This window comes from Aythya marila (genome assembly GCF_965140915.1).
Source record: "Aythya marila genome assembly, chromosome: 4".
In the NCBI taxonomy this organism is placed as follows: Eukaryota; Metazoa; Chordata; class Aves; order Anseriformes; family Anatidae; genus Aythya; species Aythya marila.
In genome coordinates, this window is record NC_139045.1 from 23,469,835 (window position 1) to 23,614,013 (window position 144,179).

Genomic DNA, 144,179 nt, shown 5'->3' on the forward strand with positions numbered 1-144,179 from the left:
TCTGAGATGGATATGGCACGCCTGTGTTTACTGATTGTCAGCCGTGACAATTAAAGTTAAGCTTTGACAATGTTTTATCTCTCCTATACATGGCTCATAGCTCTTCATAGATTAGGTCCAACTATTAATTTCTCTTGAAGGGATGGGCACTTGCAGGTCAGAGTGCTCACTTTTAAAATACTGTTTAGTTTTACAGAAAGTTGAGTAGCCTATTGATCATGTGGGCTGCTTCTCACTTTGGAAGATACCAATAATTGTAATGCTATTTGTCATTTCATGAGTTGGAATATGATTCAAGTTCCTAGGCCCACATACCAACACTCATACCTCTTGGGAGTAGTTCTACTAGCCTACTGCTAACTTTGGCTCATTATACCAAGATCATTGAATGTTTAGTCCTTTTGATGTACTATACATGTGATATATGAGAATGAGTAAGTGGGTGTTGCTTGGAAATTTCCTCTGTTCATCTGTAATATAAACAGGCCATACTTACTAGTCCCTAGGTAACTAGTTTCTGGCTCAATGTTTAATCTGTGGTCTTCTGGAAAGATTGTATTTGGGACCTGATTCTGTTTGTATTAGAAAATTATCTAGAGTTTGTAGAAATTATGATTTACTATACAGGATTATACAATAATATTTACATGTGTATATATAACCTAAATTGAATGCCCTAATAATTCCTTTATGCTATGTATCATAGACACTTCAGCAATAAATCGTTCTAATCTTTGGGTTAGGCAGTATACCTCAGACCCCTACAAAATCTTTTCTTTGTATTTTAGAGGCTATATCCAGTAAACTCAAGTTCTTTAACTCATGAGCTAACTGTGCTGTACTTCATTGCTTTTTCCTAACTGCTTGCTCCATAATGCCGTCACAGTTATGTGCTTGTATATATATAAATATGTAATAAAATTTATTAACTGTTTTTATACAGTAAATCACCTTATGATAGTAATTTAAAAACATTCATTCTTGCTTTCAATTCTGCTATTCCAGACTCTTAGAATTAGAAAACTGGAAGGTGGCAGGGAGGAGTTTTTATTCCGTCAATTGTGTTTTTTCTCATGACGCTCGTAGTGTGTACTTGTATTGCATTTACCACCTCTTGTACTGATAGCATGACTTTGTACTACCTGTTCTACCTTGTCTGCAAATGATAAATGATCTCTCTTCTCAATATGGTGAAAAATCACACTTAACACTTTCTTTTCCAACTAAAGTTTGGAAAATATGGTCAGATGCCCAGTTAGGAGAAACAGATTCCTATTCTTCTGCATTTGCAGAAGATTTTCCAGGTGGGTTTTTGGGTCTTCCATCTTAGGAATGCTTTAAGATCTCTGCAGTGTCTTCATCTGTGAAGTCCTGCTAAATGGTGCATGGTTAATGTTCCAGCATGTGCTGCTGTATGCAGATGACTTCAGAGAGTTACTCGCTCTTGTTCTCTCTTCTATTTTGTTCTGTTTGGACTCTATGCTATCCATCTATTATGATGGTTATTAAACAAATAAAAACTTTTTTCTACTATAGTGTGAAACATCTGTATAATGCTAGATGCTTTGCTCTTTGGGATTGCTAAAAAGTCTTTCTGGTTGCTTCATCTGACAATGTTTCCTTACAGCAGGAATGAATGCCTCCTCCTTTCTCCATATTCCCTCCCTTCTTGAGCACAAACTACCAGTCTGCACCCCTTAGTCTCTGTGTACTGTTTTTCCTATTGTTTTCAGACATGGGAAAGAAAAATAATTGGCACCCAGATTTGTTTCTCCTATGCTGTAATGCTTACAAACTATAATTCTTTTATATACACTAGCTTGCACTTCATGCATGGGGAAGAAGTCCTTTTATTCAAAAGCAGGGAAATCATTATGCATCTGGAGTAGCTAAAAACACTTTCTCCCTTGTCTTCTCCACACCTGTCACCTAGTGTAAAGAGAGAGTTTACTGCAAGCAATCACTCTTCCATTCTAGCATCTCTTCAAATAGTCATCAATTTGTCCTCTCCAGCAAATAATACATAAGATTTTGCTGCTTAGCAGCTTGACACAGCAGTCAATCCTTCGGTCCTCAGAGGACCAAATTTAAGGAAAGAAAAAAAAGCCTCCCTTGACAGTTTGTTTCATAAAAAAAGCACAAAGGCAAAACACAACAACCTAGATGTTACTCCCTGTGACCCAGTATTTTAGAGTAAATACTACTTTAAAAACAGGCAAGAACTCTTCCCCCGCCCCCCCCCCCCCCCCCAAAAAAAAAAAAAAAAAATGCACCCAGCCTTCTAGCAATACCTATTTAATTACCAAAGGTTTATCAATAGCTATGTCTTTCTGACACCTGCATTCCTCTGTAACAGCACAGCTTTAAAAGTGTGGGTGCAATGCAATACACAGTAATCTCAGCCAAGGGAACTGGTTGTGAAATGAATTTTTGGAAAACCACATTACTCGAGCATTTTGTCTGAAAAATGTGGCAACTGTTAATTATTGTTATATTACAGGGTATATTACAATGAATGGGAAAGAATTTCTTGAGTTTCAGCAAAGACTACAGATACTATTGCCATCAGAGAAAAAAAAAATTACACACTGGTCGAGCTGTAGCTTAAAAAATTCTGGACTTTTGCCAGAGCTGTTACTTCTGTTACTTGGAGTTGTTAACACTCACAGCACTTTTCTTTCCTTCCCTTTTTAACTGCTGGGGAGGAGTTAGCTCTTAGGCTCTCCTTCCAGTCTAACTCTTGATGAATTCACACATTATGCAATGTGCCATGTATCTTTTTTAAGATAACCCTCCTATACTGATTTTGTGTACATAGAAGGGAGGACAAGGAAAGTCTTATTGCCGAAGAGGATAGTTTGTCTTATTCTTAAGTGGCAATAGTAAGTTGCTTGCAAGTCCAACTACAAAGGTATAAATGAAAGCAATCATAAAATCCTCTTGTTTAAACTGAAGACTTCTGGTTAAAAATAAATCACTTCAGGTGAAGTAATTCATACTGAAATACAAGAAAACTACATTTCTGTGTTTCAGTTAGAGAAAGCATAACCTGCTAGTCTTTCAAAACTATATATATATATATATATCTATGCTTTTGATCTTCCAAATAATCAAAAAGGAAATTCGAAGGAAACCTTTCATAATTTATAACTCGACATGTTTAAACATATTACTATTTTATATTGTGTGATTCCATAAAGGTAATAGAAACTTTTGATGGTTCTCTTTAATTATATTCTACTTCTATGAAGTTCTGTTTAGGTATTAACTTTAAAAGTCTTCTTGTTAGGTAGGGTTTCAGAGGTGCTGCAAATATGAATCAAGAAGTAAAGCATGTCAGAGATGGAGCTTATTACCCACTTGTTGTTTACTACTCACTTGAGCAAATTAACTTGCTAGTTCAACCCTTAGCACATACACATCAATTTTCATAGAATCAGTGGCTTGGGTTGGAAGGGACCTTAAAGATCACCTAGTTCCCACCTCTATGGGCAGGGATGCCACTCGCTAGATCAGGTTGTCCAGGGCATGTCCAATGTGGTCTTGAGCACCTCCAGGGTTGGAGCATCCACAGCTTCTGTGGGCAATCTGTGCCAGTGCCTCACCACCCTTGGAGTGAAGAATTTTCCCCTAACCTCTAATCTAAATCTTAGTCTCTTTTAGTTTAAAAGCATTTTAAAAGCATTCCCCCCTGTCCTGTTGATATCTGACTAAGCAAAATGTTGCTCTGCATCTTTTTTTATAAGCCCCCTTTAAGTATTGGAAAGCTTAAATGAGGTCACACCGGAGCCTTCTCTTATTCAGGCTGAACAGCCCCAGATCTCTCAGCCTTTCTTCATAGGAGAGGTGCTCCAGTTCCTTGATCATCTTTGTGGCCCTCCTCTGTGGACCTGCTCTAACAACTCCAAATCTTTCTTGTACTGGGGGCCCCAGACCTGGATGCAGCACTCCAGGGCCTCAGAAGGGCAGAGCAGAGGAGGGCAATCACCTCCCTCACCCTGTTGATGCAGCCCAGTCTGTACAAGTCTGGGATTGCCCCAACCCAGGTGCAGCACTTTGCACTAAGACTTGTTGAACCTTGTTAGGTTCACATGGGCCCACTCCTCAAGCTTACCAAGGTCTGTTGGAATGGCATTCCTTCCTTCTGCTGTACCAACTGCACCACACAGCTTGGTGTCATCTGCAAGCTTGCTGAGGGTGCACTCAATCCCTATGTCATTGATAGATATTAAATAGTACTTATTTCTGTCACTTACTCTGTGTTTGCTTAAGTTTTCCATGATGGGCAGATGAAAAGGAGAAACAGAAAAGTAGTGAGAACAGGAAACTACAACTGGCAGCTTGGCAATTAATGTAGCTGGAACTTTTATCTGAAGATTGCACAGTTTGCAAGGTGACAATTGAAGCCATATTGAAATTTCTAAATCCATATTACAAGTGTGAGTGAATGTGGGCTTAAACAGTAATGAATGTCTTCTGTTTTATCGCCTTTTTTGCTGAAAATATTGGTGCCAAAATACTATTTACATACAGTATGTTCACATGTATGGATTCTGAAAGAAAGATAATGTTCTTTTCAGGCTGTTACCATGCACTTTGTATTTTCTCAGCAACAAGAGCAAGGCCATCTTTCTGGGAAGCTTTCCCTGGGGGGTGGGTGAAATGAATTCTATGCTCCCAGATTTGAGTCTGATCAGACAAACATAACACAGCATATAAGAAGTTGTTACCTTGTCTTGTACCCTAGAGTATGTATTCAAATGTGCCCACATCTGACTGGGAGATCTGTAGTGGTAGTGTGTTTCAGTGAGCATCTCACCAATTACAAACAGATGATTTATTTTCATTAGTACTTGCTTTGGTTTTCAGGGTGTTGTTGGAGTTATATTTCTGCTAGATTAAATTCTAATTTCTTAACATCCATTGTTTGGAGAATTTATCTTGCTTGTTTTGAGCTTTTCAAAGCGAAATGCCCAAAATAAAGGCAACAGTAGGTTTGCAGCAAGCCTGAAGATGTATCCTACATTGTACTTGATCAGTTAGGTTTTTCTGCTCTTTGACAAACCCTAAAAGCCAAAACAAGTGCTTAAAATTATCTTTTATGGTAATAGACAACTCAAACTGAATATTATAAATCTTTTGAGAGCTGGCAGCCACAAACGACCTCTTACCATGAACCTAACTGAACACTTTATCTTACAATTACACGTTTTTGCTTATGAATGTAATTTTCCAGAAATAACCGTCAGTTGAATGACTTTGACAGATGTCACTGTCAGTTGCCTCCTCTGATAATGCTGATCAGTACATCACCTTCAGCCTTTACATTTGCAGAGGCACATTCACCTTCTGTATGTATTCACTTAGATCTTACAGGTGTTTACTGTAAGTTACTCTCCATTACATAGCAAAAGGCTTCTAGTGCAGTGAGGTAACCTGGGGAAAGAAGAGATGGGAATGGTAGCAACTATTCTGATTCTACTAGCAAGAGTATTGATAGCTCCCTTTGCGTGTTATAATGCAATTTTGAGTCTTATCAGTAGAGTAGAAGCCTAAATTATTAAAATGAACATGAGCTTCTTAAGAAATAAAGATATAAGACATTTCTGGATGGCCTGTATGAATAAGATAAGATTTCGGGGGGGGGGGGGGGGGGGGGGGGGAAGACGTTGCACCATGACAATGCAATACTGAAAATGCTAAAATCTAGGAAGAGCAGGTTTTGCAATATAGCAAATAATGTTTGGAGGGTCTTTTGGTTATTTTTTTTCCCATCAGACGCTTCGTAAAAGACCATCTAAAATCTTTGTTTAAATGCTTAAAAAAAAAAAAAAAATAGTCAAGTGTTATGTCTCCAAAAGGTTACAGACTCTATGGCTTAATACAGAAAGCAGATATAGTATGATATGTAATTAGCAATATAACTTATGGTAGTACAGAAGAAATAAGGCCAATTTTCTTCCTTTGTATTCTTGAGAGAATATACATACTTGCATTTGAAATTCACAAAATAAATATCACTTATTCTTAGAAAACAAAGCAGATATTTTTTTTCACAATTTGCAGGATAAGTTGCATGTTGTAGCCTGTCATGACCAAGTAACCTTAGCCTGATTCTGTTGATTCTGTTTCACCAGTTCCTGTTGCAGGTCTTTAAAAATGCACAAGAAGTAGAAACAATCCAACTCTTTGGTATTAACTAAATAAACAGTTCTTGCAGTATATTCACAGTAAATTAATTCTTGCCTGCTGTAATGAACAGAAGCGTTTTATCACCTTTTTCAGTAAAATATTTAAACAAGGATCACTGTTTAAAAATCTATTAATGTCAACATATGAAAATGTACCTTTCTGTAAAAAGATTGCATCTTAAAAGAAAGAGGACAGTAAAAGATCTCATGTATGTTAAATCAATTAATTCAGTATATGTTGCTCTTCCTTGAACCCTAGATGGTATCAGCATGTATAATTTTAAAATCTTCTTAACTTTCTCTTATTTGTACAACAGAAATAGATAATGATTTTTAAACGTATTAATTTTCTTTTTAACATAAATTCTGCAGAGTCATGGTCATATGCTTCACCTGAAGACCTGTAATTTTTCATCTTTATTCAGCTTTCAGATGTCTTAGCTGTTTTTTCTTTTCTTTTCTTTCTATCTTTTCTCAAATGTCTGTACACAATTGAATTTTGAATCCATATCTAAGTAAAATTCTTTTGTCCAACAGTATGTGATTGGTTGCATGTGATCTTGAGTTCTGGAAAGGTTCTGGTTGCTATGTGTGAATTTACACTGGGAATGACAGAGATCAGAAGAATTACTAAATAATTACCACATTCAGTCAGTACTCTCATGTAAAATTAGTTTCTGCTTTGTGCCATTAGTAGTTGGATATAATGCCTTTCATAGTCATGGACTAACTCTCCACCACTGATCCCTGAAATGGAGACATTGTTTAGCATCACTAAGGAGAGACTTTTATGTGGGAACTGACACCTAAAAAGTACCATTTCCTCCAAAAATTGCAGCAGTGAGAGCAATTGCAGAGATGGTGCTCAGTCTTCTTTTGTATTACATTAAATATTCTGAATGTGTTGCCCAAATCTTATATGGGACATATAAGAGGTACAGCACATAAAATACACATGGAAACATCTGTGATTTCAAGTCAAACTACCATCAACTTCAAGGTTGCTTAATTTGAAGTTTGCTTAATTTTCTCAGATACATGTTAATGGGAATATTCTAGGCACTAATAAATATCAATACCGCTTTGAGACAGAAGTTCTTCTAAGGCTATCTTGAGATAGCCTTAATGTTAATTTGATGCTTCTTGTTTTACTATTTTTGGTTGAGTGCATGCGTATGTACAATGATGGGTACCTTTCAGTACATGTGATGTTAACTGACTTGTCTCTAAATAAATCCTGGATCTCCACAAAGTTTCCTGGTTGGAGGAGTCTCAGCACAGTTTCATTGTCATGGTGCAACGTCTTTTTTTTTTTTTTTTTTTTTTTTTTTTTTTTTTTTTCCTGAAATCTTATCTTATACAGGCGATCCAGAAATGTCTTGCATCTTTATTTCTTAAGAAGCTCATGTTCATATTAATAATTTATTATATAATATTTATAATATAAATATTAGTTATTAAATTAAATTTGCTCTTTTTAATGTGCTCAAATTCTCTCAGACCTTTATTGGTTTATTTGTGAACATTTCATATACTTTTCAAAGTTGAGCAATGTATTTTATATTCACTGAAAAAAAGTTCTATTAGTGTCCGTTACATATGAGCAAAGTAACTCATCTGTTACATGCTGCCTGAAATGCTACTATAGTTGTCATGTCCTCTCTTTAACAGAAGTTAAAATACTGTGGCCATAAGGGAGATGGAATAGATGCTTTATTTCCTTTTTTAAAATCTTTCAATCTGTTATATTTTTTTTCTTTTAATTATTTTTGTCTGAACTGAGATTACTTTATTAACCATTTTTCTTACTAGTTTAATAATTCTCTTATTTTCTTCTGCCCCAATTCTTTTTTTCCTTTTATTTCCCCTACTTTTCAAAGCGAGAAAATTTCTGTACAGAATCCCAATTCATTTAAGAGAATTTCTTTTAAGAATCCACACAAAACATTTTCCAGTTGTAGGATTAAATTTTGACAGCACTGAACTATGCACTTCACATTTTTCTTCTTTCTAATCATATTAATTTCATTAGAGTTGCTTAATGTACAATGTTACAACTATATGCACTGTATTAAAAACTCCTGGAGCTTAAGCTTGTGGACAGTCCATTACCTGTGAAAATAAGATTTCTCTTTTTAATTCATGCTTTGTCATGTAACAGTACTTACTATTTCAATACCTTATTTCTATTGATAGAAATAAGAGGCAATTTTGTGTGACCTTAGAAAATAGGACCAGATTATTTATGAGCTGAAGTTTCAAATAAAAATTATGTTTTACGTGATACCAAGTAAAAGAAACTTGGTAATATGTGGTTTTGATTTCAGGTTTCTGTTCTGTAGTGGTTTGTTGCTGGTTTCTGGTAGTCATTCGTAACTGTATTGCTCGAGAAATACATGGTTACACTGCGTCTGATGAAGTTTTATGGCTTTGGAAGCACTACTATATTACCCTTGCTTAACATTTTAACAAGTGCATAATAAGTTAAAAGAAATTTATTAATTCATCTTTGAAATTTAAAAAAAAAAAAAAAAAAAAAAAAAGTAGTATAGGAAGTGTTGGGTATCTGGAGAGAAAACTTGTGGTTTTGGAGACACTTTCCTTTATTATAAACTGTTTGCTTATTACAGTTCTTCTTCTTCAATGTTGCAAGATAAAGTACCACGCTACTTTTTGGAGCTGGGGGTTGGAGGAAGAATTTTGTTCCTTTGATTTTCTTTTTATCAGTCACCAAGTATAAGTATTTCCAGAAGCATAGAGTTGTGCATCACATTGTTTCCTTTCTCCGTCAGCCATTGTGTTGGAGTGGGGGAAAGTCCTGCTTTAACAGAGGGAAATGAACCATTTTAGCCTTGTCCTTGCTTCCTGAATGCATGCACCTGTAAATTACCATAGTTTAAGATGAATATTTCTGTGAGAGTTGTTTGTTAGAATGGCACTACGTGCCTAGAGTCTTTTTCTTTCTTTCTTCTAATCTAAATAAATAGTATTTTTAAATAGGAAAGAAAACACTTTTGTCATGATAGAATCAGCTTACTGTAAGCCTCATCTTGTCCTTAAATTACATTTTCATTCCTATAGAATGAAGAAATAGAAAGCTATGTTGCTGAGTATGCCAAGTTGAAAGAGGAACACTTCCCTTGCTTTCAATACAGGACTGAACTTGATGGAGAATCAGAGATTGACAGCATTTTGTGTTGCAAAAACAATTTTGTCTTGCCAAGGCATTTGGAATCTATAGATTTCTTTATATAGTGTTCTGCCTAAAAAGCAAAACACTGGGAATTAAATTTCTCAGTGAGGATAGTAGAAAACTGTTAATATTGTTAGGTAAACTGGCTTTTACTAGCAATAGTATTGGGAACGCCCCCCCCCCCCCCCCCCGCTTTTTTTTTTTTTTTTCTTCCTAAGCCATAACGAAAACAGGATTCTAAACCATAACGCTGATCTGAATCAAATTTACAGATAAAACTTGATAAGTGCTTTTACTACTTAAGTATAAAATTGATTCATATTTCATCCTAACACTTTGGTCTTTGAACACAAATCAAAGCCTCTCTGAATGGAAATCATGGCATGGAGGGAACTGGGGAAGTGGAGAAAGCAAATTTTAAACCAGAACAAAACAGTGCTTTCCTAGGTAAATATCAGGTGTCAAAGGAAAAACAGATATTTGTTTAAATCCCTTAACCTTAAATTGGATTTAAATTTATATATTATAAATAGCATGCAGGGTGATGTGTTTTTTTTCCCTCCCCACCCCTGTGGATTAAGCAACATTTTAGTAACTGCCACTTACCAAATCACATGGCTACATGTTTCATTAATTCGATATTATGTATTCTGGTAGCATGTGTATGACTGAGCAGCAGGATGTCTTTCATGTACAAAACACTAGCCAAATATTAATAAAATTGTACTCCTGTCAATCTTGAACATAAGCCAAAAAACTTTTAGGCCCTAGAAGACCTAATAAAGGTTTGTTGCTTTCTTCTTCTGCTGGATGATTAGAAGTCTGTGAGAGTAGCAAGTTGAAAATTTCTGACGTGAGTGTAAACAAATAATTTCATGAAGTATAAATGTACTGTACATGTATTAGTGACATGCTTTCTATTTCCTGTAGATGCATTATGACATTCTGTCTGATCTTTGGAAACTGTAACTGTGACACCGATGTATTCAGTGCTATTGTCCCTGTTGTATTAAAGAGAGGGGAGGAAAAAAATAAACAAACAAACAAAAAAAAAAAAAAAAACAGAACTTGGAATAAGATATTCTGTTTAAGACACTTTTTGGACAAGCCAGGGGGTAAATCTGCCTGGGAAAATGGGATTTAAGTGTCTAGAAAACAAGATTAGCCTTTTCTATTTGATCTTTGGTGAAATCATGTTGAACTGAGATGTTTCATTGCTGACAGCTCCTAGTGAATTCTCTTTTTTTTTCATTTTACTGAATTGGAGAGCAGAGGCCACAGGCCCTGCTGCCCTTTCATTGTCTCCTAACTCTGTTGAGTCAATTCTCATGCAAGAACGTCTGCTGCATGTGTTGAGTAGCTAAGGCTTCACTAATAGTATCTGACATTATAATAGCTTTCCACCCAAAATTCTCGAGAAAGATTAGATGGACTCAAATCTCTGTGATTAATAGGATATGTTACTTCATGCAACTTTTTGCTTCTTTGAAGTAAGAATACATAAGGAATGCCATAATGTAATTACAGTCTGTGACCTTCTAGAATTACTACCTCATATAGGTGGCAAAAATCATAAAAATAATAAGGTAAATAACTTCTTCCTTGTTCTAAAAAAAAAATAAAAAAATGAGTATAAGCCTCTGTAGTGGATGTAAAAAGCAAGTTATGTGCTTCTCATTACTTAATTGTGTAATGATTAAGGCCATATACATAGTATAATTTAAAAGGGAATGAAAAAGAAATATTAGCACAGCTGTGGAATTTATTTTTGTCAGACCAACTAAATTCAGGAGAACAGAATGTCTTCAGTAGAATTATTGTCTGTTCATAATTTTGTAACAGAAATTCAGCATCCTAAATGGAAATTAAAAGTACAGTGCCTTGGAGGAACAAATCTCTCACACGGAAGTTATATCTCAGTTGGCTCTCTCTTTCTTCTCTGCTATTAATTCAGTTGAGCAGTTTGCATTTATTGCACAAGAAACTTAGCATGGATAATTGTAGAATTTCTTCATCCACAGGTAGGCATGTTCTGTTTGCAATAAGAACTTCTCTTCAGACATGTCCAAAAATTATGAGATCTGTCATACCAAAAAGAATGAACAAGAAATAACTCTAAAATGAAGGCTTAAAGTCAGTCAGTTGAGAAACATTCCTATTTGATCAAATATGCTATTATTACCATTGCTCCATTTTGATAGTCAAATTATCAACATAGAGACTAATTCCGTAGATTTAATTATGTGTCTCAATCATATTCCTGCCCACTTTCCTCTGTATACTTCTTTGACTTCTCATTATAATGTGGGGGCTTCCCAAGGACAGGATGCAGATACTCCACGTGAGACTTCTATAACTTTAGGTATCTCAAAGTTGGGTATATAGTCTAAGTTATGCCACCCTCACCCTCTTGCTACTAACAGAGAACAAATAAATTTTAGTACATGTCCTAAAATAAATGCCAAAGAGAGGGAAAATGAGTTCCCCTTTGGAAAGGGCCTATTGCTCTTCATTGACCAGACATTTGGCTTTAGGCTAGAACCTTAACTCTGACAGCAGGGAGGTAGGATCCTCTTCCCCATGTTTTATTTTTCCCGGGTGTGGTTAGTTTTGTTGAAAATGTGCCCACATATGACTACTGTTAAGAACCATTGTAATTCTCCTTTTGGATTTCGCATTCTTTGGCCCTGTGTGAGTTAGTGAATGCTGGCATGATTTAAGAGGAATGTGGAATAAGGCAACGGTGCCCTGGAGGCATCCTGGCATTTGCATGAATTTGGGGACTTCTGTGTATTGTACAGTTCAACTGATGAACTGAAGAAAAGCTCAAGCAAACAAGAACTTTTTAAAATATATGCAGAAATGTTAGAAAGTATCTTTTTTTTTCCTAATCTATAGTGAAAGAAAACAGTTAAATGTGCATCAAAATGTCAATTTGACATTTGTTTTGTTAAAATCAAATGGTTTAGCTTTGCATCATGGGGTTGGGGGGAGGGGGGAAAAGGAGTTTGCTTATAAGGTCAAGTGTTCAAGCCAACCTGAAAGAATGAGTAGTGTTATAATTACTCCCACTGCTGTGCAAACATGAAGCTGACTGAAATTAGCCTTCTTAATTATCAGCTTTGATATTGTATATTTAGGGTAACCTTTTGAAAACTCACTGAGTTTTGTCCTAGCTCTTTTCCAACTTGACTGCAAATAGATTGAATTTGAGAAGTTGTTTTATTCCTGCTGGCACTCAGAATTATTACTTAATGAGGCATCTGCTACTGTTAAACTAAACATGTCACACAATAAATATGCAAAAAAAAAAAAAAACTCAACTGCTGTACTATGATGTCTACTTCTGATTTGGGGGAGGGGAAGAGAATATACTTTTCCTCTTTATTTTTAAAACTTGAATTTTCAAGATCTCCTATGTACATGAACAGACTTACTGTTTATATCACTATTTGAATACATCTCTTTCCCAACTGAGTGAGAAAGAATCTTATCCTTTTCAGATAGTCAACGTACTTGGATAAAGAAAATCACTTTTAAAAATTAGATGTGATTTGAAAGGAGCCTATTGCAATTCATAAGGATCTAATTGCAATTAAGAGCTGCTCCTAATCCCCACTGGCTGCTTTTGAACATTTTGGTGCAAAGACTCTAGACTATAGATGTTAGGCTATCAGGTGAAAAATACTCATCTCAGAATTGTGTGGAAATAAATGTGCTTTTGGACTACTCTAATTTCTATATAGCTTTGCCAACTAGAATATTAAGAATCCAGAATATTAAGATCCACCAGAAAACATCTACTTTATTTATAAAAGCTGAGTGATTTACTAGGAGTAACCTGAGAGTAAAAAGTATGTGGTATGGCCCTCTGTACTCCCTCATTAGCCTATAAAGATTTTTAAAACTATGGTGTAGCTCATATAATCTCTTGAGTAGCTGCTTTTGTAGCTGGCAGCAGCAGCATGTAGTTAGGGACCAGGCTCTCTGACTGTCTGACCTTCTCCATAATCCTGCAACTGAGGCAACTCAGAAGCCATGACCACATTCCCTGACCACATAGTGCTTCAGTGGTGAAGAAAAATGAGATGGATGTATGAGCAGGGCTTTTCTGTATCCTGTGTAGGTGAGGTAGCTATGAGTGGCCCTATAAGTTATACAAATGGACAGGAACAGAATTATGACTAACCTTCTGGCATTATTAAGGAGGAAAAACAAAATCTGGCTCTAAAACTAGTGATGACTAAGCAGGCTCTTTTGATTGCTCAGAGTGTTTTGTTTTATTTTTTTAAAGTGAATTCTGTGCATCTCTGAAAATTATTTTAATATTATATTTTGGAACCTGTCCTCTTATATAGAATATCTGCACTTTTTTTTTTTTTTTTTTTTTTTTTTTTAAATGCATCTACCTACCTATCCATTCTTTTAACCTCCTCCTCCTCCTCCTTCCATATCGCCTGGTTGCCCTGGGAAGATGCCATCGCTGCAGGGAGTCTTACTAAGAGGCTGGAGTTGTTCTGAGTTTTGAATACACTCAGGCTTATATTCGTTATCAATAGAGAAGATTAGGTTGAGTTCCACAGCTGGAACTTGCTACTGAAAATGGTCTGTTGCTCTACCCTTTGCACTCAAGAGTTTTATGCTGGGACAGATTAGTTGAAGTGTCCCTGTGGAGTATAGCTGTAGGTTTGTGATGGGATAGGAATTTTTAAAATAGATTAGGCCCAGCATGCTATCCGCTTTTTAGATCAGTAGTAGCTGCTTCAATTCAGGTTACAAAGAGATAAGCAAGCAGAAGGATGATGGATGTGCTGTACTGAGGGCTGCTTTGCTCAGTGGTGAGCTGGTTCCATGTTATATGCATCAGTTGCTTCGTCTAGCCTGAAGTATTAAAAGTCAACAAGAGGCTAAAGGAATCAAAGAATCATTATGGTTGGAAAAGACCAGAAAGATATTAACAGGTTGTGCAGAAACAGTTCGGAACTGGTCTAACAATGTCTCTCATTAAATAATTAATGATGAGGGGGGAAATTAGCACAGCTTTTGCCATATTGCAGGGAATTATGATCTGTATCACTCAGTGTTAATGTCATGTGATTAGGAAAATGAAATTTCCTGGCTAGATGGTGAAGGAGGGAATTATTTGTGGCCTCTGATGCAATCTGCATATCAATGCACCTTTGTTCTTTAATTCTTTGTCATCACGTTTGTTTTATTTTATTTTTAGTAGATCTTGGAAAATTAAAAGGTTGGGGATTTAATTTTGAGTTCTCACACATGGTAGATCCTCATCCTCTGGTCTTGAGCCCAGAATATATCCTTAGGTCTGATAGCAACAATAACACTCTTGATTCAGTACAAAACACAGCTTTTTGAAAGAAACATGTTATGGTTTTTATTAAGCAATTGTTTAGCAGAGACAAACCTTCATAGTGACCGAGTTAAGCATGGTGCCAATTCAAACTGTTAGTAATGGTAACTTCCTCATCAAAAATGATGTGTTTGTGTGTGTATATATATATATTTCTTTTTAAGATGGAATGATAAAATCTATTTTCCATTGTGATGGCAATAGCACTTGTTATTAATTTCATTTTGGATTATAAAGAATATTTTACAGATTGGATTTCCTGTGTACTTGCTTCCAACCCTATCTGTTGGACTGACTTCTGCTGCGATACTGATGTGTAAAAATTTTTTTTTTTGTTATGACTAAGCGTACGTGGTCTGGACATGAGACTGAAAGACAAGAACAAATTTACTTTGTGGTTTGGACCTGAATCAATGAGGAATTGATTCAGTTTGCCTCAAAATATAAGAAATGCCCTATTGGCTCAGACAAACTGTCTGTCTAGACTGTCTATCTAGTTTTCTGTCTCCAACAGTTGCAATTGGAAATGTTATTTAGGGAGAGCACACAAGACTGTCTGCTTTCTGCAGTCCACTTCACTCATGTTCTTCCAGCACCTGTATCCACTGAATTAGGGATGCATGGTGGTAGTCTTCCACTCCTACATCATTTATTTATTTATTCACTTATTCTTAGTACCCATTTATTGTCCTGATTTCCATTATTTTTCTGATCTTTTTAAACTTTGTGGTTATGTGTGCCTACACAGCTTCTCACAGTATCAAATTTCAGAAGTTAGCTACCTGGTGTTTCAAACAAAAAACACATATCTTCCCCACCCCTGCCCCTGAGAGGAAAAAAAAACAAACAAACAAACAAACAAACAAACAAAAAAAAAAAAAAAAAAAAACACAAAAAAAAAACAAACAAAACAAAACAAAAAAAAAAACAGAACCCCCAAAAACCTCCCTTTCATCATTTTTAAACTAATCTCTAACTACTTTCAACTAGTTTCCTCGTGAAAAATGAAGATGAACCTAAGCAAGAATCTTGGATCTGCATGTCTCCTGATTTGTGTTTCACACTTCTGAATCAGTAACATGGGCTGAAGTGAAATCCAAAGTCTGAACCAGCACCTGAATTTTTAGAAATTCAGCCAAATCTTGCAGTGTATCACTAACAATGCTATTGTTGACCCTAACGAATGAAGGGTGATGTAGGTGGAATATACTATTAGTTTGTTATATTTACAGAAAAGATCTAGCTAGCAGGGACAGCACAGACATGTAGACTTCAAATTGGAAATAACTTTCATAAAGTCAAGAAATGACAGGAAGAAATGGGAGATAATGGACACCGTTCTGTTCGGAAATGTGAATGCTCTACTTGCTTTAGAAGAGTCAGATCTATAATTGGAGGAAAGGGAACATCTAGCTGGGTAGAAATTCCTCAAATAAAATAAAATAAAATAAATTAGAAGTTTAATCTGACCACAACCTGAATATGAATCTGCCAAATATGCAAGTGCCATATAGGAACATACAGGCAGAAGGATGTTTTATTACTGTACTATTATCAGCACTTTGTTTTGCTCAGTACAGGTCAGTTTTGAAGTACTCTTTTCCAGTGTTGGACATCATCTTTCAAATGATGTCTGGATCAATTAAAGAATATTCCAAGGACAATTATAAGGATGAGTAGAACTTAAAAAAAAAATGAATATCTGTGCAGAAATTTTGGAAAAGCTTATTATTTTGCCTAAAACAAGATGGCTAAGTAGGGAGGGAGTAAGTGTTCAAATACATAAAAGGCTTTTATAAAAAGGGTAAGAGAAGAATTAACTTTGGTAAGGAACCTATTAAATAATAAGGAAAAAATGTAGATCATAACAAGTAACAACACATTGCACTGTTCTGGGCTTGGAAATGAATTCATCTTGATACTGCTTGATAAGTCTTCCACCAAAAGTTAATACTTCTTCAATTTTTAGTTGAAGGGTTCAGCATATTCTAAACTCTCAGAAGTGCCACAATATTGAACAGAAGACGAGGCGCTGAATAAAAAAGTGGAGAATGCACCTGAAGATACACTAGTGGAGAAAGAGGTATGCAGGAACACAGTTAATGGAAACTGCATCTCTTTACAGAAATTATTAGTTGGGCCATTGTTTTAGCAACTATAGGAAAAGGGGAGAATTCTGAATACATTCTTTGTCTTATTAGGCTGTCAGTTGGAAGGCTACTGCTGGAATGTTTGTAACAGTGCAAGAGTTTGTGTGTGTAGTGGTCATATGGTGTTGAGTCCTACTATGTTTTGTTGAATCTAATTTTATTTATATAGTGACGTGGCTTCAGTTATACACAATTTAGTTTACACACAGCTTTCAGCTAAGAGGTAACATAAGCTTACAATCTGTCATTTTATTGTTTCTAGTCAGAGGTTATAACTACGAACAACATCACTACATAGAGAGGTTAATTTACAGGAAGTTAATGTTCTCTGCGTGCCTGCTCATGTGTGAGACCGTAAACACAAGACGAAAGAGGCACTATGATAAAGAGAGAGATTCTAATGTAAGATGGCTGAATAAAATGCATGAGAGCAACTTCCAAGATATTTAACTTGGCTCAGGGAATTCAAACACTTTCCTTTCCTTGAGATGCTGCCTTGCGCTGCACCTTTTTACATCATAACATCTCCTTAATATGGCAAGGTTTGATAGTGTTTTATGCTATTGCAGATGGCCAGTCAATAGCATAAAGAAGTTCTAATGTTAAATGCCAATAGCCTTGATTTTAAGAGTTTAGAAAGAGGATCCCTGAGAACAAAGAAATTCTAATAATCCTGTAATCCTTGAATATCAATGAGTGTCAAAGGGCTGAAGACAAAAGGTTTCTGTCTTGTCAGTTAATTTTTAAGACGGATGAATGCCTATACCAAAAGAAAGAGACATTTCCAGATGATGATTTTAAAAAATAAAAAATACTGGAAATAATAAAAATCCAGAAAATGAAAAGCACTAGGCCAAGCAAAGCATCATAGAAAATGACTTTGCAGATATGCCACCTCTCATTAAATTAAAGCTATTCATCCTGTCAATATTTCTGATTAAAGTTACATTTCAGAGTCCCTAGTTGGGGGTTTTGTGTAGAACAGTACCCCATGGGTGAAGTTGTACAGTAAGGAATCCTGATCAAAGTCAAGGAAAGATTTCAGTTACTTATGGTGATCTTTAAGCCCCCGCTCTTTAAATCCTTTTCTAGGATAGTATAAGGAAATACTAATTGAGGACCTGTACAAATTATGCCTTTAAATCCGCTTGTGAGGAATGCGGAAGGCCATTATGCACACAAACAATGAAATTTCAGTACTCCAAAATGTTTCCAGTAAATCATATATGTTTTATGTAAACAAGAGGATTTGTGGCAGAGAAGTGGACTACAGCCTCAAATCCACTGCATCGTCTTTTTCAGTAGCTAATTGTTCCCTTGCATAGAACTAGTTACACATGGTAGATAAGTAGTAGGATAAGAAATGTGTAATAGGAGTTGGAACTGAAAGATTCAATTGTCAGAACAGCTGATCAGTAGTGAATTTTCTGATAGTTTGACACTGAACCCTAAATGCCTTCTCCCCTCATACATTAGGCTTATTTACAGTATTTTACAGAGGACTTTGCTAGTTAAGATACTAATTAACATCCTTTTTTTTTTTTTTTCTTCCATACTTTTAAGCACTGGAGGAACAATGGGAGAGTCATATCTGTAGGAGAATTAAGGACTAAGTTTAAAATAGCACCTTCATTCTTTTGAGTTACTCCATAATAGCACTTCAAGTTGCTGAGCTTGGGGAAAATTGTCTCTATCTTTGAGATTTACATTAAATACAGATACCACCAAAACTCACCAGTAAATGTGTTTGTGGAAACAGAAGCAAACTTGCCGTTTTGACTCCTGGATATGTTTCTATCTAAGAGCAGAGCACAAGAGAGATTGATTCAAACCAAATGCAGGGCTTTAAGAATAAGGAGAATGGAAATGACATTGTGTGAAAGGAAAACATTCAACAGCTTGTTTTTCAGTTCTGAAAGATCTAAAATAAGCAAACTCTATAGTAAGCAAACAGACCAAATTACAACAGCATGCTACTGACTTTTGTTTCTGCTATTGACACTTTTCTGTTCCCCATTCTTGGCTCATGTTTCCTACGGTGGTTCATCTCTGACTTTTTTATCTCCATTCATTAGCAGTATGAAAGCAAGTAGTGAAATATATCTGCCAAATATATTGGAGAGGACTGTTAACAGATACATCTAGATGCTGTAGAAGAATGTGTTTCATAGATGTATGTTACACCAACTTCACCATCAGAATGAGGCCTGGATATATTTTAAAGCAATTTTAAAACAAGACCAAGAGAATTCATTTGAAGGAATTTTATACTTGACATGAAAAACTTCCTTTCTTTGCCAATAGTAGCTATTACCACTGTTAAAGCATAACATGCCAAGAGCTAAAACTATATTTCTACACTACTGGAGATATCTCTTTAGTCATTTGTGTTTATAAGGTCAGTTCACTGCCAAGACTATTAAGAGCTGCTTAAAATTAATTAAATTTTCCTGTAGGCCTTGTATGGATATTTTCATATAATTGAAAATTATCAAATAATCTCTGTATTGTAATTTGAAAATAAGAGGAAGGATATCTATTGCTAGCTGATTGGAGAAAGGAGAAAAGATTTTAAATCAGCAAAACTTTAAATTATCCCATCTTTTAGGGGACTGAAAGAAATACAGCCTGAATTGACAGAAGTCTGTAAAATGACTCCAAGCCAATGTAGTATTCATTTACTTGTAAACTTGAAATCTATGATACTTTTATTTTAGAACCTTTAAGTTTAGACTATGACTTGAGGTGTTATGAAACTGTGATTATGAGCTTTCCATCATGATGGTTTAAACTCACTACACAGAGCAGTTGGTGGAAATGCTCTCTCGTGTAAAAGTATTTCATGCCATGAAGGATGTTCTGTGAATCAAGCAAAAAGAGTGCTGCTGAAGTGGGAAAAGAGATGAGGAAGCCAGCTGATGTAGTGATAGCATAGCATGAGCATCATGTTCCATTTTTTGTGATTTAGCAATGAAGAGATGCTCTTTGCGTGACACTCCATTGAAATATCTGTGCATGATTTTGTCACTTTCTGCAGCAACATGATGTTTCTGAGAGATTTTTGAGTGTTTAAAACTCAATCAAATAATGCTGTGTTTGTTTAGATGGATTTTGCATCCTGGAGTATGCTTGCTGGCTTTAATCCTGTGCTTTGATCTGTAGCACTGTAAGGGTCTGTTGAAGAACAACAGGCTTTGTAAATTATACTATTTGGTGTCTTCTTAGGGTTTTACTCAACTTCTACCACTGTCATCTATTCATTGCTTCACTGTGTCCCACAGATATTAAATTGTTAGTGCTTCAATAACTTTGTAGTAACTATGAAAACTGTTTATAAACATCTCTCTATCCAAACTTGAGATTTCATTCTGACTGCAAGTGAAGTGATTGCTTCCTAGCATCAAAATAATTCCTTTGTGCAGCAGCAAGCTGTGAAATGCCATTTTGAGAAGGGTAAGGAATGACACAGAAAGAACAGAAGGTGCCTACAGGCCTGCTAGAGCCCCCTGTGCGTAAACTCTAGGTTGGCACTCCCTGAAGAGTCACATACTGGGGCTCCCAAGGAGAGGAGCAGTGAAACATGAGCAGGGTGCCAGCAGCCAGCTAAGGCAGTCCGGGATCTGCCCACACGGTATGTTCCCATATAGTCTTGATATAGTCTTGTATCCAGAAGATGTTTATGAGGGATGCGGAACAGTTTGAAAAGCAATTTTAAACATATACGTGTTTCAAAAACGCTCTAACATCAAGCAGTGGTGGAACAGGGAATATAACTTCTTCTGTTTGCATAGCAGAGGTTTGGGCAGGCTGTTCTCTATTATTTCATTAGCACTGTGCAATTTGCTTTGGTTTAACGTTTGACTTTTTATTTTGTTGTAAGCTTTGATCAGTGTTACCCCGTAGCACAGCGTCTGTGTTGTTTTACTTCAGACTCTGAACAGGGTGGCACTTCTGTTCCGAGGTGGCTCCAAGCTGTCATTGATAGGGAGGCTGCAAATAAGTAAGAGATACCCTGTGGGGTATTCGGTTTTTCACTTGACAAATGTTTTCTCTCCAGCCAAAAAAGCTGCATGCCTGCTACGCTCTCTCAAAGAGAGCTGCCAATGCTGCTCAACAAGTAGCTGGTTAGGATTAAAGGCAAATCTTGCAAAACTTCACACGGGCTCAGAGTGCATTGTAACCAACTTGATCCAGCGGTTTCGGACCTGAATGCAGCCAGCGGGGAACTTTGATTCCCCCTCGGGGCTGGGACCTAGAGCGAGCTTTTTTTTTTTTTTTTTTTTTTTTCTTGGCAGAGGCGCAAAGCTTGGGGCTAGACAAGCCGGGCTCGGCCACCCGCATCTCCTGGGGCTCCCCCTCCGCTCCCTGGCGGAGCGGGGCGGCCTCTCCCTCTCCCTGCCCGCGGTGCGGGGCGCTGCGCTCCGCTCCGCTCCGGGGCCGCCGGCGGCAGGCGGCGCACCAGCAGCAGCAGCAGCAAGAGGAGGAGGAGGAGGAGGAAGGCCGGCCCCCTCTCTCCGCCCGGAGGCGCAGGCAGAGGGCGCTTTCGCCATGCGCGGCCCCAGGCGCCGTGCACCCCCCGGCCGCGCCGCCGCTGACAGGCGTCGGGCGAGCGCTGTGCGGAGCCCTGCGGGCCGGGCCGGGCCCCGCGGGAGGGCGCGCAGGGGCCGCGCCGCCAAGGGGGAGCTGCGGGTGGCTGCGCCGTGCCGCTCTCCTTCCCTCTCTCTCTCTTTCCTTCCCTCCTCCTCCTCCTCCTCCTCCTCCTCCTCCTCTCTGCGCTTTCCACCTCCCCTGCTCCTGAGTGAGCGCGGCCTCGGATGTCCGGTTTCCTGGTGGGTTTTTTACCTGGCAAACTCCGGATAACTTCGGTGAGAATCCGCAAAGCGGCCGGGAAAGTTGGGAACTCCCCTGCAGGCGTCTAGGAGCTGCTGCTGCTGCTGCTACCGCATCTTCTCCATCCCGCGGATTTTACTGCCTTGGATATTGCGAGGGGAGGGAGGGGGGGACAGGACAGCGAAAGCCGGGGTGGGGAGAGAGAGGACGAGAAGGAGCCCCGCAGCTCTGCCCGCATTCCTCCGCCCGCCCCGCGGCCCCCCGCCCTGCCATCTTAGCACAATGCACTTGCTGGAGGTGCTCTCCCTCGGCTGCTGCCTCGCTGCCGGCGCCCTGCTCCTGGGACCCCGGCAGCCGGCCGCCGCCGCCGCCTACGAGTCCGGCCAGGGCTACTACGAGGAGGAGCCCGACGCCGGGGAGCCGAAGGTAAGGCCGTGCCCCGCGGAGGATGCCAAGCTTGCCCCACGGGGCACCGGGCTCCGAGCCCCCTTGGGTGCGCCGCTCATAAGTCGTACCGGCGAGGAAAAGAGATTGGGGAGAAGGGGAGGAGGGGAAGAGGTGTTCTAGGAGGGAGGGAAAAGAAAAAAAGAAGGCTGCACAGGGAATAGCCGCATTCCCAAAGAAACGCGAAGCATCTGATGGGCAGCCCAGAGGCTGCGCGTCCCGGGGATGGGGATGGGGATGGGGCTGTGCCCGGCAGCAGAAGCTTTCCCGAGCCGGCAAAGCTCAGGGCTTCTCCGGCATGAGAGAAGCTGGGGTGTCCCGGCAGCGCCGGCGGCTCCCTTCAGCGGGCTGAGGTGCAAGGAGCCCGGTGCTGCTGGAGGAAGGGCTGCGAGAAGCAGCTGGGCACAGGGATGGAGCAGTGAGGAAAACGTGGGGGACGGTGACAGCAGAAATGGAGACTTTCCACTTGTTGAAAAGTCTCTCTTGGAGCTATTGACACTTCGGATGACTTAGTGCTGCGTGACAGCGCGTACAGAAGGTGTGATGTGACACACCAATCTGAACCTTGCCCAGGCATGTGGATCGGGTCCTGATTAAATCCTCCAGTTCTAATCACAGATACTTGCAGGGCCGCCTTAACTTCTATTTGCATAGGAAATTTTGTAACTTAGTGTTTGAGTACATCTCAGCAGTAATTGTGGTTTTGCAGTTCTTGGTATGCTGATGCGTAAAAATGATGCATAGAATGTGATTGTATATGAATGTGACATTATTAGATAGACCTCTGAAGTCTGAGCTTTGTAACAGCTCTTCCCCTCATCTCATTGTTTTGAAGACTTGTGTCATGCTTTTGGAAAGCAATCAGGATCGAGTTTATTCGTTATTCATTTGGCGGGGGGAGTGTGTGGATTACAAGCTGAGCTGGTATTCTGACTTCTTTTTTCTAGGTTTGCAGTGATAGTTTTGATTTGGTTGGAGAAATAAACGTAATGTAACAGTGCTGTTTGGTTTACTGAACAGGAGTTTTGGGAGTTTTTACAGTAGCTACATGGGAAGTCAAGTGTTGACGGTGTACACATTAGCTGTACATGTAGTTTGGATATCCAGACTGTTGCAGACCATATGTTGTTCACAGGCTTCATGCATTTCAAGTAATATTCTGTATGGAGAAGGTTGCTGAGTATGTTGTAGTCTCCCTCCAAATATTTTAATTACCAATGAATGTTGTCAATTGTAATGTTCTAAATGCTAGTATGCTGTCAGCTTTCCTATTGCTTAAATGTTTACTAGGTACTCCTCAAATCTAAGTATTAAAAGTTAGGAACACAAAATAAACCTGGTCACTCTTATCACTTAGGCTATTAAAAAAAAAAAAAAAATTACAAAAGGGTAAAAATACCTGGACTCTCTCCAGCATGTGACTGACTACAAGCCAGTGAACTGAGTGAAACTGATGCTAGAGGTGTGTGCCCTCAGACTATCTTGCGCTGAAAAGGTAGGGAAAAAAAAAAACACAACAAAACAAAACTGGAACATGGTGCATCCTTTGCACACTGAAGTGGCTGAGATCGAACAGCTGATTGTGAAGAAATGCCAGAGTGATGCCGTGCATTCCCATGCACGTGTTGTAGGCAGTCACTGTGTTTCTTAAAGAAACTTCAAAGTCTTTCAGAGCTGCCGCTGTAGAGCACCGTACAGAAGTGCAAGCACTCCCTGGAAAGAAGGGAACTGTGAACAAACCAAAGGAAGAAAGGTCAAGAGACAGGGAAGTGAGTGGGATAGTGTGTGTTAAGCTATAACATTAACAGAAAAGTGTTTTTGTGCCTGGCTACTGGTGAGTAGCAGAGAGTGAGAGAGAGTGTGCATCCCAGCAGGCTTAGTCACGTTGGGAGACTTTAGCTGGGAGTTTGTTGCTTCTGGTGGAACTGTTGGAATGAGTGAGTATTGTGCACAGTTGTTGCTGTGATGAGAGAATGTGGGATGACTTTCTCAAGTAATTAGAAAGGATTAAATAAGTAAACTGTAAGTAATTGTTTCAAGGAAAATATGATTATATTGTCAGTAAAAAGATATTTGCTTGAACTTTCTGAACTTGAATGAAAAATGCATGATCACTTCTGTTTGTAGATACTACGCTTCCTCTGTTTTAACTTTCTACCCCATACTGCTGCATTTTATTCTGATGCCTAAGTGCAAGTTATATAGCCTTTTGGGTTGACATTTTTACAACTTTTATTCCTCTTTGCTTCCTATTTTAAGAAGGTCAGCTTTAGAAATGTTTCTCTAGAGTATGGGTGAAGTTGAGGGTCCTCCAACACAGGAGGCAGAAAATAGTGTTGTGTTTTTATGCAGGTGAGTGTTATGTATTAGTTTTGTCCTGGAGATATGCAGCAACTTGGAAGCATTACAGATAAAAATAGTAGTGCGTCTTCATACATAGCTCTTGCAAAGGCATGCTCTGCTGCAGCTGGCCACCGATAAGCTTGTGCAACACTGCCTCCTCTCCCTTTTTTTTTTTTTTCTTCTGCCAAAGGATAGTGTTCATTATTTGACAAGATTACAGGGCCCAGATTAAGATTTCTCAGATGAACTGTCTGATCAGTGGATGGGGAGCGACCCTTGCCCGTAAATCATCTCCTTCAGATTTCCTGCACCACCAGGGAGTTCCCCCAGCACACAGAACCTCACTCAGCTGGCTCCGCTGCCTCGTCCCCTGGCACCCAGCCATGCCCCTAGTGCTTCATGCCTGTGGCACGTCTTTAAATCGACAACATGCAGCGAATATGTGCTGCCTACCCAGGAGGTCAAAGTGTACTTAGTAATAATAATAATACCTTATTGTTTGGCAAAAGCTTAAAAACGAGCTAGAGGGGCTATGTGGGCATTTTGGGTATGAACTAAAATTCTGAAGTTACTGAAATGAAGGCGTGACAGTGGCATGTACTTAGACTGAATTAATGGGAATGTGGTAACAATAGCAGGAATAGGTTATTATGGTAACAATAGTGGTAACAGTAGCACAGTAACAATAGTGAGGAAGAAGCTAGTGACACAGCTGGGAAGTCTTGCTGAAGTCCCACCTTCGTCTTGCTATGTAGTCAAACGTTTAGGATTATGTGGCAATGCAAAAGCAGTGTTGATCAATTGTTCCACATCAGTTCAGGCAGTTTGAAACTATAAATACACAAGAATTCTTAGTTTTGCATTAAAATTTGAATAACAACTGAAAATTTGATTTTATTTCACTGTTTTAGGTGTGTCCCTGAAAGTAGCAATGGGGCCCCTCTGTGCACACAGCCATACAGAACAGTCTTTGTGCTTTGATTTTGTGGATTTTTTTTCTTTTCCTACCCTCATGAAAATAGGTGCCCTTACATGAGCTCCCATTATCTTGGATGCTATCTCTGCTGAGACATGCCTTTATCATCTTAATTTTATTTTAAATCTGACCTAATCATAAAGTGCTACCAGTTGATGGCTAATGATGTTTAAATACCATTCATGTGGGAGTGGGAGGAAAGCAGTCTGTCAGAGTCTGAGACTTCTTCCTTTTCCTACATCCTGATGGTATCTCAAATCTACCATGCCATGGCCAGCTCTAAGTTTATGAAGTGTGCCTTACTCTGTGCCTCAATGCTTGCTACGCACGCTAGTAAGAAATGAGGCTGGGTTTTCCGGTCTGCTAGAGCACTGCTATTTTTCATAAACCTCATGCCCAGTAATCAAGCAGTGCTAAAATGAATAGGCAGGGAGAAGGTTATTTTTCTTCTGCTGTTACTATTTTGTCTCCTGCAACTTTTTATAAACGTGGCCACTCTTTTTTCAGATGAACATGCAAAGATGCTATCTTTTTGGGAGGCATGACTTGTATCAAATGCAACTAGATGAATCTGAGTAATGTAATAGGACCTACTGTGAAGACTAAGTAGAGCTTCTGCAAGTGAAATTGTTAAACCTTTGCCTAGTTTTCTGTGTGAGGAGAGTACAATACTAAGCTCCAAGAGCTCATGGCACTTCCTAGTTCTTGGTGTATGTACGTGCATTCCTGGGTATCTTGTGTAAGCACACTTATGTGTCTGTGAGGGATTTCACAGGATTGCTGCTGACAAATAACCGCGTTTCTGAAGGCTCTAAAAAAACCCTTTGAGGATTATTTTAACTAACTGCAGTGCTTGAAGGCTTACAGAAACATCCCTTCAAAAATATTATTTTTAAGCTCATTTAGGTTTAACGTCTTTTAAGCTTCTGCATGTTCTTCAAGGGTGTGTGTTCAGTTATTTTGGAAAAAATAAACCAAGACTTGCTGTTTTTGCTGTTGTAGCTAGAGTGGTGGTTATAATCATCTCCCGTTGATACCCTGCATCCAGAATAGGCAGTCTGGCTAGAACCTCATGTTCAGCTGCTGCCTTTTTGAATGTGGTCAGTGATTCATTAAAACAAAATGCTTGGAACAAAGGAAATCCATATGAAGTCAGACTGGTCTCCTATCAAGTTTAATATCTTTGTTTAATGTAAAAAATGTGCTACAGCTGTGTGTAGAATGAATTATAAGAAATTCCAAGTAAGGTTGTTGTTTGAAAGATGTAAGCTCCTTCAGAGTTGCAGAAGAGTTATGTCTTATAAAGTCTTGAATTTTGTTTAGTAACTGGGATAAGTATAGTTTCATTAACTATTATACATATTCAACAGCTGTACTTTGGGAGGAAGGGATTTCCATCCTGAGTGATGTTTAAGTACCATGCACATATAAGAATCTTTGTCAAAGACAGTAATGGCTGCGTAAATTGCAACAGAGTTTTAATTTAAAACATTGATAGCTTAGAGGGATCACGAAGGGATTGTCTCAATTCTTATTTTATATGAATTTGTCAGCTTTTTTTCATAGTATTAAAAACTGTTTTCTGTTTATGTCACCAAAAGATTTTTCCAATGACTCAATATTAATGCATTGCTCTGTTTGCTCTCCTTTGCATTTCAGAATTTCGTTGTGAAGTAGCTAAATCATAAGTCATTTACTCTTCTGTTCTCATGTTGTCATCATTGTAAATCAATCTCTCTATCTCTTTCATATTTTTTTTTTAATTTTCTTGATTTTCTTTAGCCATCTTTTTAAGATGGCTAAAACTCCTTGCAGATATTTAGAGAGTTTATTTGCTGGTGGAATGAATATTTTGGTAAGGTGCTCCAGTTAGCAAAGTAACCAGGAGGAATGCAGTTCATTCAGAAGGAAAATAAAAAGCACAAGAAAAAACAGCTGACAACTGGAGGGGAAAAAAAATCTAATAGTAGTAGTTAGTAGATTTTGGCTAGGCTGTAGTTCTCCCCAGGTATAGGTGACTTCTGTTTTTGTCATCTTCTTACAGGATGAGTTGTCTTCCTAGGAGTGGTTACTGAGTATTACAGAAGTAGTAGTTACCTCTGTATGGAATTCTTGGTTCCTTGATTGGGGTTAACTTCAATGAACATTGATTGTGGAAGTTAACAACACAAATTTTCTGATATCGCCATCACCCTGAACCCTGTTGAAGTTGGTTCAAATCCTGTTCCTCATAGAAAAGAGCAGGCCTTTTGTCCTGGGTAAGGGAAAATACTGCAGAAGAGCTTGGAGACCTCTTGGAAGACACCAGAAGGCTGCAGGAGGGTGGTGGTGGTTGTGTCTGGTGTTGTAGATGTTGCATCCCCTGTGTCACTCTTGCATGCTTGTGGCTGTGTTGTGACATAAGCAATTTCAACAATGATATGACATCTGCCTGTGTCATCCAAAGCAAAGTCCTTTACACCGTATAATGTCTTCAATTTTTGACTCATCCAAGATCTGTGCTCAGTTGCCAGAGAGAAAAGAGCAATTTATCAGAGGGGATTACTTCTTTGAACAGTAGTTGTGCTTGATAATTTCCTCAGTCTTTTCCAAAGGAAATCTGTAGCACCCCCACGTGTGAAATTTCCAGGACTTTGTAAAGATGTAAAACTGTAGATTTCCTACTAGAGATTATTCAGAAGAAACAAAAGTAATCCCTAGCTGCCCTTCAATTTTCTTTGACTGCAGAATTTGTCAGACCCAAATGTATTTGTGGTGGACTGCTCCAGCTGTCTAGAGTGTACTTGCCGCATCACACTATTTACAGCCAAGTTGCAATACTTAGAGCCAAGAGAAAAACTGGCCAAGTGAAACTTCACACGTTAGCTGCTGTCTACTTACTCATGTTTGTGATTTGGGGGTTTTATGGGTGTGGTTTTTGGTTTTCCAGATTGGCCAAGAGAGATGCAGCTAGTAGTAACTTCTGCAGTCTGCTGAAAAAATAACATTCTCATCAGAGAAACAAGGAAAAACAATTGTAGAGGTTGAGGTATTACTTCCAGGTCAAACATTAGTTTTGGCAGAGCTTTTGTAATTCTGATACAAGAGCCCATCCCTCCTTTTCCAAATAGGTGGCTTAATGTTTGTTACCTCCAAGTATCCGTATACACAGCCATGTGAGGAAAGTTTGATAGTTGTTGTGTGCCATGTGCTGCCAACAGATGTTGGGATCCAAGTTCCTGCTCCACTGACTGTAAGTCCAGTTTTGTGGGATTCTTGCTGGTGAAGTGGTTGATGGCAACTTGCAGGGATTCCCTTTTATGAGCCCCCTGGGACCCAAAGCCAGCCCAAGCAGACAATGCTGTGAACCTGTTTTCATGTTCAAGGTGCTCATAAACACCAAGACGAGGAGTTGTGGACTTGGTTTCACATTTATTTGCACTTAGAAGTGCTCTAAAAATTGAACTCCAGGAACTGCCTTGTCCAGGTGCTCTCACTTTGAGCTGTATACATATTACAGAAACTTAACATGGAGAAAGAAAAATTTCTGAATAGCTTAAAATATAAGGAGAGCCTAAACCAAATAAAACTTTAAGTGGAAATGTGCTTGAACGGCTTTGCTTTCGTTTATTCATTTGGGAGTGGGATGGGGGGAGAGAAATTTCTACAATTCTTGGATATCATTTTGGTATGTTTTAAAAATAAAAATCAGATTTTCTCTGGAAATCTTGCCTTTATTGCTCTGAGAACTCACCACAGACTTGATCTCTCACTCTTCTTAACCAACATCTGCTAAGTATCGCAAACTGCAGCAGCATTGTATTTTCTGTAATCTGGAGACTAAGATGACACCATGAAAAGTGGGTTTCACTGGAAGTCCAAAAAAAAAAAAAAAAAAGCATTTGCCTTTCTTATCCCTAAAAAGGATAGTTTATTTGATGTAATACTGATGAAAAAATCTCTGCTTGCTTCCAGTCTCTCTGTTACTTGGAGAACATCACTCCTACTATTTCTCTTTATTTCTAATGCAGAAAAGGCAAATTATGTAACATCAGTTGTTCTGGTTATGGATGTTTGTATCTGGCAGCAGACAACTTGATAGAAAAGAAACATTGCCTGTGAATTTAATAGTGCCAAGACTCTAGATAGACACACTGTGTATCCCTTTCAGAATTCCTACTTACGGTTAGAGTGACAGAGTAATTAACCAAGGAAACTAAGAGATGTACTTGTGAGGTAGCGGCTTACTGACATTTGTCTCTTGCCTAGGGACAGATGTTTCCAAATAAAAGCAGAGCCTATGACTTCCTCTTCTCCCCATCTGCTCCCCAGCAAGTCTTGCATAACAGGCAGAATGCTGCTGTGGTACAAACATGACCATTTACTTCATGTTTCTTTTTTTTGTTATTCATGGATGTCAAGGCACTCTTGTTAAGATCTCAATATTTCTTTTTGGTAAGGATTTTTTTATTTCCTTTATATCTTCAGTATTGAATATTCTGTTACTTGGAAGAAGTCAGATAATCTTGCTAATAATCAGCAGGCTGTTATTTTTGAATCACTGTAGGTTCAGTAAAGATGGAGAAGTGTTTTTTTTCCAGGAAGGAAGATAGCAATGGACAATTATTTTGTCCTTCTACTTGGGCGTGTTTCTGGCTGTCTATAGAGGAACAAAATGTCAGTTTCATTTTAAAATACCAAGAACCATGACGTACGGGCCACTGGGCACACCTTTTAGGAGAACATTAACAGTGACATGACTGCGTATCATGACTGTTGGCCTGTGTCCTTTGTAGTTTCATATCCTTTCACAGAGGTTTCATCTAAACTGTCGGGCAGCAGAAGTCAAGAAGTTAGGCTCAAAATCAAATTTCCAGGGGATATCCTTGATGGACCATTAGTGGTGCTGAATCTGGGGCTTCTGCCTTGTGTTCCCAGGTGTACCTATGGCATGAGAACATACTTTTTTGAACATACAGTTCGGAAAGGTCTGCTTACTTGCTGCTCAGCAGAGCCCAGCAGCTTGGGCAGCTCTTGGCTGTGTGACTTTTCCCCTGCCAAACAGTAACACCATAGTGCTGGGCACGTGAAATTGTCTGGACCATCCTTAGGAGGGGATTTGCTGTGTCTGCACTGGGGAAGGTGGGTTTGATAGCAGTCTGGGCTCAGGTGAAGATCAGGCTGTCTCAGAATAGCAAATTGTGCTATATAGTGGTGTCTTTGCAGGTACAATTCCTTCCTAGGACTGTGGCAATCAAAAAGACTAAATGCAGCCTGTGCAACTAAAAGGGGTGGAAAAAATGCTTGCTTGTTTTTGTTGTTTTTTCTCCTTACCCAATAAGAGCCTACCTATTTTGCCCTGATCATCAACTGTGAAGAATGATCAGGATCCTTAAGATTAATGAGAACCCTGCTTGTTTTCTTCTCTGGGTGGCTGGCTCAGCAAGTGATCAAATCACTAGAAACAAAAAGGAGTAAAGCCCTGGAGAGGAGTTCTGAGTACTTTATTATTCCAAATAGCAGTGGAAGGACTGATAAGGCAGTAAAAGCATATTGAACTGCGATCTTGCAGCAGGAAGTAGATGGGGAAATGGGGAAAGTAGCGGGGAAGGATTTTCAGAGGCCAGGACCACATTCTTCAAAGGAAGGGAGAATTAGGATGCCTTATTGCATGAGGTAGAACCAAAGAGTTAAGCAAACTCTAAGCTGAACAGTCGTCATTAATCTGGATTAATGGCATAAAAAGGTCTTTGTAGTAATGAAACTCTTTGAATATCTTAGCATAGCTAACAGTTTCAGAAAATTAATGAAACTTTCAAATCCTCATCTCTTATGACAGATGGATGATCTGTGTTTTTCTCTTGAGCCTTTAAGTCGATGTGTTATTCTGATAGTTTGCTTGTGGTATTTATTTTGAGTATTGAAGTGACATTAAAGTAGAAGAATGGTGGCTGTACCTGGTCAGACAAAATGCCTGGTTAGCCCTTTATGTTCTTGTGATGAGGAGCAGTCTGCCATGCTTCTCCCCGAGTTTGTTCCACCTGTAGCCAGTAAGACTGTTCCCACTGAGTCCTGATCCCCCAAAATTTCTTTTCTAACCTCTGTCTGGTGAGCTGCCCTGCTTGTCCCCTGCACATAGCATCCAGCTGGTTTGTCCCCATACCATGCCATGGAAACAGCTCAGCGGGTTCATGAGCTGTTTGCTTTGTTTCTTCTCCTTTGCATCCCACAGAGCGAGCTCAGGGGAATGCCTGCAGCCCTGGTGTGTGAACATGTACTTGCTGCTGGTTCCATGGCCAACTGGGGACTTAAGCTGGAAAATTTTGACAGCAAGCATTGACAGGGGCAGTGGAGAGAGACGCTTGCAGAGTCTTGGGCTCATGATGTTTTTTTGGAGTGAGAGGGCAACCATGGTAACATGCACCTGGCTACAGCCACTCTGCTGGCCCTTTCAGTACCTCTTAGGTTGTTTTTTGGCTGGGCTTTTTCTTTCCTTTTTAATTTATGCCCTTACCATCTAAAGCCTTGCCAAATTACAGGACCTACTTGACAACCTCCTTCTAAGCAAACGAAATGGGAAGTGTCACGACATGCTTACAGACTGCTGGCAGCAGGGTAGCCTGTGGGCCTCACCCCCTTAAATGATGGGGGGAAGTATTTTTCTAATGTTTCACTTGACTTTTCTGTGTGTTATCCCACACAGAGGCTTTTGACATCAACACCTCTTTGTATTAAGAACTTTAGTTTTGAGTGGCTGTTCTGTTTGTTTATATGTACGTATAAATGTTATACATATATATATATATATAATGACAATATTATATATATAATATATATATATAAAACAACAATGAAACTGAAAGCAATTTGTCTTAAGCCTGACACTTGTGAGTTATGTATGAATCATCCCTAGTCCTTATCCTAGACAGAGCAGGGAACAATTTTGTCCATGCCACTTGTGATTTTACTGCGTTCTCTCCTTAGTTGTTCTTTTCCTGGCTAATAGTCCTTCATTTATATAACATGCTTTTGGTAATGAAGCCGCTTCTTACCTTTGATCATCTGACTTCATAGCTTTCTTAATTCTCTGTAAGATGGCAGAACAAGGAGAGGGGAAAGCCAGGAATGCCTGCAGTATTCCGGATATGGGACACCACGGATGTGTGTAGGAACACAATGATGTTTTGTTCTTTTCCCTAATAATTCCACTTATTTTAAGTCTCTTGATTGGAGAGTATTTCGTAACATGTCTGACACAAGTTTGATTAAAGTGCCTCTTCTAAAGAAGTTTTAAAAGTATTTATATTGAAGGATTAGATGGGGGAAGACATTTTGTAGTTATTTTCTTCCTCAAAGTTCTCATAAAAGCTGTTCTTAGAGGCCTCTGTTAAGACAATGTACAGTTATTTAACTTACGTGCTCATAATGCTATGAGTTTTTCTGCCTGCCACATGTGCATGAGAGGTTTAACGGGACTAGCTATCTTCCGAGTTATAAGCCAGTTATAAGCCATGAGTTGTATATTTAATGTTCCTAATGACTTTTTTTTTTTTTTTTTTAAGAAATGTGTTCGCAAAATAATCTGTAAAATATACCAGCAAGCTTGTAAAGGTTGTCTATACCTGTTAACAATAAAACGTGACTCTTGGGCAAGATTTGTGAGAGCTTCGTTATATGCACTAACTAGGTGCATATGACTAAGCAAATTTATCCTGAATCTACCCACCCATGCTTGCAAATTTTCAGATTTGTGCCAAGCCTAGCCTAAAGCATCAAATGTACAAAATGCCCTTCTGAGGTGTGCCTAGACAAGTGTTTTGCCTCTAACAGTCTCAGCAGAGCGTGCTGTTTAGGGAGAACACTTTGGCTTAGTCTCTTTCTGCAAGTCACTCACTTGTGCCGTCCTAACACTCATAGAGGATACATCACTGCCCCTTCTCTTTAGTATCTGTTTATGGACATCTTGTTCATGGATTTGTCTCAGTTCATACTGAAGACAACATAGTAGATTTAGAGCTACTTCAGGCCACGACTGTGACAGGAGTGTCTCTGATTTTGATGACCAGCAATATTTATAAAGAGTTGTTTTTTTTCAGTTTATTTGCTTTCTGAAGCTTATATTCTGTTGGGTTTTTTTTGTTTGTTTGTTTCTTTTTTATTATTATTATTCCTTTAAGTCTTGTGTATCACAAGAATCAGACACAAAAGTAATTTTCAGTAGCGAGAGAAGAAAATTAATGTTTGTTTGGGGATCTGGGATATGTGTCCTGAGATTTTCAAAGTCTAAAGAAGAAACACAAGTGTTATTTGATTCTTTCAAAAAATACTTAAATACAAATGTATTTTGGCCAGTCACAGGGACTAGGGCCAATGTCAAATTGCTTCCTCCCACCCCTCACAACCGCTCTCATTGAGAAGCCACTTTTACTTCAAGCTTTAGACATTTATTATATGTGCAATGTCTTTTCAGTTCCTTTCTGCCTGGGGTTTTGACAACTTTGTGCAGAACTTTTCCAAAGGAGTACAGTACTTTCCCAGAGTACTACAGGTCAGAATCAAAATCTGGGCCTCTTTAAAGATGCTTTGTTGATGGGAACTTTTATTATGGGGTTTGTTTGTAGGAACTTCCACATTCCAAATGTCACTTGATGAGCACAACTGCAGTACACTGAGTACAGGGGTAAAGCAGAGGATCCTAGCTTGGTCTTGATGCCCTACTCCATTTAAAAATGTGGGAAGAGTTGCAGGGATATTTAGAGAAGGAAGGTGAAGGAGTTGGGTTGTCCACACTTAAGTCCAAAATTTCCGTTCATTCCCCCTATCTACTTTTCCAGGACGAAGGAAAAGGTAAGGGAGTTAAAGGAAAACTTTCAGGTAAGGGTTATATATAGTATGAACTTCAGAGGATATCCAGCATTATCCCTTTAGAAACATCTGTATTATCCCAAAGAAGATTCTTAGTTCATCTAGGCTTTTTCTTAATGGTGGATATCTTCCTTCTCCCTCAGTAGAGAAGTGAAGTTTACTTCTCTGAGGAAATTGTGCATTTTGTTAAGGGTTCTGAATGCATTTATGTTTAAATTCATGTGATCATTTGTTAGATGTTGTCTGGCAAGTGATACAGTGAATAAAATGGAAGATAGTCTTTTCTGAATAATCCTCAGCTTCTTATTCTAAGTCTCTGTTCCATGTTTGTGCTAACCTATTACATTTTGCTATTGTTCTACATATTCTTTTACAGAACTCTGAAAACTGTATTTGGAATAACTTCAGTTTTATTCTTTTTTCCTCCATAAATAACATGTACAATACATTCCTCAAAATCCCTGTTATAGTCTTTATCATACAAGCCCTAATTTACAGATTATCTATTTAACAAATGCACTTGTAAAGGCTTACATTTTTATAATCGCCGTCTATTTAATTTTTCAACTGCCTTATGAGGAAACTATAAAATTGAAAGTTTATTCTGAGCCAAAGCAGGGTGTGTTCATTAGCTAACTGGTTTCATTAGAATGGGAATTTCCTTTCTATTTTATGGGTTACAGTGCAGTGTTGAGACTTTTAAAGTAAAGGCAAAGTATTGCTAAGATATGGAATTGCTTATCTTATCGTAAAACTTGCACTGATATCTGAGTAGTAACCTTAAAATAAAAATGGAATTAGTAAACATTGCTTTTGGTAATCATTAAAGTGACTGAATTTCATACAAAAACTATTTTTATCCACTGCTTACCAGTTATTTACCAATGTCCTTCTATAAAATTAGAATCATTTTGCAAGCAGTGTCCTGATACTTTAGCTGGACCAAAATATTGGCTTCAAAGTCTTCTGGAAGATTGAAAGAAAAACAAATTCTACAACCTGTCTGGCTCTACTCAATGCTGATCATAACAGAGGAATTTCTACCACTAATCTGGGGGGCAATTTCTCTGTTTTATTCCAAACTCTGGCAGATCTGTACCTGGGAAAGACAACTTGAGAATTCTACTATATGTGTGTGTGTGTGTATGTAAATATATATATATATATATATAAAAACATTTATATATAGAGAGAATTTTGTTGTTGTTACTAAAATTTTTTTTTTTTTTTTTGAGTAAAATAGGTTTTTATTTGGCAGCAAAATCTCCTGTTGAACTTTTTATGTTTATGTGGAAGAAGTTACAATATATGAAGTAAAAGATGAAGGCAAAACTTTACATGGAAGTAGTTCTTTTCTTAGTGTAACATGATCTGATCTTCAATTTATATTTACCACTTTTTTCTTATATGTGTGTAAAGTTTAGTGACAGTGCAGTGAAGGACTGGTAATACTGGACCACATTACTAATTTAACTAGATTTGGCTAGTCATCCATGTTTCCAGCAGAAGGTGGCCCAGGAACGGGGAGAACCAGGGAGATATTGTTAATTAAGTTTGTAAATAGGTTAATTACTGCAATAATGTTAATTCTGCTCCTGAGCAGCTAAAATTATCCTGATAGTTTGTACAGCCACCCCATCCCTTGGTTGGTTATTATTTGTCCATGTCGAATGGAGGCAGTTGTCCAAAATGTTTTCTATAGAAGTACTCTAAATAACATGTGACCTATATTAAACTAAGGAAGAACATACACGTATAAGCAAGTACTTGCTTCCCTTTTACTTTATACCCAGGCTGACAGTGACATGAGTTCGGCATCTGGAAACCTTTCTCTAGCTATGCTGAAGAAGATTTAGGGTTGCTATTTTGCTGTCATTCCACATGGATAATGTACCACCCTAAAGCCAAGCTAAATCTACCTATATAATAGTACTGATGGACACTGCAACTGTGGTATATGAAAATATGTATTAGATTGCTATTCCAATAAAAATCAAGCATTCAGAATTTACAAAATGACAGAATTAAAACCAATGCTAGAACTAAAACTAAAATTAAAGTTTTTATTTTTTTTCCCAGTGTTATATTAACACTTTGGAGTTGAGTAATTTCCAGGGACTTTGAAAAGACTACCAAAAACGCTCCCAGTTGTATCATCTGTACCTGATACAGTGTTTTCAGTGGGCATGGGCCTGTATGACCAGCTTCCAGGAGTGTTGGGAGCTCTGTCCTCCTTTCCCTGCTGCCATCCCACATCCCGTCTGGTTCCACCCACCATATTCAGCCTGTTTCTCTATATGGCACAATGGGGCTTGGGGTTAGGGAGTGTTAAACCACACCAACCTAGTTGCTTCCACCTTCACCACAACACGTTAGCTGAGCTGAATGTAATCTGGGAGCTGGCATCACTTTTTTCCTACTTCCCTGGCTCTTTCTTCTGACACCCAGTTGCAAACTCTAGCTCCCTTCCCTCTCCTGGTGTCCTTCCTTTTTTACCATCTTCCTCTCAGGGTGGACAGCCTTTTTCTGCTTTCTATTCCCTTACACTCAGGTTTCCCCCATTCATCTGCCTGCTCTGGAATTGCCCAAGAGAGAAAAATCTCACTGCTGTGACCTCATAACCAGCTGCAGGCCAGAACTCTACACACACGGGGAAGACAGCAGCTTCAGGGAGAGCCTATTGATCCTTGGTTCAAGCTTTCTTGCTTTAGCAGAGTAATCTGCCAAAGGCTCTGTTAGAAATTTGTGAGCTGCAATGGTTAGAAAACTTATCTGTTGGGCAAGTTTTACTAAAGATAATAAAGCATGCCCCTAAGGCACCCTCTGTGTTTCTTTCTCTTCTCTATCACTCCAGATCATACTTCTCTGTCAGTTTAAGATGCTACAAATCTCCAGAGAGGAGGCTGCACAATTTTAATGTGGACAAAAAGCAGGCTTTAGGACAGACCCACATTGGAAAAAATTGAGCTTCAGGTTAAAGTCTGTCAAAATCTTTGAATAAACAACTAGAAACAAGGTCTTATAAGTGAAAAAATGGGACCAGGTCCAGCTGAAATTAACAGCTTAACCCAGTGTTGTTTGGTACTGCTAGCCAAAATAGCATTCCTGTTGCCCACCTGCTTATTTGTCCCTGCTGGAGAGCCTGTGTAAGTCTGTTAGGCCACGTTTTCAGTCTGTTTTACCTCTTGACTTTATATGTGCTCAAGGACATGGGGGGTGCAGGAATAAGTGGCTGGGAGCAGACTGAGCAGAGCATTGGTTGTGGTGTTAGCCCAGGGTATTTGTTGAGCAATAACTTCAGATCACAGCCGTACAACTAACTCTGTCACGAGGGCCTATTTTCTTTTTATTTTGCAATGCACTATGAAAAATAGCAATAGAGCAGAAAGTGTCTTGAAGGATGCAGTAATCCTTTGAAAAACACCTGTGGTTATTGGCTGGATTTATCTCACTTTATCTGCCTAGTGGTTAAGTAACTGATTCATGCTGTCTGGACTTCTGTATAACTAGAAGACAGAGAAAGGCACCTGTGAGGAATGCAGGACACTATCTCATCGGCTACTGTTTCAAGTTGTTTTCTAATTTTCAAGTTTCAGAAGTTATCACTTTGAAGTGGGCATATACTGATTGGGGGGTATTAAATGAAATAATTATGTGCACACATGCACCTGTTTCTTACGTAACCAGAGAAGGTATTTTCTGCTCCATCCTTTCTTCTCTGTGTCCTCTTTGCTGAAGTTGGTGAAGCTAGATGCAGTGCTGAAGTATCGCTTGTAGTTTAAATCCTGTCGGTTGGTGTGGAGTTATAAATAGCAAGTGGCTGAAGGAGAGGGTGACAGGGGTAAAGAAAAGCAGCAGCAGAGGAGAGAGGATGAAAGTGAAGGGGAACAGCCATGCAATTATTCCCTGAGCTCCAGCAATATGCAGCTAGAAACTAAAGCTAATACGAACACTATATACCAAGATACTCTAGGCTGAGAGAGTCTAAAGTATATTTGAAAACAGTAAATAAACTGTGACTTAGATCAATACATCTGATACCTAAAGTCAACTGTTGTCTTTATTAGTGTTCAATGCTAATACAGTGGTATGAAAGGGGAGATAATTTTAGTATGGTATTTCCTGAGGTCATATACTTTTATTTTAAAGTATTGTTCTGTATCCGGATGCCGTTGCTTAATTTAGCTCTAACTGTAGAATAAAATGATGCTGTTCCCACCCTTGTATGTATAGGCACACATGCATGCACACACAAAATGTATATATATCCATATATACACATAGGTATGTGTAGACATATCAATACACATAGATTCTTTTAAATATTATTTTCATTATATTTAATGCTTAAAAATGTCAGATAACAATTCTGCTACAGTTGAAGTAAAAATACTTTTTTTTCCCATAAAGTAAAGTCTTGTAATTTTATGGGTTTATTTCCAGTAGGTCAGCCACAATTTGCAAAATTCAGCATCATAGGGAAAATCCATTAAAAATGGAAATAGTCTTTAGAAAGGTATATATTGGAAAAAAATAATTGTCTATTTTATACACTGCCTGAAGCTTTCTTGTCAACTCTAGTAAAGTTGACAAGCCCATGTCAGGGAGACGCATTGCAGACAAGTTATTCAGGAGCTGGTTATTATGTTTGTTACAGTGTTGATAAGATGTTACACTGACATTTGTTAAGAGTACAGGATATTTACTTCCTTTTTATTAATATTTTATAAATGTCAAGTTTTTAGGTCTATATACTCTTAGGTTAATATACTATTGAAATCTAGTATAATCCAGTGCAGCAAATGTGCATTGTCAGGAAAATGGTTTTTATTTACAGCAGAGACACACCTGCAAGCCAAAGCAGTGTCTTCTTGAAGAGAAGCTTTTCTGTCTGTTAGAAGACTGACTCTCACTCAAATCAGTGTCAGCTCTATTTGATGTGAATGACTAGTAGGCTGTGTTGAGCTAACTTTGGATCCTCTCACTTAATTGTTGTCTTATGTCATTTCATAGTTGTAAAAGTTGATAAAGATATGCATGAGATGTAAGTGATGAACTGAATAACCTTGTTTTTATTAATCTGATGCCTTCAGTTTTGCAGGTCTTTATGTCCTGATCTGCACAGATAGGAGTTCAAGAATGATTATAGTTTGTTCCATAGTTCCTTCCATGATTAAATGTGACTGTTCACACATGTACCTTTAAATACACTCTGAGATCTTTGTAGCTGTGCCAACGAACCAATTGCCTACACTCTCCTAACTTAGATGCCAAACATGTTTTCTCTTTCACTCCTGCTCCTTTCACACTTGCCCTCATTTTCATCCTCCTTTAATAATTTTTTTTTTATTTGAGTGGAAAAATGAGACTTGTGTCACCCTCTCACAGTTATTCGTTTCATTTAAGTCAAAAGTGATTCACAGTGACCTTAGTTGTTTCCCATATTTGTCCCCAAACTGTGAAGTGCAACAGAATGCATCTTCCTGCTTTAAATAGAAAGAAAGATGCTTTAAGTAGGCCATTATTTAAAAAAATAGTCAATTTGTACTTTGTACTTGAAATGTTGTTCTCTACACTAGCACTCCAAGTGGTAGTTTCATAGAAAATATGACAAATGAGTAACACTGAATGCAACTCCCTGCATTTCCCACTCATGGCGTGTTTTTGTTTTTAAATGGGAAAAGGCTGTTCAACTTCATTAGAGAGGAAATTGGCAATGAATCAATTAAAACCCTTACTTTAATCCAGTGGAGTGCCCTAATTTTTCAGCATGATAATACTGACCCTGTCAGGCCTCCTTGTTATGACTGGCAATGAGCATTGGCAGAAACGAAGTATTAGATGATACAATGTTGTCTTGAAAGCCTGGAAACTTTATCTTAAAAATAGTTCAACTGATTTACTGTGCCAGCTTGAATGGCCTTAGTAATAAATCACAATTGTGTTTTATATGGCCTATAAAATGACAACCTATAAAGATAGGCAGAGTAAAAAACAAACATACGTTACTGTTGCAAAAGTATTTCCTATGTTATCTGCTACATCCCATACAAACAGTTCCCATTCTGTTTTTAGTGTAAGCCCAAGGTGAACAGAGTATTAATTTAAGAGGATCTCTAAAGATCGTTTAGTTTTGTTTTCACCCTGCTCTTTTAAAATGCATTAAAATAGAGTCCTACGTGTGAAAAACCAGGCAAAACAAAATATAGACTTTAAACTGATGAGACTTAAAACAAAACTGATTTAGGTTGCGTAGGTATTCCTTCAAGTGTTTAAAGTTGAGTACTTGGTAGATAATAAAAGACTATTATGGCAAGTAGTACTAGTAGAAAGACTTAAGGCCACAGGAAAAATTATTTCTATTTGATCCTTCGTTAGAGTGTTGTCACGGGAGAGGTGTCATAAGAATATAGTGCATGTAGAAGGGGAAGAAGTGAGCTGCACCAGGGAAGTACCCTCCTCCCCTCATCTTGATGTCTGTGGATCAGCCTGCCCTGGAAAAGAGGGAAATATAACTATTTCTATAGTTATAGAAATATAATTATGAAAGGAGAGAGAGAGGAAAATAGCTTCTAGGGAGAATCTTAAATAAATGGTGACTGGGAAAAACATGCAGATATCTTTGGTAAATAGAAAATTTCAAGTGGCAAAGTGCATATCAAAATTAAAAGCTGAAGTCTGAAATATTAGTACTTTTTTTTTTTTTTTGAGTGACTAAACTTTGGAATAAACTGACAAGGAAAATTGTGACTTCTTGACAATCTCTTCTGATTATCAAGTCTAGATGCCTCTCAGGTTAAGAGATTTAAAGTTTACAAGATGTTAGATTCAGTGCTGAGATATGGAAATGGCCATTGCACAGGAATTTGAAGTAGGTGATCTATTTCTGTGGTACCTGACTCCTCAAGCACCATACCATCCTTGTACAGGCACATGTAGCATGGCACGTCAAATCCTTCTCAGTCTGACTACAAGTACAAAAAAGCTTAAGACATCAATCAGGGTTGGTATTTCATCAGACTGCGTTGTGAATACTGAGATCTTGAAGGGCTGTGTTTGGAGAGATGCTTCCTGCCGCCTCTCACCCCAGCTTTATCCTTTGGCTTTATCCTTGCAGTGACTCCAGTCTATCACATTTATTATCCGCTCATCCCCACAGGTTTCCTTAATTCCTGTGTTAGAGCTGCTTTATAGCCCTGGCCTCTACAGCATTACATGGCAAGAAGCTTGTGTTGCACAACCAGCTTGAGTGTTGGTGGGGATGTGTAACTAACTCATTTTTCTTTGTTTTTGACCTGTAGTTTGTCTGTTTCTTTAGATTTCTATCAGATTTTATTCTGTGGGAAATAGTGTATAATTATTTTTATCACTTGTGATTTTATAATTCTTGTCCAGAAAGAGCTTGACTTTGTGGGTTGCCATTCTTGTGTTTATGCCTTTGCATTTTGAGATGGGGTGATCTGGTTATGACATGATGTGAGAGAACATGGAAAATATTGGAAATATAATCATACATGACCAAAATGCAATTATGTCCTGTCAAATCAACAGCTAATAGAAGCCTGTTTTATTCAAGTGTCTTCATCCCAAGATGCTCATTAATAACATACAGGTGCCCATCTCCATTGTAACGAATATATATTTCATCACCTGATTGGAGATTGTATGCTGCCTCTTACCTGTCCTTACGTATCCTCTTATAAAAGAAGAATGTGTACTTGTATGATGGACAAATGTTTACTTACATTTCAGTAAGTTAGAGTAGCTATCATCATGATGTGCCTGTTTGTAATTAAGTGAAGAGAGAGAAGCTGTGAACTTCCCATAAATGATATGGTAGGGAGCAAGCTGTAAGAACAATTCAGGCAGCCCCAGCTTGCCTATATTCATATGTAACAGTATCTGAAAAAGAGGACAGGAGGGAGTAAGCTGTAGCTATGTACAGAAGGAATTATTCTAGTGAGCCAAATCCAGTCAGTAATTTGGGCACTTCAGTCCAAACGACCTTACTGGCTTTGGAAGAAGTATCACATTTTTTATTTTTTTTTAATTTTTTTTAGAGTTTTTTTTGTTCTTGCTATGTTGTGGGCTGTGTTTTTTGTTGTTGTTTCTTTTCTTATTTTTTAATAGCATGTGTGAAAGTTCGAACTGTGATTGCCTCCAGAAGTTTTAAGTAAAACAGTAAAGGCCATGTTAGAAGATGAAAATAAGATTTGGCAATATTGCTAAAAGGAAAAAAAAAAAATCTTTCATGCAGTGTTTTGTTTTAGATAATTTGTTTTATAATTAAATGTGGATACACCACTTTTCAGAGACTAAGCATGCCAAGCAACTGAGAATACAATTTATATATTAAAATATCTAAAATTGTTCGGATTTGACTATGGTTTTAAATTGTTAAGGATTTTAAAATAAGAGTTTTTTTTTAAAAAACTACGAGTTTTTTGGCTTATATTCTCTTATTTATTCAGTTGTATATCTCAAATCTATTAAGCCAATTGTTACTATGGGTTTGCACTAACATGCAAACGGAACTTGACCCGTATTGTTGTCATAAAGTGCAGACCTACGTGCAGATTCATGTGTAGAAAGAAACAAAATATGTAGCCAATGTCCCTAGTACAAATCTCACTCCTTTATTGTTGGTTATACTTTTGGGTAAAAGATGAAGGATCTGATCAGTAGTAAGAATGGGGGAAAAAGGAAAACCTGCTAAGGGCCAGACTGTGTGGCCCTGCACTCAGGATATCATGGTTAACCTCTAGGCACTGAACAGATAGGGAGGAGGGAGAAACCCTGAGCAACAGCCAGTTATGGAGCAAGACAATGCCCTGAATTAGGGACTTGGTAAAAATCCCTCGGTGGTTTTGAATTTCTGATAGAAACAGTCCTGAAATACTGGATTCACATTTCTTAGGTGAACTATTAGAATGTATTTTTTTCTAGTCTTCTGAGAAGCACAAAGAAAGTGCAAATGAGTACAGGATGATACTATATTTCCTAAATTCTCCTTACTGCTTTATGAACACAGGCAGTCAAGCTGTTTTCCATCTCTAACCTGTCCTTTCAAAACATGGAGAGTGACTTTTTATTCAGGCAGATAACAAGGGAGAAAGGTTTTAAACCAAAGGAAGACCCATTTAGATTAGATGTTAGGAGGAAATTCTTCACTCCAAGAGTGGTGAGGCACTGACACAGGTTGCCCAGAGAAGCTGTGGATGCTGCATCCCTGGAGGTGTTCAAGGCCAGGCTGGATGGGGCTTTGGGTAACCTGGTCTCGTGGGAGGTGTCCCTGTCCATGGCAGAGGATTGGAAGTAGAAGATCTTTAAGGTCCCTTCTAACCCAAGCTGTTCTATGAAAATCAAAACAATGATATCAGAGAGGAGTTTAGAAAGGAGTGTGTATGCCAAGCAAATGTCCACAAACAGGAGACATGGATCATGCATTTTAGTTGACTCGCATTTGTTTTCTTACTATCAAAGCTTTTCTTTCTGCTTAGTCATAACTTCTGAGTTATGTTTTTATTAGCACAGTGAATAGAAAGGAAAATACCTGTCACTTAGCTATTGTAGTATGCATCTTGAAAGGAAAATAATTTAAATGTATAAGCAGTGTGTTCTGGGAAATCCTGGAGTTTTATACTGTTGAAGGCTTCTGCTTGTGTATTTTGCTTCTTAGCACATCACTTCTGGCTTGGTAGAAAAACTATCCGAGTTAGTGAATCCTTACTTCAAAAAAAAAAAAAAAAAATTTGTGTGCATTTTTGTTGTATGCCTTAGTTGTATACTCACGTAGCAGTATTATTGCAGGGATACTGCAGCTGTGTTAGCATTGTTAAATGTTCCTTAGGTCTTTAAACATGATTGGTCTTGTTGCTCTACATCTTGTAGTAGCAAGGGCAGAACCCTGCCTCAGAAGGCTTTAAAAAAAAATAAAGAAACAGAAGAGACAGAAAAAGCTACACTGCTCTTAGGTTCATTTAACAGTTCTGTGTATATGCTTACCTACTTCACAACTGGAACAATTTGTGATCTACAAGAATAAAATACGACCATTGATATGTAGCTGTAAAATTTATTTTTTTGCAAGTGCTTTAAAATAAAATTGAATTATATTAAAAGCAGGGCCAATATTTTTATTATTATTATTATTTTATTTTCTCTTAAAAACTAGAGATAGTATAAAATAGCAAACACATGAGCTCACTTACCTTAGTCAGGACTTCAGCGATAGCATCTTTATCATAGGGAAGAATTCTTTTTCAAAAGCAGATATTGCAGCTCCATATTACATAATTAGTATGAAAGATGCTTGCTGTAAGTTTAAATTGCCATGCAACTCAAATAGACCGATGATTTGATTTTCACAGTTGCCCAGATTAAAGCCATAATGTGACGCTGAATATATTTTGATGTGATTAATTCATACCTATATCAATTTTAGAACTTAAGAAAGGTTCTGCTGATTGGAAAATCATGGTTCTAAAAAGGCACTTTATTTAAATGCATCATTTAGTTTCCTGTCTGATTCACTTTCCAACTCCTGAAATACAGTTGAGTTGCTTCTGGTATTATGATTTAAGCCTCTACTGTAGTTAAATACTGAAGTGCTTTAAAGCATCATTTGGAAAGTGAAAGAAAGCTGTCATGTTCTAATTGCTCATTTTTAAGAATTCTTATCTGTCTTGTGTTACTCATAGTTAATTTGCTTTTGCTAAAATTTGTTTCTTACTGTGATCATATGTAAGAAAGATAAACTGTAGCCACGCACATAAACTAAATGTAAATAACAATTATCACTACATTATGGGCTTATTTAAACAAAGAAGGTCCATAGCAAAGGCTCCTGTAAGTGCTCCTGTAAACTCTCTTGAGGAGATGACTAACTGTGGACTAGCCTGTATGAATTATTGCAAACAGCAGCAAAGCTGAATGAGTTTGGTTAATGCCCCTCATGTTATTTCCTCTTCTTACATCTTCCACTTCAGATCACTTTCTGTGTAATCCACAGGCTGAAGATTTTTGGGGTTATGAAGGCAGTACTCATTCTTAGAGTCTTAAATCTCATTCTATAGATTCAGGCACCCCACATGTTTGGTTAATCTTCTATCAAAACCAATGGATGTTCCACTACTGATAGCAGTGGGGGTTGGACCAACTTTGTGTATTTGTGTAGCAAATGTCTCTTTCATTGAAAACTGGTATCTGAAAAAGAAGCTTTACTCGTCCAAGCGTGATTTGCAGACTTCATTGCAAATCTTGCATTGTTTTGCACTTGCAAAATGCACTTGCATTGTTTTGTGTCGCATACAAGCTTTTTGTTTTCAAGAGAAGGAAATATGATTTCTGTTTTGCTGTTCCTTCTACTGCCTTACATTATTTGAAAGTAAGATACCACTTTATATTACAATTTACTTTGTATTTCATCAAACTAATAAAATTCAAGATTTTTCATTATTTAAGGTACGTTATTATCACAAAATATTTTATTTAAACAAAAGGGCAAAATAATGTTTGAAAATTATGCCATGATTTCTTTTAATTCTAGTTAAAAAAAAAAAAAAAAAAAACTATTTAGGAATGTATCATCAGTCTAAATGCAAAGCTTTTAATTCAGAAAGATCCTTAATGTTATGTTACGCCTTAGACAGAAGTATTGGTGAGGAGGTGCATGTATTATGAACAAATCATTTTAAGACTACATTTCCTTCTTTTAATGAACTGAAGATTGTTGTAGTGGGTCAATAAATCAAGCAACTGTGAGTGTTTGTTACACAAAGAGCTGGCTTCTGCTGAATGTCTGTGTGATGCAATTTAGAATGGAGGGTAGTCTTGTGGGTAAGCCAGAGATCAGATTTTTATGTAGACCCAGCACAGGGATGGGTGGCTTATGTTTGAATCCATGAATGGAAAAAGTAGCCAGACAGCAATATAAGTGTGTATTGATGACTGAAAGCATTTCACTGCTGTGGTGCTCTTGTTTTATTTACTTAAAGTCTAAGTACATTTCTACCTGTTCTAATATTGACTTTTATATATGCCTGTATATGTTGCGTTACGTGGTTGGAATGGACTTTGTAGTCTGAGAGTTGTCATAAATTCTGCAGACATCAAGAAAACAGAACTACATTTTAAATTGTATTTATACTCCTTATGAGAGTGATACTGCTTCTAAAATAAGCATCTGGAATTATTTCATTAGTCATAAGAAGATCTGTTTACCTTTCATTCTCTCTCCTTACCCATACCCTCTTAAAGTACCAGGTAGCAATATGATAGACAGAGTCTTGATTTTGAAACAGATGTCAAAACAACATTTATTAGGCCTTTTTTTAACTGTAGCACAAAATAATAGTGTAGAAGGACTTGATATATTTTCATAAAGAGATTTTGTCAGCTGCTTATGTAAAACAGATTTATTGAAAGCCAATATACCAATGCTTGTCTGCATTTTTAAAGCAGTTTTACTTTCCTTCATATATATATATGTGTGTGTGTGTGTACACACACATGCATACACTTAAGACCACTTTTTTATGAAATTAAACTCCACTTGTTAGGATCAGGTGTCCTGTAGCTTCCCATATAGAGCTGTCTATACCAATTTTGAACAAATATTTGGTCCACTGAATCTAGTTGAAGCCAGAACAAATGAAATTACATGTCTTTATTTTGTTACATACACTGGAATATTAGTTTGTAACAATTTTTAATAGGATATGCTGGTCTGTTTTCATTAAATAAATTTGTCTTGATTGTTTAGTCTGATTTCATCTGTAGTGGTACAGTTTTACCACGAGATGCTGACTTGATTAAAAGCTTCACAGCATTTTTTTGTTTGCTATTATATGCTCTTCATATGGGACAGTAAAGGGAAGACTGGTACGAGAGAAATAGTAAACTAGTAAACTTTGTTTATGTACAAAGTTTACTATTGTACAAATATCTAGAACAGGGGGATTATTCAACACAACTCTCTTACCTAACATCCAATGTGAATGTTCTTTGCTCTAGATTTAGGTCAACTGCTATCTGTCCTGGTTAATGTGGACAAGCAGAATGGCTTATTTCCTTCTCCTTAGTTCTTAGCCCTTTATTTCCCTTAGACTTCTCTTCTGTAGACTAAACAATGCTAGTTCCTTCAGTTTGTTCCTTGTGGATGTTAACTAGTGCTCAGCTTGTGACTCATAGATCACTGTTTTGGAGAGCAGAGTACAAAGCTGGAATTTCTTCAACTTGTATTTGTCCAATTGAGTATTCCTTCTTGGAGGACAGAACTTAAAAGATCCTGAAGACTGGATATGTCCTAATGAATTTACTATCTCTAGTTTTCTCTGAGTATTTCTCTTGTCTGCAAAGTTCCTTTGGAGTTCCAATCCTGTCTTCCTGTTTTTACAGCTTATCACGAAGGAGTTGGCTGCATATTTTGTAAGCATCTCCCTCTTCCACCACCCAAATCTGTAAATAATATGTTCAGTAGAACAGCACCATGAGTACAGCTGTGTTCGCTTTGACAGTTAACCACTAATAAACATTGTAGCATACAGTTTTCCAAAAGATTTGCTTCTGTCTTTGTAGTAACTTCCTCTATACCAAATTTCCTGCATCTTAGAATATCAAGGAAAAAGTCTTACTCAAGTCAAAATAAATTAGAGAGTGGACAAAATGAGACTTCTAAATCACACTGAGGTCACAAGCTTTCCAAGAAAAGTAGGGTCAGGCATCTGAGCTAGCAGAAAAAAAATGATACTGATTTTTCTCAAGAATAATTGTTAAGAGGAAGTGCAGCTCCATGGTAACTGTTTCTGTTTCTTTTAGTCCCTTACCAGTGCAACACATTGGAGAAAGTGCTGTGTTTGCTTATCAGTATCTTTTAGTGGGTCCCTCTGACCCATGGGGCCTCACAAAATCATGCACAGGGTAGGACTGTGAAGGAAAAAAAAAGTCTGTGTTGTACAAGTGCTTGGTGTGCAGCTAATGCAGTTTTTGGCTGAAAGCTTTCATTGTGCTGGGGGTTTAAAAAGCATCCATGGTAAATCTAGAAGCACAAGGTGTCTGGATCTGACTGGAGTCTGCATTTCCATGCAGAGATTGGGAGAAGGGTGCTGGGAGCAATGAGTCTGGGCTGCTGGCTTGCAAAGAGAAAGCGTGGCACTTCCCCACGTGTAAATCTTAGAGTGCTGCTTACCTTCCAGAGGTTTTATCCTAACTCATCTGATTCATATTGCTTCTTCCTTATCAGTGTGACACACTTCACTGTCATGAAAGGAAAAGATAATGATACTAAATTGACATGATTTGTGTGTTATACACAGCCATGATGTTTACAATCCCTTGAGAGGACAGGGGGCAAGGATTCTTCTTTTCCCACTCCCCAAGAACTTGCAAATAACTTGTTTGTTTATTGTTTGTTCCTGTGTTTGTGCAATTGGCGTTGAGCTTTGGAATTCTGCTTTCCTTTTCCAGTCTCCTGAAACCACCAATACTCCAGAAGGTCTCCAAGACAGCAGTTAATAGCTCTGCAGTTGCTTCTGTCAAATCTGAAAGTATCTTAGGGCTAACTAGACAAAGGCATTTGGTTTTGAAGCATCCAGATTAACATGTTGGAGAACACTTTGTGCTTTCCCAATTTTAGTTGAAGTTCTTTGTCACTGTGTTAATTATGTCAGCTAATTACAAATGAGCTTTTGTTTAAAAAAAAAAAATTGTCTGAAAAGAGACTGAAAAGTCTGTCTTCTCAGATTAATCTGTCAATAAACTTCTGTCCATCATCATCTTTGTTTTGAAGTTTAATGGACACTTTAGTCAAAAACTCTATTTCCTTCTTCACATTCTGGACTTCTGGACTAAGTTCTGCCTTAAAGTTTTACTCAGATTTCAAAATACTTGCTCTCTACTTGTTTTCTCTATCTTCTCTGTCAAAAAAAAAAAAAAAAAAAGAAAAAAAAAAGTATGTAACAGAAACTTGCTGGACAATCTGTTCTGCTTCATTTTTTTTCTCAGCAGATGGGCAAGTTAAAGCACAGTTCCCTGTACTAATATGTCCTGCATATTGGTTGGTCAGATCATGAGAAGCTGCATCCTACTCACCTTCCTGTGGCTAACATCCTTACTACCACCTTTACTCTTTTCAGTCTTGTCGTTCTCCACCTGCAATAGATGGCTGTCTATAAACAGCATGTGCTGCAGCAGATATGTGCAAATGGCATCTGTTATAATTGCAGCTTTGACCAAAGTCAGTCATACTTACTGATGGTCTTTCATACCAGTCCTGTTTATCCTGCAAGTATGTTCTGTTCACAACTCAATTGCTCAGAGGGGGGGAAAGAAATGTAAAAGTTAAACTAGATAAATTTTTGCCTTGTAAATCATTTGAACTGATTAGAAGAGAGAGGGCTGGATTTTGAGCTTTACCCTTTTACATAAGCTAACAATCTGTTCTAGGAAAAACAGCTTTGTATTTGTAGGGACATAAGGTAGATTTATCAGAGTTTGTGTGTTGTTGGTGATTGATGTAGTACACAGACATAATAAATGCCAGCTGTTCCTCCCCCATAAATCAGAAACAATAATATTTCTTTTTTATTTTGGTTTGAACTGTGTGACTTGGTTGAATTCCTTTTTCGATTTCAAAGGCCTTTTTATTTACAGTTACAAAATAGCAATTTATCTACACTAACAAGTTAGGAACATTATAAATATAACATTATAATGAAACCTGAAAACAGCATCACAAATACTTTCATATTACTAGGAATTGCTATGCTTCATGAGGTATGCAAAAAAAGTTTCCTTTTTTTTTTTTCCACATTTTACAAATATGTAATTCTGTCTTTCTCCATTAAAGTTGATTTGCTTGGGGCTGCCCACATCACTCAGTGTTCTAGCTATATTTGGAAGCATCATGTTTTGTATTGTTAACCGGATTGAAACAGATTTGACTGTCTTATTCCTTTTGATCTCCACTTTCAAAGTTCATGCTTTGTCAGCAACTGTTAAATAAGGGGATTGTATACTTAGCATGAAAATATCCAGATGTTTGACAAAGTAAACATGTAAATCCAGTGATCTACATACTGCAAGTAGCTGTATGAAAATCACGATTGATCTGTCCTCTTTAGGCTAAAGGAGGTTGCATTTCCTTACTATTTCTTCTCAGTTTTCTGTAACCAATAGGTATGTTGGTAAATATCATGTGTTATGTAATAGGATCTAAAAAAAATTGTTAAGTATTTGCATCACGTGAATGGTTGTGGAGTATGCAAAATGGAATCAAGTGAAGTTGAATTCAACACTTGTTGAATATGCATAGTCATGTAACATGACAAGCACGTTACTGCAGCTCGTTAATAAATTCAATAAATGAGAGTTATCAACAGCTGGTATCTGCTTTTATAGTTATCCAAACTAACAACTGGTGCGTGGTGACCTTTGGTAATTTATTTTAATTTTATTTTAGTGGCTATTTAGAGTTCTCAGACAGGTTTAGTTAATAAAAATTCTGTATGCTGGCATTCTCATAGATATTGCATGTCTTGTGCTGTTTCCTGACCTTCAAGTTATACGGACTTCTAAAAATGAAAACGCACTGCTGCTTGTAAAAGAAGACAGGACTGCTCTGTTCATGTATATGACAAATGGCATCTGTTCACTTAAGTCTTGTTCGGTTCCAATGACATTTAATTTCTAGGCCCCAATCCTGCTAAATTACATATTGCAGTATATAATGCAAGTTTTACTGAATTCTCAACACCAGACTGAAATAGGTTACACATAACACAAAATACTTTTTTGTTTGGATTGTTTTGTTTTAGTATTTATTTTAAAATATTTTTTAAAAGTCTGACTTTTGTGTTGTGTGCCTTTCTCATGTTCTGCATTTACATGAAAATTAACTAAAGCATTTTTTTTGATTTATGAAAACTCACAAAACTACAAGTTGACTTTTAATGTGAAGTTCTGTCATTTCTTCTGTATTTTGTTTTGTCATTTCAATCCACATATTCTTTTAAAAGATAATTAGAAGAAATAAGACAGGTGCTACTGCTTAAAAGTGTAAACTGAAGCTTTATTATTTCAGGAGTTGTGCTTTTCAGAAATATGTTTCTCTAATTCGACCCTCAGTAACCCTTGAGAGACATAAGCACAAGTTAAAAACTAATTACATGAATTGCTTTTCTGGAACTTGTTAGGCATTTTCTGTTTATACATTAATGTAATATAAATATAGCTTAGGCAACAAAAGCCCTTGGGGTAAATTTATGTCCTGAGTAACCCTGTTCTAGTGACCTCAACAGAATTACTCAAAGTCAAGACAGAATTTAAATTAGAAGACCAGATCTTCAACAGCTGAAAATAGCGAAACTCACCTAAAATCAATGTTCACAACTGCTGTAAAGACAGAATTGTGCCTTCAACTATATCTTGATTGGGTTTCTTGATCTGCAGGCACTTCTAGCAAAGGGGTTGCCTTTTTTTTTTTTTTTTTTTTTTTTTTTTTTTTTTTTTGATTCTGGTGTTAGGCTAGAGTTATGTTACGCAACCTGCTTTTGTGTGCATTTTGAAAAGGGGCTTCAATGGAGTGATGAGGAACTTAGTATCTTTCGATCTTGCATGTTTGTTTTTTTCTATTTTTTTTTCCATGCTGTGACCTATTTTCTAAGAAACTTTCTCTAACCAAGCAATACAAAGAAAATTATACTCAGTGCTTATACAATCTTGCTTAAGAGTCTCTACGCTTATATAGGGGCAGTCACCAGATGATGTTCATGTGTGCTTCCTTAATAGCTTTGTTTCAAAAATAAAATTTAAAAATAGATAGTCTGTACTCTACTCCTACAAACATGTAGTGCTTTACTTTAATCTTGGTGATTATCTCCTTCCTTAATTAGAAAAAAAAAATGGTAAAAGTGGTCTCAGTGTTAAGTCTGGATGCAGTTGGTTTCACTACTGGAAATGTGGATTGAGACTATGTGGTTTATGAAGAGCAATGAGTGATCTGCAATTTTTCCAATACTGTAGCAATAGCCCACCAATGGGAGTTATCCAATAAATGTTTTTCCATTCAGTATCAACATTAATACTGATTTTTCAGCATGATGAGTTGTGTGTCTGTCCCTCCTCTCCAAGATTCCCTGAGCTATAACTAAAAGGGTTAATAACATCTCCATTCACTGCACAAATACTAAGTGACTATCAGTCAGTTGATTTAGATGGAAGAGAAACAGCATACATTTCTAATAAATGAATCTTTTTCCCCATCATTCTCTGAACCTGTCCTGCCAGCTTCACCAAGGAAGTGGAAATATAGTGGAAATGTAGTTCAAGATGTGTAGGGATGGTGTTCTTGACTGTTGCTCAGTGTTTCCATGTCTAGCTGGATAATATCCTCTGCAGAAGTGAGACCCTGCTGATATTCTGGCATAAGACATGTTTTGAGCTCTGTTGCTTTGTGCTCTGAAGCATGGTAGGATAAGTGCTGCGAGCCATTTTATGCCTCTCAAAAAAGTTAAAGCAGCCACTCTTTCTGCATTTTTGTGGCAGAGCAACACAAAGTCACCTTCCCCAAGAGTAGTGTCCTGCTTGTAGAATGGTTTTAGAATGGCTGTTCACAAGCAGTTCAGCTTCAAAGGAATAGCTCCAGTTACTTTGAAATGCTAGTCTGTGTCCTGGTCCAGAGAGTATCCCCCACAAAACAATGGAGTTCAACAATCTCAGCACTGCAATGCATAAAAACATGTAGGGTAACTGTTACGGGCAGTAGCAGCATAGCTGTATTTATATGTCTCTTCAGTCGATCTAATATATTATTTTCAGTTTGCTGTGATAGTCTTTAAAATCACCATGTTAGAACAGACTTCAGCCATGCTTGGGATTTTATCTGGTAGACTCTTTCCATTGTCTGCAGATATAGTACTGAAAGCTGTAATGCATAGACTTCTACAGCTTTTTCATCATTTTGATTTACTACAGTACAGCTTTCCCAAAAGTAGTAATGCTAATTTGAAAATGTGATAGCTGCCAGGCAAACTGCTACTGTGTCAGTTTGTCTATACACACTTTTTAATTAATGTTTTCATGTCAGAATGGAGAGCAATAGGAACAGATTAGAGAGAAGGAAGAAAAAACGTTGGGGGAAGAGAATCCAGAATTTGGATGACGGACAGAAAAGTATTATCAGCAGATGGTCAAATCTGAGGAGAAAGCTCTCATAAATTTTCTGTTTTATAGAATGTCAGGGAATAATTGCCTGCACAGAGATGCGCACAAACTGGGAATCAAATAGGAGGATGCATGCAGATGCATCACTAAGGCATTATTGGAACAACCGTGATGAATGGATATAGAAAGGCATGGAGGGAACAGAGATATGGGCTTCCCTTTACAGAGTGAAGCAGTTTGAGTGGACGAGCTGATAACAGGGTTGGTTGAGTATTTGTGGATTAGAGGAGGGGCTGGTGTGGGTGACATTACAGTGAGTGTGTGTCACAGATCGTTAAGTCAGCATGAGGAAGAAGGCAGTTATACTTAAGCAACTCAGAGACCCTTGTTCATAGGGGAGGCTGTAGCCACCCTGTTGCCTGCTGAAAGGACAACTAAGTGGCTTATAAGCAACCCAAGAGATTTCTGGAGACTGCTAAGGGACTGTAATGTAGATGCAATATGCAGTCAACGTGGGTCCTTCACAAATAAAGAAGAACTGGTCAATAGCATCCTTGTCTTTTAGCAACCACAAATTAATGGAGTTTAACATCATGAGGGAGACAAGTAGCAGAGTCTGCATTTTAAACTGAGAGTGTAAACTTTGGTTTATTTACGGAACTGGTAGATGGCATTCTTCTGGAGGCAAAGTGGTTATAAGGGTAAATCATGCTTGACTAATTTAATCACCATCTATAATTAATCAATCTGTGGAAGAGGGCAGTGGATATCATCTAGCTTGACTTTAGCAAATCTTTTGATGCTGTGTTTCACAGTATTGTATTTGAGTTAGGATGTTTGGTCTGGGTGGGTGGAAAAACGATGAAAGTTGGTTGGAAGACTGTTCCATGAGGTAGTTGAAGTTTCATAGTCTGTTTGGAGCCCAGTTACAAGTATCTTTTCTCAGGGGCCTCTCCTGAGACCTATCCTGTTTTATATCTTCATCAATAACAGAAGAGGGTACATTCTGGAGGAGACAGGGTGCACCTGTATAAATTTTGTGAATGACACCAACCTGTAAAGGTAGTGTAGCTGACAGATTTTAGTAGAGGGTTGTCATTCAGAGAGGCTTAGGCAGGCTGGAATAATGGCCTGACAGGAATCTGATTAATTTCAGTAAAGACAAATGTGACATCTTTAACCTGGGAAGGAAGAGCTCCTTGCAGAGGATGAGGCTGGCTGGCTGGGGAACAGCTCTACAGAAAAGGGCTTGGGGGATATTAGAGATGACAAGTTGAACACAAGCCAGCAGCGTGCCCTACTAGCAATGTAGGCCTACGGCATCTTTGGCTTTATTGAGAGGAGTGTACAGCCAGCAGATTGAGCAAAGCAATTATCCCACTCTATTTGACTTAAAACTGCTAAGTATGGAGTACTGTATCCAATTTTGGGGTTTGAGGAGGTAGATAGGGGGAAAAGAAAAGAACAAGTACAAAAAAGAGTACAAGACATTGGTAAACTTGAGTGATTCTAGTAGCAGGATGCCAAAATGGGCAGGAGCAGATGCTGTATAAGAAGAATCTGAATGTGGGAACTAATAGCAGTTTTCCAACACTTGAGGGGGATACTGAGCAAATAGAGATGTGTATCTCATAATATTGTGTATTTCGGTGAAGAGCCTAAGAGACAACGGTCATAAACTGAAAGAGGAAAAGCTCCAAGAGTAAATAAGGAAAATGAGTTAGTGTTGGGTTTGTTTGTTTGTTTGTTTGTTTGTTTTCCTAGAAGTACAATTAAGAATTAGAAGCATTTGCTGAGAGAGGTTGTGGATGGCCATCCTTGGAGGTTTGATCAGCAGTTTTGACTAGATGTCTTTCAGAGGACCTTTTTAACCTAAATGATTCTATGATTATAAAAGGAATAGAGAGTAAACACCACTGGCCAATGTTAAACAAACAAATAAAACAAGAATAACAACAAACAAATAAAACAACTCTCAAACCTTCTTCTGTTCAGACGTTTCTGCCAAACCCAAATAACAAATGCTAATAGCACTGGTTTGTGCAAACTATTATTTGGTAATAGGGGGTGACGTATGACATACAAAGAGAAACACATGTATTCCTATTTTCAGAAACCATGTAATTCACTCCCATATTCTGATGGGGAACACGCAGATGTCAAAAATGTCAAAAAAAAAAAAAAAAAAAAAAAAAAGTCACCTTGAAAGTTGCTATAAAACTGAGTTATTGTTCTCCAGGCTCTAGTTTTTATATGTGGGCTTGATAAGGATATATTTTCTACCGACATTAATCCTTTAATCCTTTCATTATGGACATAGGAGTTCCAGTTTCCTAGATGATATCCAAGAAGGGTGAAACACTGTTCTTGAGTCAATACTAAAGGAAAGAAGATGAAATACCAGAGAAATTGAATTTAAAATTGCAGATCCAGGAGAAGAAGAATAGGGAGGGGTAGAAAGGAAGATTTTTTGAAAGGAGTCCCCTGACACAGACTCTAAAACAATGTAAGAGACAGAATGGGAGACTTGTCTGGGTTGGGTCTTCTTTTTATTTTTTGTTGTTGTTAAATGGCTGTGGTAGAGTTCATCTGTCTTTCAAGATAAAGTAAGTCCTTCCTGGGGTGAAATTTTATAGATATCAGCTTTCTCAGTCTAATCTTAACATTTCTTCTTCAAATACGGATGACTTGCTCAATATAATTAATAACTTGCATTATATTCTGTATGTTGGTATTTTACACATAAATGCATATCAGGAGAAAGAACATATTCCTGTCACAAACTTTGACAAATTTTGTTCTTTAAAAGAATAAATAACAACAACAGAAATCTCCTTTTAGATACAGCAGTTTTTGATATTCAATTCAACTATTAAGGTGTTAAACGTGTTCTGTTTCTCGGGCTTTCTTCTGGGATATTGGATACTGCATTACTGTAGTATTACATAACTAGAAATCAAGAGTCAGATATAAAATACAAACATGTGTATTTGTTCCTTTGTTCCTTGTCTCAGTCCATGCTGAGACACCGTAATGCACGTGTTTTGTCTTAAAGTCTGTTCAGAAGGGTTGTATTCATCTTATCTAAGTAATGATCTGAGGGAATGCTAGAGTTAAGCTCAAGGAGCTAATCATTTAGCGGATGGGAGTCCGTAAATGACAGGTATTTGTTAAATATTTGAAAAAAACTGAGGATGGAAAAGATGCATCCAGGTATTTCAGAGAGGATGTATTTTCTGTTCTGTACGTAGGCTACAAGCTACCATGGCTTAGTGGAAGCTTTACTAGCAGGTCAAAAAATAAGCCAAACAAAAAATTTGGAATCATGGAAAAGATGCAGATTTGAGTTCAGTTTAAAAATGTGCACTTATTTAGCAGGGCTAGTTACTTTCCATAAATTGGGTTGTCCATTTTTGCTTTATGTCCAGCATGTTTGTGCTTTAAGTTGCTTACAGACAGAATGGCAATTACAGTTACCTAGCCTTTGAACTGAATCAAACTGCCAGTTCTTGTTATCTGATGTCCCTGGTTGGATGTGACGAAATACCATGATACTGAAGACTGAAGGAGTGCTAGAAGTACTCACGCAGAGCCAGAAGGCATCTGGTGAGCAGGGTATCATCTGACAACTAGCTATATACTCTGCAGCTACTGCATATGCCTAGGGGGATGAGTACAGCAGTCAGGCTGGTCGTTGCAGCCCAGAAATCACAAGTTAACTGCTGTTCCTGTATGTGGGCAAGACCTGGCTGTGCCTGTTGACTGTAGACATGTAGCAGAGTCTCAAACACAGCACTGAGCTTGTGTCCTATATTTTTTATTAGGAGTTAAGTGCTTTTTTGTGTGCGTTTAAAGTAAATAGACGATAACATCTCTTGCCTAGCATGTGCTTTTCAAGCATGAAAAATACAGGTGCATACATTGACTGTTTCACACCGTATTGGAACATAATGTAACCTTGAAAGTCAACCAGATTAAATCGTATTCAGATTACTCACAAAGAGATATCAGAGAAACTGGGAAATCTCAAACAGTGGTTATAGATATTTTGTTGCTTGGTGGTTTTCTAACTAAATGGATATGCTTTATACAGTTTTTCCAGTGTGTCATTGTAGTTCATGCTGCTCATTCTTCATCTTTCATCTACTGCTCAAAAAATCTTGTTCAAATAAAATTATATTGCAATGCATGTACACCAGAAGAAGGAAAATGACTACAGTTATATGCTTAACCACAAAAATGTAGATAAGGGAATGTGATTTTTCTCCTCTTTGAAAATGCTGTAATTCAGTTGTACAGAAGAGAGGCTGTACTAATAAAAACAGAGTATTGGCCTCTCACAAGACAAAAATCAGTCTGTTAACACCCAGCTTCAGTCTGTGGTGCACAGTTAATGTGTTGCTCACAAATCAGAAATGAATAGTTAAAACTGAGGCCAACAAAAACGTTTGATGCTGTCCAAGGACCAGCATAAACTGAAGACCATGGGCCTATGTAGAAACGAAGTCTCTAGGAGAGATTGTCAGACATGATATTTAAAAACCTTTAAGAATTAGGGGGGGGGGGAAGGTTTTAAATCTAGATGCTTAATATAGTAATTCACCCATTCATTGTTCTCCAGTACATCTTTCTGATTGATTGAATGTGTTTTTTTCTTGAAAATCCATTTTGGAATCTATGTAGTCCCCTAACACAGATTTTGATTTTCTATATTTATGTCAAAGTATACTGCTACAACAGTATACTGAGAATATTAACTGTATATAGTAACTGAGAATATTATTTTAGTATAGACAGTAGGGACCTGAGATAGGATGAGCAGCTTTGAAGGGAGATCAGAGGATGCGAGACAGGCAAGTCATGTCCTGAAGTAAGAACAGTAGGTACTTGGCCTTCTACCTGGACAACCCCATCTGGGTTATTCTTGGTGTTTTGCTTGAAATTCTTGCAGTAGCACAGTCTGTGATGTGTAAAGTCTTTCACCATTAACACTTCTCAATTTAATCCAGCAGAAAATTTGAATATAGCTGGTTAGGGAGTTTGAGGCAGCTACATTTTCACTAAGGCCCTGCCTCTGTAGGGAATACTGTGTAAAAGCCCACCATTTCCTATAAATTTATCTGGGAAGTACCTTGAAAAGCACAATAGAAAATTAATATGGATCAATACAGTTATTAGACTAAGCTGCAGCACCCTGAAGATGCTTGGCTTCAACCTGCATGGGAGTTACTGCATTGTAAATCATATGCATTGTTTCCTAACTTCCTTGATCTGTTCCCGCTTTTCAGGAAAGTGTTGTGCCAGGCCTTACTTTGTGAGGTATGAGGAGTTAACCAAGATTTTGCAAAAGGTCACACCATGTGTGTCTCTCATGTATGCTATTTCTTAAAGAGGAGAGTGTCTAGGCTATCTTTGTGGACTGTAGCAGAGAGCAAACAGTGGCCCCCAGATCTCTTGGGTCAACTCTTGTTGCTGTTGCTGGAGCTTAATATTGCATCACTGAGCAGGCTGCCCACATGCACTTGGCCTAGCACTTTATATGGGTCTCTTGGGCCCTATGTAACATCTCAGAGGCGTAATTAATTTTGTATTTTGTTGTTTCTTTAGAGGGTTGTTTGGTTTTAGAGTTGTGGTTTTTTTTGTTGTTGTTTTTTTTTTGGGGGGGGGGGGGGGGGGGGGGGAGGGGGGTGTTGCACTGTGAAATGCTGTGAGTGCTTGTGAGTTTTGAGGATGCCAGACCAGCTGGGATACAGTTGAGCTTGACTCATGGCATTTTGTGTTTGTGCTGTTTGAAGCAGGTCCTTGAGTGAACTGTCTTGTCAGCTGTGTCTGGGTTTCCTCATGTATTCGGTTTGGATGAGGAAGAGACCAACAGGCCTGAGCTGACAACACAGAAACACCCTTGCCTTTGAGAAGTACAGCTGGTCTGATAAAAAATTATAGCATGCATTTTGTCTAGATTGTAGTGTTTGCATAATGATGAAAAAATGCTTTATGAACATATGCTGTGGGGGTAAACTAAGGAAGGACTGCAAGCGACCTGATGTAAACATCTGAAAAAAAAAAAAAAAAATTGAATTGGGAATTAATCACACAAACATGCTGCGACAGGCAAAAATGTTTAGAGAAGTCAACAAAAGCTATTATGGGCATTGGTCAGATCATCTAAAAATCAGCAGACTGCTTTAATAAGGAGCTGAAGTGTAACTGAGAATTTAAGTAAAAAACTAGGGTAGGAAAATTACTGTCTTTGTGTTTTATCAGAATGACTTAACAGTAGTTAGGTCAATAAAACAGTAGTTAGGTAAATAGGTTTTCAAAGCAATTAGCATGTTTTAAATGAAAAATATAGCAGCAATGAGACAAATATTGGCTGTCATGTTAAAAAAAGTCCAATAATGTTGAAATAGGAAATTTAAGTATAACAAAAAGAATCTGTTTTAAGGCTTTTGGAGGGGCAAGGATTTCTAAAAGCTCAATGTGATACTTAGGGCTAGTAAAATTACAGCTATTGTGACCGTAGGGACTGAAACATGCTACACATGGTGATGTATAGATGCAATACTTAAATAAGCTAGGAGGCCAAATCCTGTAATCCTCACTAAACAAAAATCCCATTGAAGTCAGTAGAAGATTTGGGTGAACAAGGAATGTATAACTGGGCAATTAGAGACAAACTTGCAGACTGACCTTGACTGGGTCTTTGTGCCTGTGATTAGCTGTACCCACAGCATCTGGGCACATTTGTTTAAAGGCACAGACAATTTTAAAGAAATCTCAAAAAAAAAAAAAAAAAATACAATTATGTCATAGTGAAATTTCTGGGTGATCTAAATGATAAATGCGGATAGTCACATAGACACGAATAAAGGCCACACTTGTCAAATTTGAGTCTTATGGAATGGCAGAATTCTTCATTTTTTGTTCATTTCCTGCTCAGGCAAATCAGGAATTGTATAGTGTTCTAGTTTTGTCCCTAATAATATAGGGAGTCGGTTAAGTGACTTTTCAGAAATGGAAGACAGATTATTGTGTAGGATGTCAGAAATAATATCTGGGTAAATTAATAAAAGTATACAGCAACATCTGCCCTACATGCTTTTAAAGTTGTATTAATAATTGCTGTTGTTATTGTTCTAAAACTATGTAAGAATGAAGCAAAACATTCCTGAGATTCATTCAATTACTTTTTTTTTCCCTCTGTTACCATCTAAGTTAACATAACATTGTAAATAAACAAAGCACTTTCTTTTGAAGCAAAATTTAATTCATTATACTGGAAGTGTCATTCTCACTGCCGGTTATTGTAGTGGGACGTGTGTTCCATGGGTCTGAACCTGCTTTCTTTGAAAAGCTGCTGTCTCAGAGAATTGATGATCAAAAGATTGATCAATGAAATTACAGTTTGCAGTAAAAGAAATCCTAGAAATGTGCACAAGAACAGACAGAAATTGTTTCATGGTCCCTTCCTATAAAGGGTAACCTTAGTGACTACAATGGGCTCTTGATATTATCAAGTATATGCTGCAAATTCTAGTTTGCAGGCCTGTGGTCCTGTAAAAGCATATGTGTGCCTTATGGTACACACAGTAAGCTGCTGGGAAAAAAGTTAAAGGAATCCTTCTACTACATTAACTTCATATGCACATATCTCTATTACAGTTTAAAATGCAAGTCATTATAAATAATCTCTGCAAATTGACTTTAGGAGATGGTTTCCTATGCTTAAAAAAGCCCTTAAGGGTTGCTGGATGTGCTAGAAAACTTCAAATACTTCTCTTCTGCATAAATTCTACTGCTTTGACGTTTCCTTCTGCTAAAATCTTAAAAATAAAAAGGATACTTTTATTTTGAGAAAGCTGAGAAGTGTGTTAGGATCTATTTTATTCAGAAAGTCCAGACCTGTTTACTTTGATTTAATTTCTTCCTCTTGTATTAGAATATAAAACTGTGATTAGAGGCCATCTACACTTTCAAGTCCATCTTGTCCCATCAAGATGTGTACGTTTACTTCTGAAAGTAAATGTAAGCACCTCAGGGTGCTTAGAGCCTGAGATTGGATGTTAGGGTGCACTGTCCTGGTACTAACCTAAGTTTACTCTTTCATCTATTTTCCATCCTTACCCCCATTTTCCTTGGTACCTGGATTTAAAGTTCTTCTGTCCATGACACTGTGACCAGGTGAGTACAAAATGCAGTGATCCAAAACAGGTTTATTTCACAAAATAATATTTTATTTCTTAAAACAGATAAAAAGCTTAACGTGAGAAAATAATCTAACAGGAAGATCTGGCATGTGCTTAATTTACCTTAAAATTAGCTTAATTTTAAATATCTTCCTTGTATCTTTCCACAGACTTTGAAAAACTAGAACCTTTGCTCCCCTTTCTTCTGCTCTCTGTATGCCTCCTTTTAATATATATAATCCCTATAAATCAGTTTTCTTTTTCATTAGTTTCTAGGCCTGGGTAAGAATACTGGCAACTCAGCAAGATATTATAGGGAAAGTTTATACTAATGCTGCTGTCGTGGATTTTACAGTGCCGTATTGTAACTTCTAATAGAGATTATACATATTCTTGCAATCCAATGGTTGTTCTGTATTTTGTAAATGTAAAAACTTCATTCTGTAGTCAAGACCTCTTCGAAAAGTCTTCCGTGTTCACCATTGGATTACTCTGTGTCCTGTCAGTATAAATTAGGGTCTTGTTGAATAGTGCTGATGTTCCCTGACCTTTCTTAAGTGACATTACGGTACAATATACTATTCAGAATAATTTAAGCCAAAAATAATGGGCAATATATATTTGTCCTGATTTGGTTACCTGAAAGGGAATTGTGAGCAAGTCTCAGTCTGGTTCTTGGATTTGCTGGTCTTGAGGATTCATTTACATTTCCCCATCTCTCATGCCTTGCTGACAAACCCCTTAATACCTGTCAGGTTTTACATGGTACAGTAAGCTTTCTCTTTCAATGACACACGAGTGTTCTCATTTTCTGATCCAAAAATGTAGTTTTTTTATTTTTTCCTCCCCCTTGTATGGAAGGGATGTGACAGCTTCATAGAACTACTGGTCTTTTACACTGTAGTTGCAATAAAGTTAGCCCATTAGAGAAAGCAAAAGTGGGTGTGTCTGGCATCTTTCTTACCCCTTCTGTAGGGGTACATGAATGCATGAGCTGATTGCCATCCCTGGAAGTGTGAATCTGGTACAGGCTATTTAAACATAGGAGGAACACAATGGTCTCCTTCCCTGCCAGACTACTGTAGTTCTTAAATATTGAAGTGTTGAAGTGCTGTATTTACTTGTGTTTAAATAATTTGCTCGTAATGGGACAATATGGCTTTGTGTGGGGGTGAAGGCTTTTGTTGTTGTCTTTTGTTTTTAAACTGCTTTCAATGTAATGTTGTACTTAAAGGCTTGAGAATAAATCTTCTTCTCTTTGTACTGTTCTAATCCATTTGGAATTTTGGGATTAAGATTGGATAGTGCTTTTCTCTGTTGTCTGGCTATTTTTTTATGCACCATCAAAGCGTGAGCGCAAAAAAAAATATGGGCTCAGTGTCTAAACAAGTGCTTTTTTTTCCCTGTATAATTTCTCTGTAACAGATGTCAAATGGTGATCCAAAGAATGTTCCACGCAGAATTTAGGATGGAACAAATTTCCAGATTACCAGAATGGGCACAAGTAGGCAATGGATAGCAAGTCCTTTGTGCCTACCTACCTCAGGCTAATGAATTTCAGATGATCTCTTTATTTTTCATACATTAGCAAAGAACTTTTATATAAAATATTTGGGTAAGGGTTTGACAACAAAAATAAAAGCAGCTTACAGCATTTTGTGTATTAATGAAATCTCAGAATGTAATAGCTTAGTTAACAAAGACTTAGCTGTGTGGTTTGTTAGTCTGGTGTGTTACTTTGAGTTACTAAATATACTTTTTTATGACTTTTGTAAAATGAACTGAAGAAATGTGATAGTAAATAAAAGAAATAGACGTTAATATAATCTTAATAGAATGCACTTAGAAACCTGTGCATTTTACTAAATTTGAGTTTTCAAGAACCTTTGTTTCTTTTTTCATTTATGCAAAACTTGCCCAGAATAATTTAAAACAAAGATTTTGCAACTGGAATTACTATGTTGTAAATTGCTTGTTATTCTTTTAACTTTTTTTTTTTGTTGAACTTTGAGCTTTGTATTATGTTTATAATGGGCATATTTGTTGAAATAGGCAATGTAACAAGGTAGGTGGTCTTCTAATTAATATTTCTGTACAGATCTGTAAACTGTGTAAAGCTTGTTTAACAATACAGAAATCATGTCCTGTTAGATTAGGACATTTGTTTAGGAATAAAGTTCAGCTTTTTCTTTGAAATCCAATTGATCTTGTTTCATGGCCTGTGAAATTATTTATTTTAAGTACTGCTTTAAAAGTATAATTAATTCAAGAAATTTCTGTGACCTGTTGCTAAATATTTAGACCATGGATTAATTATGTTTGCTCAGAGCTTTAAATAGTGATTTAAAAACTTGATGAAAAGGAAAGTTACTTAGCAGTGAGAGAAATTATACAAAGATGATAAGAGGTGATGTGTTCATGTAATCCTTCTGTCCTATAAACAGCCACATTGTTAAAAATTCAAGAATACACAAGAAAGTTGAATTTAAAACTAAATACTGTCATTGTGGTGAGAATGTCCCAGAAGATGTAGCCATATGTGTTCAACATAATTCAGAAATGTTCATAAGAATGTGCAATTTCTTATTCCAGCTGTTAGGAAAACCTCCTCATATGCACTATTGATCTGTAGAATAGAAATTATTACATGAAAATCTATACCAACTGCCTTTTTGAAGTCCAACGCTTGATACATGACCAGAATTCTCACCTCTTTCTGGGGTCTAGGATGTTTTCATACAGTGTGACTCAGGTACTGTCCCAGAGTGGGCTGGCATTTAGATTAAAATAATGGGGTTTTGCCTTACCTTTCAATCTAGTAAATCTCTGCTTGATAATTTAAAAGCCTTGAAATATCACTGCCAGTATTGCATCTGCCAAAGTGATGACAGATAACTGCAGTGTTACGATGTTAATAGTTTTCTTCAAAAACCGTCTCCATATTTGTTTGCTTTTACTGACAAAGCTAATGGCAGTTGCTAATAAAAGTCATGATAATACCAATGCAAGCTCACTAAAGACTGAAAATAAACAATCTTGTTGTAAAGTCATGGTGGGTTATTCTTGTGTACTGATTTTAATGAGATATGTCTGACTGTTGGAAGGAAAACAAAAGGTTGCAGGGCATTTAAAACAGACATATTCAAAAAAAAAACAAAACAAAAAAACCCCTACTTGTAACAGGCATTTTACCATTTTTCCAGGATAATAAGGTCTTAGAACCAGAGGTTTTAGTCAAAGTTCAATTTCTGTTCAGTTTCCAAGTACTTTCAGAATTGAATGCTTCACTTTCATCCTTAATGAAAAGTTGTTTATTTGAACTCGATTCTTAAAAATGAACATTATATTCCCTCATATAAGTCATATATATGTTATAGAAGTTACATATATGACTTAAACTGACAGTCTGCAGTAATTATGTTGCAGGGGACACAGGGCTGATTTTGCAAGCTGTCTCCTTTCTGGTAGATGGTGTTGTCTGTTAGCCACCTTAATAATGCAGTAGTCATCACAATGTTTTCCTTTATTTTTAGTTTTCAAACGTGTTCCCCTTTCTTCTGATCATGCACCTAGTCCCAGTGATCCTTGCCATTTATCACCACTGATCACTGTACCTGAAGATGACCAAGAAAATGCATGCATCTCTTCTGCTACAGAATGTGCTGCCTGGTGTCTCCAAGATTTAATCAGGTGTAAGCTTTTCAGCGGCAATAATCCAAATCCTTATTGATTCCCAATCTATTTGTAATGCTAGTGGAAGTTCTAACTGAAACCAGGACACCCTGCTATGAATCTTTCAATCAATTAAAGAATCTAGATGCAGGTGCACTTACACAACAAATGGTTATCCCATAAATTTCCATGACTGCAGTACAGCCTTTGACCTTTAATTTGTATGCTCATCTAGCACAAGCTCCTGAATAGTGAATCGAGTCTATTGAAAACAGGCATGATTTTCATAATTTATTTTGTAATTACTACATGGTGTATCCCTAGAAATAGCCAGTAGGTTTTTGCTAACCACAAGTCGAGAGCTATTGCTGTGGAACAAGGCTGATTTTCAAAGACCAGGCATGGGAACAAAGCCTTTTCTGTTGTTATAATGTAGTTGTGAAATTGCTTCAGAAAAGGTCATAAATATTCAGGATCTGGCTATGGTGCCACCAACCTCTTTCTCAAAATTACTTTCTATTCCTTCAGGAAGGGTGTTTAACACCTTTTCTTTTCCTATGTCTACACACACAGTCACGTATATTCAAAAACAAAGGTCTGTATCTTATGGATTTCTTTCACTGTGCACTGTGGCATTATGATCTCTACTTGTATCAGATATCGTGTCACCTACAACAGTGTCTTAATTGCCTAGGCTCATGGAAACCTGGGAGAATTGGCCACCTAAGATGAGTTTCTAAAGAAACCACTGAGTGGAGCGGGGAGTTGCTCTAGAAAGAGAGGAATGATCTTTCTCTCTCTCTGCTTCCCAGGGAAATCAGACTTAGATTAAAAAAGTGGTATTTTCATAAGTAATTGCCATTGATTGGATGAAAGTACTGCCGTCTTATTAGGGAATGTTGAGAACCGTTCAGGAATGCATGTACTTGAGGAATAAGTACAAGCCAAGAAGTGCATTTCAGAACCACAGGAGCACTGAAATGTTGACTAAAGGACCAAGCATAAATACCTTTGTACAAATATACAATCTTAGAATATTTTTCAACATTTTCTAAGAATATTGAAATAAAATATTTACTGCAAAGTGTTGATGCATATAAAAATGGGGTTTCCCACAAAGTGGAAATTGTATGCTAAACACTTAAATGCTTGTACTCATAAATAGAAGAATACTAATGGAATCCTGGGATGATTTTCTAGTACTTTATCCTCACCAAAAATACTCTGAACAAAATAAGATGTGATAAGATGTACAGGAGTGAAACTTCTGTAGTTTTAAGGTTGTCCTCATAGCCAATGTAATTTTTAGCTTATTTTTAACAAATTCCATCTTCCACTTATCTCCTCAAACTCATTTATTTTTCCTTCCCCATCCATTTTATATATTTTACTTTTGTTTGTTTTGCCTCATGTTGTTCTTGGTATTTAAAATGCCAGAATGAATGAAGGTCATTTAAAGCGTAAGGTAGTTCATACCATTTTATTCATTTTCTACTTTCTATTTATTTTGTACCTTCATTCTTATTTGCTGTGTTTGTCCAATGCATTTTGTAAGTTCTTTTGGAGCAGAGACTGATCTTTTTGATCAGAGAGATTACTGCTGTTATTATGATGTTCTGATTTAGTTCAAATTAGCTGCACTGGTGTTACTACTTCTTTAATCTGAAATAAAAAAAAAAAATGCTCAGTGTTAACATTTAATTTCAGTAAAGCACTGTTTTGTAACAGTATCCAACAGGAACTTTGAAGTTTGAAATTCTGGAAAGTCATTCAATTTTGCTAGTACCAAATCAGTGCATATGAGATCAAAATCAGGGCTATTCTGGCACTACTGTAAGGGCAAACAAACAAACAAAAAAGTTAATTTTAATTCTTAAGTATGGTTAAGACATATTCTCTGATTAGCGTATTTTCTGTTTTTTTTTTTTTTTTTTTTTTTTTCCTCATAGCAACTTCCAAAAAATAGTGCTGAAATACATGAAGACTTCAATAAAATATTATGCAAGTGAAATGTTTATACATACTTTTGCAATATTTCCATTTGCCTGCACACTGTTTCAACATTGTAATTTAACTACTTGATTTTTACTGCATTTCAGTCAGTCAATAAATACAGGATATAAGCATATTAAAATGGAGGATTTTATAGGCAGAATTTTCTTATTAAGATTTGTCAACAAAATCCTTGAAAATGTAGTGAGTTGACAACTATTATTGGAACAGATGCATAAAGTACCATTATAGCACATTGCACCATCAATTATGTGTCATGTATTCTGCCAAATATTAAGTGTTCTGACCTTTGTTATTAATAATAGAGGCAGACACTGGGGATATGAAAGACAAATAATGCGTGGAAAATCTATTATAGATCTGATTTTTTTTAATGGTTATGGAGTCTGCTTTGTGTCCCACCTCTCCTTTTGTTAGGTATAATTTTATGAAAAACTGGACATTCCAATTGTGGAAACCCACATTGTGAAAAACCTACTTTGACAGAATAAAACATTCTGAAGTTAAATAATTTTTAATGAAAGAAATCTTGTCAGCAAGCTTTATTACTTTATCATTTGGAATGGAAGACAGGTATATAGAGTCAGCATTTTTTGTGAAATTAACCAAAATTTGGACAAAATAGGAAATGTTGCCAGGCAAGTCTTACATTTAGAAAAGCAGTTGCATTCAATTTAAAAAAAAAAAAAAAAAAAAAAAAAAAAAAAAAAAAAACTGCAATCTCTTTTTAGCAGTTCTTAATGATCTGGTGTTTTTACTATATGTAGCGCACACTCTTCTAATCAACCAAAATTTAACATTTGGCTTGATGTTCATGTCAATAATAAATTTTGACTGTCATGCAAAAATTGAATCACTCTAAAAGCTTCTTATGCTTATATTCCTCTGAGCAGTTTGACACAGCTGAGAGTAATTTGACACAGTTCAAAAATATATGCCTTTCACAGACTTGCAGTGAATACACCAAGCAGAAATCATTGAGCTGTGTGTCAAGGTAACATTGGAAACATATTCAAAAATGACATTCATATATATCCACAATCCAGAACACTGCATATACCACAGTTAGTATACATGCATGGTTTTCCTTCTTTTCTTGCTAAATCTGAAGATTAGAGAGAACAAAAGCCTTCTAGTCAATGAGTTTTCTACAGAGTATTCATAAATTTGAATTGAAGTTACCTTTACAAGCAAATGGTTTTATAAAACTCAACAGAAAGTAATTCCAATGCAATAATTAGGATTCACTTAATAATAATAAAAAAAAGCATACCCATATATTCACACTTGAGATTGTAGGCTATCTGGTAGGCAGATTGTTATTCTGTCTTTCACATAGCTCTGAGGCCCATGGAACATTTAGGAAGAAATGCACTTGGAGACAATACTTTAATAAAGTACTGAATGTAATTTAATAAAGCCACTTATTTCTTCATGCTTTCCTTTATTCACATGCATTTAACCCGCGTATACTGAATTTGCTGTCCAGCTGGAAAGATATGACTTGATTTCCTCACCAAAAAGAATTTCATTAACACGAATTATACGTAGTAAATACAACCTCTTTTCTGCTCTATACCATGTTATCTTTTCAACTAAGTCATTTTGAGTTTCAGTACTTACTTTTCTGATGATTTAGGCCTGTACCTTGAATAACTGAAACAGCACTAGTTAGCACTTTGTCTACACTGGTCCATATTGTTTTTAGAAAGTCATCAAAGTGTGGAAGGTGTCAATTCACTTTCTACTTTCACATCACCTCCATTCAGCTAGGACGCAGCTATTAGATGACTAACAGTTTCTATCTCTGTCTTCTGTGTAATGAACTGGCATTCAGCCCTGTGACAAGATGTATAGGGAGCCTCCATGCTGTGACCTCCCACGACATATATTACCATCACATGTCAGTTACTACAGTACAGTGCATCAACAACTTGGTTCTCAAGGTGCATGTGCTGCAGGATGCTTGGGAAACTACCTGATGGGAATGAGGCTACTCAAAAACTGTTCTCTTTTCATGGAATCAAAGAATGGCTTGGGTTGGAAGAGATCATCCTTAGAGATCATCCAGCTCCGCTGCCCCTACTATGGGAAGGCACACCTCCTGTTTGATCTGGTTGCTAAGGGCCCCATCCAACTGGGCTTTAAATACCTCCAGGGACAGGGCTTCTCTGGGCAACCTGTGCCAGTGCCTCACCACCCTCAGAGTGAAGAATTCCCTCCTAATCTCTAATCTAAATCTCCCCTCTTTTAGTTTAAAGCTATTCACCCTTGTCCTGTCATTGTCTGCCCGAGCAAAAAGTTTCTCTCCATCTTTTTTATAAGCCCACGTTAAGTATTGAAAGGCTGCAATGAGGTCTTTCTGGAGCCTTCTCTTATTCAGGCTGAACGTCCCCAGCCTTTCTGTATAGGAGAGGTGCTCCAGACTCATGTACTTAGAGAGATGAAAGCAAGCAGACAGTGGCTGAAGTAGTTGTTTGTTAAGATTGGATTTTTGCCTGTGACCAATGGATTGAGAAACTGTGTGTGTCTTGCAAGGACAGCAGGAGTGATGGGAGCACAAGATGCTCTGTGTTGCCAACTATGTTGAAGACAATGCCCAAGATACTGCTTGCTGCATGGCTTGGGCCAGAGAAGGCCCTTCTTAGGGAGGCAAGGAAAGAGATGAAGTCCTGAATGTGTGTTTCTGAGACTGAAAGCTTGATTGTGAAAATGATCGAGGACAAAGTAGTCTGTCATGGCATTGTGGTTAGCAGGGCTGTAGTGATTTATATATTTATTTTATTTAACCCACAACACTTTGACATATTAAATGATTTTGAAGTCTGCATTAGTTCCGGCATTAGTAGTTATGGAAGTGAGTTCTGTGAGCCTGTCTTACTGAGGCATTTCTCCTGGTTTTGGTACCTGGTAAGATAGCGGATGCTACACTGTGTGCCGTTTTGTACTTTTCTAGTTGTTTGTGAGATAAAAAGTAGTTTAGTAGTTTTGGTTTGCGTGAGCTTGTTTAGAACTGGTTGCTTTACTTGGGAGCCTTACTTGTTAGCTAATGAAAGCTAATTGGGCAATTCATCACTGAAGAACTTAATCACTGAATTGAAAGAATTTCTTATTTTCTTAATAGTGGAGTTTGATAAGGAACTGAATCTTACATTTTAATTTCTGTAGTTTTATGTTTCTGGTTTTAGACGTACATTTTATTTACATTGTGTTTCTTGGACCAACAAAACAAGTTTTGTAGCAGCATACACAAAATCTACAGCTAGACACCTTACTAAGCATACCTCTATATTTCGTGTCTCATACTGCCATCTAAGGGCGATGTAAGCTGAGAAGGTGACTAAAGGTTCTTTAATATTTTCTGCTTCTTTTCCCTTTAGGAATTCAGCAATCCATGGGTGAGAGGGTGGGCAAGAAATCACAGCTGTCCCTTGATACTGTTTCAGCTAAGGGGATAGAGAAATCTAGGAATCTTGAGTAAATGAGAAATTAAAATGTAAATCCCAGTCAGTCTTTTAAGAAAATGCCATTGCAATGAGTTTGTGTAAAAGCCAGCATATAAGAAAATGAGATTACCAGACTTGAGGCTTCTCTGGAAATAATATGTTACCAAGCATAATACTCATAGAATCATAGAAGAGTTTGGGATGGAAAGGACTTTGAGGATTACGTACTTCTAACACCCCTGCCATGGGCAGGGACACCTCCCACTAGATCAGGTTGCCCAAAGCCCCATCCAGCTTGGCCTTGAACACCTCCAGGAATGAGGCTTCTCTTGGCAACCTGTTCCAGTGCCTCACCACCCCCATAGTAAAGAAATTATTTCTAATATCTAATCTAGTTCTCCCGTTTTTTTAGTTTAAAGCTGTTATGCCTTGTCCTTAGTCCTGAAGAGTTTCAACTGAAAGTCTTACTAGCAAGGGAGTATGCAGTTCAGATTTTTAAAGGTATCAAAATCCTTGACTCATACAAATTTAAGGGTTAATCCTTTATAATAAGAATTTGCTCACATTGCTAGGGTTTTCCATAAAAGGATACAAAAATCGTATTAATTATTTTCTTATTTTTCTAATTTTGCTTTCACCCTTTTTGTATTTCTGGGTGTTTTCATTTTCCTGGACTTTTGGAAAATGAAAAAATAATGTTAAATATTAAATAATGTGAGCATCATATCAATATTTTTGGACTTAAGCATTCCAAATTGTATCATGAAAGCTTTTGTTTCCGGGAAAAAATGCTTTGTTTTGTTTTGTTTTAATCTGCAAATTGTGCTTGGATACGCATAATTCTACAGCTTCTTTCTCACACAGGTGTTTTGAACTACATGTATGATAAAGAGTTACTGTCACAAGCAAAATGTTTCAGTATATGTCAATATAGTGTTATGTCAACATCAATTGACAAAAGTAGATTTTGAAATGAGGACCCCTTTGATCAAAACTTTAAAATGCATGAGTTGTTTTTCAGGCTAGTTTCCAGCAAACCTTGTGTAATAGAGAAAGTAATTAATCTTACATGTTACTTTGACAGGCTCATGCAAGCAAAGACCTGGAAGATCAGTTGCGATCTGTGTCCAGTGTGGATGAACTCATGACAGTACTTTACCCTGAATACTGGAAAATGTTCAAATGTCAGTTGAGGAAAGGAGGTTGGCAACACAACAGGGAACAGTCTAGCTTTGACACAAGATCAGATGATTCACTGAAATTTGCTGCAGCACACTATAACGCAGAGATCCTGAAAAGTAAGTACAAGTTATAAAATAGGTTATAACATGATGAATTAAAATCTGAAGACTTGTCAGTTACATCAAAAATATGTTAAAAGCTCAGCATCATTAGTAAACCACTCTCAGCAGTTTCATTTGATGTAATGATTATAAAAAAAACTTCATTGTCAACTTTTCACAGTGAAATGAATTGCTCCACAGAAGTATTTTTGGTATATCCATTCTCAGAAAGCTATAGATTGCTTTCTTAGCTCGGTAAATGTAAGAAATTGTTTCTCTTAAGGTATAAGAAATCTTGATTTGTAGAGGCTATAAAAAATTTGTAAAAAGCAAAGAAGACACTAATAGTTCAATTCAGTAACTGATTCTGCTCATTTTCTGCAATTAAGTCATGGCTGATAATGTTTTCTTTTCTTATGTGTTATTGCTGTAGGAGGTCAAACTATCCACTTGTAACTTTTTCCTTTTACAAGAGGACAGCTGACTTATATTCAAATAAGAAAAAAACAGTTTTCAAACAAATATGTCAGTACCCCCTTAATATTTTATGTGACTTGAAGCTTACAATTTAGCAAGTGCTTGCAGGCAGAGGAACACAAGATTTATAGTAGTAATTTTTGACATGATATTGGAAATCATGTACCTTAATGGAGCCCATTTTCTCTGAGTTGCCTACCAAATACTGGCTCCATCAGAGAATAAATGGCCTGTACAACTGCAAGTCTCATGGCTGTTTAGTGTAACTCTGCTTTTGGTAAAGGCTGTATAACACTATGTGAAATACTGGCTGAAATTTATGTGGATGATCTAAGTGTGTATACCACCATTCAGGTTAAATCACGTGGTGTGCATGATAGCTAAAGCCTTTTGCTTTAAATTACACTCTTGTAGTTAACAAAGTGAATGTATTCAAATTAATTTCATGTAATTCATGTAATTATTTCATGTAATATTATTTCATGTAATTCAGCAAATTTATTGTTTTTAATGTATAGTACTCCAAATGGAGTACAGTGTTGGGACCATTAAATTTTAATTTGAAATCTGCAGTACTTCTCTAGATATCGCTTAAGGTGGGACTTAACTCAAGCAAAGAAGGAACCCATGCAGCTTCAGCATCCGCAGCTCTATTGTAAATATGCCTCTGCTCCATGGCACATGCCTTTGAAGAGAAAATTAGCTAAAAGTTAACACTGAACAATGTGTATTTCATTGAATAAAGGGTGGGACTCTTGCAATGCATATTCTGTTTCTAATCATAAAAAAAAAAAGGCTACTTATTTATTGCAGAAGAGTACTGTTTTTAAGCAGCTGCTTTATAACATATGAAATTCCCTATATTTTGGCAGGTATTGATACTGAATGGAGAAAAACTCAGTGCATGCCACGTGAAGTGTGCGTAGATGTGGGAAAAGAGTTTGGAGCAACTACAAACACCTTCTTTAAGCCCCCATGTGTATCCATCTACAGATGTGGAGGTTGTTGCAACAGTGAAGGACTCCAGTGCATGAATATCAGCACAAATTACATCAGCAAGACAGTAAGTTCTCACTCTTACTACAATCCAAGTGCTCCTTGCAAATCTGTTTATGGCCGTGCATACTTAAAACTTATTTATTGCCACAATGCGGAAAGAAAAAAATAAATTTTAAAATATATAGGAAAAACAGCTGAAGATACTACTGCCAGGAAGAAAATGCTTAACCCACAAATATATTTGGTTTTCAAAAAAAAAAAAAAAAGATTATGATGTCCAGTTTTGTTATGACATTTTCCATTAAACTTAATTTTATCTGTTTGCTGTATTTAGCCTGTAATTTTGTTAGTGAAGACTGTATTAGGACATGTGCAGACAGGATTCACATTGCAAAGAGAGCCTTTTAGGAGCTGAACCTTGGCATATTAAGAGATACTTGTGTAAAGTAGCTTTTTTGTGTGTTTTCATGCAACATCCTCAGGTATATGTCCAGTTTTTATTCTTCAGGACTAGCTCAAGGCTAGTGAACAGGTAAGAGTGTGCAGGGATTGTGCATTGAGCCTGTGAGCTTCTGTTAAAGGAAAAATATACATGCCATATTCTATTTTAGGTATCTATAACAATTATTATATCATCTTAAAACAATGGTTTCCACAAAAGTTGTGTAAAAATAGTCACACTTCAAAATATTTGCTAGGGTTTGCTCTTGTTACAATATTTGGTCTTTTTGTTGGTTGTGGGCTTTTTTTTTTTTTTTTTTACACTTCTTTCTAATGCTTTGAAGAAAACTGATTTTATAGTAAATCTAGTTTCCTTTTTCAACTAGATTCTTCTAGCTGAAGACATCCATATGTATATATAAGTATGATATGTAACTGCATAGCCAATGATTAAATGGTAGCCCATGGAAATATCATTCCCTTGTCACGATAATTCTTATTGCTCAGAGCCTTCTTGAGAGAAGATTAAGAAAAATTCAGAAAACAAAAGCAAACTTTTTTTTTTTAAATACATCTTCTGTCTTCATTTCTCATGAAACCTGTCTATGTGAAATGGTGTATTCTACCAAAAATTTTTAATCCTGAGTGTGAGCTAGTGCTAGGCAGCCACACAGCACAAGGATAATGCAACTCAAATAGCTTTAACAAGGAAAACTACAACACTGATACCATTCAGCTCCATAGATATTATTCCCCCAACAACTGTCCTAATTCCAGTTGCTTGAAAGATATATATTTTTCATGTTACAAACTAAGAAATATGGCCAGATTATTATTATTATTATCTGGCATATAAGAAGTTTATCTTACCTGAAGAAAGGATGATCTAGTTGGAGACAGTTTTTGCATTTTGCACAGACTTCCTGGTCTTGGAATACGTTGTAAGCTTTGGGTAAATAATCCCCTTTGATTCATCTTTCTTTTTATACCTGTTGAGTGAAGTCATTAGTCAATTTTTTTGCCTAGCATAAAATGTTTAGATTAGTACTGAGTTTCTTTCTAAGTTCGTGATGTCATTGGTGATATGATACAGGTGTAGTTAAAGATTTGAGAGAGACTGAAAAGGAAAATGCTACAAGGCTTGTCAGAAAGAAGAGATGACAGCATTGTTTTGCTTTCTTACCTATTCTGTAAAAGCAAGCAATATAATCTCAGAGTTTTCTATCTCGCTTCTGCTTTCCAGTTTTATCTGGTCCTTGACAGAATGCAGTTTAAAAAAAAAAATACTTATAAAGGAAGAGAGCTATAGCTATATCTCTTCATCTGTCATCATCTCAAATCTTTTTAAAGTTATGTGACTACAGCTTGCCCTGTATCAGATGAGCATTAGGAAGAAAAAGTGTTGGATTCAAGACCCTTCTGTGGAATTCAGGTACCCTGCACACCTATTTTCACTACTGTTTTCCTTTTATTTCCTGAATGAAATGAAAACAAATGGTTAGTAACCAGGCTTCTTCTGTTTCTTTTCATAAGTCAGAATTTTTGGTAGCCTTATTTTTTGATGTATAAACTCCATAAGAGAAGCCTTATGGTCACCTTGCAGAAAAAGTGTTTAATGGCAAAGGAGCTTTTCAGCTGGAGATCTTACTGTGAGGGCAAACCTTGGTATTGGTTCCAGACATTAAAATCTAAAGAAAATGGATATTGGCTTTATTCGTAATTAATTAAAAAGAAAAGAGCTAAGCATAGAAATTACTTTTATGGAGACCAAATCATTGATTGGCAGGAGAATGGTCTAGGTCAGCTGTTCCCAGGTTGGCTTGTGGAATGCTGTGGTGGTCCAGAGAGAGTTCAACAGTTCTCCAGTGCTGGCTGTGCTTCTCCTTTCTAGCTACTTAACTTTATTAAGAGAAAAATAGAAAAATATTCAGGTTTGCTTTTAATTTCAACAAAAACTGTTTTTGTAATGCTAAGGGGTGTTTATACAATCACGATTGGGATATGAGACAGTTCCTTAAGATGCGGTACAAGGTCTATGAAAACATTTGAAGATCCCCTTAGGCTAATTCATAAAATGCCGTAGATCATTTCTTCTCCTTTATCCATGACACTGCAATAACCCAGGTTTGTAAGTGGTGGCTTATCTAATAAAGGTCTGTGAGGAGGGTGGTTGGATGGGTTTTGATTGTATTTTGATTTTGATTTTTTTATGGTGATTTTTTTTTGTTTGTTTGTTTGGTCGGTTTGTGTGGTAGTGTTTTTTTGTTCCTAAATTGTTATTGATCCTATATCCGTTCTCTGTTTCTTTGATACGAGTAATTCAACAGCAGTTACAAACATTGGAACTACCTGGTGCAACAATAGCCGTCCCTGAGCTGTATTTTTTGTATGCCCCACCTAGAAGTACTTACTTACAGGGTAAAGAGAAGCAGTGAGGAGATGTCAAAAATGAGCCATCTCATTCCATTCTTCCTCTTGGCTGGCAGGATGGACAGTTTTTTGGCTTCTTTCACATTATTTGATGTAAAGATCCTAAATCTTTTTTCATGGTTACAGTAATAATCCCTTAAGGGAAAACATCTTTCCAAACAGTTTGAGATGAGATTTAGAGGAGCTTTTCTCACAGGAAATAAGCTAGCAGCTTGATGTTGTTTGCCATATTTGAGATGTACGTGATGTTCCTTTAAACAATTTGGAGATGCATTTGTCACAAGAATTTTCAGTCATTTTGAACTTTACCATTTATGTCTTTTCCCATGCATTTTTCTATATTAGACTGGTGATCGTAATGATAAAGTAGCTACTATTAATAGTGGGAGATAAATCAATATAAATTCAAAATGTTTTTTTTTTGTTGTTGTTGTTAAAATCTATTGGAAGAAAATTGATTCAAATATAAGAAGTTAGAATAAGGAACCCTAGCGTGCTAAACATTTATGAAATCATTTATGAAGTCTTCTATGTGGTGGTCTGTGGTACCACACAGTTCTGGCCTGCAAGCTCTTGCAAGAGGAGTAAAGAAATAATGAGGCTGAAAAGAAAAGGGGACTGATGCACTTGACATCACAGTAATTGCAGAGTGCCAAAGGCCATTTGGGTTGGATGGAACAAGTCAGGACCACCTTTGCAATGTCTCCTCTGACTGTATTTCTCACTCGAGAAGCACAGCACAGAGCATATGCGCTGAACTTCAAGAATTTTAAAAAATTACAAGTAAAAAAATGAAAATTCAGGATAAAATGGTTTGATAATTGCATGTGTGATTCTGTAAGGGATCTAATTATCCTCTTACCTTTTTATTAATCTGAAAAGTTCTTTAATTGCATACCTGTCTGTACCAGGAGGCAGAAAATATAAGCATAAGCAGCTGACATTCAGGTCTGTAGGACAAGTTTTTTAGTTTTGGCTGGTGCAGTGGAATGAATGATAACTATTTAGCCTAAAATATACCTGATTATAGGTTGTGTCTGAGGTAGAGAAATTTGCCATTGAAATTACAGGTCTCCTACTGTGGAGGAGAGAAAATCAAAACAGCCTTTTCAAACCTTTTAAAGTACATGTATGGTATGTATTTTAGCGTTGTGCTTTGTGAATAAAATGCAGTTTAATATTACACATATTCTATAATTAAGACATTATGAGTTCAAGATGACCAGATACCTCTTGTTGACATTGAAAAGTTATAAGAAATATATTAAGAAATATATTAGATAGTGAACTAACTACTTGACTTTTTTGCTTCAAATCAGTCCTATGGAGAATAAAAAGTAATTAAATGCCCAGAGATTTGTAAAAATATTTATGGACTATAGCGATAGACTCTAAGCCTGTAGTCCAAATGTACAAAGAAAAATTATCTTTCTTTGTTTTTGAAGATGAGCATTTCATGTTTGGCTAGGTTGAAAGATTTATGATGGGGAAGATACTATATTCAAAGTATTATCTGTAGATAGATTTGTGTATACTCATTTATGAGAAAGGTTATCATTTTCTCTTTCTGTTCCTGTTTTACGTTTAGTGTTGTGCTCAGATGAATTTAGTCAAAAAATCAGTCTTGTAAGATGATCTTTAGATTCTGTTTTTATTAATGCAAAATGATAGCTGTAGAAGTCTGTAAAAATACAGTACATAAAAATCTTACTTTTCTATAAATACAAATATCCAGTGATAAATTTGTAAATGTCTTGCAGGGATAACAAAATCAGTCACAACTGGTGAATTTAGCTGACCGAATAGAAGATGTATCAGGTTTTGGTCTAAATTTAAAGACTATTCCGTGTTTGTTTGTGTGTTTTTTTTTTGTTTGTTTGTTTATTTGCTTGTTTTAATTAACATGAGAAAGCCAGCATTAATAAAAGTATAGAACCTGTTTATGTTTTCCTACACAGAAAAAAATAATAATCGAAATTGCAAAAACAGGTGTATATAGTTACTGAGGGAAACTATTGTACAAAAATTTACCTAGAAATATAGAATTAAGTACTGTAAAGTGCACATTATCATGTGTCAGGGTGAGAGAGATGGACCTGTTTAGCTTGGAAAAGAGAAGACCGAGGGGAAACCTCATCAATGTGTATAAATATCTGAGGGGAGGGTGTCAAAGGATGGAGGCAGGGTCTTTTGAGTTGTGCCCAGTGAGAGGACAAGAGGCAATGGGCTCAAACTGAAGCACAGGAAGTTCTGGCTGAATATTACAGGGCACTTCTTTACTGTGACAGAGCACTGGGGCAGGTTGCCCCAGGTTGTGGAGTCTCCTTCTCTGGAGATATCAAAACCTTCCTGGATGCCATGCTATTCAATGTGCTCTAGGTGATCCTGCTCGGCAGGGGGTTGGACTAGATGACCTTCAGAGGTCCCTTCCAACCTTCGCCATTCTGTGATTCTGCAGAAAGTAAAGCATTTTTTTTTTCAATATAAAACAACAGTCTCGTAGCTGACTTTCACAGTAGCCTATCTGATAATTAACACTTCTGTTATTAAACATAGTCCTAATGCTTTGAAAAGTAAATGTAAAAATGACCATTAGTATCTGAAGAGACTTTGATAAAAAAAAGATGGTACCTGAAGAAGAATCAGCTTTAAGATCTAGAGTATATTTAGCAGATACATGAGATTTGATGATAACTTAACATGTGTTGTTGATCAATAATTAAATCACATTTTCTTATACTATAGGCATGGAAAAAGTTGTGATGGAAAGGAAATACAAATCTCTCATTTTAAATATAGGAAATATTTTTTCTATTCAGTATGTATGTTCTGTACAAGGAGAAAGAATATCAAGTCATCTCGATAATGGTCAGTAGAAACTACAGAATATATGTATTCTTAAAAAAAAAAAAGCCCTGCAACCAAAGCTTTTTGAAAATCCACATAGTATCAATTACTGCAATGATTTTGGCACAAAATTCTTGCTTTAATAACACTATAGTTTTTACTCAAAAGTGGATGATCTTCTTGCAATTTACTGTGCGAGGCTCTTCGATCTTTTTGTGACACAAAAAAAAAAAAAGGAAAAAAACATCAGAGTCACACACTATCATGTTCAATGGTAAACAAATATAGTTTAAGCAGCCTAGTGTTAGGAGTACCCAGTTTACCCCATTGGGTAAATTACCTCATTAGGTAATTACTCTATTTTCATTCTCAGCCTAACTTTGCTATTCTTTAATAATAGGTGATGTTGTCTGTGCCAGACACTTGATGCGTTGTTTTTACTTTCTTGGTTTTTGCTTTAAAACTTCAGCAAAAGTGGTGATTCTGCTGCTTCTTAGACCAGAATGAGAGAGAATCGTAGAATCATTCTGGTTGGAAAAGACCTCAAAGATCATCCAGTCCAACCTTTAACCTAGTACTAAAGTCCACCGCTAAACCATGCTGCTATGTTGTACATATACACTTTTCTTGAAGATCTCGAGGTAAGGTAACTGAACTGCATCCCTGGGCAGCCTATTCCATTGCGGCACAACTCTTTCAGTAAAGAAATTTCCCTAATATCCAACCCAAACCTCCCCTAATGCAACTTGAGGCCATTTTCCCTCATCACTTGGTGTTTGGAAGAAGAGCCTGATTCCCCACCTCGCTACAACCTCCTTTAAGGTAGTTGTAAAGTACTCATAGAACCTGTTTTCTAGATCCTTCACCTTCACCAGCTTCATTGCCCTTCTTTGGACACACTCCAGCACCTCGATGTCCTTCTTGTAGTTGAGGTGTCAGCATAAAATGAAACTTAAAGATAATTAAAGGGGCCAACAAAATAAAATTAGATTATTTTGTTTTCTCTGAAAAAGTTGTAATGTTTCCTGGCTTTAGGCAAAGTATATGACGCTTGTTAATTTGTAGTAGGAAGATGTGTTTTGTTATCTTCAGGACAATCTGCATGCTCTTAAGCCTGAAAAAATACATTTTTTTTTTATTTTTTTTTTTAAGACCTAGGAAAGGCATGAAACTGGAGAGTTGGAATTATTTGTGACTAGAGCACTTCATAACTTTGAGTTGAACAACTATGCAGTTTCAGATATAGACACCTAAATCATATTTTTTTAGGGAGAACCAGTCATTAATACATCTATCTTTATCATGGTGGGAGGGATGGAACCTGGCTGATTCAGAAGGAGCTGGGACAAGATTTGCGTATGCTAAGAATTATGTTAAGGAGACCAAAACCAGGGAAGGGCACTGAGCTTTGCTGGCTGGCTGGCTGAAAGAAAAGCTATGTTTGGGATGAAGTGAGGGGAGGCTGGCATGGAGAATCATATTGGGTGTAGACCTAAGGAAACAAGGGCTGAACACAGTGCTTTGTAGAGGAATACTGGGAGGGGTGAGAAAGACTGGAAGACCTGCAGGCTAGTTGTCTGTTGCAAAACAGCCTTAGACTGGCTGAATGGAATGTGCTCAGTTCCTGTGAAATGCATTAACTCTGTATGTTTTATAGCTCTTCTTCCATTGTGTCAAGATTCCATTAGTATTTGTGATATACTGATATATACAGTATATACATATATATATTTATATATGCTGATTATTATTATATATGCTGATTATGATTATTAATATATATGCTGAGTATTAGCTCACGTGGAAGAGGCTGGAACAGAGCTTTAACTGTAATTATTTTTTTAATGTTGTTATATATATATATATATATAACATTATATATATATATATATATATATGTAATACTCTTTAGTTATCACATATTTCACATATATCACATATTTCACATATATCACATATATCACAACCAATGGTTGTTTTCCATTGGTTTCCTGACCTTAATGTAGTGTTGGTAGCATGTAAATACAGAACAGCATGGGAAAGTTGAGTCTAATTTTTTCTTTTAAATTTTGAGTATTTGCCTCTAACTCTAGTAATACTCATTGCACGTACTTTAATTTGCTGTTAAATGTACTATAATTATTCAGATTTTTCTCAAAACTTTGAGCCATAAAAGCTCTCCACCTTGAAAAAAAACAACTACCCTAATACCTCCTACCATCAGATTTCATGTTCTTCAGGAGATTGAAGCTCATTCTTTGCAGCCTTTCATCCTGAGTATCTGTCTTTATGCAACAGCCCCTGAAGAACTGACCTGGTGGAAATGTCTTTCCCCTTATTGTCTGTAGCATGAATTAGCCTGATTTTTACTATCATTTGAAGCTGAGAAGGAAGGGCAGATTTGGGCCTTTAAGAATACAGTGAAACCAATCCTCTACTGAATGGGGCAGTCAGACAGAAATATTAACCATCTGCTCTCTTGAGAGGAGGTACCCACAGCAACAGTAGACACCCAGCAATGGTGCCAGCAAAGAAGACAGTCAAGAACCAGCATCCTGCTCAGATGCTGTGGTACATTTCTTATACAACAGTCCTTCCTGGATATTGACATTTGGCTGTTAAGTATTGTTAAATATGCCCTGTAGTTGACAACAGCTGTTTAAACATATTGCTCTATTGGATGAAGAAGATTAGGAAGAAATAAATTAGAGATATTAACAAAACCAGAAAGCATTACAGAAGGTCAGATTTTACCTAACTTGAAGTGATTTATTGACATAATAATTCAAACTCTGTGTATGTATATTCACTTTCACTTAAATAACTTAATTGGATTTAGAGATGCTGCTATCAGTTGAGAGCAATGCATTTTTTTTTAGAATGGATCCTATTTCAAAATGCCAGAGATTATTTAAGCAGAATTATTCGGAGTTATATAATACATTTTCTGTAGCAGATTACTTTTCAATAATGTATTTCTTGTGAAATCCCTTCTTGATATATTTTGCATTATCAGAAGAGAAGAATAAATATCTCCTTTTCCAGAATGCATCAGAATATAGTATCCTAATAGCATGTGCAGACATGCTAAAATATGAAGGAAGAACAAATCAATAATTCCAATCCTTTATCATTTCCATTAAGGATTTTTTTTTTTTCAAAATGCTAGTCCATGTATCATCTTCAGCACTTTCTGAAAGTGAGGCCCATAAATATAATACTAAATATAATGTGTTATAATCTCTAACATAAATAGGTGAGTTTGGGTTATTGGCTTTATTTGTAAGCAGTAGCTGCAAGCGGGTGATGTAAAATATGCTGTTAACAGAATTTTATTTAACAAATTGAAGGTTATTCTATGAGAATAGGGAAACTAGTTTACCTTTCCATTGCTGAAGTAGGGTACTTTGTATTGTACTACTGAATGGTAATAGTTGTTAGCAATATTCACATCTAAACTGATACCTTTCACAGTTTAAATGGAAGGATAAATGTAGATGAAGAAAATTCATGCCCACCCTCTTTTCAGCTCACAATTGGGAAGTCTTAGAATTTTTAATGAAATTTCTCATAGTGTACTCCAGAAGCCCAACAGGTGCTTGGGGATTGTAGCAGTGGTCCTACACTGCCATCTCCAGTGGTCTGGAGTCTGTTACACTTCACAGCATGGCAGACTGATGTATTCCTAGAGCAAAGGAAGAACAGACCATGCTCTTTTTTCAAGAAGCTGTAGTTTGGTCCATGCAAAGAATCATGTTTATCTTCAGCTGCTAAATTTTATTACTTCTCCCTAGAACTAGTGGTTTTTAGTGGATTTTTACTTCAGCTTTGAAAAAGCAAATTCATGTTGTCATAGGAGAACAGAGAAAGCAGAAGATTCTCTTTATATGTGTAATAGTGTGATTAAGTGTATATTCTTTGTCCAGCCCTAGTGTTTGATCTGCCCTTCAGTTCATATATGCACTAAAAATCTTTTTTACAAGATATTTAATGCATTATAAAGTCCTTTGCTTCTATAAGTTCTTAGATGCCCTTTTTTTAAAGAGGCCTTAATGGCTGTACTGTCCTTCCAAAAGCACAAATTGTTTAAAAAAGTATATAAAATGGAATTCTTGCATACGTAGGTGACTTTGACTTTTGCCATCTCTTTAGAGATCAGGATTTAAAAAACAGATAGCCAAAAACCTCAGCATGTATTTTCTCAAATGTGTACTGTATATAGAAGTGAAAGCTATTTATCATAAATGTGGTCCTTTCTGTCTTTACACTCTCCTCCGATTTCTTTGTGTGTGTGTTAATTCCAAACCTATGATGGTCTTCAAATAGATGGATATTTTTAAGAGAAATAAATAGGTACATAAATTTATTTTCATATAAAAAATATTAGTATGAAAAGACTGTGTTGTGATTATTGCTCTCTTTGGATGAGACATTGGTGAGAATGCCTTTTGTGATTAATTTAAAAACTTTTATAACAGATGAGGGTAAAGGAGCCAATACTGATTTGTAAGCCAACAAGGATTATAAGAATAATAAAAAGTTGATAAAATTTCTCTTTCCAGAAATCTATATCGAACTTAGTGAAAAACCTGGAAGTTTGCCTGGTGATAGTTATGTTTAAGAGAGGCAGACACTGATTTTGCATTCATTTTATTAGTACCAAACTTTAAACTAGGAGTGGACTTGTGCCTTTATAATGACCCCAAAATTTAATAAGGGTTATTTATTTTGCAACGGGAACAGGAATCCAAATGTTAATATTCTTTGTTGAGAAGCCTCTTTGTCAAGATAAACTCTTCCCATGGTAGCTCCATAAATGGAGAGCTTTTTTCCATCAGTACATGGAAGATGCAGGAAACTATTTTCTGTTTGTTTTTTCCTTGTACAGAAGCAAAGATATATCATTTTGCATTTTTAGATTCTATTGGGAAAAATAAAAAATAAAAAAATAATAATATAAAGGATTTAGTACTTCTTGCAGGAAAGCTAATAGCATTATAATATTCTGAAACAGAATAAGATACAAATATAGTACTTCTGCCAACTCAGTTCTTTTATGATGACACTCACAACATTAAACTTTTTTAAAGATACAGTCACTCAATGCTTCCAAAATTCATTTTGTAAAATAGATATTTGTCAGAGTTGAAAGCCCTTCACAAAGTTTAGGTTTAAGTTGCCTAATTTAGGTATGGCAATGATATGAACTTTATTGTGGGCTGTACCTTGAGGGTCCTTTACCTCAAGACCCCTTTACCTTGAGGGTCCTTGGTGAATACACCCCATACAGCTGTACCTGCAGGCTTATTAGCACCCAGGCTCACTTGTGTACTCCTTTGTAAGATTTTGTGTTCAAGACATCCTGAAGATGTACTTTGCATCTTGAGTAATTTAAAATGATCAGTGTTTAAATCACATTTGCAAGCTTCCTATATGCCATACTATAAAGTTACTGACTGTAAAGAAAAAAAAAAGCATAAAATATATTATAAAAACACATTGCAGATTCCAGCTAAAAATTAATTATCAACTGAAACTGGAAAAATAACTAATGACCATATTTTGAAGGCCCCAGACTATTCAGAAATATTCTTAAATGCATTTGGAAATGTGACTGCACACCTAAAAGGCAACAGTGTGCTATTGTATTAAAAATACCACCAAAAATAGCTTTTAAGACTTTGACCTAAAGTATTTGTCCTAACTTTTCGGTAAACTATTGAGATTTTAGTTTTGAAATTTTCTTAATTTCTTAAAATTAGATGACCTGGGTGGTTTTCTGTTATCCCATGTTGAGTTTTTCCACAAGGCATCACTGAAGTTATCTTATTTGACTCATTTAATTACGGTTCCCACTAAAATTAGGCTTTTGTTCATTTGCATACATTAATATTTCATTAAAATATATCATTTCTTAATATTCTGGAAATGTACAAGATGCATTCTGTTAGGGTGACCATATAATTTTCACTGATATAAATACTAGAAAGTCAAAAATATGGTATGTGTATCTCAAAACTCACTTATATGAAAATGTTTTGATCTAAATTCAGTATGTTGCTGTTTTATACAAGCTTTGTAATTTTTCAACGGATGTATTATGTCGTAGCTGATCCCCTTTTTAAATTATTATTGTTTTCCAAATTTTTGAAGAGTCTTTCAAATACTATGTTTTGGATATTAAAAAGGCTGCCAATTTGAAGTAATTTCCTCTAGAAGAATGAGTTCTTCATAAATTTTCATCTTTTAACATCTTTGATTTGAATGTCATAGTAAGCAAACTGGCATATAACAGGACTTAACACTAAAAATGTTAACTGTTATGACATAGATACTGTATTCATTTTTTTTTAACTTAGCAATTATTTAGCAGTATCATTGAATATTGAACTGAATGATAGTGGAGAACAAAAACCGAAGCTTAAATTCCCTATGGCGTTTTGTCTATGTCATTATATCTTCAGTTGTACTGTTACTGGTCTATAAAAAAGTTCTTTTATTCTCTTTGCTTTCCCTTCTGTAGTTGTTTGAAATTACAGTGCCTCTTTCTCATGGCCCCAAACCTGTAACCGTCAGTTTTGCCAATCACACGTCCTGCCGATGCATGTCTAAGTTGGATGTTTACAGACAAGTTCATTCTATCATAAGACGTTCCTTGCCAGCAACACAAACCCAGTAAGTATGAGACTTGTCTTTCCTTTCGCCTTACGAGCAAGCATATGTAATTAAATTTAAAATATTGCTGGAAGCTTTCACAGTTAAGATAGGTGACCTTGTATACATCAGTAATAGCAGAATACATTTTGCAAAGGAGCTAATGGTGGTTTACATGGAAAGAACATTACTAAAGCAATTAACACAGTACCTTTCTACCCAGTGGGTAAACTGGGAATAGGTCACTAATAAAAAGTGAAGAAAAAAAAAAATTATAATGGTTGGTTGGTTTGTTTTCCCCCACGGAGGAGCAAAAATGTAGCTAAGGGGAAAAAAAAAAAATCAACTTCTTAAAAAAGAATAACACTAAGAAAAGAAAGCTATCAAAAAATACTGACTTTAGAAATAAGGAACAGGTAGTATGTCTCCCTCAAGCTGTATTTTACTGTTAATATAATAATATTAATAATAATATTTTTTTAAAAGCTGTTAAAAGAAAACTCCTGTCCTTAGGGAATCTTTGACTAAAAATCTTTTTGGACATTTTCATATGCCAGAAGTGAAAACAAAATAGAGCGGGAAGGGTAAGCAGTCCACAAAACTGACAAACTGACGTATCGATTTGTTTGAGTAGTTCATAGGCTTGGTGATTTTGAAAGGAAAAACTCACAAAAGTATTAGCACTGAAGTAATTGTCATTAAAACACTTGAAGAACTTACTACCATTAATTCACAGGACTGAGTGGTGATTTCATGGTGCATACATATTTAGTAGGACAAAAATACCTAACAGGCTACCAGTTGCATTATAGACGATGAATGACTAAAACCTAAACTGGAATCAATTATATACATTTTTAATAAGATGAGCGAATAGTTTAAAACACCCATAGAAGCAAGCTAGGTCTTTCTCTTTTCATTTGTTCATTCAGTTAAAATGTGAATGTTCAATGTTTTTATCAAAACGTGGATCATAAACAGTGGATTAGAAAAATACTAGGGAATAAATCTATTTATAGTTTGATTGCATAATTAATGGATTGTAAAAAGTCAAAATCTGAGAGTCAATAATGAAGACAAATTATGCTGACTGTTGGCAGCTTCTCAGTATCTAAGAACAATTATAATTACTATTACAGGAGTTTATTCTGTGCATGAAAGAGCTACCTATATTTAAAGGGAAGTAAGCATGGACATACCAGACTTTGGCCAGCTGACTGTCCTGCAGTAGTATGCTGTAGTAGAACACAATATATAGTAGCATTCTGTAGTAGTAGAGCACACACAGGCCTTGCCTACTGTTAAATATTATCTTTACTTTCATTTCCAGAATCTTGAGGCACTCAGGCTCATTGTTTTTTGTGTTTTGTTTTTGTTTGTTTTTCGTATTTTCATTTTATAAATCATTGCTTTTAAACTTAAAGCCATTTACATGTTGCTGATGAGTGCCTGGATTCTTTTCAGAATCCCACTGTTTTTTGTGTTTTGTTGGTGTTGTTTTTAATTTACATTCTTGTCACAGTGGTAGATCTGCAAGTGTACATGTATTTCTGCACCTCTCATTTTAACAGAAGTACAATAATAATATGCATATGTATTAATGGAAAGAAAAGCCTAAGAGTGTAAATTCTGGTTTTAGGGTAGTAAACTTGGCATCTAGTAGGAATTGAAGGCTGGACTATGCCATGATGCACATGTTAGAAAGAGGAAAATAACTTGTAAGACATAATATAAATAGTTGCTCTTTTTTGTATAAAATATATTTTCTGCACAACGTTATCATGCGAATTAAGGTCCAGGTCTTTGCCTGTTCTCCCACTTTGTTCTGTTTATTTCATTTTAATAAGTAGTAGCTAGCACTACATACCTATGGGGCTGAGGCATGTCAGTTCATGCTAACCAATGTTTCCGAATACCTTCTGGATTAATGGCATCTTAATCTGTACCCTTCTCTGTCTGTATAGAATTTCATCAAGATGTGCAACTCAGTTAGAAAATTGTTACTTTATTTTAGGAGCTTGGTGATTTTGGAGGGGCAGGAAGTGGAGCAGGAGGGGAGGGCATGGTCTTTAATATATATATCATTCAGATTCAAGTCTCTATGATGACCATTTTTTTTCCATGGTAGTGTAAATAGGTACTTACAGAGCTGACAGGCGTATTTTAGATGTGGTTTGTGTGCATGCTGTACACATTAAATGTTTCTCCCTCCTGTGCGTCATCTGTCTTGACAATGACAGGTAATGACTTAGCATGCTTTTTTATTTTATTGTTATATTTTGTTTTATTTTATTTTGAGTTGATAATGGTTAGGAAAGAAGGTAATGATTTTTTTTTTCAAAGTTTTTTTCCTCTGATTTTTAAGCCTTCTTAACTTTCCAAAAAAGTTATAATAAGATTTTAAAATTTGAGCCATGTCCCCCAGTAATTTTCTGTCCCAGCAGCCAAAGAATTTCTAAGGAAAGTAGTTGCAGGGTTTTTTGCTAGTTGTTTCCAATCTTGATGTTGAAATACATATGGTTTTCTTCAAGTTCTTAGTTTTCATATCGGCATCGTCTTATTATGGTTCATGTGTTCTTGGTGTTTTCACACAGTGTCACCCTTCTGACAATTGCCTTCTCTGCTCCAGGTGTGATTTGGGGCGGGGGGGTTAACAGAATATAATTACATGCCTGTACATTCTCAAGCTGCAACAGGAGACAGGCAAAAAGGCATATATGCCAAGTGAAGGAGCAAGAATGAGATCATTAGCGGAATGAAATCAGAAAACACCAGCTTGATAAAACAGGAGGTGTTACAGGGTGATGTTGAACTAGAAGCAAAGAGTTGTTTAATGTGGTTGAATGATAATCAAGGAAGAATGTCCTAGCACCTGCATTTTTGAATGTGTGAGTAATGCTGCTGCTCTCAGGGAAATGAGAAAGTGCCTAAAATGGGTAATGTATGAGCTGTCTTAACACATGAGAATTTTAGAAATATTCTAGACACAATGAATTAACGACACAGCCTGGATGGGTGAAGTTAGGCATGACTCGTTAAAAGTTGTAATGGGCGTCTGTGGTGATAAAGAAATTGCAAATAAGGAAGATCAGATAATACATATAAATATTCTCATGTGGTGGACCTACTAGCTGTTTCACATCCTGTAAAGAGATTAGCTACTGTTAGGATTTTTTTGCTTTCTTTGGCACCACTATGTTGGCTACAAAACTCCAGCAGGTACAAAGCACTAAACTGTTAAATTGTGTATTTTCTTTCATTTCTAAAGTAACTTCATCACTGCTGAGGTCCAAATCTTCAGAGTCAAGAAAACTGGCCGAGATTTGAGAGGCTGATGAGAAATAATCAGTTAATGACACACAACGATCATATAAAGGGGAAGAGAATCTGGTTACATTTTAGAAAATTGAGTTTGGTCTACACCGTTGATTCAGAAACTGTTATCAACTGTCATCATGTCCTGCTAAAAAGCAACATAAAAAATTATTCCAGTTGCCACCTATGTGGTATTTGACATGCAAACACTTTTTATACTGCTCTATTTTATATATAAGGCTTCCATTCAAGGGTTAGAAAGTACAAGTATCAGTTTCTAGAAGTTAAAGCTAAAAATTGAAATGTAAGAAGGTATCTTCAGCAAATGGTTAAAGATTCCCCTACTTGGGGGAACCTTAACTAGTAGCAGACTTTGATAGGAGTTAAAAACAAGATCATGAATGAACCTTTGAAAGGCATTTTGTAATGGAGGGAAAAATGCAATCAGCACCTAAAAACAATTTCTTCTTGATTTCATATGGCAATAAACCAACTGTATATTTCATTCTATAGGTGTCACGTGGCAAACAAGACCTGTCCAAAAAATCATGTCTGGAATAATCAAATTTGCAGATGTTTGGCACAGCATGATTTTGGTTTCTCTTCTCACCTTGGCGATTCTGGTAGGTAGTTTTGCTTAGCAGATTAAATGTAGTTCCATTGTTTGACTTACCTAAAGAAGGTAAAGAAATTAAGAGTTGAGAATTAAATCATAGAATGGCTTGGGTTGGAAAGAGACCTTAAAGACCATCTACTTTCAATCCCCCTGCCATAAGCCAGGATGCCACACACTAGGTCAGGTTGCCTAGGGCCCCATCCAGTCTGGCCTTGAACACCTCCAGGGTTGGGGCATCCACAACTTCTCTAGGCAGCCTAAATAAATTTTTTCTTTATTAATGGTATTACATAATGTTGCCTGTCTTCTGATTTTTGTTTCTTCTCCAGACACCTTGAAAGGTAAGAATTTACTATCATTTCTGCACTTAAAAATATGGGAATAGGATGAAACAAAATTCTGATACTTGTGTAACTTCTTTGTTGTATTTCCAGACACATCTGATGGATTCCATATTTGTGGACCAAACAAAGAGCTGGATGAAGAAACCTGTCAATGTGTCTGCAAAGGAGGCATGCGGCCCTCAAGCTGTGGACCTCACAAAGAATTAGACAGAGCATCGTGTCAGTGCATGTGCAAAAACAAACTTCTCCCTGCTTCCTGTGGACCCAACAAAGAATTTGATGAAGAGAAGTGCCAGTGTGTATGTAAAAAGACCTGTCCCAAACATCAGCCACTAAATCCTGCAAAATGCATCTGTGAATGTATAGAATCTCCCAATAAATGCTTCTTAAAAGGAAAAAGATTCCATCACCAGACATGCAGGTAAAACATCAGTCTTCATCTCTTTTGGTGTGCCTAAGGTATAAAATTTGAGGTTGTGTTATTAGCTGTTTTGCTGAATCATTTTGTAGCCATAAATTGTAAGCCTCTCTTAGGTTCAGTTTTATCTTCTATAGCTTTTATATCTCAGAGGAAACTACTAGGCAGAATAAATATTTTACAGCGTGCTTAGTTTCTTATGCTCTCTCTTACTAGTACTTCATATTTAATCTCTTTTCTTTTGATGAAAATTAAGTAACATGAAAGAAAGAAAGAGACAGAAAGAGAGAAAGAAAGGAAGATTAAAGTACCACTTATTTTATTTCCAGGAACAAAATTGTTCTTAATTAGATTTCAGAAGTCAGTTCTGGAGATATAATCATTTGTTTTATTTTCCACAATTCTGCATATTCTTCGTTTCACTCAGTTGATGCTAAAGATTTATGAGTACACAAAAAGTCTCTTAGCTCTGAGTGATTTCTGTGAAAAGGCACAATATGTAATTTTACAGTTATATACACACATTCATCCTTTAAAATGGGATTTGGCCAGGCAAGAAACTCTGAAATTTATTTATATATCACAGGAGCTTTTCCTTCCATGACTGCTACATCAACAGAGGTAGCAGTCTATATACATAAATATTTAAATGTCTAGGTTTTAAGAATCAAACAATATTATTTCTGCCTTATATAATTTTGATGAGGTAAGTTTTTCTGCAAAGTTAATTTGTTAAAACATAAGACTATGCTATTTGGAGGAGAAGGATCACTTCTATTTATTAATATATCATAATTATTTCTATTGTATTGATTACTCTTAACACTTCCAGAAATGTCCATTCATTGGAAATGGAAAATAGGGAGATTTAAATATCTCTGGTAATTTGTAGTTTATCAAAAGTAAGCCACATGCTTTTTTATAAAACATGTAATTGACAGTTATGTCCACGTTAGTTTATCATTAATTAAGACAACATGTCTAATATCAGGAATTAGAGCTGTGCTGAAGAAAGGAGTAAAAAAAAAAGATTAACAACTGGCAGATAATTAACATTATCTGCTTTTCTCTCTTGTGGTTGACATAACAGAGTTTGAATCTCTTTCTTACTTTCAAAGACAATATGATATAAGAAACAGATGGAGAAAAGGAGGCTCAGGGGCGCCCTTATTGCTCTTTATAGGTACATTAAAGGAGGCTGTAGTGAGGTGGGTTTTGGTCTATTCTCCCACGTGCCTGGCGACAGGACAAGGAGGAATGGGTAAAGTTGCGCCAGGGGACTTTTAGGTTGGATGTTAGGAAGAACTTCTTTACTGAAAGGGTTGTTAGACATTGGAATGGGCTGCCCAGGGAAGTGGTTGAGTCACCATCCCTGGAGGTCTTCAAAAGACGTTTAGATGTAGAGCTTAGTGATATGGTTTAGTGGAGGACTTGTTAGTGTTAGGTCAGAGGTTGGACTAGGTTGTAAAGGATTTAGTGTAGTTTATTTGCATTTTAGCTCTGTCCACAATCCACAACCTTCTGTAAAAAGGAAAAGACCTACAACATTGTCTTTCGCAAAAAAGATCCCTTCCTGTTATGAGACCAAGTAAATGGAGGTGCTGCTCTATAACTTTGTGATTAATAATAATTTCTTATAATAATAATGCTTATTATTATTATAAATATATAATAATAGGATAATACGATTTCTAATAAGATTAATAATAAGATTTCTAATAATTAGATTTCTAAGACCTAGGCAGCTGTCCTAGACAGCTCCCTGTGCAGAGAGAGAGCAGTGTTACAGATTCTTGTTTGGAAGCACCTAAATGTTTAGAGGCAGAGGTGTTTTAGGTACAATACATAATGTTAGAACATGCTCCAGAGGGCAGGGATAAAAACCCATTTACAAAGCACAGGATAGGAGGGAAAAATAAAATAACACTAAAACTTACTATCAAGGTGCTACCATCATTAAAAGTAGCATATTTACTTCAGTTTCATCTTTGGAGATGTTAGACTCTCCAAAATCTCACACCTGAATTGGATTTTTTATTTTTCTTTTGGTAGCAAAAAATCACAATCACTGACCACAAATAAAAAGTTGCCACTGATTCACCCCAACACTACACATACTGTTGGCACACTCCAGCATGCTCAGATTGTTCTCATCAAAACAGACATCAGCCACATAAGAGCGCCCATAGAATACCTGAATAAACAATATTCAGTCTAAATCTTTGAAATACCCAGTCTGTTGTTCAGCAGTTTCCTAAGAAAGTCACATTTATATAGTTACAATTATTGTACTACTATTCACTCTGTACCATTACATTAAAAATTGATTTTGGCCAGTTATGGTGTGGCCAGATCACTGGGTGCCTATCTGCAAAGGATTTTAGAGGGAGGAGAGCAGAGGGAATTTTTTGCTCTGTTGAAGTGTCCCAAACAAGGATACGACTGCAGGTAACTGGAGTGTGACTGCTGCCAGAACTGAGACACTCACTTGGGAGAGATGCTTTATAGCATCTCTCAACTGCAAGTTGAGTTGAAGTCCACAGTTCACTAGCAGGCATGACGCCTAAACAAAGCAGACTCCACATATTTAATGACGACATGACTGCTTTTCATTTTGTGCAGTGTGTCATAGGGGAGTTTGACTTTGTGTATCATCTTTTCTTTTTTATTATTTCACTGTACTATCACTCAGTACAGTAAGTAGTCTGCCTGTCTCTGCCGTGAAAGTTAAAAAGACAGAGTTCAGTGCTTCATCCATTGCATCACTAAGGAATATCTTTTTCCCAGTAGAACCCTCTGGCTGATTTGCAGAGTATTAGATCCTTTGGCAAGCATAATAGTAAAGTTTACTTGCTCCCTTGCTTTCTCTCTCTCTAGTGACAATGAGATTTTCGTGCCTTTTACCACTGTTTCCAAACGTGATTGGGCAAAAGGTCAGTAGGGCTCTGACAGGTTCCTCTGAGCTGTTAGGCTGATCTCAAGTATCTACGTAAAGACTTAGATTAGCACAAAGTAAAGTTACTCTCTTAATTACAGAGACCACACTGGTGAAATAAGCTATGATTAATGACACTGAAAACACTGAACAAGACGTGACTAGTTGATAAATGCCATGTTTGCAGCCTTCCTCATTCCTTATTGCTTTCTTCATAGCCAAGTTCATTGGTTGAACTAACCAGCTTGAATTAATGTAACTGTAATCCAGACCCCATATCATAAACAAATTATTGCAAAGTGGTAATTTGGTATCCAAAACAAGCATGCGACATACTATCTTATCTGCAACAATAATAAGAGTACCCTCAAGCCTGAAACAAAAATTGCCTAGGGAAAAGGATACTGAAATTGCCTTAGTATAGTGTAATGTAATGTCTTTAAACTGAAGTTAGCAATATCACTATTTCACAGACACACATTATTTAAATACAAGTTTTAAGTATAACTCTGTTGAAATTTGAAACATATACTTTTGTCTTTTGACTCATTGCCAGTGTCTGAAAACAAAACAAAACAAAAAAAACAGACTTGTACTTTGTCTTCATTATACACCAGAAAGTATTTAGCATTGTTATTGCAAGGTTATTTTAGGTCAGGTTCTTGTTTTAAAAGAATAAAAAAAAATAAAAAAGGAAAAGGAAGAGGAGTTCAGGGACAACCACAGATATTATCTTTGTATGACTTCTATTTTTCAGTTAACGAAAAATTTTCCTGCTTTTTAGCTACTTGTGCGTTATTTTTGTTGAACTTTTTTTAATCTAAAAGAGGCTATTTCTGCTCTTTTTCCTGTCAGATTTATCAGAAGTATGCAGGCTCTGACCTTACTTTAGAATGCAGATAGATGCAATATGAGGTATAGATAGATATAACACTACTGAACTCAGAGAGTGGTGTAGGAATTTGCAGCCTGAAGAAAGTACGTTCTCGTTTTGAAGATCAGAGTCACAGAGTAACAAAAATAAACAAATCTCTTATGCCCACTGCATTAAGGTAAGAAACAGTACTGGGTAGGAAAATGGTACTTTTGACAATCGAAAGGACTCCAGGTTGCCACCTGGCAGGATACAGTATGCAAGCTCATCACAAGCCAATTTAAATGCAAAAATATTACTGTATTTTCAAAATTAAAAGGGAGAAAAAAAAGATGTGATACTGAAGGTTAGACTGCAGTTACAACCCGGCAACACTTTAATTCATGGGTATTTCTTGCAATGAAACTATTTATTTTCCATAACATTCATGATTCTTGCCATTGTCTTTTGGAATTATCTTGGAAGAATAGGCCAATTAAAAGGGGTTCCCAGAACACAAACAGAAGTCAAAAGATATGTATTCATGGGAATAAAACTTTCCATTGAGCAACGGCAATGTAAATGCACACAGATTTATACTCCAGGTTAATATAAATTATTGTGTTTTATTAATGCCCACTTTTTTTGTTTCTTTAGTTGTTACAGACCGCCATGTACAGTTCGAACGAAACGCTGTGATGCTGGATTTTATTTTAGTGAAGAAGTATGCCGCTGTGTACCCACATATTGGAAAAGACCACTTATGAATTAGTGAAGAGAGCACTACTTGCTATTTTGGTGTACATTTTTCCACTAGAACAAAAGAACAACAGAAACTTTGCAAATATTTGGAATTAAATGTTCACCAGAGACCCTGTGGGGCTTTCAGAGACAGATACATTGTGCTTTTCTGAAGATGTGGAAAGCAAATGTAGAAAATAACTGGGGTTCAAGTTTTGTAAAGAACTCAATAAGGACTTATTTTATGCCAATGACCAAACAGCCTAGGTTCTCCTTCTTGTGATTTTTTTAAAGAGATAATGACTATATAATTTATTTCCACTAAAACCATTGTGCAGCATTTCTGTTTATAGCAGTAACAATTGTTAAAGCTCACTGTGATCAATATTTTTATATCATGCAAAGTATGTTTAAAATAAAATGGAAATTGTATTATATAATGCTGAGAACGTTTGATCATCTACCTATAGAAAGGAACTACAATTCAGCTATGTTACTGAAGTCCTAAAAATGGGGAGAAATATGTTAAAAGGAAGTACTTTTAAGAGAGGAAGACTACGGGCATTTTCTTGAATCTGTTGTATATGTCATATGAAATATAAGGAGTTATACTTAGTGTTTCATAATCCAGTGATATACTTGTCTTTAGAAGGAAACTAGCAAAGCAAATATAGCTAATAACTAATGAAAACACTGGAGATCCTGTACCTTGCACAAGGATAAGGACAACAGCAACTGTTCACATTCCACTACATACACCCTTCATTTCATTTCTTGTTAGCATTCCTAAAGAATAGTATAAAACCATGATCTGTTGAAGGTTAGTAGTATGAAAGTAGAAACACCAGCTATGCTTTTTATATAACATTACAGGCCATATACTACTAAATAATTCAGAATGCTTTGTTGCACTTTTACCCTTTCATACAGTTGGTTATCTTGGTCAAAAATCTGCATGTGCAAAAATACTTTGAAGGAAAATAGTACATTTTACATTCCACTGGGAACATGAGAAGACATCCATGAGTCCAGTATGAATTGACATCTACTGTACATAAAAAAAATAGTCAGGACCACTCTTAGTTAAAGAGAATGCAAAATCGAACATCTTCAACTCCAAAGATAAATAAATAAATAAAGGTAAGGTTTTTTAATTTGCATGGGAAGAGCAATGTGCACAGACAACCTATTCAAAATTGAAATATTTCAGAATTTCCAAGGAAGTTGTTAAATTCTGCACCCAATAAGGTTTGCATAAATAGAACAATCAAATCTTAAAAGCAAGATTTCTATAATGGCTAGATCTACAAAAATATTTTTAGTTGTCATAATTACTTCTCAACCAAGTGCTGGTTCTGAGTAGCAATTACTTAGAAAGTTTCCTGGAAGTGGGGCTTGCTTTTCTAGGTTTTTGCATGTTTAGCTATCAGAGCTCCTTAAAATGAGTGAAGGCTATTTTTAGTTACTATTTCCACTGTGAGTTGAGATAGGTCTAATAAGTGGGCAGGACGCAAAGTTATTTGAGAGATCACAGTTTTCATTGTACATCTGCTATCTTCACAGTTCTTTCTAAAAGACCAACTATTTATTAGCTAAATAGGATTAAGTTTGGGCATACATGTACTGAGAAATGTCTTTATCAGTATATTGCCTCAGCAACTAAATGCAGGTAGAACTGACAATTTAGCATCTAAATACAGCTTTATACTAATGCAACCACGCACAACTTCTCATAGGTGTCTAAATTGTTGGCTATGAAAATCTAATATCAAGAGGTTAATAGCCAAAACTTCATCCAGTATTACTAAATACTGGATTTAGGTCAGAGGTTGGACTCGATGATCTTGAGGTCTCTTCCAACCTAGACAATTCTGTGATTCTGTAAAGATCCAGACATGTACTTTTATATATGCCAGCTGCTTGATTTCTTAAAATATTTTATGCTTCTTTCAATTAAGGAGCAAACTTTAATGAAGTCTTGAGAAAACAAAATGTAGGTGAAGCTTCTAAAATAAGTTTCCTCGTATCTACCCATGTCCAATACAGGAGAGAGGTAGCGGTGGACGGACAAACCAAATCTGAAACCAGGACTAGAAGCCAAGTAAGTCAGTAGAAAATAATATGTAGTTGTGGTTAAAAAGGAGGAGGGCACAAGCAGCAACAGAGCAAAACTGCATTCCAGAAAGTACATAGATTATAAAAAGCGAATGTTATAATACTGTATAAATAAAACTACCAAACAGCGCAATGCTTACATTGTCTAATCAATTTGAAATGCATTCATTAAAATAACAGAGCTAATAAAGTCATTCTGCTTAACCAGATATTTGGATTTCTACCACAATCTACACTCAAAAACTACACTCCAAAATCATAAAACCCAGCAGTGTGGGGAAGAGAAGTTAGGCAGTTTAGAAGTGACAGCACTGAACAGGCAGGTAAACTATTACAACCAGCAGCAATTGATTAAAATGACTTTTCTGAATGTACCTTCTTCAGTCTCTTAACTTTCCAGATATAGAGACCTTTAGACATAAAAAATTAAAAAAAAAAAAAAAATGTAAATCACCAAGTAAAACTAAGTTATACAGAAACCAAAGACCTGAATTCTAAAAGTTACCACAAACGAGGCTTATGCCTGTGCAAGAGACTGGCCAGGCATTCTCAGAGGTACACAGTTAAGTAGAATAATATATGCAAGTAGTTGATTGCATTTTCTGGTAATCATGCTTTCCAATTCTGCTTTACACTAAAATAGCTTCCTTTTTTAAAAAAAAAATACATTATGCATAAGAAGAAAATATATTACAACTATTATTAGTATTAGCCTACAGATTTCCCACCCTATGTGATAAAATGTGATTGTTTATCTCAGTATAGGCACAAAATCAGTCATCTCTATTTAAGCAAGAAAAAAATAATTTACTGGAGGCATAATAGGTGGTTCTGTGCATCAAGCATATAGAGTAGCCAATAGGTTTACACTATTTTCAGTTAGAGGTGTTATTTCATTATAATTCCCTTGCAATTTTCATCTTAATTTCTAACTCATTAAATATATATATATAAAAAAAAAGAAGATACAGAAGATACAACCTAAAAGAAGATCTCAAAATACAGGTGATAGTCCTAGATACAATTTATTCTATGCCAACTCTGGAACATAAAGTTCATAGTGCCATTTTTTGTAAAAACTGTGCACCTTCTAGAAAAAAAAATACAGGGAGAAGGAGGAAAAAAAAGAGAGAAATAGCAGTAAATCATGTTTAATAGTAAACAGATTTATGCTTGCATTTCATCAGGAATTTACAGCCGTTCCTGCACTCTCTCAATTATGATACTTTATAGAGACCATAAATTATGCAAAACAGTCCCTCTCTACCTTTATTAACAGAAGGAGATAACATTTACAGTATGAGTGTTCGTCTGCTGACATTTAATTCGTGTTGAACAAGTAAACCTCTTAAACCTGTTAAGTCAATTTGAAAGACCAGCACAAAATCTTGAATATGTATAAATCTTGAATATGTAAATGGTACTTCATTTTGAAAGGCTTAGCATTAGGATTACTTTTGATATTCTTATTTACTGTCCTCAGATCTCAATGGTAAGTATGAATGCCCTTGAATTTTAACATCATTCTCTCTGATCTTCTGCAGTGATAATAAGCTATGCCAAAAGCTAGGAATTGACTAATTTATGCAGCCAGTAAGTGCATCAACAGATTAGCCTGAGTAATGGAACATATTCTTTGAAATATATACTGAATCATTTGAAGGTACAAAAAGGTTGCACTCAAGTAGAAAAGTTTCAACATGATGAACTCAGAATTTTCAACTTTTGTAATTTAGTCATTATAATATAGTCACAATTTATAATATTAATTTTACTTTATTGCAAAAAGTGACAATTATATTTGATGATGTATTTCATAGAAGAATGCTTTTGTTCTCTTTCTCTTTTCCTTTTCCATTTCAGATAAAAACTTCTGTGAAAGAATGCAGGACAACCTTCTGAGTGACAAAATGCTAACATCATATAAACCAGGTATTTATTTATGTAATAAATATGAACAAAGAACTAATTAATTCAGGCTAAAGAGTCCAGACTACACTAGAGCTATTAAAAGGCTCTAGATAAATCAATACATTTTTATAATCGTAATGTATCTGTAACCATCTGAACAGTAAAAAACACCAAAGTTACAATAGCATAATTTCTAACATTTCAATAACTGAACATTATAAAAATGTACATTTTATCTGTATTCTGCAACTAGGAATCAAGAAACCATTCTTAGGAATGGATTGGATCACAAAAAACAGCACGTTCCAGAAAAAAAAATTAATCACAATACTTTGCTCTTTTATATGAGTATTGCCATTTGTTGGCAAACCAGTGTGGAAATCTCTGAAAATTGTGTATTACCATTTACTCCTTTTTCTACTCAGCAAAACACTAATGAAAATCACACTTTCTAGCTTCAGCCATTTTTCCTGGGTAAGGGGTCTGAATCTGTTCGTGACAGACACTGACCTTTCATCTGAGTTTCAGCAAAATCTGTATCCATTCCCTACATTTGTATCAGCTAAGCGTGGTCCTTGAACTCTTCCCCTTTGCCCCCTTTTTCAACTTAAATTACTTCTCTTAGATTTCTGGACCATATCTCAGTCTCCCCATAAGAATATCTGAAGTTCTCTTTCAGCATTTCTCACGTATCACTGTTAACTCTAACCCTTCCATTTGCTTTTTATGTCTTATCTCCCACTAAAAATGTAATTGTCTTCCTCTATATTACCATTAAAACCTCTTTCTACTGTATATTTTAGATAATCATCCAAACAAGTGGATTAATCCATTTTAAATGCCTAGTGATACTTTAATTATACATACGTGAAAGAACAAGTTTCAAAAAGAAGTCTGAAAGTGAATGACTTGAAACTTCGCATTCTAAGACTGCAAATCCCATCTGCCCAAGATAAATAATAATAAAAATGATAATGCAGTTGAGAGACTCCCAAAGCGAACTTGCAAATAAAATTAACACCTACAGAAACCACTCTAACAAATTACAGTTGAAACATAAAAGGCAATTTATATCACCTTTGCTGTACAAAATACCACCTTTAATTCTGAACACTGCTGGACACTCTCTCCAGTCTAACATTGCACTCATACAGTCCCCAGCCACATTCAACACAGCAGTTTGGCCTTGTAAAATTGAGTTTACATTCACCTCATTCACACTTGCCTGGAAAAAATCCAGGGCTTATGGGCAGGTAAGGTGACTTTTGGAACATAACACAAAACCTGTAGCTCTTTGCTCTTTCTTATCACAGAATTACCCACCTCTGTGTTTATAATCACTGTGAAGAGAGAAGAGAGATGAAATGAGGTCACAGATTCCTTCCCAGAAGGGTAATGCTATTTTTAGGGATAGGTAGTACTGGTAAGTTCATGGTAGTATTGGTAAACTGCCTTCATAAGGAGAATGTGTTTTTCACCAGCCTACTCCCTGTCCACAACTAGTAGTTTGGATGCAGAGAGCTGCCAAGTCACAGAACACTTCAGGTTCAACTTAGTCCATGGGTTAGCATCAAGGTAGATACAGCTATATTGGTTTTGGTTGCTCCAATCAGTTTTTAATAAACCATTTAAGAGATATTTATTTTACAATACAGCATATAACCTGTTACTGAAGACATATTGGATTTGTATTGCTTTCAAATAATAAATAAATAAAAATCTAAATATATGCATAGGCATGCTGCCTGAAAGCCTATCTGGAATTAAACTCAACTAAAATTAAGATAAGCTCAGAGAAGCAACGCTGAAATATTTTTTCTGAAACAAAATCAAGTCAGTTACACCTATTAGAGGAAGATGTAGGACTAACGTTTACTTTCATTTCCAACCTATGAAAAAATATACATATGTATGCTTTATGTAGAGATTAAGTGTTTATCAAAGATAATTTCCAAAAATAAGAGAATGAGTTTTTAAATACATATTAGGTACATATTTGTCATCTCTGGAGGAATCATAAGACTGACAGCCCTTTCACATTTATGTGCAAGAACAGACAATGAGTAATAAAAAGAATTTTAATGTTTCTGCAAGTATATTCATATAAATTAGTATTTTGTTCTTTTGTATGATTAATAATCAATAATGTGTTATGCTTTAGTGAATCAAAGCACTAAAAGTTCATCTAGTCTTCCAGTACATTACTGCATTTTTGTTAAGTTTACAAACATTCAGATTTTACAAATCATTACAATCACAAGTCTTTAGCTATTGAAAATCTACCAGTTATCATTTCCCTTTACTTTATTATGTACTGCTCATTGTTCCTTAAAACATACTTCCTGTATGTCTTATATTCTTTAACTGTAGTTTATTTTGAAAAATACTTCCAAAATAACTACTTTTATTTTAGTAACGCTAACTGTGATATGACAAAAAGCCCAAAGTAGCAGGTTAATAAAACTTTACCTTCTCAAAACCACATTTCTGTTATTGCCTCTATCACCAGCTGGGATCCTGCACTATACCGTGTGTGGGTTCCTAAACCAACATCCTTCCTCCAAATGACATCAAGCTGGGGGTGAGGCTACAGCCACCAGTGCTTCTAAGGTGCTGGCATCAATTGAGCATACCCATAGGGCAGCTCTTTTGACCTAGTTTTAGCTTACCATGAAGAATATCTGTATTAGACAAGGGGATTCTCAAACTACAAGGAGAGAAATCAATACTCATCCAAAAAATAAAAAATAAAATAGTAATAATATATAGATATATATTGACCTCTGAGAAGAACAATAAGCTAAATTAGCTAAAAGCAAATCAAAACCATTACATCTACAGGAGACAACTTGTTGCTGACATCACTGATTCTTTCCTCTGATTTAAATGGTATTACTCATGTTGATGGCATGACTCTAAGACTGTGATCAGTCTTCACAGTAGTAAGGCCTGGTAAATGTCATCAAGCACTCCTGTTCTTTACAGGTTGTTCCAACAGCATTATTTGCTCAAGGAATAAAGAACTACATATAATCACAAATATAGCATCATTCTACCTGAAATCTCTTAACTGTTACCAGAGAGTTAACTATAGCTGTCAGAATAGTGCAGCTTGAGCAAACATCATCCACAACTTTTGCTATTGCTTTACACAAAATGAAGCACACAGATGCCTACTAGAATTCTTGTCAACTTTTCAGGGGGAATGAACAACACTGCTAAGCTCAAAGCATGCTTTATGGAGGACTGAAAAAAAGTAAGAGAAAATTAAACATCCCAGCATTAATGAAGTGTTAATTAAGATTAAGTGCATTTGAAACAACACATACCAACAGCAAAACTGTTTTATATAAGGTTCAAGAAGTTTTAAAACAGATACTTTAGACTGCATTGTGGTCTATTAACTATATTCTTCGTGCAGCGAGTGTTTGCAACATAGCCACATGCTGTACAAACAAGTGATTAAGTCTAATGAGTACACATGAATGAGCATTTAAAATTTCATTATTTATCACTGAAGAATGGTAAAAAAAAACACAAAGGATGTACAAAGGAAAAAAAAAAAAAAAAAAAAGGATTAGATCCACAACTGACTATATAATCACTATGAGAAGTACTTGAATCCCAAACTTGACTAAAAATCCTCATTCATTTGACACTAATTCACAGGAAGCAAGTTTTCAAAGCACGTTTCCCTACCTCGATGATGCACTTCTGCAAACGCCTATAGCTGTCTGTGCTGTTAGTAAAACATAACTGTATGCCTAACCTCCATCAAAATACATGAACTATTGACTCTATTTACCCTGTAAAGTAAAAGCTGGAAGACTTTCAGAAAGTACTAAAGTCTTTATGCACAAACCAGAAAGACCTGAATTCCAGTACATACATCTTTGTCTTGTTCTTGTAACGTGCCAGCCAATGTTTGGGAAAGGACTAAACTGTCCTGGATGTTATCACTCGCTATTACCTCATAGTTCTGGAGCTTTGACAAGCATGGAAATAAACTTTCTTCACCTATTCCATGCAAATAATTTCAATTTCTCACTTATGTCATGCTTCTCTTATCTAGGATATGACAAGTTTCTGTTCCTTTGATTAAACGTCTTGCTGTCATGAGTTGCAACTGTTTTACAATGAACAATAACAACAACAAAAATGTGTTTTTGCTGTGGCTTCCGTAATTTTCATTTGCCTTTTTCAGCTTTGCCTGGTATGCACTAGATTCACAGAACCAATACATGGTTGAGGTTGGAAGGGAATCTGGAGGACATCTGGTCCAACCCTCCTGCTGAGGTAGGGCCACCCACAGCAGGGTGCCCAGGACCACGTCCTAGCAACTTTCAAAGATCTCAAAGGAGGAGACCCCACAGCATCACTAGGCAGCCTGTGCCAGTGCTCTGTCACCCACAAGGTAAAGGAGTACTTCCTGGAATTCAGACAGAACCTTCTGTTTCCATTTCTGCCTATTGCCTCTTGTCCTGCCACTGAACACCGCTGAGTAGAAAACATTTTCATACGCAAATGAAATTATTCGTCTGGATCCTGCCATCTATTGAGACACAGCAAGTATGAGAGGAACATCAAATATGACCTTAATGAACTTTAAAAATTCATACTGCATATAAATATTTTTCCTTTAGTTAGATTTCTGATTACTCTGGGTTTGCTTTTTAATCTGACAGACATTATGTATTTTTAATAGAGATCTAATCTCCCTCTCATGTCAAAATAAAACAGAAAAAATCAATGTTAAACATATTCTCTAGAGATGCTTAACTGCAAATAAGACAGAGAACACTGCACGATTTTATTACTCAGTAAAATCATGGTTCCGGTGCTATTCATATATCTCATAAATTTTCAGCAAATAAAAATAAATTTTAAAAAATGACATATACATTGAAAACAAAAGAGAAGTGGCTTTTCACTCTAACTAGCTCTTTCAGACTAGCATTAGGCTGATCTGTTTTCTAACTAGTCCATAAACAGTAGACTGATTCCTATGACAAGACACATTACTGAAGACCTATCTTCTTATTTCACTCCAGACTTTGATGGGAATGAAGAATGCTCAAAGCATTGTACAAACAGATCTCACTGTGTGTCATATATACTTCATATATTATATAGAGTATATATATAGCCTGATTCCCCTACAATAGCAATTCAGCCTCTGGCCAACCTTTTTGATCCATTTTGATTTTTTTTCCTCAACTACTCTTTCTGTGAGGAACACCATTATCTTCAGAAGCAGCAGTCTCTTTTCTGTCTTAGTTAGGGTTTTGCATCCTTTCAAATAGAATTTCAAAAAGCCACATCTATACACACCTTACTAAGTTGTAAAGTTCATCATTTGTTACAAAATCTTGCAGAAAAAGTAGTTTACCTTCAATGTCTATTTAACCTGAACTGCTGACTAGTTTACTACACAATCTCAGATGGCTGCAGGAAGCTACCCACATCCAAAACGCTCAGTTCTTAATTGGTCCCATTTCTTAATTGATCCAGTTCTTGAGGAATGGGGAATGGTTGTCTTTGAAAGACAGGAGAAAAGACAGTGAGAAAAATAATGCATAATGATACCAGAATAGTAATAAACTCATCTTTCCCTTCCCACAAGAAGGCTATTTTTTTTTTAACCTTCCTTCTGCTTTCTGTTGAAATCACTGAATTCAGTGAATCTACACACAGAAGTAGATCTCAGATTCTGACATGCTATGAATGGGAAATGCTTCATAGGCAGAAGGTACCAACATCCAAGTCAAACAAACAGATACTTAAGTCTCTCTTGATCAGTGAGTTAAAAATGGCATAATTCTGAGAGCACTTTAAGATGTAATTTTTGTATTTCATGTCCTTACTTACTCTGTAAACATAATGAACATGAATATTCCTTTTTAAGTGTACAGTAAAACTGGTTTTCTACTATCTTGGCTAATACCTGATCAACTCCTGCATTTAGATAGCCAAGGATGATATAATACATGTTTATAAATATAGACATACAGAAGTGACATATTTATAAATGTATATGTATAAGCGAAGTGTATATACATATATTTGTATATGTAAGCATATACAGATAAAAAGGGCCAAAAAATACAAGATCTGAGTTTTGAAATTAAGGGAAAACTGGGGAAAAACTATTGTTTTGAGCTGCTTCTTGTTGTATTAGGCAATATATGACTATGGAAAGGAAGGAAAAAAAAAGACAAGATATTACCCTGAGCAAAGAAATGAACCCTGTAGTAGGTCTTTGATGAGATTACCTGTCTGAAACTGCAGCAACTCTCAAACCTTTTTGTATGTGTCCCATTTTCTCATAATTTTCTCCTCCCAGTACATACTATGAATGAATTTAGAGAAATGTTTATTTACCAGCTATTGTTTAACCTGTAAGAGATCTATATACATATAGTTTTTCTAAATATATTTTATGTAGTACTACTGGAATTTAATTTTATGTTAAATGCTAGGTCAAGTCTCTTTGAGTTTCTCTTACCTTTTTCCTTGTGCACTTAATTTCATACACAATCCTTGTGTAGCAATTCAAGTCCCACCATTGGTCCTTTAATCATTGCTGTATTGCTGCTTGGGGTAATCTGCCCAATTCCAAAACTGAGACAGATTGCTACTTGCCCCTTGTTCATACGAGAGCCGGTGCCACGTCACACAACCTCGTTTGCCTCTCCTCCTTCCACAGTAGTAAGCTGTCACTGGAAGAAGGCCTGAATGTAACTTTGCATAGTTTCTCTCCTAATAGAGCCACAAAGTCTCAAAATTTAGCTCACTGAATCAGAATATCAGAAATATACATTGCAGAGATGACCATCTTTTTCTAAGTAGTCCATAAAGAGTAGACTGATTCCTATCTCACCTTCTCTTTGAAAAGCTATGATAATGAAAATATTAATCTTCATACAACTGTATACATAGCTTCTTCCACTTTGGCTATTGAGCAACACAGATCAAACTAAGTTATGTTCTCTTTATAGAGATCTAAAATCATGCAGGTGGGTGGGGAAAAAAAAAAAAAAAAGAAAAAAAAACTGCTCTGCTGAATGTAGCTTACCCTTTCTAATTTCATGTTAAGTCCATAATACTAGTTACATGTTAGTCACATCTGAAGGCTAAAAGTTATGCTATTGGGCATAAAGTTATTAAAATGATTGAGTTATCTTGATTATAAAGGGCACAGATGCATTAACAAATTAATTTGTTTCAGTTCTTTTCAGCAAATGGCAGTCTGTAAAAATATTTCCAAGCTCGTTTACTTCCCATGTATAAACTTGTATAGTAATTACTTATATAGTATGTATAATTCCAGCCATGTCTTTCCACAGCATGGTAAAACTGGTGGATAAAAATGAGAAACATGATTACTTTTGATCAAAGCCCTTGCCTTTTTTTTTTCATGTGGTCAGAACATAGGAAAATCACATTATGTTGTATTCAGTTTCATTAGTATAATATCTGCACAGTAGTCCAATACCCACCTCTTCCCAAGTGAATGACTGCACCAATCCATGAGTCACATGCCCAAACCTTCACATTGCTAAGAGTCACAGGTTACCATGTTCCCCAAAGAGCCAAGAGAAGGCAGAGCCCTGGAGTGGTGCAAAAGCTGGAGGGGATAACTTCTCAGGTGCCCCAGGGCAACAGGTCCAGACCTACACCAAGGCCCAAGGTCAACCTCTGCCTCAAACATCCCCTGCCATCACCTTCTGCTAGTGTCAGACACATTGTTTTATGTTTGGGAGAGTTTCCCCTAAAACCCAAGGCTTCCAAGAGTCACATATGGACCATTCCAACACTAACTGATTCAAATATAAATTAAGAATTAACAAGTAGAGATTGCAGACTTATTTTATTACTCCTTTTAGCAGGAGTCATGGTGCCTGGCAAGGAAAGAAGTACACCCATTCTACACAGGTAGAATGACCACTTGGCTTCCAACCCATACAGGATATACTATGTAACAATGGTAAGATGTTAAAAATAAATTTAAAAAACATAATAATAATTAAAAATATATATAAATTAAATGCACATTTCATGCTTATTTCTGGGTCACTTAACATTATTTCTATTAATTGTTTTTAATAGTGAATCTAGGAATGCTAACTGTGCATCTTTCACCCTTACAAAGCATATCTGCTAACAAATACTGTTTAATATTTAAAATAGTTTTACTCTACATTTAGAATAACATTTTCTTTAATATATTTTTTGAAGAAACTGTCTTACCAACAAAGACAGATGATGAGCAATAGCTTAACAGAGTTTGAAATATGAACTTCTTTAAGCATTTTTTGAGTTTAGAAAATCTATCATTCCTTGGAAGGTATTTAAATACCTTGGAGTAATTTAAAAGATCTATGGACGTGGCACTAAGAGACATGGTTTAGTGATGGGATTCGGTAGTTCAGGTTAATGTCTGGACTTGGTGATCTTAGAGGTCTTTTCCAACCTATATGATTCTTGATTCTGTGATTAAGTATTCACCACTTGGACAATTTTTCCCTTTCCTTCGTTAGACACAAACATCTTCCTACATATTTTGCACAGTTTGGCAGGGAAGAGAAATTATACCGAGCTGTAGCCAAAAGTACTTAAGAAGGAAGGATATATGAAATCTCAGGTGTTAAGCAAGTCTTTTGAGCTATTCTGAAGAACCAATTTTATTCATCATGCTTATTTAATAAGAATCTGTATTTCATTTCTGACCACATATATGTGTATACGCTTGATTCCATCCAGGCTCTTTTCAGCAGCGTGTAGTGATAGGACAAGGGGCAATGGACAAAAACTGGAACAGAGGAAGTTCTACACAAACACGTCTAAGAACTTCTTTACAGCAAGGGTGACAGAGCACTGGAACAGGCTGCCCAGAAAAGCTGTGCAGTCTCCTTCGAAGTCTGGAGATATTCAGGACCTGCCTGGAAGCATTCCTGCTCAACCTGGTTACTTTAAGGGAACCTGCTTTTAGCAGGAAGGTTGAAATCAATGTGGTCCCTTCCGACCCCAACCAGAGGTCCCTTCCAACCCTGTGATTCTGTGATTCTAGTTTAGATTAGATTAATTTAGACCAAAATTTTACTATGTACTTATCCTAAGATGGGTTCAATAAGTAGCTTTAAAACCTATTTATTTTTTCTCCATAATACTTGCTAAGCTTTCAAATTGTAGTCTAAGTGACTACATTAGTATTTTCATGCATATACATAAGGACACCACCTGTGAGAAGTCCTTATTTCAGTAACACTTCTTCTATATAAATTTTCATAACAACCTCTCCCACAACTCTCTAACCCCATGAACTAACAATATTTTGAGTCAATTCCACCATCATTGTTTGTATCTCCTATTACACCTGAGAAGGCATTTGATCTCATACAATATGCAGCAGTTGCTATTGTTCTAAAAATGGCCTCTATTGGATTTTCTGTGTGAACGGTTTCTGAAAATTATGATGGTTGAATTTGTGGTCAAGTCAGTCGTTCTGAGAAAGCTCATAAAATCCCTAGAGACTTCCAAAGAACAATCAATCCCTACATCAGGAAGCAAAAAGGAAGTGCCAACCCAGTGGAAATTTATTTATTACATGTTTGAAGTCTGCTGAAATAACAAAACATCAGACTTAACAGTTAAACAGGGCATATACAAAGGTGGTGGAATTAAATCTCATTTTCAGCCAGGGAATGGTATTCATATAAGTATTAAAAATGGATTTTTTTAAAGTCACTCCTATAGAAGTTAAAAGAATGTGTGATCATATAAATTACATTAGGCATCAGTGAGAAACTTTCCTTGAACTATATTCTTGCAGGAAATTGGCTAAATGTAGCCCCTTGGCGCCAAGGAGGTCATGAGCTCTGCGTCAGCGCTAATTCATTTTTCGTGACCGCATTGTGTTGGGAAATCCCGATTCCCAGTGCTGAAGTGTAAAACAAAACTTTGAACTCTATGGGGTTATGCACATGATATGCCAAACATGAATGAAATTTCATTTCCTTAAACCTGTAAGGAGTGTATGATTACAGAAAATATTCCATATATCGGTAATAATTTTATTTTGCAAACATTTCAGTCAATTTTATTTTCTGATATTAAATTTATACTTGGAATGAAAATACCAAATACCATCATTTTTGTTCATTTTTTCATTTTTGTTTTAAGATATCACCCAAACTAAGAATTTCTTAAAGCAAAATTAACCTATAACCACCTTTTAAGAAACCATCAATTGCAAACAGGTATTCACACACACACACACAAAAAAAAAAAAAAAAGCTAAAATATTTTAATGTGCAAGTGTGAACACAATAGAGACTAAAACCACCCAATAGGCTGTGCCTCAACATTAAAATAGCCGTTTAAGCTATAAATTATCCTAAATAAATGACAATACCAAATGCAAGTCCTCAGATGTTGAAAAATACCTAGATAGAGATGTTATAGAAACTAAAAACCAGAGTTCAAAACTTTCAAATTGTGTTCTCCAGATAAAACATTAAATGTGACAAAGAAAGAATATAGCAACGTATTCTTGAAGGCAAAGGTTAATCATGCATACCACATGCATCCGTGAATAGGGAAACCACAGCATTCTGCACTAGCACTGACTTCTGAGTATGCCAAACTTTAGGTTATGTAGCCTGTGTTGCAGTCATGTTTTATAAAATCAGCGGTAATTTTAGAGAGTGCCACTTAAAGAGAGAAAAGATAAACCTCTTGACACCTAAGATGCAATTATCATACATGTAATAAGCACACAAACTAGAATTCAAGACATTGTAATTCAGGACAGATTTTCAAATCTTTGCAGACCCTCTTTGAAGGGTCCCACCAGCTCTTTCCCTGCTTCACCAGCTCCACTCATCAGCGTTATTGCTGTTTGTCTAGCCAGAGCTGTACTGAATTACTACTAATGTAAACTTAGTTCCCTCTCTAAAATGGTCTAGGAAGAGCATGCCACAAACAACTACTAATGTAACGAGAGTCAGGTTTTCTCTGTGTAGGTGCCTACAAAGCTCTCCAACTTTGGAGGTACTAATGGCATACCAGGCATACTCCTGCGTCCACTGCCATCCAGAGAGCAGCCTCTTTATGTGGCTCACGCAGAATTTGGAAAAGGTTGAAATAAGCAGCAGAGCAGAGAGGTTTAGAGGAGGTCAAGATCTCATTCTGTTACTGAAATTTTATGGCAGAAAGTGCAGTAGAAAACACAGAATTTCTTACAAGTAGGGCACATCATCAATGGGGAGGGCTAGTTCATCAAAAAACACATTTATTATACATGTTACACGGGGGGAACAAAATACATTCTTCTACCATGGCAACAGATACAACTTGATGTTAGGGAAGAAGCTAACTGCTAATCACATGCAGGGGGTGACCTCCACTTCTCTCCCCTGTTCATTGCTTCCATATTGGCTGGCAGGTAACTGCCTCAGGAGGGCCGCACCTCTGGGACAGACTGAACAGTCTAACTCCTGCAGCCCCAGGGCTTTCCCTGCATGAAATTACTGGAGTCGGTGCAAATTTTCTTTTGAATAGAAACCCAGACAACCTCATCTGCTGAAAACTTGATGGCAATTTTGCATTTCACACAAAGCACTTTCTACCTGAGTATAACACTGGTATAGTTGTGAGTTCTCTCCAAACACCTAATTGTTGGGTCTGTACTCATTTCCCATTTTCTTTGATCTCTACCTGATTTCATGTCCTGCCACCACGTGTTAAGAAGGGAAAATTTCACCACATCCCACTGACACTGACTTTATATTTGACTTGTTCTTTAAATAATTCGTTTGAAAGTACACATTATGGAGGTCTGAATTAAAAAGATCATATAGATTTACAACAGGCTTTAAACAAATTTCAGAGGGAAGATTATGGCATAGTCTGTATGACATTGAAAACATTGCTTCAGACAAGACCTGCAAAGAATCTAACCAGGTCTATCAACACAGTTAGCATGAATACAATGTCAACACAGATCTCTTTTAAAATAGAAATAGACTAAGTTATCACCCAGAGGCTGCTTTTACTTGTAAAGATGACACAAAATATTTGTGCTAACAGCATTATAAGGCTTTCAAGCTGTTCATCAATACTAAATGCAGATTAAAGATATATGAGCAAAGAAAACACCTAAGAATACAGTCATGTGCTCTAGTCATGTTAAATTCCATCTATTTTCTATGTAATACTTCAAAGCAAGTAATTTTATAAATACTTCATAACATAGCCAACGGATTTTCTAGTAAATGTACTGATGCAAACAGACCAACCATGCTGTTATTTTCTAGTAATCATCCTGTTTCTGTCTACCTAAGAATGGCAGAGGTACATTCAGAGAAGGCGGTATTCAACATAAGTTGACCCAAGCAAGACAAAGAGAAGATAATAAATAAGTAAAAATGGTAGACATCCCAGCCTTTAGTTAAGTATCAGGAAATATTTTGTTAGTCAGTCCTCTACACTCTTTTTTCTCTGAATACAGTCAGCCAATAGTAGCTACTGTCTGTTGGGGAAAAAAAAATCTAATAAAAATTTTCTTCGTTGCTTGTGAAAAAGAAATAGTGGTTCAGAGCTGTTGGCTTTTTTCTACAATACCACTTGAAATAAGTGAATTGTGCCTTCGGAAAGCAGACTTTCTCCAATCTCCCTGAGAGCACGAGTTTTTCATTGTAGTCAAGGCGGTGACTTCCATTAACAACTAGTATTTGTAATACATTCATAACATAGCCTTTAATCCCTCTCCAGATCTTTAAAAACAGTAGAGTTGCAAATCCTACATTTCAAGAGCTGATAGTCTGTTTTCAACCTTGCAAATGATAAAAACCTGCAAAGGCAGGTTGGTTCTGTATGCAAGCAGGCAGCCATTTGCTATTATTTTGTCCCTTATTAGTAATCCAAAAATAAAATTCAGGAAGCATTGGGTTATGGTTGTAATGACAATGCCATTTATGTTATACATGTTTACATAGAAGACATCTTTTTATGAGTTCCATGTAAAGAATTCATACAGTGAAGAGTTTATGTAGCATCTTTCAAAAGCGAAGGGAAGTTCCCTGGAGGGGAATTCCCTCCAGGTATAAGGTGTCATTCCCAGAATCCAAGCAACTAAGCAAAGAGAAATTCGGGAGTCCACAGAACAACAGTTCCAGCACAAAACAAGGCATAAAACACCCCACTATTCCACAGAAAGTGGAAAACACTTAATACAAAAGGCAAACTACAATGACCACAGTATGCACAGAAGGCATGTGCATACTGAATGCTTGAACAGCATTCAGGGGGGACTAGAAAATACCTACACACATCACCAGAATTAAAAGTTATCAAAGACTGTTAGTTTAGGAAGATATATTATTGATAAACTTAAATTGTCCCTCACTCTGTTTTTCTACTTCTCTTTCCTTTTATTTTCTTAATACTTGCTGCTAGACCTGAAATGTCAAAAATCTTGAAAGAATTTATCCAGTTCCCACCAATAATCCATCCGGAACATATTACATCCTGAGCTTTATTTTGATCATTAGGGAGGTGATTTCCATTGCCACACATTTGTAATGACTAGCCATCTGGCTTTTGCAGATTTCTTTGCACCGCTGTTTAAAACTGAATCTAAACACTGTTCTTGTTTTGTGACCAATACAGGTATATCTGAAGAATGTATGTCTATTTTAATTTCCCTGCAAAGTCTGTTTCAGCCCAAGCTTTGGCAATTTTAACCTCTTTCTACTTCATCTGACCTACAAGAAATGGCTTTCTTTCACGCTGTCTTGCAGGATGGAGGTTGGGGCAGAGAGGAGGTGGTAAAGGCAAGAAATTCCTTCTTAAATCACTATTCACCCCAGTAAGCCTGGAGATCTTCCCTAAAAAGGTATTTTTGGATTTAATTAATTAATTTTGGATGTTGACTTCAAGAGGTACTAGATTTTACTTTGGAAAAAAAATCATACTTATAGTTTCTATGTATATTTTTATTGTTTGTTTTAGCATCTGGAAATATATTTGAAGAACACACGCTTAGTAATTCTTAAAATTTGTTGTTATGCATTGAACATATATACTTATTGTTTTTTGTCATTCATAACCTGGTAAATTTTTTAGAAATATTTTGTGTTGTTATATATTAACAGATTCGTACACTGAAGAAATAACAAATGCACGTATATTTTTTTAAGGGACATTTTAATCACGTATTAATACTGAAATGTAGTTCTCCACAAATTCAGATGATGTTTTGATCTCCTGGGCTTAGTCAAATGTTTATTCTCTTTTAAGTAGTATACACAATTTGAAGCCTAAGCAGAATGTCCTTCTTCAAGTTAATTATTATACTCAAGGGCTGCCACACACGTATATAGTAGGTCAGACAAAACGCACATTAGGTGTTGTCCCACATCCCAAGGATGTTATTTGATGTGTTAACATTACAGTTTTTCTCTTTATTAGTCCCTAGAGTTGTGCTAATTTTGACAGCTGCTAAACTCATTTTCCTGCATTTTAACTGCTCTAAGACAATCATCATAAAGGGACAAATCCTGCTTGGCTTCATAATGGAGAGAGATTTTGCAAAAGCTTTTTAAATCACGATGAACACAAAGTGATTGTTAAGACTTTATGGTTTGTTTGGGTTTTTATTTCCATTCAGAGCAAAGCAAGCTTCCCAAAGCAGTGATCTTTGTCCCTCTTCCACTACTCCAGTCCCTCAGTATTTAGAAGATAGCTACCTAAGCACTGACCTTTAAAATTCTGTATGTTGTCTGCTGCTAAACTACAATGGTAAGATAATAAGCACTTGTTTCATTAAAAGGTTTCTGGAGACAATTGCGGCATCAAATCACTAATGTAACTTTTTAAACAAATCTCTTCTGATGAAAGCAGAAATTAAAATTTATGTTTAAAGTGAAATTTATTTTAAAAGCGAAATAGGAGCTCTGCTTTATGCTGTTTCTGCTGTTTCTCTAGAATGTGTCTATTTTTGGCTTTTCCATACACCTCATACATGTTATGTCATAGACCATAAATTCATAGAATCATTGGGGTTGGAAAAGACCTCCTAGATCATCTAGTCCAACTGTCTCCCTGTTACATCTGTTTTTTTGGTAATGCCACAAATATTATATTAATTATATTATATTATAATTTGTGGTAATACCACAAATATTATCCATTAAACCATGTCCTTAAGTACCACATCCAACCTTTCCTTAAAGGCTTCCAGGGATGGTGACAATACCACCTCCCTGGGCAACATGTTCCAATGACTAACCACAGATGTTGGAAAAGCTCCAAAAAGAACATCCTAGCAGAAGTTTTTGAAAGTGAATAGCATGAGAACTGCGAGGTGGAAGAATTACCTCAAAGGATGCTGTCATTGTGAGAAAAGGAGCAGTACATTTCATCAAGAAGACTGGTAATATGCATTTCAATGGAGTAACTGGGAAGACACATGTCCTTCTGGAGGAACTACCATCCTTTCAGATAAAGCAACAGGTAGAGAATATGGTCTAAAATGTGTTTAATGAAGTTAAATATCCAAACTACTATCATAATCAAAGCTATCAAATATATGAGATTAATTTCTTTCATGTAAATGATTCTTTTGAATGAATATCTAGAAACAAGTCTGGAAGCAAATTTCACAGGCCAGAAGCTGGAGGTGTTGCACATGCCATCAGAGATTTTACTTCCCCTCTCATTTCCACACCACGAAGCTATTCAAACTACTAATATTCATTTTAACTCCTCCAACAGGGTGGTTTCATAGAAATTACTATTTTACTTATGACCAAATTTTACATGAATTGCACCAGGAAGGTTAAAGGTATCCTGAGAAAAGTTTCCACAACTGAGTCTCCTTCTTTCAGCCTCTTAATATACAGGAATTATGTCTCCTCACTACCATCTGTGGATTGGCCAAGGACGACACAACTCCAAGTACCATTATTTGCAGTAATTGAAATTTCTTATGCTTCCTAAACTGTAACAAATACTTTATATTCCCTCCCATGACTTGCAGCAGCCTGATCTTTGAGAAACAAAGAATTAACCTGAAAAGGCTACTCAGAGGGGAGAAGTTGAACAGGAAAAAATATATTTGTATACATATATATACATATATATATATGTAATTTGTGTATATTCTATTGACTAAAATCAATGAGACCTCAATCAGACCTGTTTGTTATATAAAGCATAATGGGGTTAGCAAGAGCAGCTACCCACTACACCTCTTGCTCTGTCCACGCATATTTCTCAATCCATAGCTTACTTCTATCAAAATGAGGCCTCAAGGCAGATATTTAATTTCATTTCCCTCTTAACATGACTCATAAGAGAATTTACTGGAACTACCCTCTTCACCTCTATGATTTCACAAAGAAGTAATTCTGCATGCTCCCTTGCAAAATACTGTTATTCTTAGATCACACCTTTTATCTAAGGTTACACCATAACATTACTGAACATTACATATAAACACCCTAACAGTCACATCCTGAGCTACTGTCATCTTGTGGCAGAACTGAAGACAGAGTCAAAAATGACTTAGTGGCAATTTAAAAACGCTTTTCTTTAACGGTTCTCTTAAAAGCATTTCCTGCTATTGTCCTTGGAAAGCTATGTTAACTGCTCATTGTTCTTCAGAGTCTAGGCTGACAACATAATTTTTCAATCTGACCAAGTTTGACTGTTACCTTCCATTTTCAATGACGTATAGGTCCCCTGTATAATTCTCAAAACTGGGACTTTAGCTTTTAAATCACATGGAAACTGTTTTTATAGAGCACTACAAGGGAACAAATCATAAGCCAGTCTTGAACCTACTGCAGCAGTTTAGTAGATTCACCTCATTTCTTCCGTCTCCATAAGTACAGCTCCATGCATGTGTACTTTTTACAACAAATACCTCCTTCAACATCTATTGAGCATCTTTACAAATTTGGATTATTTCCTCATACTTTCTAAATAAGAAACTATATTTCAGCTCCACTGCATCTATCAGAATCATGTTTGTATTAAAAATTTTATAAAAGACATCAAGTTATTAGAAAAAAAAGGAAGAGTCACAAATCACTCAGTAGGCTCTTTGGGCTCTTGGTGATTGCAAGCTTGCTTTTAATAATTCAAGAATGCTTTCTCTTTAATCACCAAGTTAGTTTAAACAAGAAATTAAGTACACCACTATTTGTTAATATAATCAAAATCTCTCAAGCAATACATACACAAGTGAAATATTTTTTCTATGACTTGACTGAAACTATTTTCCTAATTACTAGGAGCCAAAGAATTGCACAAAACGCACACAATGCCCACCAGTCAGAACAATTTGCAAAGTTGACTACTGCTTCTATATTATTTCATTTTTAAGGTCTTAGAGAGGTTTTCTCCTCTTTGCCTCTCCTCTTCTCTTTCAGCTCAAAGGAACACATAACAGGTTAGTTCATGATAACTGTCTTACATCCCTGGAAATGAGTTTGAATTTGAATCTGTTTTCAGTTGAAAGAACTAAGAGTAGATATGTGTCACTTCTTTTAATACCCAGTTTTTCTATTGTTTAGTCCTAGAAAACACTAGCTTAATATCTAGTTATAGAACTATTCTCTATACATCAGCCACAACGCTATTCTGCAAGGAAACAGTTGTACAGTTGAAGTGATGTATACCATCATATTCCAGATGTGGAGGGTTATCCACAACATAAGAATACCTCTTTTTCTTTCTTATAATCTGCTTTTTTTTTTTTTTTTTTTTTTTTTTTTTTAACCAGAGCACATATTTTGTCATATTTTATTTTTACAATCTTTCTTAAAAGACTCTGTGAACTGTTGACATTATAATATTCAAAGCACCCAAGGATATCTAACAATATTCTTCATTATTTCTATGTGGTAAATTATCTTGTTCCTTTTTCTTATATCTTAATTTTTTACTATATGCAAGGAAGAATATATCTCCAGTTCTGTCCCACTCTATTTAAACTGGCCATGAGCACTTACAAAATATATGTAAGATGACAGACTATATATTGTGTAGAGTGAAAACACAAGCAGGAAAAAAGGAAAAAGAAGAAACAGTTGTAGAAAGATCCTCTAAGTATCCTCAGCATGGTCTTTAATACATTTCCATATGTTAAGGTGTGAATCACCCATACTCACATCATTCCTTAACAGAAAAGTTCAAAAATACAAAGAAATATTAAAATAAGCAATTATAGAGATTTCACAGCCCTCTAGGCATTCTATCCATCTGTCCTTACCATTGATAAGTTTCTGTCTTGCCCTAATTGTCTGTCCTCAGTGCAATTTGAAGCCAATTGATTTCTGTGTTATCTAAAAACAAGAAAAAAGTTTGTATTTTCAAGCAGTTTTTCCCACATCGATTTGAACACCATTCAACCAGGTCATCATTGTTTTTTTTTTTTTCTTTTTTTTTTTTTTTCTTCCCCTAAACAATCTCAAGACATTCCACTTTTCTTCATGGGATCATGCCTTCTAAAAGCTTATTTACATCTTTCTAGCTTTATTTGCTTGTTTGTTTAAATAAAATTCTTATGAATTTCCAACTATTTTCTCCACCTCCCAGAGCCCATTTTAAACAATCTAAAATAAAGACACTCTGATGTGTTTTTGTAGATCACTGGATAAAAGCAGTCAATAAAAGCGTGCTTCTCTTACCTTCCTATTCTCACTGAGGACCTTCTAACAGTACCACATCGCACTGAAAGCAATAAGTCACATATAAAACCAACATCTAACACACCCCATTTCAATCATCTTTCAGATCCCAAACCAAGGTAGGTACCAACTAAACCTTTATATCCACCCAGAAGAGAATTCCTCTAGAAACAGTTCTCATTGAAGGACCAACACTTTCTCCTAAAATACACTCTGAAATCAGTTCACAAGTGAAGCTTAGGCACAAGTAAACTCAAACTATTCCCCTTTTTCATGGGAGTACAGAAATCAGTCAGAAATAGTGAGCACAACTTTGTTGAAAGCAGACCACTGCTAAGTAAACCTTCGGAGCCACTTTGTAAACAGCCAGAAACATGCAGCTAGTTTTCTGTAAACAGCCAAGTCACGCACAAGCTGAGGGTGGCAGCCTTCTGCAGAAGGTTTTGGTTGATATTTAACAGGGTTACATTTTAAGCTAGCAAATAGTCATAGTTACTATCACTGCAGTTTGATTGCACAAACTAGAAAACCAGAAGAAAAAAAAAAAAAAAGAACCATACCTTTTCTGATTTGGTGACACTAAGAGGTTGATGGGACAGAATAAATCAAATGAAAACTCAATCCACCTCCTTCTAAAACATGACAGGCAAATTTATTCAAGATCTGTTCTTAGTCCTTACAAATAAGCAGAGAAAAATTTTAATTCACGTCGACACTACTCAGAGCAACGGACATAAGTACAAATATTTATGCCTTGTTTGCTTTTTTCTACTTTACACTTAGGCCCCATTAGCATACTTTGAGTAGGAATTAAACTGATCATGTGAATGACTTTCCTGACCTCTAGAGCTTGAAAGATTTAAGACTTGTATTTACTCAGAGCAATATTACATGTTTTATCCAAAGGAATTCTCTTTCTTTTGATGTGGCTTCTTATTTTTCTTTACAAAGTGAATGTATCACTATCACTCCCACAGGAATTCATTTAACCAACTTAGTCTTTTAATCCTGTCTCTCTGATTGTACCTTAAAAATAACCTAAATTACTATAAAGTACTCAGTGCCACAAAAACGAAAGATTTAGCACATTGGCCATAGTTCAGGCTTAGGTTGCTCTTACAAATTGCTTGGTGAAGCTTTTAAAACTCCTGAGATCTTCTAGGTTGAAAGGCAATGTAAAAATGAAACTTGTTGACAGAATGAATATATTTGTACATTTTCTGCAGAAATAAATTACTTAGTGCCTTCTCTCATTTTTGCTGATGTAAACCAAAAGGGATACTTCTGGAGGACTTCTACACTACGGGCTTTTATATGTTCATTTTAAGTTTTTACAGAAGTAGGATTGATAAATATCGCGCAACCTAATCATTATTACTTTGTAGTAATGATGAGTATTATTGATAGCATACAAAACCTATCCCAATACCAATTTTAAGTATTCCCCCAGTTCTCCTCTTTCTAAAAGAATACAAGATATTTTTTTTTTTTTCTCCAAAATTGTAAACTGCTGCAGAAAATTGAAGAGGTCTAAATAGAAAAGCTAAAACTTAACACGATCCTATTTCTAATGCAAATCTCTCAGTAACTTCAGTAAAGTATGAACCTAAAAGGAAGAAACTAAAACTTTCAAATACCTGCAAGCTAGAGGATAAGACTGGTTAGTGTATTTAAGGCACCTTGATATCTGTGATTAACATGCAAAAATGTTAGGAATTTTGTTATGCCATGGATTCTGAAAACAGTTTCACGAACTAAATTCAATAGATTTCTATAGAACTACAGATTTATTCTGAAAGTTCAACCTTTAATTCATTTTTATCTTACCATTATCTTACATTAATTGTAAATAGAAAAGATATGATTTCACAAAGTACTTTGCCAAAACAAACAAGCAAACAAAAACACGACAGATTAGGTCATTAGTGAATATTCTCATATAGGAAGAATATTATTTGGATATTTATATTGGACTGGTCAAGGACTGATTTTTTTAAGTTATGAATAATGAATATTAAGGTTCTGAGGTTTACGCTTGCTATAAAAACCAACATTAGAAGAAAGTATGAAAATGTCATCTTTGTTCTTATCTTATCACTACTAGTGTGAAGTGTAGGGCATGCTGGTTAGCCAACAGGAGAAGTGGAGAAGGGACTACAACTAGTTTCACTAGTTTTCTATCCTTGAATCCTTGGCAGGCTTTTCCTCCATGTATGCCAAGGAACTAATCAAGAAGCACATTTGGCAGTTTTTGATGAAGAATGCAATTGCTGAACATCATCATCTTTGGCAGGAAGAGTTCTGCAATTTTGGCCAAATTTCTGTAAAACAGGTATTCCTGAACCTCACCTGTATTAACAGCTAGATGGTTCCAGTAGAATGTTGCTACTGTGAGAGATACATGTATCAAAGAGAGATACACTGGAAGGGATGAAGTCTGAGGGACCCTACAGATTTAACCTTTGAGCTGAAGTGATACCTAATTATCATAATTTTCTGAATTCTTTGTTTTGAAGTTAAGGAAAAAACAAACAAACAAACAAACAAAAACACCTAGAGAACTCTACCTAGAGAAATTATGAAATAGTAGAGAAAACTCTAGTAGCCTAAGTTTTGCCCTGTCTTTATATATCAGTGCCATCAGCAACATAAGTATGGACGTGTTTTATTTCTTAAGTAAACAGAAAGAACTTGCATTTTGTGTCAGCTGAAGGGATAATACACAGAGGATGTCAAACTAAAGCTAAAAAGTTACCAGCAAAAATCACTTTTTGCAGAGAACAGTTATAGAACAAGGAAGGATGCGGTATGAACTTTTCTAAATTGCTTACAGAGATTTTTTAGAACATTGCTTTATTAAGCTGCTAGCAGTGTACTCATAAAAAGTACTTTCTACTTTTTCCAGCTTTAATTATACTTATTGTGTAATCATAAAATTATAAGATATGAAGATCTTTTGTCTAAAACTGATTGTTATCTTTCTCATCTCAAACTAGGTGTACATTGTTTTAATTTCCTATGGGGAAATGGTATTCCTTTACCCTGGCCTGCTGTGTTACATGATGTAACAATCCAGCTCATTCAAATTACTACAAGTTACCTAATTCTCCTAATCTACTGAAATTAGCCTGAAGATGTGATTAAAAATAAATAAAATAAAAAATCATAGTTACCAAATACTACTGAGAACCATAAAGGATTTCATTCAGCAGCCAAAGACTGAGAATATGAGTTATCTCAATTCCTGTTATTTTAATCTGGAAATTTGAGTTTTGGGGCTTTTTTTTAATTATTATTATTTTATTTTTAATTATGGAATCTTTTATAAATTCCATTTTACAAAAAGAGGGAAAGAAAGAAATCACAAGGATTTTATACAATCTCATAACTAAAGTTTACTGCTCAAGAGGTTCACCTAACAGATTACAGCTCTTAGTGTCACTACACTTGTCCATTTACCTGAGTCACTATAACAAAGCATATTTACCGTGACCATGATGAACCATATAACCTAGAGGGGAAACATGGCAAACAGATATAATGAAAGCATGAGATATGTGAACTTAACTCTCATGAAGCATCACAATAGCTTAAAGAATAAGATTTCAGACCTATTATAAAGGAAGACATTAGGTTTTTGTGGGGCACTGAATGAAGCTATTTTGTTTCAGAGATGCTGATGTAAAAATTTTAAAGTTGTAAGCAGAAGCAGCTCTACAGGTAAGAAAGAGCACTCTGGGAGAAATGTTTGCTTTCTATTGATTTTCCTTTTTTATGTAGAGAAAACTATTTGTTTTGTTTCCTTGTTTACTGAAGAATGGACAAAATAAACAAATAAATTAAAGTCGGAGCAAAGATTTCCTGATATGGATGTTGGTACTTCCTGTATTAAAATTAACTTGGAGAAATCAAATGCAAACAGTGCTGACAGTATGCCATGACTTCTATATTGTTAGACTTAATTTAATTTCTGCAATATTTGGCTACCCAAAGCAAAAAGAAGTCTTTCTAACATGATTGCAAACATACAATTAAACCCTTCCTTGTCAATGGATGTCAGCATGTAACTGTATACTAATACAGGACAGTGGACAAAAGAACTGTATTTAAATAGCCTAAACAAAATATGATACAGTAAAATAATATATGACTTGTGCAGAACTAATAAAAACATGTAGTTCTTTTGATTTTCTTCTAGGGTATGGGTTCAAACTGTCTAAAAATGTTAATCTAAATGTTGAACTGGAGAGCTCTCATCTCCCCACACCATTCTCAGTTCACATCATAACTACAGAGTATTTCCAGCTGTTACTGACTTGTTAATAGGACCACTGTGAACACATACTATTGTTTAATCCAGATGTATAAAAATGAGTACTAGGACTATTTCCAATATAATTCATCCCTCTGATGACTTTTTTCTTTGAAAGCTGTACTCTTTTTTTGTTCTTCTTGCTAACAATGAATACAGAAGTTGTCACATTATGCATGACAATGGTACATACTAATGTTGTCTTAAATAGACACGCCTTGACTACAGAAGAGCAAGAAAGCACTATGGAAGAGTTGTTAAACATTACATCTGAAAACTTATATGGTATGTTCCTCTTCCTCTCATCATTACAACCTTCCTCTCATTACAACCTGCTTTTTTTTCCAATCTGAAATCATGACAAATCAAGACCAGAACTGGGGGAGGGGGGGGGGGGGGGGGGAGAGAGAGATCAAATAAAAAGTTTTATTTATCCTCTCTAACATCTATGTACCATTTTGATGTCCTTTCTAACGTGTTCTACATATTGATCTTATCACCGGTTTACAATTCCACACCACAACAAATATGCTGTATATGACATATTCAATATATCAGATACTTCTCTTTGTAGTCCCTATCGCTAATTTTGCCAGAGCTGCATTTCTGTGGTGAGCAGTGGTGCACTTCACAGCACTGGGGCCTCTAGTACAATTTTTTAAGGCTTCCACTGCCATCCTCTGCCCTTACTGTTCTATTATACATTTTATTCTACAGTGAAAGATAGTCCACTTTACATAGAATAACGTTGTGATATTAGTACCTATTATTAAAATGCATACATAACAATAAACATCATATCACAAAATAGAAGGTAAGTTTATGTCCAAAAGCTGGATCTGAAGTACAATGAGAATCAAAATGTATTAGCCTTGATTCACTAGACTAAAAATTAAAACGAGAAATAAAAGTATGCTATGATGTTTCCACCAAATTAAAGATCAGTAACAGCATCTAAAAATACACAGAAAATATGTGAAGTTTCAGAAGTATTCGGAAATATATAAAAAGCTAACTGCAACAAGTTCTATCTGGACAGTAGGAAAGCACAACAGATGCGTACTGAGCAACTGCTATTAGGATTACAGCACCACCTAGTGTGTTCTGGTACTGCTCCTAACAGAAGCTTTCTATGTTTCACTTTTGTTTTTCTTTTATAATTGAAATCCAGTTTTTCTGGGTTTCTTTTTGTTAGTAATTCTTTTGATCTGTATGATATGATTGTGGTCAGAGTTTCATTAAATTCATGGATGTTGACTCCATAAGAATGTCACCAGAGGAAGTGTTACACTAAAGCCCACAGCTGCCAAGGCAGGACCTCCTTTCCTTTGTCCCACTCTTTAAGGCAATGAACATAATTTTCTTCAGGCTTGGAAGAAGGACCCTGTCTGCAGGAACAAAAGTAGCCCAGTGGTAGGACTGGCTACCCTTGTAAGCCCCTAAATGTGACTCTCTAGGTTCCCAGATTTTTCAAGTTACCAGAAGCCTTCTTTCTATTTGTCTTAAGCATGCTGAAAGACTATGGAACAAACTCATTATCGAGCAATTAGGTTGGCATTGCTTTTGTTTTTAATTTTGTTTTGTTTTTGTCCCCCCTCCCACCCTTCCAGAACAGGATAATCCTAGACAACCCTGAGCACAGTTTGATAATGATACTTGATAATTATATGTCGCCTTTCATATCTTTCTCCAATTGCAATGGTTATTCAAGGAAGGACAGTTGCAGATGTGGATAGGGAAGGTAGGTTATATATTTACTTACTTATCAAGAAGGAAAAACTGTGCTAGAATTAAAAAGGAAGAAGAAACACAATGATTAAGCAAGCCTCTGATTTTCACATACTTGTGAAGTTCCATTTCAGTTGTACCACCCTACTACATTCAAACTTGAAATGGATGTATTATTGTTTTTGTTTGTTTAATTTCAATAAGAATGATCAGAAGGACTGGAAAACTGCAACCTTATCAAACATTCCACAATGTATCTGCATACATACTACTTAAATATATCTAAGAATTTACAACTTGACAAGAACCATTGAAATCTAGCATGTAAATGCTAATTTCAAGTTGTCCAGGTTAATCTATGCCTTTGCATAAAGGGAGTATGCATAATACTTTCTTTTAATTGCACTCCTGTTCTTTACAGTGAACTTATTGCTGAACATAAATACTGCTCGAAATTATTATTTCTTCTTAGAGTCTTTATGTAGAATTTTGCTCTTTACTGTACATTGTTCAAACCCAATGCTAAAGGTAGTCAGGTTTGTCAGTTAGGGTTTCGGCCCTGGAGAGAGCCAAAACCAGTTGCAAATGGTAGCGGCTACCTATCTTTGTACAATCTTTGCACCGTCAACCTTTCCAGGAAGTAACAAGCCCTCCCAACTGATAAGCTATGAGCAGGCTGTAATGGGACAAGTCTCCTTCCCCTCAGTGGTAAATGGGTCCCTGTGCTAAAAGGATTCAAATATTTAACATACGCAAGACAATCTGATTGTGTAGTCTAACAAGGAAGACATTTCCCATTGGAAGCTATGAGGTCTTGTTTCAGTTCACTGCATCATTCATTTACTTACTTTCAATGCCTCAAAGCAAATTTATCAATGAATTGCTTATGAAGGAACCAGAGATTCAGTCTTCTCTATCTAATGGAATTTAATTAATCACAAAACTACAAAGCTTTCTCAAGAATAAAGACATCATTTACTAAATCTTAAATAAATAAAACACAAAGCCCAAATATGTAAAGGTGAAATTGCAAACCTGACCATAATTGCATTCATCATAACTGCCTTTACTTTACTATCAGTTTTAGCTCCTTTACTTACTCCTTTTTCATGAACATCCTTCATGATTCATTTTTCATAGTAATTGAGCAACACTATTGCACCAGCCTATTAGATGCTTTAATATTTTTAATACATTTGCAAACTTCGTATTAGCAAGCTAAAACAAACTGGAACTTCAAAACTACAGGAATACAGAATAACTATAGTAATCATTGTCGTAATTCAGATTTTAAGAAGTTCATGTAGAGTTTCTCTTCTTTTTTAATTTGTATTGAACTAGAAGTCTACAAGTCTACAAATATGAAAACAAAATCTAATTAAATTTTACTCTTAGCAGAGTATGTATTAATAATACAAGTCTGTATTATTTATGAAGAGTACAGTATAGTCACATCTGGTTTCAATTACATGCTGTATATATGGATAGTTGAATGGTGATATCTCTGTGCAGAGTAACACAACAGGTTGGCTATACCTGAGCTAGTTACCTGTGTCCCTTCACACTCAACGGAAGTCACTTAAAGGGTGCATTTTTCTTACCAATTTTAGAATGAGTTTAGTCATGCTATAGAAATGCCTGTTTCTTTCTTCTGTCTATAAATGAACCCAGATGACTAATTCTGATAAAGATATCTGTGTTATGGATGTCAATATTACATCAGATAAGTCCCAAACCGACTGTCTTTCTTTCTCATCATTCTTACATATAGAATAGCCTCTTTTTGTTGTTGTTGTTGTTGTTGTTTTGTTTTGTTTTCTTGTGAAAACATGCTTGACTTAATCTCTCTGACTTGGTAACAAACTATTTTAAGCCTTTATTTCTTGACTTATACTTGACACATTGTTACTTAGAAATATCATTTTGAATGAGTGACTGTTATCAATAAAACCATTATTCTATCAATTATTTTTTGCTATGAATCTTTGGGAACTCTATATATCATTTCACTGACAATACTACTGATGTGTTACTTTGTCATAAACATTAAATGATCACAGGATGAAACAAACAGTAATAGCAGGTTCTGGGTAAAAACTAATTAAGCTGTCTAGTTTAGTTTTTAAAAAATGTACGTGTATATTTAAGAGATCAGTTGACAAAAAGTCACCAGTAATTTTTGTCTCCAAAAATTTTTTAAACTAATATGTTCAAAGATGAGGGAAAATACCTCCAAAGATTTAAAAAATATATATAAATAAATAAAAGGAGAGGGGAGTGAAATTCATCCTTAATCTCTTAAACTAACAAATACCAAATACAGAGGTTCATAACAGCAATATTGTTTCAAATACTGGAGGAAAAATACCTCCAGGGAGATGAATTGTAGTAAATATTTAAATACATAACTTTTCTTTCATCTACATTTCTATCCAAATTCTAATTAAATTAAAGGTTTAGAAAAAAAAAAAAAAAGTCTTGCTTGGTGAGTACTAAGAAGGTTAAGAAGGTCAGAGACTCAGAAGTTGATGGCCAATGACTTGAAAATCACCAGACAACATCTTTCCTTAGATATGTGAGGAGGAGTTGTTCAGGGTTAGGGAGAATGAACTGACAAGAAAACAAACAAACAAAAAAAAGTTATATTGACCTTGAAAACGTTATCTAAATTAGCATGTCTGTAGACTCTGTGTTGGTATAAAAAGAGTGGAGCAAGACCTTAACCAAATCATACACTAACGCTTTTTTAATACTGGTTACAGAAATATCTGGCTTGTGTAAAGGCACCAAACAAAGAAAAGCAATGAATCAAAGTAAACTCATGCAAGGGTTGAAAAGAGCTTTACAATCAGAATTAAATCTAGCAACGTTTTTTATCATACATAAATGAGATGTATACATACACGATAACCCCTAGAGAACACATTCATCAAAAAGAGACAGAAGACAAAACCAAAGAAACAGACATGAAGTGCAAGATAACATTTAGAGCTATCTGTGATATTGTGATAAAATATTCTCTCAAGGTAAAACAAAATTATATCCTCCAAGGAAACATGCCTTCCTATTTATATGTCATCATATGGCATGAAATCAATTTTTTTTCCATGGAGCCATGAATACAAAGACCACTTGGCAGCTCAGAAACTTGGCAATATTCAATGGTAGTGCATTACAGTGGCATATTTTAAGAACAGCTAAAGCCCCATTTTTTCCTTATTTGTACTCAGTAAAGATAAATTAACCATGAATTGGGTGAGCCTTCTTCCATCAGAAGATATCTAGTCACTGAATTTCAACCTAACCTTCCAAGAACAAATAAAGTCTAAAGAGAATCTCTTTTCTTGTAAATTATTAAACATATTTAAATAAAAATGAACTTTTTTTTTCTTGAAATATTATTTGGCTCTTCACAGATTTGACAGTCAGGGAGGGTAAGCATCTGAAATGGAAAAAGGATAGGTTGCATTGCACTGAAATGCAATTACCACGTTGCAGAAGCTTTAATGCAAAAACTGCTTTATCTGTCCAGTTATTATTCAGCATCATTTTTCTATATATTGCTTATAATTCTTAACACAATTTTCTCAGTTCCAATAGGAAGTTCAGTATATGAACCGCACAGAGACATTCGATAGTGAAATGTAATAACATATTTTCCTAGTAGTGCAACTTTCTACAGGAAGGTTCCATCAAGACAATCTCACCTAAGTCTATAAATTTACCATCCCTCAATACACCATAAACCAAGTTGTTAGTAAAATTTTTGAACATGACATGAATAAAATAAAAACCTCTGAATGCAATCTTAGGTAAATAAACAAAGTCTTTCCCCCTAATTTTCTCTCATAAGAGAAAACGCGGGTAGACGCCTCATGTACGTCTACCTAGGTCTTATTTTCTTTTCATGTGCGAGATAAAGCAAGGTCAACAAAGCAAAACTATGAGTTAAAAGCAAAAGTAAAATTCTAAATATCACATATTTGCTCATAACAATGAACTGACTATTCTTCCAAAAGACCATTGAATGACAATACACAACTTGTTCAACCTAAGCCTCTTCCTTTTAACCACTAGGGTCTTGCAGATGCCTTCTTTTGAAAACTTGTGAAAACTCATATGACTAGTATATTCATCTGAGCCAGATCTACAAGAATGGACCCTACGTACAAGCAAGAAGAATTAGACAGGAAGATAGGAATGAAAAGCCTGTGGATAGTATTTAGATTTCTTATTGACATCTCTTGTTCTAGCATATCCATATGTATGTTGTGACTTTCTCTCTCAGAAGTTGAAAAGTGAGCCTAGTTGCCTTAGAAACAAGTTAGATACACCATCAACTAAAATATAACATGCTACAGGGAATTTACAGGAAAAATGCACTTAATAAAAGAGTTCAGGATTACTTGTGCCAAAAGCCCACCCAGTATAAACATATGCTGGCAACCAAAGATGTTATTGTTTCTCTGCCCTTACTATATAACCTATTTTTTCCCTGAAGCCTTTTTTTTCTTGGCTGCATTGCTAAAAGATGGATCATCCAAATACCTGCTTAAACATGTTTTTACGTGTACATCATTATCATTATTGTGTAAAGCAAGCTAAGTATTAATTTGGAAATAATGCCCAAACATATATCATTGGGATATGTAATTAACCTTTTGGGCATGCAAAATTTGTTGTAAAAAGTTTTATTAGAGTTTATGAGAGCTTCACAGAAATCAAGAAAATAACAATTAAAAAAAAAATAAATAAAAGGTAGAAAGTAATATTGCAAACAAGTAGTAAATAAATCAAGCCTACTAAAGCCCAAATTAATCAAAAATAAAGAATTACCTCCATTAATGAAAAAAATACTAATACAAACAAGAATCAAAACTGATCTGATTCTTAAGAAATGCAAACCTCAGGAATATAAGGAGCAGAGCATTCTTCCCAACCCTTTAGTTAATTCCCACAAGAATGCTATTGACTGAATGACTTATTTCTTATTTAACCTGGATATCATACTTTGAAAAGCAATGTTTTACAATCCTGAGTTCTCTTTCATGGTCCATTAAGCTTCTAGTGAAGTCACTTAATATCTTCTCAGTTGTAAAAGCATGTAAAAGCGCACCAGAGGAGGTTCAGACTGGACATTCAAAAAATTTCTTTACTGTGAGGATAGTCAAACACAGGAACTGGCTTCCTATAGAGGTGATTGATACCTTATTTCTGTCAGTGTTCAAGAGACATTTGGACAATGCCCTAAATAACATGTTTTAACTTTTGATTAGCTCTGAACTAGTCAGGCAGTTGGACTAGATGACCTTTGTCCTGTTCAACTGAACTATTCTGTTCTATTCATGAAGTCTTACATACAGAAATATCCTCTCATTTTCATGTAGAGAATGGTTTATTTTTTATAAACACAAAAAGAGAATGGAAAATTATTAGTCAAATACACCTTTAGGATCTCAAAGAGAGGTTATGCAATGCAGAGAACAGATTAAATTTTTGCTGGATTTTCTTTATATCAACCAAACAAGAATAGCTTTCCCATGTTTTTATTTTTTTAGTCAATCAGTGTAGCCTGAGAATTTTTTCAGTGCAGGGGTGTGTTTGTGAAGTCAGTTTAGAGTCAGTTATCATTGCTAAATATTAGGCTAGGGATTAATAACAGATCAGCATAGCAACAGAAGTCAGCATGAGGACAGTCATTAAGGAAGAAATTCATCTGCTGCCTTGACATAACTCATATAGAATACCCCGATCTTCTCCCATGCGAGTGAATACGAGAACACAGCTTTTATCTTATTTTTTAACATTTTGGAGTCAAGATTAGGTTAGAGTGTTACAACCAAACCCAGCTGATCCACCACTTCCCACTCTTCTATGCAGGCACATGCATAGAAGCCCTTTCAGGAAACCTAAAATTCAAATACATCATTTTAGGTAAGCAGAGCCTGGAGTCACGGACATAGACAGAAACTAAAAGCTTCTATTTTACCCTTTAAGTAACTGTTGAGTAATACTGAATGTCAAAGTCCAGAACAGTTACAGCTCTCTATTCTCAAGAGGGAGGCATTCACATGTAACACTAACTGAAAACTTCAGTTGTATTTCACAAATTTCATTTGGCGGTCTTCATAGAAAATCTCTATTCTTTTGCCCTGTTCTGAACTTGTATCTTATGTCCTAAAGCCTTCATCAATATTCTTCTGCACCAAAAATACCTTCATAAACAAGCACAAAGTCGGTCGTCATTTTTATGCTGATGAATAAGAGACCTGCTGCCCAGCTCCAACTACATTTCTAGCGATTTATCACCCACAAAGAGGTATCAGAGAACTGACTTAAAGTTTAAAACTCTTTATGCCACTTATTAATGAGGAGTTACAAGTCACTAAATATAAAAAAAAAAAAAAAAAAAAAAAAAAAAACAATAATCTCAAATAAGGAAAAAAATGATACTGCAAAGGTTTAAACTGCTGTAAACCAGTGTGACAGCTTGCAGACAGGCACTATCTACTGAGGGACCAGCTACAGATTTTGACATTTGCTCAGAAGATTATTCCTTGCCAACCTTATCTAGATTGCAGCTAAGCCAGATGGCCTTAGTCCAGGGTTTGTAATCAGCCAAACGTAAAGGGAGGCAACAGCTCTAGCTGAAAAGGAAACAAAACAAAACAAACCTTAGAAATACTAATAACAATCCATGTAATGGTAACCCATATCCTCCCTTAGGTCTCCTGTAGTAACTGAAAAGATCAAAATATTTTATGTCTGTTGTTCAGAACATTTCTGAGGCTGTGACTTTGGTAGAAAAGTAACTGCCTATGAAATGTCTTCTATGATGTCTCAAAGAAGAGTCAATGGAACTCCATTATAATCTTTCCTCCTATACCAAAACTCTCAAAATCACAACAACAGCAGGTCCTGTCTGGTAAGGTTGAAATGCAATGAATTATATCTTTCAGCTCTCAAAATGGTATGTGTAAATGGGGCAGGGAGGAGTGTATTTTAGTTTACCTGAAATATTTATCTTAATCCAAGAGGTAACATTTCATTTTTATTTTGATTAATTTATTTTTCCCCCTTTTTCTCCTTTAATTTTTAACTTAAGTTGATTTTTAAAGTTGAATTAGTAATTTCAAAATGAAGAAAAATCCCTATTGTTTTATCCCAAGAATAAATTGCTTGCATGTTTCATTTTTCTCCCATCTTTAAAATAGTAACCAAATTTTGTTTGTATCTTCTCTACAAAATGTTAATGAGCAATTCTCTTTAGATAGTGTCACATATTATTAAAATTAAAAAAAAAAATAAAAAAAAGTCAATAAAAGAATAAAAGACTAGGAAAAAACACCACTGCTCTGTCCAATACATAAGGATATATAAGACTGACCACTGAAAATAAAAACCTACTGCATATTTTAATTCATTTAAATCTGTTCTGAAAATATATCATTCTTTTTTTCTATTACTTTTCTCATAAATTCTAGTTAAGAACTAGTTAACATCTAGTTAATCTGATAGTTATCAGTAACTGGATGTATTTAAGAAGGTTTTCTTTTCATTTTTTTCTTCAAGAAACCATATATAAACATGATGAAAAGTAAGTCTAGAGTAGGTCTAGCTATTTTTCATCATTTGTCATCAGACACAAAGGGGATGGAACTGATTAATACTTGGTACATCCATTTTTACAAAGAGAATCTCAAACATTCAACAATCAAGGAAGTTTTTAGCTGTTTCCTTCTACCTTGATAAACTACCACAGGTTTCTTTACAGAGGATATTCCTATACTTATCTTATCTGACTGAGATAGACTCAGTAGACTGAGACACAATGTAGGTTTTGTTTTTTTTTTTTAAAGGTCTTTGCTCAAAAAGTAGGGAAAATGCTTCTGAAAGTCTTGTAGATCACTTCATTACTTCAAATCCCACAAAATCAATGAGCCAAATGTTGTCCACAAGCTTCAATTTCATACTGAATACTAGTATTCTGCAAGCTCAGACTTGCAATCATGTGTATCTCTGACATTTCAACTACAATGAAAAAAAATGAGAACAGCACAGTAAACTGTTAATCTTAGACAAATTTGCATAAATTGATACATGTTTTTAAAATACTTTCTGAGACAAAGTAGGAAGTAACACACTCAAAAAAAACCTTTGTTTTTAAATAGGTTTTTGTCTTCACAGAACAAACACATGCAAAAATATTCACCCTAGCACTGACCACCATAAAGATAATTTCAAAAAATCCCATTACCAGATCTCTTTAACATCTATTTTGAACCACAGACTAAAACATAACCTTGCTGTGCTAAAATATTACTTACTGAAGTTAAAAAATTAAAAATAAAAAATTGACCAAGTAAGTAATTCAACGTTTAAAATATTTTAAAATTTATATGTAAGAAAAAAAAAAAAAAGAGTCACCAAATCCACATTATTTCACATTAAAAATAAAAGATCGTTTCAGCTTCCTTGAGGATATTAGAACAAAGCAAACCTTAAGCATCCTGGCAATGATGTCAAAAGGCAGAGTTATGTGGAAAATATTTTCCTTGTAGGAAATGTCTGTAAATAAGATCCTAACTAAACCACCTACTGTGATTTCAATTTAAACCACTGTGGGGTTTTTTTGTTTGTTTTGTTTCGTTTTTTCTTCTTTTAGTTAATAATTAAAGTATAAAAGGCTTATTTGGAAAGTGAGATATTTTTTTTCAGCAATGTCTCTTCTGACTGCATTGCAGTCAGGAGGCACAAGTTGTAGCAGCATACTATCATGCTGTTCTGCATTGAGACTACCCCCCAAACATAGCTTTTTAATTTAAAGCTACCAATATTGCTCTGAACTGAGAGGTTCAAAAGACAGACAATGATAATTATACTCAGAGATAACTTGATTATATTTACTTTTGGCACTCAACAATCATGAGGATCTAGAACTAAGCTTCCCTGCACAGCCTGATCCCCCATCTCATACCACAAACTTCTGCATAACCAACTCTTATCAAGTACCAGTCTCTGTTCCTACTGGCATACCATGCCAATTCTAATTTCTTCCACAAAATATCAACTTATTTTTCTTTATAATCTAGTTCATCGCCTTCCTGTTTCTTCTGCTACTGGTTTCTGTGACTTTTTTTCTCACCTTAGACTGAGAAATTTTCTCATCTGTGCCTAAACATCCAGCTTCTCCCAGCCTGCTTTTTTTTATTATTATATTTTTTCTCCACCTCCAGGGTTATCACTTGCTTTCTGTCCTCATTAGATGACTTTCAGCAACAGACTCACCAACAAGCCAATATCTGTCCATTTCACGTGCAGATACCAACAACAATGGCATTCTAGGACAGACCTAAGTAGAACGTCACTCTTCCAATAAACATAAATAATAGAAAGCATCACTTTACACCAAATAACCCTTTAGATTTGTGATTTGTATACTTTTCCACATATCTGGTCATGGATGAAAAATTTAAATGAAGTTGACCTCTTTCTTCTACTCCTGTATGCAGAATTTATTGGGGACTCTCCCAAATGTGCTGGTGGTTTTTACTACTGATACACATCCATTTAAGCAGAAGGCACATTGCATCTTGGAAGATCAATATTTCTGAAGAAGATTACCAGTCAAGCATTAAGTATTTAACACTTCCTCATACTATACTCGTGCAGTCAATCCATTACAAAAGTCCATGCCAATAAGTGCATAAGACTCTCAACTTACAAACTCAGCCTTGTAATTGATCAAGAACAATACATGCCCTTTCCCTTTCTTATTTATTTATTTTTGAAACACTAAACACTCCACCCTCTAATTCCCAGAATAAGAATTTGACAATAGACTTTCAAACATTGCAGTACAAGTTTTACAGATATATAGAGCCAACTGTGTGCATTTATAATTACCTATAATTTCTCAATTTATTTATGGATGAAGTTAGTTAACACCCTAGTGGGGATTGAGCTGCTCAATTCAAGCATCACAATAGCCAGAGAGAGCTGCCAAGTTTCTATACAACACTCCAGAGCCAAGATTATTTTAAGATGATTTTCTATGGTGCAAGCTAGTTTGATAGATGTTATACTAACTAGATCCAATTTCAAAGTCAAAACCAATACAGCATTTTATGAATCTGAAGCTTTTAAACTGAAGGCTTGAATCAAGTCAATGTATACACAAATATGTGTTCCCTTTTGTCCCCCTTATCATTCACTTACCTTGGTATTTAATGGCAGTTTTTGTCTATCAAATCACTGCTGAATCTTAATTAATCATCATAGCATATGTGTTGCCATATTTTTCTAAGGTACTGGACCAAATTTCAGCTCTCTATGATTATTACGGAAACAAAACTAGTAGAATAAAATAGATAGTGCTCAGCTTCCTTTTCTTGCTCACTCATGAGTGTATGCATAAGAAGAGCAAGCATAAGGTTTTAAATAACAAGATTTTTTTAGACAGTAGCTCTTCTTGCTTTTGTCATTCAACTGCTTGTATTTCCTCTGATTAGATATTTCTTCAATAATAAAAGAAAATACCATAGTTTTTTTATTATTATTATTAAGATTAAAGAAAATACAAGGCACTCTGAATGCAAATGCGTATCAATACAAGTTTGTATTTCTAGATTTGGGAGCTTTGTTTTTACACTCTCAATATTGAGATATGTTTGTATGTGTGCTTAAGGGAGAAAAACCAACCCTTCAGCCTTAGTTTGACAGCTCCTCAAACCCTGAGGGACATCCCAGCAAAGACTCTTTTATCAGTACATCTGGAAGTGAGCAGGAAGTACCAGCCCACTGGACCTCCACCTATTACTTGTTTGACAGCTGTGAGCTAATGTATGAGCAAGTGGACAATGGGCAAACACGACGGGGTCATCCTTAATGCTGATAAATGAAATCTGATAAAACACAGGATTTTACGGGGTTGCTAATGAAGGCACTCAGGAAGCAATGGAAGGAAGACAAGCACTACACAACATTTTTCCCATCTTCAAATGTCTTGCAACAGCACTTAGAATTTTAGACCGAACAATTTACAGATGAACTCCCTTCAAGTACTGAGGAGAAGAGAATACAATATCCTGTTTCCTTCTGCTCTCAGAAGTAAAAACCCACAGCTCAGTTCCTGAGGGTAAAGGTCTACCTGAATACAGAGGAAATGAAATCAGATCTCAGCCAATTTATTTGATAAAACTTAGATTTCCTAGTAATTATGTTCAGTAAATTCAGTAAACTGAAGAAGTATTATTTGGGACTGTCTCATTTAGAAACACAGACCACAGACTTATAATATATGAATAAGTTATCCACAAATCCCTTACTATTTTAATACTTCCAGGTGCCAAAGTGACCAGATTAGCTTATCTAAAGTACAATTTCTGACATTGGTAAGCTTTTCTAATATTGCGCAAAGGGAAAAAGAAGGCAAAAAATCTCCATTAAAATCTTTATCCTTCAATAAATTGTTAATGAAAACCCAGGAAGAGCACTTAGTTATCTGCACAAATGTTAATCAAAGATAATTTTGTATAGCATTTAGATTGCTATGTACTTCAGGAAAAGGCCATAAGACAGTAAAGTGTAATCAACAGGTTCCAATGATACAAAAATATTCTACAGCAACACTGATTATTAATATATATTTGATATTTTTTCCCAGTGATTGGAAGAGTATAGAAAACATAAGCCAAAATAACACAACACTAAGATGGTGGGTTTTTTTGTTGTTGTTTGTTTGTTTTTTATCCAAAAAAAATTACATATACCATAGCAGTGTATAGTTTATCTATGAGATTTTACACACACAAAAAAATGTATAGTTAAAATATTATATTGCATATATTGTTACATACTATAGGCTATATTATTATTATATACAGAGGCTATGCATATATAAACTATATGTGGGTAATTGCATTATACATATTTGTTTTTGAGAGAATATCCATCTTGTTTTTTACATTTGTAAAGCCAAAGAAACTGGGGAAACCAAACCTTACCTTCAACTACTTTAGTTTATTGTAGCTGTTAAAGTGAAAAATCTTAATGAAATATAGGAAACACCCAGTGAATCTAAACTAAATTTACAAATACCTTCCTGTACTTAACTTCTATTATTAGATATTATTCAGCCTATGAAAACATCCAAGATATGAAAATACTAACAGAAAGTGTAAGAATTGATCAGTTTCATACACACACACGCATACCACAGTATAATTTCAGAAAGCATGCACAACGCAGTGGTGAGAAAGCATGAATAAAGGGGTAGGGTTTTTTTTGTATGTTTGTTTACGTCCTACACTTTATAGTTATTCCTAAAATTAAGTTACACTTCAAAAGACAACAGAAAGAACTAGTTTATTTAACAGAAATGAAGTATATCATATCTAAATCATCACTAACAAACAGACTAAGTTCCATACTGGTATTTCTCTCGTGTAATTTCCAGCCAATTAAACATATAATATATAGATACAGTTATGTATCTCCTTTCTTCTGATCTGCCATTTCAGAAATTTGTATTGATTTTTTTTTTTTTTTTAATTTTTACTTATATACTTGTTCTTATTTTTGTTACTTATTTACTTATATACTTGTTCTTTGACAAACTAGAAAAGCATCTAATTAAATCCCATTTAAAAGATGTAACAGAATATATTTTTTTTTTTATGGAATATTTTGAAGTCTGTTATAACCTGTTGTTTACCTGTAAACAGCCATGCAACCTAAAAGAGTATGTGTTTGATTTTTCTATAAACTCCAATTTGATTAATATATGAAAGCTAAAACTTAAACATACTATGGCCTATCATACCTCAGAAGAGACAGTTGGCTTTGATTAATTATTTATATTTATATATTTTTAATACTGAACCTCTGTAGAAAATTATTGTTTTCATAATTTATGTAATAAATTATGAATGATAAACATCAGCTCAGAGCTGGTTGTAAAACAGGATCATCCAGACAGAAAAGACTTATTTTGTCAAGTATATATATTTGTTTTTATTTTAAACATGTTCACTTTTCTGTGAAAGTGATTTATTTATTTTTTTTTTTAAACAAATACTGCTCTGAAAAGATATCCAGTGTTACATAAAAGTAATCCCAAATGGGAAAAAAATACTACTAATAAATCAAAGTTCAAAATGTTTTATGTGTCTAATATAAGAAAGCACACCCAAGGATACATCTGACATTCAAAATTATGTTATGCTTCCAGTGATGAGCCAACCTTGTATTTTTGCTGCTTTTTGATTTACCTACCCTATATAAATCTACAAGACCAACTCACAGTTAACAGGCTCAGAAGTACAGAGACTCTTCTCAGACAAAATAAGATTTGTATTTTAAAGAGAAGCCACAAAATTATTCAATTTGTTGCTGTAACCTTTCTGAGACTGCCTTTTCTCCCTTCCAGTTGTACTAAGTATTATTTTGCTGCCAATGGCATGAGAGTTACTAAAATTCACTGCATGTTTACAAAGTAATACCTCAGCAATTTCTTCTTTAGACTTAACTTCAGCAACAATGAAAGAGATGAGCAGAAAGAAGCAGCATGGAAAACAAATGTATCCAAAACAAAGAAGAAGCAGACAAAAAGTGAGGAAAAAAGGTTATCATCAATGATAATGCATCAATACAAAGCATTTCCAGAAAATGACTCTTAGGCAAGGTCCTTTGACAAATTTAGTTATGTATTGTCCTGGCTATCGGGGGAGGTCCCAATCGACTGGCGGCTAGCAAACGTGACGCCCATCTACAAGAAGGGCCGGAGGGCTGACCCAGGAAACTACAGGCCTGTCAGTTTGACCTCAGTGCCAGGAAAGCTCATGGAGCAGATCCTCCTGAGAGTCATCATGCAGCACTTGAAGGGGAAGCAGGCGATCAGGCCCAGTCAGCATGGCTTTATGAAAGGCAGGTCATGCCTGACGAACCTGATCTCCTTCTATGACAGAGTGACGCGCTGGGTGGATGAGGGAAAGGCTGTGGATGTGGTCTACCTTGACTTCAGCAAGGCTTTTGACACCGTCTCCCACAGCATTCTCCTCAAGAAACTGGCTGCTCTTGGCTTGGACTGGCGCACGCTTCGTTGGGTTAGAAACTGGCTGGATAGCCGGGCCCAAAGAGTCGTGGTGAATGGAGCCAAGTCCAGTTGGAGGCCAGTCACTAGTGGCGTCCCCCAGGGCTCGGTGCTGGGGCCGGTCCTCTTTAATATCTTCATCGATGATCTGGACGAGGGCATCGAGTGCACCCTCAGTAAGTTCGCAGATGACACCAAGTTAGGTGCGTGTGTCGATCTGCTTGAGGGTAGGAAAGCTCTGCAGGAGGATCTGGATAGGCTGGACCGATGGGCTGAGGTCAACTGCATGAAGTTTAACAAGGCCAAGTGCCGGGTCCTGCACCTGGGGCGCAATAACCCCAAGCAGAGCTACAGGCTGGGAGAGGAATGGTTGGAAAGCTGCCAGGCAGAGAAGGACCTGGGAGTGATGGTGGACAGTCGGCTGAATATGAGCCAGCAGTGTGCTCAGGTGGCCAAGAAGGCCAACGGCATCCTGGCTTGTATTAGGAACAGCGTGACCAGCAGGGCTAGGGAGGTGATCGTCCCCCTGTACTCAGCTCTGGTGAGGCCGCACCTCGAGTACTGTGTTCAGTTTTGGGCCCCTCGCTACAAGAAGGACATCGAGGTGCTTGAGCGGGTGCAGAGAAGGGCGACGAAGCTGGTGAGGGGCCTGGAGAACAAGTCCTACGAGGAGCGGCTGAGGGAGCTGGGCTTGTTCAGCCTGGAGAAGAGGAGGCTTAGGGGCGACCTTATCGCTCTTTTTAGGTACCTCAAGGGAGGCTGTAGCGAGGTGGGGGTTGGCCTGTTCTCCCACGTGCCTGGTGACAGGACGAGGGGGAATGGGTTTAAGTTGAGCCAGGGGAGTTTTAGGTTAGATGTTAGGAAGAACTTCTTCACTGAAAGGGTTGTGAGGCATTGGAACAGGCTGCCCAGGGAAGTGGTGGAGTCACCATCCTTGGAAGTCTTCAAAAGACGTTTAGATGTAGAGCTTAGGGATATGGTTTAGTGGAGGGCTGTTAGCGTTAGGTTGGAGGTTGGACTCGATGACCTTGAGGTCTCTTCCAACCTAGAAAATTCTGTGATTCTGTGATTCTGTGATTGTCCACCAATTTCATAAAGTTTCTCTTAAACGCTGGTACGGATCTCAGCATGGAGGCTGGATAAAGTAAAAGCTAAATATCTAGACAGCTAAGGTCTTAAATAAGAACAGTTTGATTGTTTTTACAAATAACAAGTGTTTGTCAGGTACATAAGGTGAACTTGCAACCAGATTTGGAGTATCTTTACAATTTTGCCTTAAAAGGTGCATCTGACAATTTAATGTTTTTACTTCATTACTTTTGAAGAGAAACCTTTTCCATTCAAGAATGCAGTGTAATGACCAACTATCTCCATACCTGTTTTCAGGACTATTCAGACTTCCCTGACATTAGCTAATTTAACTAATTAACTCAGCCATTTTTCCTTCATGCTTTGAAAAACCACCAGACCAAGTAGGCAAATTATACTAGTACTCTTTCTGCCATCACCAAAAACATTTTTTCCCACAGCTCCTTCCATGCCAGTGGACAGAAGTTTTGAAATTGTTTCTCCTGCCCCCTCCAAAATTTATATGCTTCTGCATCCAGCTCACCCCCATCTTGCATGTGAGCAAGATCTGCTCTGATCTACCCAAAATTTAGGCTGGCCTCTCCAGTTGCAGGCACTAGATCCACTGGTAGGCTTTTCCAACAAATACAGAGGTCACAGAGTTAGCTCTAAGTACTACAGGATTTTAGACTTCAGAAAAAGTACTGTCAACTTCATTGGGTGTTTGCACAAGGGAAAAGTACGCACAAAATGCTGATTAGGGTTCATAATTATATGGGAAAAATTTATGATGACTAGGATATCCTGCCTCCACCCTATCACGTAACTCTGACTACCTACCTAAATAAATAAAGTGCTGTATGATTTACACTCCTTAATGTTAATTAGTCTTCTTTTCATGTTTCCTTTCAAAATCAAATAAGTGTTTTAAAGCCTTTTAAAATGTTCATTTTTGGTTTGCTTTCTTAGAAATTATAAGTGAAACAGCTCCTTGTAAAGTAAACTTTGACATTAGGAAAATGTATGAAATATTTAAAATGTTAAAGAAGTCAGAGTATTGTTGGATATTTAAATAGCGTTTTAAGGTTATGAACTAATGCTTTATTTAAATTGTGGTGCAGTTTATTCACAAGTGACATCCAATAAATATTATAAAAAACATGTGTATGGGTGTGTGTGAGAAAGAGATGAGGAGTTTGTTATTAAAAAAACGGTTATTAAATTGAATAATTGTATTTTAATCAATGTGAATTTGGTAATATTTAATATGCTTATGTCAGCCTAAATTTACTAATTGGTCTGACTTCAGATCAGAGAATCCTGTAGTGGCTGTGCAGTGAAGACTCCACGCAGAGAAACAAAACAATGACTTTCAGATGAAATTTTGGAGATGTGTGCGGATAAGGTTTCATTTTACTATACTCATTGTGTTTCTGGCTTCATTAATTCAATGGCTGATTGATTCAAAAGCCAGAAAATACATAGTTATCTTAATAAGAAGGCTGAAGATCCAGCTTCATTGCAACACAATATTATACTTCAAAATATTCTCAAAATATTTTCCCTGGTAATTATTGCCAACATGAGCCTGAGGCAGATACCCAGTGAAATATCACACACCTTCTTATTGATAACAGTGAGTTGGATGTCACTTTATTGTATAATAGTGGTATGCTATTTGCTCCCCAGTGTGAATAAGATATCAGCTATTCCTGTATGGCAGATAAAGAAATTCCTTGGAACCCTCACAAAATTATTGTTTTGATAACAGATTTGAGCCCATTATAGAAATTAGTCATTTGAAAAGGTCAGAAGCAAATAAAAGAATTGAACCAATCTAACCCTGGCTAGAGATTTTAATGTTTTCTTCACTATTATTTTGAGGATTTGTTACATAGGATGTCAGTGGGTAATGAAGATTTATCAAATTCAACTCTCAGAAAGTCTAGCTTGCCTACAGATTATTTTTTCAGGAATCAAGAAAGTTTCTGTGAACTGAAACACTTTTTATGCTGCATCATACTACCTTAATTTCTATACTTGGAGACAGTTTAAGTTGATGTTGAGAAGTGTCTAAATATTAGATTCAGATTCTGCAGTTAAAATTTCAAATCAAAACCTTATATTTATCACCTAATAGAAACTGGTTTTTGAACATTTTAGACCTTTTTCTCATTTGCAAGAACAATTTTGCCTTGAAATCCATGCAACTTCACCAGTAAAAAAGGAAGATATGATTAATCTTCCTGTGTCTCAAGAAATTGTTGCTTTTATTGTTTTTTAGAACAGGACAGCAGTGACTTTCCAGGTATGATGTAAGAATTAATTTTCCTACATCGTCCATGCATCGTTTATAACATTGATATCTACTGTTGTGAAATAAATGAGGATCATTACAGCAGAAAATATTCTTGACTATTAAACTAATAAGTTTCTGGTTTGCTATCTGAGAGAGAAAACTAGATGAACATCAAAACATGGCTAGTAGTTCATAATCTGAAAAGAATGCTGATTATGGTCATCTTGTACACACACCAAGACTAATTACTGGACTGAACAGTTAAGGAAACAACTGCTGTACATTGCTCAAGTAGAAGTAAAAGTTAGCTGTTCCTGTGTTTTGATCTTTATTGGTATCCAAGTTGTCATTTAATTAGAACTCTGTCAAAGCATTTAATACTGTCAGTACAGCCTAATCAAAGTCATAGTGTGAATTAAAATAAATTAAAATAAATTCACAGTGAAATTAAAACTTATTTCCAATAAATGAATGGAGTTGTTTAAGGTCTGGTGAAGTGATTATCTTGACTGTCTTTCTGGCCTCACTTCAATGATTTATTATCTCAGTTTCAGATGAAATAAATCTGAAGGGGAATAGACATCCGCTTTAACTTAGTTTGTTTTGGCATAGCTTTCAACAAAAGATGTTCATTTATGTACCACGTGATTTGATAAAACAGGTTGCAATTACCAAACAAAATATGCCACCATTCTCACTTATTAAATCTGGCCCATAATTTTTGCTTTTCATAAATCTACACAAAATCTTTTCTTCCCCTGTGAACATGCTTCCTAACCATTCATTCACTATTGGAAATATAATTAGTGTTGAAATCAATTTCTGTAAATCTCTAATTTAGCACACTTCAGGCTTTCTATATATATTTAAAAATAATAATGAGGAGGACTTTATCTCAGACTGATTTTAGAAATAAAAAAAAAAGTAGTTTCAGAACAATTGCATTTTACTGGACTATAACACAGTCAGACAATTATCATTCTAAAAAAAAAGCCCTTTCAAAACAACTAAAACATTTAATTTAGATATAATCTTGGAGATCTAATCAAGCAAATATTTTAAGGCCAAGGTGCTAAAGACTACTATGACACTTGGATTATATTGAAATTGAAATTTCTAGTGGTAAGAACATCAAAACATTGCAGGAATCTTCTAGACATACCGGTCATAGACTGGTCTATGCCCAGTTGGATCTTAAATTTTCATTGGAAAGACACATATACAGAAGATACTTCTTTGGAGTAAGAGAATAAGCTAGAGAACTTGTTGACATGCTTTCAAGACCTGTTTTCTATGATTTCTGTTACAGGAAAAAAAAAATCCTTTAAAAATAATAAAAATAAAAAGAAAGTGCTTCTGAGTTGCAAGAAGCAGAGAGACATAAGATGAACCAGTCACCAAAGCAATAAATCAACTTCACCTCTGTAAAGGTTACTTGGCTTCACTCATGAATGTCTATTTCCCAGATTCCCAAATTCTTTTTCTAGTTTTATGTATCATGTGCCTATTTGCACCATTTCTAATACAGAAACTACAAAGAGCAAAGCAATTTCCTGAGAAAAGCTCTAAATTACTGGCAACAGTACGAGATACGTTTTGTTTGTTTGTTTATCTGTAGAAAAAAATTATATTTTTTTAAAAATATCTGCTCTCTAAGAAGAGATTGGACTGTGCACTTAGGCACATGGTCTGAACTTTTGGGTAGACCTGTGCGGTGTCAAGAGTTGGACTTGATGATCCTTAAGGGTCCCTTCCAACTCAGGATATTCTATGATTCTATGATTCTCTATATAAGTTCATGCTGCTTATAAACGATCTCTCCTCCTGACAGCGGTCATAGAAAACTTGAGACCTTTTGCTTATTCTAAACACCCCTACATTCACTTACTTTGATAGAATCATAGAATCACAGAATCATTAAGGTTGGAAAAGACCTTCAAGATCATCTGGTCCAATCAGCCCCCTACCAGCAATATCACCCACTAAACCATGTCCCTAAGCTCCATGTCCAACCTCTCCTTAAATACTCCCAGAGACCAGTGACTTCACCACCTCCCTGGGCAACCCATTCCAATGCCTGACTGCTCTTTCTGAGAAGAAATATCTCCTAATTTCTAACCTAAACTCGTTATCTGCAAGAAGAGGCCGACCCCCAGCTCCCCAAAACTTCCTTTCAGTTGTAGAGAGCAATATGGTCTCCCCTGAGCCTCCTCTTCCCCAGACTAAACCACCCCAGTTCCCTCAGCCACTCTTCATAGGACTTCTGTTCCAGGCCCTTCACCAGGTTTGTAGCCCTTCTCCAGACACATTCCAGGGCCCCAATGTCCTTCTTGTACCAAAGGGCCCATAACTGAAGTACTCAAGGTGTGGCATCACCAGAGCAAAGTAAAAGGGGAAAATCAATGATGGTTCCCATCAAACAAATTTGCAATGACCATAATTGCATAATTCAATCCAAATCTTTTGTTTTCTTCTATTAATTTCTGACTGCAAATTTAAACATTACTAAAAGCATTACAACAACTAAAAATATTATGATTTCAGTATTTTTATGTGGATTTTCCCTAAGAATTATGTTAAATTTAACAGCATGCATCAACAGTAGTAAGAGAAAAAAACAATATATGGATGTGCAATTTCGTCAAAATCCAATATTACAAATTAATAAAATTCAAAGTGAAATTTACAATGAACAAAAAATCTAAATACATAAAGGAAATAAATATACAGTAGGCACTAAAATAGCTTCTGGATCAGCATCATACAGCTGTTGTGTACTGCAC

At 36.1% G+C, this 144,179-nt stretch overlaps 1 protein-coding gene across 1 annotated transcript; it reads left to right on the forward strand.

The window, feature by feature from the left end:
• Positions 1-21,526: 21,526 nt before the first annotated feature.
• VEGFC (vascular endothelial growth factor C) lies at positions 21,527-95,861 on the forward strand. The gene is made up of 7 exons (XM_082758771.1): positions 21,527-22,161; positions 71,905-72,118; positions 73,453-73,643; positions 85,821-85,972; positions 89,780-89,889; positions 90,317-90,647; positions 95,090-95,861. Exons 1-7 carry the CDS (start codon positions 22,018-22,020, stop codon positions 95,202-95,204), a joined length of 1,257 nt encoding a protein of 418 aa, XP_082614897.1. The 5' UTR covers positions 21,527-22,017; the 3' UTR covers positions 95,205-95,861.
• The last annotated feature ends 48,318 nt before the right edge of the window (positions 95,862-144,179 follow it).

What these genes read in the sequence shown, in the direction of transcription:
- VEGFC (XM_082758771.1), top strand. Translation starts at nt 22,018, where the DNA reads ATGCACTTGCTGGAGGTGCTCTCCCTCGGCTGCTGCCTCGCTGCCGGC. An exon ending in TAACGCAGAGATCCTGAAAA is followed by an intron (nt 72,119 to 73,452) that starts GTAAGTACAAGT and finishes ATATTTTGGCAG; the next exon opens with GTATTGATACTGAATGGAGA. An exon ending in TTCTCACCTTGGCGATTCTG is followed by an intron (nt 89,890 to 90,316) that starts GTAGGTAGTTTT and finishes TTGTATTTCCAG; the next exon opens with ACACATCTGATGGATTCCAT.